At 36.9% G+C, this 144,179-nt stretch overlaps 2 protein-coding genes across 3 annotated transcripts; both read left to right on the top strand.

Annotated features, from left to right (window-relative positions):
* Positions 1–25,779: 25,779 nt before the first annotated feature.
* Positions 25,780–113,922, top strand: LOC144436683 (zinc-regulated GTPase metalloprotein activator 1-like). Of its 2 annotated transcripts, none has more exons than XM_078125529.1 (15): positions 25,780–25,847; positions 26,478–26,668; positions 27,528–27,614; positions 28,967–29,063; positions 32,406–32,497; positions 33,399–33,458; positions 34,367–34,451; positions 35,259–35,345; positions 36,252–36,296; positions 37,986–38,045; positions 40,906–40,963; positions 41,533–41,601; positions 42,048–42,113; positions 108,963–109,089; positions 113,004–113,922. In XM_078125529.1, the coding sequence occupies exons 2-15, from the start codon at positions 26,548–26,550 to the stop codon at positions 113,060–113,062; spliced, it is 1,113 nt and encodes a 370-aa protein (XP_077981655.1). In that variant the 5' UTR covers positions 25,780–25,847; positions 26,478–26,547; the 3' UTR covers positions 113,063–113,922. The 2 variants fall into 2 exon arrangements, with proteins under 2 accessions (XP_077981655.1, XP_077981656.1); XM_078125530.1 differs by having other exon boundaries at positions 25,814–25,923.
* Positions 113,923–114,882: 960 nt separating this feature from the next.
* LOC144436348 (forkhead box protein D3-like) lies at positions 114,883–117,351 on the top strand. The gene has a single exon (XM_078125121.1). The coding sequence runs from the start codon at positions 115,120–115,122 to the stop codon at positions 116,287–116,289; it is 1,170 nt and encodes a 389-aa protein (XP_077981247.1). The 5' UTR covers positions 114,883–115,119; the 3' UTR covers positions 116,290–117,351.
* The last annotated feature ends 26,828 nt before the right edge of the window (positions 117,352–144,179 follow it).

Below are 144,179 nucleotides of genomic sequence, written 5' to 3'. Positions count from 1 at the left end.
CAAGTTATGTTCCTATTGATAAAACACCCCACCTGGTGGTATCTTTGCCAATGGTTAACGGTTATTGACAAAGCCCTGTTTCTTTCAACATCAAAATGTGCAAATGCACCACCAAGCACAAAAGGACCACAGACAAAAACGACACAAAAAATGTCAAAAAGGCGATGACAGAAGGATTCATTCACAAACCGATGTAACACTTTGTGTATATTGACCGTGTTGTGATGTACCAGACACAACAGACATTTGATATATTTAAACTAGAAAAAAATGTAAATATACAGATAGAAACGATACCATTGACTTATTTGTAAATTTTTTTCTTTTTACAATCTTTTCATTTATTTATACAATACTTGGCACAGTTGTGGTATATTCACATTCACATTCACATTCACATTCACATTCACATTCACATTCACATTCAAATGGTGAGTAAGTAACTAATTCATTCATTGCCAGACATTAAATCATGTAGACGTGTTATTTCTTAGTGCATACTGTCAGATTTGTACGCACATAACCCTGTTAACATGGACAACGAAATTATTTACTAATTATATGAGAAATCTGTCGCGTCGAAATTCGTAATTCCGCAGAAATAGAAACATGCTGTTAGCATTCGTATTTTTTTCCCACATGATCCTCTATTAAACAAGCATTAAATGGTTTGATGTCCTTAATATATGCTCATCTCAGGATTTCCCGCCAAACGAGGTTACGTACATGTAGTTGTGTAGTAAGATTCTAATATCATCGCATTGTGTAGTATAGCATTTACACTGCAATTATGTATTTAGTAGAGATTCTACAGGTTTACGCTAAGAGCTAACCAGGTAATGTATCGTCCTGTTGTTTAAGTTCTACCATGATCATTGAACACAGCCACTCATGTTCGGAAAGTCCAATGTTTAACCTGAACTTGAACAAGCCAAGCAATATATGTTGATTGCAGATTATAATTTGATCAATCAATCTCAAAATGATGGATTGCAAGGTCAAAGGTCAAAAGGTTGATCATGCATCAATAAAGATCAATCACACACATTTTTGAACACCATTTTGAATAAATTATCGGTTTGTTTGCATTTTGCTTTGGTGCAGTCTTTCATTGGAAATATTGAGTTTGTGTATTATTGCATGTACATTGTTTAATGGTAGGCTGAGGGTTTAATTCATTTGGGAGACTTATTAAAGTGAATGCACAAGACCAGGTGTACATACTTCAAGCAATTTCCGTTAGAATACATACTTTCCTTTCCTTCCCTGCCAATTATGTAATCAAAGTAAAAGGAATTATTCACCGTTAGTATACTCTAGAATTTAATATGGTGTCGAATCATCTCTGATCCCGGTAGTCTCAGTACTATCCTACATCGAATCTCAAGATCTCAATTCGATATCTAGACTAGCTAGATCTCAATCTTGAGATTCGATGTAGGATAGAACTAGATTATCTTTAATAGGCTAGCACAAAGGTGTCTTAAATGCCACGGTTATCAAGATGAAACCTTCTATTCAAATACTGCTCGTTTAGTCTTACAATTCAAGTCGACACCATCGTCGCAAACCATGACCTCTCAGTTGTCGTTTGAAATATGGCATCACATGTTTTCGGTGACGTAATTTCTTAGAGAAGACGATGACGTGTTTGCCTAATTTACATATACGTCATTTTTTATTTTACATATTGTTTTATCTAAGATTTGGGCGATGAGTCTGCACCCTAGTCTCTAGCGAAGGAGGCACCTTACACAAATCTGTGTTCAATTGCATAGAAAATAAACAAATTCTGGCTTAAGCCTTCCATGAAATCTTAGCTCGCAGCATGCACACATACGCTTGCGTTTGTCATCACCGTCACCAAGGGAAGTTCATTTGTTGCTGAAATGAGTCATTGCGTGTACGACTACATAACCCCTCTACACCTGAGGATTAATTGATAAGGGTTCTCTGACTAAATCCATTGTAATAAACCACATCGTTGACAATCGACTTGATAATATCGACAACGGTCATTATTTTAGACTGTAATGGTTTGTTTTCTGACTAGGGTTAGTGTCATTTTTTTCTGTTTGCACCTTTTCTACCTGTGTTTGTTTGCCCGAGGGTAGACGTTTTCTGTGTCTTTCATTACTGCATTCGTTCATGGATTCATTCTACCGACAAATTAAAACAATGCGATTCATTCCCTGACGATTTATTGTGCACCATGCATTACTATTAAGTCTGTAGCTGGTATTCAAGTTGTGTTACAGCTGTCAAAATTAAGGTAAATCTGATCAGACGCCCACCTTTCTTATTTTGTTGGTGACTGTTTTTTAAATAAACCGTGAAGTATTTGAAAAGAACCCAATAAATGTAAGGAGGAACAACTCCATCATATTTAATTCCCCATATCTAAAAGTATACAGTGTGGTTTTGTGGTTATTTAGACGATGGAGGGTGGGACGAGGTGTTGGGGTTGATGTGGTTTAGACGATGGAGAGAGAAGGTGTGTGGGTGTTGACGTGATCTGAGATGATGGAGGAAGGGGCGGGGGGGGGAGGTTGACGTGGTGTGAGACAATGAAGGGAGGGATGTAGTTGTGGGTGTTGACATGTCGTCTGAGATAATTGAGGGAGGGGTGTGGTTGTTGGCATGGTCTGAGATGGGGGGGGTGTGGGTGTTGACATTGTCTAAGATGGGGGAGGGAGGGAGGGGATGTGGGAGTTGGCATTGCCTGAGATGAGGGAGGGAGGGAGGGGTGTGGGTGTTGGCATGGTCTGAAATGAGGGAAGGAGGGGAGTGTGGGTGTTGGCATGGTCTGAGATGAGGGAGAGAGGGGGATTGAAAAGGCACAATCACTCTTGCTAGAGTCTCAATATGTTAATTGTGTAGTAGATGGGTCACGATGACGTCACACTCCTTGGATCGTGAGAGAACCATATACATGATATTGGGACGCGTAATCTCGCTTGTATGGGTGGATACATAGAATATAACGTTACGATTACGAATATGAATGGTATTACTACTTTTACTCCATCTTTGATGGATACAAAAATACCATCACCAAATATGCTGCCAGTATGTAGAGAATCAAGCGAGTATGTATAGAGAATACACACTGCCAGGTCTTATTCATAGCAACACTATTCGACAGTTCGTATTAGTCGATGGTATAAGTCCTTAATTAATCCAGGCAATATTAAGCGTCTCTGTGGAGGGAACTTCGAAATCATAGCCAATTGACGAAGTGTTTATATTCTGTTTCAGGCTGTGTTGCTAACTTTAACTGAGCATGCGTGTAAATGAGTGATGGCTAGAATGTGCCACACCATGCAATATATTGGAATCGAACTCTCAAAATGAAACTAACCTTGGGACGAATAATAATTCTTAACAATAGCTAATTAGCATATGATAATCCACTGTAAATGCTCCATTTGTAAAGTTCGTCGTTGTTAACGTAACGTTTGCAAATTTGTCCATCGTTCCACGGCGTTGTTTAACACTACAATAGTAATGCAAGGGGATTAGAAGTGGTCCATTGACAGTGTGAATATAGCCCAGTGTCAGTTATATGCAATGCTAGATAATTATCGACCATTGATAATCACCAATACCCCACCCTGTTGGTTTTCTTAAATCCTCCACGCTTTACAAACTCGTTCTTAAGACCCATACACCGTGAAATCGCTTTAAGTTGTAGTCGTTGAATTTTGATGATAAAATTACGTGTAATTTGAACATTTGCCAAATGGCGATCAATCAGTCTCCGCTGGTTGAGATTTGAGACAAATCCCTTAAAGCCCACAACAAGGACTTTTAATTTAATTTTGAATTACTGAAACAAGAGACTGAGAAAACCAAATGCCGATGATCTGTGCATGGTACAAAGCAGTAAAGTGGTTATCATGATTGAACTCTCCGACCTTAAAAAGAGATACATATGTGTTATGGGATTCCGTGTATTTCCACCAATGTACATAATCATTATACAGAATAAACCTCATCATTTGCCTGAACAAAGCACGAGGTAAAGTTTATATGTCAAAGAAAATATTTAATGGTAGACGATAAACTTGTTTTGCAGAACGTTACATCAGTAAAATATGTTGATCTAAATATTTCCATTTCAATCGTGAGTTTAAAACAATAGTAATTCAGAGACGTGACGGCTTAGAGGTTTATTTTCTCAGCATGTTAAGGCTATATATAGTTTTCTTAAAGGCTAAATATAACTTTCTTAAAGTAATTAATTGATTAATTGATACCCTGATATCTTTTTGGAGAGATTGCATAGACGGGGATAATTTGATCGAAGTTGGAAACTTAACATGGTGACTGTAGATGTAGATGTTGTCAGTTATTCACGACACCTCACTTCCATTTACAGTGAGACTATACCAAACAAACCAAAGCTTTGTTTTGGACACTACTTCATACCTGTACAACATTTGCCTGTTCAACATTTCGCTGTCCTCGACTCCAAGTTGGCCTAATGAGACCTCGTTGGCACTTGGTTAACATGTACAAGTATTTGCTTTAATTGGCCAAGAACCCAGCAAACACCAAACACGTACCGTACCGTTAGCGGTAGACTTGATCGTGCTAAGACAATACTTTTTTTTTTATGTCTTGACATAATACTGTTCAGGTTCATTCTCCGGACAAAACAGACTTCACTGGCGTTAACACAATATTTCACAGGAAGGTAAAGAATCACGGGGGGAAAGTTTAGCTCCAGGCGAATTTACATTTGTCATTGTAACGAAAGTTTGGTCGCATTACGTAAGCGAAGAGTTAAAGCAACGACTGCGAGCCATGTTAACAACCCGACAAGTGACCCTACATGTTGCTGTCAGAGTTTGGAGGCTACGTTCCGTAGAACAAAGAACAAGACCCCAGCAACGGTAAAACAACCCGTTTACACGGGTTACCTAGATGTAATTATTGACTGTGAAGACCTTAACAAACTCTTTAAATCCCGTATAACACACATGTTAAATGTATAACCAAATGACGCATATACGTCAACCCACCTGTTGAATTATATTAAACCCATATATGCAACTTTTATTGAATTCAACTTACAACCTTCTTGACAGTTTTTTTTTTTACCTTTTACAAACCCGTGAACTCTATCAAATTGTATCAAGATGTAGAATGCGTAGAACCTTATCAGTATAAGTGTTGTTGTACACTGTAAGATACTGTAATACCGAAATATTCACTAAAGACGCATTTTCGCTGGAAAACAAAAACACAAAAGTAAGTGAATAAAAAATACCTTCTTGTACATGAACACAATATACCAGTCTGGTAATTAGTGAAAGTTAATATTTGAGAATTAACTGAAGACTATAAAATCACAAAAAAATTATAGCATCTTATTGATCAGGACTGTTTTACTTTATTACTTTTGCTCTCCTTAGGTTCACAGTATGTCGTCATGGTGACCGGTATCGTTCAGACCTAACCAGTCTCCACTCCTCTGAGTGTTATTTGATGGGGCGGTATAACACGTCATATTTCTCACAAGTTTGTGTTTTTAGTCTGGATTAGACCATTGAGTTGATGGATCGATTACTCAAGTTGTCAAAGTATATAATATCTCTTATTTATAAACCATCTCTATGGCAACAGTATCTATGACAACAATATGGTTTACAAACTGAACGTCATACCCGATTTGCCTTGCCGTTAGTGCTGGAATTATCCTATTAAGTAGATAAATACAATAACATCTAAATGGCGGGATAGGACATGTTTATATGATAAACGTTTCCATGGAAACGAATCTAATATGGTGTAATTTATGTCGTTCATGGACTTCTACCAAGAAGACAATGTGGGTAAAATATTTTACGGTCTGTTAGTACATGTTTAACTGTGTTTGATTAATTGTGATTTGCAACCGTGAGTATGTTGAGCACACAAGAACTTCAACTATTCTGACATGGACCTATAAATAGTTATGTGTTCTCATGTTCACGGCGTTACTACAGTGACTGGGAGGGGGACATTTGGCCCTGGGATACACCAACAACACAAAGAACGTACAAACGACACTTCTGTATGCCCCAGGATGTCATTTGCAAGTGAAATCACATGACAGGAATTCGCTATCTCTTTATCGAAGTTGTAAAGAGAAGGGACAAAAGCCCTCCGAACGAGGACGGATATATAGTCATACATTTCGAGTTGAGCCAGGTCGAGCGAAGTTGTGTCTTTGAAGTGAATTCTCTTTGCAATAGATAGACAAACAATCGCCATGGAGATGCCTCCGACGTTAATCGTACATTAAGTGTAGCTGTAGGCTGCAAAGATACACCACACAATCCACGTCAGTCTAACTAACAGCTGCTCTACTAACTCCAAGTGCTTTCCTCACAGCTGTGCCATCTTCGATTATCGTCTCTTTATGTCATGAAATGTATAGTTGTCGTGTTCGGTTTCCTAGGGGCAATACCTTAGGAATGATTTGATAGTTTGTCTAATAGGATAGGATTCAAACCAGTGGCAATTTTACGAATCAAACCAGGTATTTAAAACAAAAAGACAGGCGAACAAATAACAGTCAAACTCTACAAACTGTTTGATATTCAAACAAAGTAACAAACTGTGTGAATACACGAACAAACAAACAAACAAACAAACAAACAAACAGACAGACATACAGACAGACAGACAGACAGACAGACAGACAGACAGACAGACAAACAGAGAAACAAACAAACAAACAAACAAACAAACAAAGCACACAAACGAACTGAAATATGAGTAATATATAGTATTGGCTAACGAGAAAAACTAAAACAAAAATATGCAAACAAGTAAACGAGTTTAACACGCATAGGACTTTACAAACTCATATATATATATATATATATATATATATATATATATATATATATATATATATATATATATATATATATATAGTCACTGTCTTAGCAGATTGATACTCACCGAGGTATATATATATATATATATAATATATATATATATATATATATATATATATATATATATATATATATATATATATATATATGTGTGTGTGTGTGTGTGTGTGTGTGTGTGTGTGTAATAGTTCAGTGTCCAATACAAATTCTATTGTATATCCAGTAAGCCAACGTTCTCAACTTGCGAAGTGATCGACTTTCATTGTAAATGAATGTATATAGTAATCTTAAGACGAACGCTGTGTTGTATAAGATGTTGTGGACAGAATGACGACGTTGACTGTACAACCGACTACGTATGCTTCATTAGTTTACAAACTCCTATTAGTCACAATTTGACCATTTTGTCGCAAGCCACAGCACACATTTCTGCTAGCAACGAAATAGTTGGCGGGTTCGTTTCAGCCGGTGCCGTAAACAGGCCTGGGGTTTACGACGTTGAATTTGACTTGATCGAGTATCAGTATGAATTTCATCTCCGAAAATTAAACGCTTTCTGTTCTAGCTAAGGTAATTTATTCATTGATTGGTTTGAACTCTTGTCATCTGCTCAGCATCAGAGTGATTCTAGGTGTAGGTACTCAAACTGAACCCATGAGGGATGGCCCTCACTGGACTTCTTGGGAGACAAGTGTTTATATCCTTAAAGAACTATCCAGTATAAATAAAGATTATTATTATAAACTGACAAATTACTCATTGAAAATTATCGCTAATTCGTGATAACTTTACCTCTGTCAATTCTACCTTAGACAGAAAGTAATTATAATCCAGGTTTATATCGCGAAAACAAAACTAATGGAACACACCATTTCGCTCATCTTGGGCTGGCTGATAAGCCCGGACCGATGACGTCGTGGCAGTCTACTAATGGGGTGTTGATGAAGTTTTTGTTGAGTTCACAATAGTTAATTTACGTGTAACGGCGTTTGTGACAATATGTCGTAATGTCTAAGTACGTCGTCAGTCAACATCGAGAGATTGACAAAATAATGGTTGCACTAACGACTCATCTAAACGTATACCACCCGCCGTGCACCCTCAATTAACTTATTTATGTCCCGTTTGTTTCGACACTCAACAAAAAACACAATCTCGACCCAAGTCTTTCATCGCTAATTGGCGCATTGATTTGGTGACGTCACATTGCAAGTACAGTGGTCCAGAACTATGTAATCGCGATAGAGAAGTTTACATTTAAATTCTTGCAGGTATCTATTTCATTCGTAGAATGAGGTAGAGAAATTTGAAACTTGACTCTATTTTGAAAAAAGTCATCAATCCTGTAAATCCCATAAACAAATATACTTTGGCAAAGACATATTTTGTGCTGAAAATGTATTGTTTGCTCATGACCAGGTGAAAAATCCTTGGAGGTTATTGCATACGTCTGAACAGCTAATGTAATACTGGTTATATGTGTATTATTGGGATGAATAATTAGAGTTGGTACTCAGTCAGTTACCTTATTATTGTACTTTGACCGAAATGTCGATTTGATGACAATGCATGGCCATTCTGACCCTGTACTAAACTACTTCTGCACATTGGTATTTCGCTTCAAGCACTGCGCACTTTATTTATTTCCACCTGACTTGCGATGTGACAACAACAACATGTTTCCATGACCCTCAACCAGTCGTACACGACATAATAAACGAAAAACCAGTTTCGATGTTGACCCAGACAAAATTTCCAATTAGATTTTTTGTTCCGTTTTAGTTTCCCAGTCATTGAAGATACATTGCCAACGATAAGAGAGTGACATTTTTGTCATAGTTTCTGAACTCAAAAATTACCCTAAAATTGAAGTACAAACCTTATGAAGGAGACTGTTGACGTCAGTTAAAAGCTGTAGTATCGTTTTTACTAACAAGATTGATGATGTCATCATGGTTATGTTACCCTCAAGATCGGTGACGTCATTAAGCCTCAGCATGGTTGTTATTTACCACCAAGAGAGATGACATCAGTGTGGTTGTTATTACCAATAAGAGACCAATATTTGATATTTGGATGCTGCGACTAATACATGTACAAGAAAACAATACCATGCGATCTAAGTGACGTACTGCTGTGCAATATTCTATGATATTCCATTTGAAAATTCCATGAATTTTCATTCGAAAATATTCTATGATGCTTCAATAAATACACATTCATAGATATAGAAATTAGTCCAAGGCATAAGTTGAGTCGCTTTGAAAAACAAGTACCTGTGTACTAACAGTGAAAACACTCGCACTATGCATATTAGTGTCATTGTCAATCCTCATTGGTTGTTTTCGATGTAGAAATCGTGTCACGTGATAAATCCTTGGCCAATGGAAGGCATGAACAGATACCACACTTCGCCATGTATATAGACAGTGCACTTGTTTTCTATTTTCCCCATGGCTTGAAATGCTTTGAGTAGTTTTCTAGCAATATTAGCATGAAATATATAGAAAAACAGTTTTGAATTGGTTTTCCTGGTTAGTCGACTCAGAAGTCTATCAAACCCGATTCATCTTGGTGGTGCATGTACTTACCATAATTATAAATGGGCTGACGCAAGCCTCGCGAGACTTTGAGAAAAATTATATAATTGATTTGTGACGTAATTTTAACTCTATATAAAATTGCGTCATTGAAATTGATCATAAATACAAATTTTCCATCGGAAAAGGAAAACAAGGAGCAGGCGGACGACGAAGTTTGAAGCTAAGAAGGCGTTTTATCGAGTAACCTCGTTTAAATCTGCAGAGTAAATGAACATTTGTGTCTGAGCAAGCCTCACTTTAATACCTCCATTTAAACAAACCATTAGAACTTGTTTTACACGCTGCAAATATTTTCATTCCATTATTCCTACATTAAGGGAATTCCTGATCTCATAATACGTTTCCTTGGAGTTAGTGATGACGGATTACGAGTCTTGTCACTCAATGAGGTTTTTTTTAGTGTGTCAGATGACAAAGTACATTGCTATCTATGTCTTGGATCAACAGAGCAGAAAAGAACATCAGGGATTATTGTCCTTGTTCCTTTCACCATAAAACAATGGATTTCGATTTAATTGTGTCTGTTATATAATTGTAAAGTCCTGAAATTAAGTTGTGGGATGTCTTGAGAAAGTTCGAGATGAGGGGAAGATTTAGAGATTTTGTTTTTGGGCTATCGAAGTCGCGTAGTTTGTTGTTGTTGTTGTTGTTGTTGTTGTTGTTTCATGGATAGTTTCGTCAGTGTTGTTGACAACGCAACAGGTTGTTGACGCGTACTGTTCTTCGGAAGATTCAGTCACGAAGTCATTAGAGCAGAACAAATCTTTACTTCTTGAGTTTACCGAATCACGTCATTTAGTTCAAGTTTGTATTCATCACAATTGCGTAACAAATTTTCTATCGATTTCCACATTTTTGTCGATAACAGTTTTAATTCACTCTGGTACACGAGAAATCTGTTGAATCTCAAATATTTTTACTTCCAGACTCCAAGCAAACAGGTGGATTAAGCAGAGACTATAACTAACATAGTCCACATACATGATATATTTGTTACACCGTACAGCTTCTGAACAAAACTAACAACGGTACTTTGAATGTTGTTCTACTTCAAATGCCAACGAGTAGAGTACATTATGGGTATTTGTACAACTTTGAGATGAAATGAAATTGACCCTCTTGGTGATTGATGTCAAAATCCAAGGACTAAGGCTGTAAAGGTCGTTGACACTTTGATGGCTACTGCTGTTTATTCCTCCAAATTGCTGGCAAGTGATGGCATTTGTTTTTCACATTACGCCGCATCCACAACTACGGAGTATAGAGTCCATTTTACATTTAACTATAAAAAAATGGGATTCAGATAAGCCTGGAAATGTCAAACGCATTGGTATATTGATACTGTAAAAGTAACATACTTTATGCATGAGTTTCGGTGCTTGCTTTTGCTTCATTGTGAAATATCCGATTGCCCAAATCATTCCAACCACTAAAGTCTTCTGAATCATGTCTCGCAAGTGGTACAGTTGTCTCCGGGTATTTATACATGAACTAACGGCACAATGACGTAATATTTTGGTTACCAATAAATTCGGTTACCAGGTCACTTTAACTTACCTCAGACATCTCTATCACGCTCTGACAAAGTCCATTTTGTACCGAATAATGTGTAGTAAGTGCACTGTGTACATTAACTTCACCTGAAATGGATGCTCAGTTACTATGTCAGTTTGATACCCAGCGTCTGACCCTCCGTGGCTCTAAAATGAAATAAAAAAATAAAAGTGACAATATCTACAATACAGTCAATTTTTTTCTTATTGCTGGAAAAGGTATCTGTGACACACTTTAGACGGTGACTTAATCTATACGTATTTCAATTTACTTTAATTTGTGCAAATCACTACAGACTCCATGTACATAATTATAATCAAAGGTTATTTTTAGCCCTTGTTACTATACATGGTCAAGAGGGACAAAACATCAATGCAAAACTTGCCTCTCAATCAACCAGTCAATCAATCAATCAATCAATCAATCACAATCAATCAATAAAGCAATCAGTCAACCCCAAGAATCGATAAAACGTTACTCTCTGATCTCCGCACCTATCTGACAGATCATGTAACTATCATAAAATCACTCTCATATCTCCACTTGTATACGGGATCACCTTGGAGACTTTAGGGAATTAGCTAGCAGACATCATATTACAATGTTCATGGTTAACTTGGATCATTTTAGAAGTAGCCAGGGAGCAGGTGGACGCTCCTTGCCTTGCCTTCAACTCGCTCACTTTTCTAGAGTGAATACATACTTTATTCCAATTTTAAATTCTTATAAATATAAATTATACAATACTCAAATGATCGGATGATAAAATCATCAGCACCAGAGTTTCGTTGCCTTAATTCAATGCAAATAATACTGACAAAATATGAAAAGTAGCCAAAAAATGTGATAGCGCCATTGCTCTTCCAACTGTCTGTAATTAGTCATTATTTGACATTGGTGATATTTTAATGACGTACATGTAATGTTGTCATCTCAGAAGAATGCTCTTCGCGAAATGCAAACGTTTGTTCTAAGTATTACTTCATGACAGCTGAGAGATCACTGTGACCTCGCGTCACATCAAAACTTTGTGAATATATCAGAAAATTGTGTTCTGTCATCGGTAACCCTAGTAACAATATCGTCATGCGTTCCACCATTTCTCCAAAACTGCGATAGTTTCTCCTTAATTTTGGTCGAATTCAGTTTTCTTAATGACCCGTCTTGGAGAAAGATTAAAGCGGGTCCTATTAATCAAACCTTAAAAGTGAGAATCTTCACAAAAGTTGTATAAAAGGAAGCTGAATGGTTTTTTTTCCACCATATGTCACTGGTGGTTGGACGTGAATAGTCTGAACATTACAAAATGATAGACATTGCTATTATACTAATAGACCGATGCAAAGGTATTATCACCGGTTAAGTGTGTTTATTATTGCCACTAACGGTTGTACTTGTTATCATACTGACTGTGGCATATTTTTCTGCCTTCCTTGGCAACATTGAATGGTCTTTTATAACAACGCTATCGCTACGTCTGTGAAGACCAACACTAAAGTACTAACACCGAGTGGTCACAACTTGTTCAAACTCAATCTACTGTAAATGCTGTACTTACACACAATACCAGATCTTATAACTCGAAATATGTAAGTGATAAAGAATAACAAGTACTTGTATGTATACCAACCGTTTCCCACGGAATGTTCCTTATTCTGTGCCTTCATGGGAATGTTACTACTTACCCCCATTGCTCATTGCATAGTCAAGTTTCCATGGAAACACAGAATAGTTTACGCACTCTTTATTGATGGTTAGGCCTTCTTACACGTAAACTTAGTAGCCTACATTTGTTGCTAGTTCATAAAATAGACCAAAGTGGCCATAGGCTGACAGAGTCGGGTTTTGAGCGTGACTTCCACAATCAAGCAAATCTCACGTGGTGATAGCAGTCTGTTCGAGGAGGAGCATCTGTCGAAACTTAACTTGCGAAGCTGAAGGCTAGATGAAAAATCACACAATTATAATACAGCCTCAGTCAAGTCTTTGGTGATCATGAGACAGTTTGTTAAAAATTAAGCAGACAATCTTTTGAAAAGGGGTTCTACAATATTATAAAGGACATTGCCATAATAAAAAATAATTCGCATTTGAAAACTGAATGATTTCCAGATGTGCAAAATATGGGTTGTTGATTTCAAAATTGTGTCATCATTTAAAGAGAAAACCGTTTTATTTTATAATCGAATTCCATTACAATTCACCTTTAGTCACTTTTATAAATTCATGCTGTCTTGTTCTACATAATGTAATGTATTCAATGCTTATAAGGAAGTGAAAAAGCCACAGTTACATGTAACTATAACACATGGCTTGACGTCTATCTCCCGGCGGTGGTTCTTCAATTTGCTGTAGCATATACGATTAGTTAGTTGTCTACAGGTTGTTCAATTTGTAGATTGTTTTAGTTAGGTCTTTGAGAACTCATATCTCGAGTGATTGGAATATTAATTGGACTGCTCTAGTGTATAGAAAATTCTTGTGTCTTAGTTCAACAAAGTTCAAAGCTTCAAAATTGACACGTTAAAATGTGCCTGTTGACTACTATTGTAACAGCAGGTCATTGCATGGTCTGTCTATTTTTGACGACCTATTTTTCGGTCTCGTTCTGTTTACAATTTATATCTTCACTACACGACTCTATCCGTGTCGTATCAGAAACAATGATGTAAGGAGAAGATTCTAGATAGGCTATACATTAATTTAATAACCTATAACAGTTTAGAAGAATAAGATTATGTTATTAAATTATTGTACAAAAGTATAGAAAATTATAGAGAACCCCTAAACAGTCCCTCTCACACATTATATTATATTCTATTAGTAGTATTACCATCATAGTGAGTGCCGGGGAGGACTAGGAGGTGGGGTGGGGTGGGGGGTAGGTAACCTGGAAACCATGCTTCGATTCACCTCAAGACATTCCCATGCTCTTTCATAGTATATGGCAGGAAAGTATGGCTCAATCAGATGGGGGGGGGAGGGGGGGGGGGAGGCGGTTGTTTTTCACAACGGTTACGGAACTAACAATTCAAATCGTCAAGTTTGATTGTACATCAGATGATGAGATTTACATGAAGAAATCAACAATTCAACAAAAGATTTGTGATCATTTAATGATAGACCTCCATGTTCACTACAAACAAATAAAGTCATTCGTTTATTCCATGGAGCATGGCATATATAAAACACTTAGCAACGCTGCATTTTTCCTCGTTACTTGTAAGTGTCACTTACTCCAAGGTCAATGACCTTGACTATATATCATGGCAGAATCCGTATGTAATATTGGTATGTGAAGCCAGTACACAATGTGACTACTGTCGTGTTTATAAAGTTGATGACCGGACATGCTTGAGGCCTTAAAGATTGTTGTAGTTGGACCAAATAGCCGATTTGTATTCGTTAACCGTACCTGCCCGTGTGTAATGAAGGGTATTGCTCCCCCAGGTGTATTTTGAAACAACGGTGTGCCGCTTACGTTCCAAGCTAAAAAAACACGTATCCGGTTTCTGTTTTCACCCACGTTTCGACCATTGGATAAACATTGACCAAGATTAGTCATTAGACATCATACCCGGTGACATAATTCGGCCCTGTTCTAGTCTAGTTCCTATACGTTATCGTTAATACGATTTTACACCTCCACTCACAGGTTTAGTTAGAAACCACGTTGGCATCCAGACTAGCCACGCTTTACATATCCATTTAGCCTTTCCATAAGGGTTTCATACAACATTGCTGCACACAGACACATAGACACTGATACACATAACCATATTCAGAAATACACAGAGAGCTACACACGTGCAGACTCGCGTACAGGATCAACAGGTGGTGGTTAAGACTTTATGAGTTAAAATTCCATCAGAGCTGTCTGTCGTTTGATTGTTAGATAGCACGTCACACCGGTTGAATGGAATGGTATACAACAGACATCACCATGTCAGTATGAAATACATATCGAATTTGAAGTGATGGTAAAAATAATTCAGATCTGAATTTAACATTTTACATACCAATATGGGTCAATATCAATATGTAATTGTAATTTTGAATTCACGACTACACATAAAATATGAAAAATTCATGCAAACAAATATTCCAATGACTAGCTTTACTGGGTTGCTGAGATAATTTGTTAGCTGGTCGTACCTCGGCTTGGAGGTGCGAATAGCTAACGATGTATCTTAACAGCGCAGTTTACAGGCTATAAAGTGACAGAATCACAACAGATACTAACATAGGACAGGTCATTGAAAATCCTAACTACAGGTCAGACGAAGCTTTTATATATTTCTTTGTACAAAAACCATAGAATCCTAGATACCATAGCAAACAAATGAGGATTTCGACTACAAAACCAGAAACTATAATTTCCTTTCAAATATTTCAACTCACGCCAGCTGTCATAAACTAGACAAAAAAACGTCCGTATTAAATCGTTCTGTAACATATGTCACTGAACTTATCTACATGCAGAGGTATACAATTTAGTTTCCAATTTGAATTGTTGACTCAAGCGTGTTTCAAGCTAATAGCATTAACGCTGTACTATTTCATCAAAGTTCATAAAAACATACTGATAATCAACATATTCCACGAGAGTCAACAATACTTGCAGTAAAGTTACTGGAGTTTTTAGGGTACATCCCTGACAAAAATTGCAGATCGGCAAATAGTATTATTATTTTGTGTTAGTCTACGTCCGTTGTAAAAAAATATTGAATCGTGTTGTAAAACACAGTATGGTAAGGTTTCATTTCTAGAACAGTGTATAACTGTATATTCCATACAGGCTATGATCATGAAGTGTTTGGGGCACGATATCGTCATTCCGTTGAAATGTTCTGGAATGTTCATGTAGGGGAAGGTTCACACACTTCCCTGCCATCTAAAGCCTTAACGGGTTTTTGGTGTCGATTGAACTGTCATCACAAGCAACCCAACGATGATACATCGAAAAAGAACGATGCCGCGTGCTTTGCTACTTTGGCAAGGAAATAAAATAGATTACAGTTGGTATGTAGTAACGTATTACAGGTAAAGTACAGATCGATTGAAATGTCTACACACGTTTCATCGCATGACATGTTATCAACACAGACAATGTAATAATGATTTCCATGTCGTCAACTTATCATCATTACAGTTAATGTTTGCTGACAGATAACAGTTGCTGCTTCACCTTGAAAACAAAAAAATGTCCGTCGGAGTACTTTGTGACATCCTGGCTGGGGATTACTTGGGCGTGACGTCATCAAACGACCAATCAGATTTCCATTAATTCCAATGTGATTAAATTGATTACACTGAAATCGCCCTTCTCTGTACATTGGCACTCTGTACATTTTAGACATGGTTCCTTGTAATCGTCTTTATTTCTAGTAATATCTATTTCGGTGAAACCTGAACGGTCACTTTATACAACAATAAACACTGTTTATCGTGTTATATACCCTTTACTAGGGCATTGAAACATCCGAAAAGAGCTCTTAAAAGTTAATAATAGCGTCGTAATAAATGACTCTTCGGGTAACTCTCTTGATTCATACAAAACTCAACTGGGTTGAATGTGGAGACTCACGCTTTGTGATTTTGAAGCAAAGGCACGCACGGACAATATCTGTTTTAGTCTTGAACCCGTTTTTAAACAAGATATGTTGTACATTTCAACTAGAAACGGACACTTATCTCACTTTAATACACTGCATAGATGTCTGTTTCGGTCTGTTTTGACTAAGTGCACTACTCGAGAAGCCCCCTTCACTCAACAATAAACCTCTCCACATACTTTTGTTAGGTTCACACATCCCTGATCCGATCATTGCTTTTTAAAACCTAAGCTTGCCTAGAGATTACAACTTCATCCGTCGCTCGGGTCGTTGTCCTCGTTCAACAAAAGTTACTCGGGGCACGGTAGTTCAGTGAAACGTTCTACTACAGGGTTTGTTGAAAAAAAAATGAATACACAATTCCCCGTGTAAATGTCGGTGACATAGGTTGATATGTCAACCCACTTTAAATCTAGAGTATTGTAGCCTTTGAATACGTTGACCAATAGTCCGTACTAGAGTGTAATCACCGTCTATTCATGTGTCAACATTAGAAAACAAATATACGCCAAGTGTGTCGGAGGCATTCACTAGATGGATATTTAAAACAGCGTGATCTGAGTCCGTTACAATACAATGCGCTATGAAAACTCGTGTTTCCCCACGTGAAAACCATTACAGAATGTATAGCTATCAATAACGTAGGGTAAATCGTCTGACTTTACGTCCCTATGTGATTTTTATTGATTTTTTTTTCGCAATGCGCCGGACAGGTGAGTTTATAGTAGCCACTCCCATCGACAGCAATGCGCACGCTCGGTAAATGCTTCAATCTCCTAGTTCATCATATTATCCTGTTTGTAAATCGGTCGTAGGCCAGTACTAAACAATGTTGGCAACAGAGTGGATCTCATTATTGCACCTTGTTTGTGAACAACGTGTGCACAATAACGACTCCACTACTTCACTAAACTGAACAAATTATCGGTGGTGTTGAGGCTGGTGTGAAGCGCACAACGGGATTATGTACAAGCCTGTTACATACGTGTGTTGAAATTGACGAAAAGTGAAACTACGTGATTTTTATTTTCAATATTGTTACTGAGAATTGGAATGACAACCGATATGAGAGATTTACCGGAACTCCATACCTACATCAGGAAGGGATATTTTCATGAACTACGTGTCCAGATCGACAGGGGAACAAATGTTTGTGTTCGAGATCGGGACGGAAGAACGCCGCTAATTCTTTGCAGCTTTCTTGAAGACGAAGCATGGGCCGTAGGTATTGCCCGTATGCTACTAGAGAAAGGTGGTATGGTGGGACACCAGGATCGACGTGGTATCAACGCGTTAGGGTACGCATGTCTTTATGAAAGGGAAGAACTTGTACGCGTGTATTTGAACGCAATTGACTATGATCTAAATCATGGTGATAAAGCAGGCAATACAGCCCTAATGCATGCCACAATTATTGGCAATGTGAATACTGTTAAACTCCTGGTCAAGTCTTTAAAACGTTATAAAATGACAGTGGATAAACCTAATCGACGGGGCATGACACCACTACTTGAGGCTTGTCGACTAGGACACGACGAGTGTGCTAAGGTACTAATCAACGACGGTGGTGCTAACGAAAATCACAGAGACAAAGTAGAGAAAAAGAATGCCAGAGAATGGGAACAGGATTTTATACAGTCGCTGACCAATCGGCCACTTCAAGAAGCTTGGTCAGAATCCGGCCCACAGAACAATAACGCTCGTTCACTTGGTCTACCGCAGTTGGATTTGTCCGGACTAAACTTGAAGACACCAAGGAGTACATCGGCTTTACTTTCGCCGTCTAACAGAAGCACTCAAACATCTAGTGACACCACTGTATCTGAGTCTACTAGTTCCGATCTCAGTCACTGTGAAACTAAACTGCGACGTTCTAAAACTGTTCCTGAAATATTAAGACCGGCGGCCGTTCGTTGCAATGAAAACACCAGGAGGCCACAATCGGCCCTAGGCCATCGAGAAAGAATCACTGTCAAATTTCAGCCAACTCTCGTGTCTTACGGACAACTCGGTAATGACGAGATCGACAGAAAACACGGCCAAGGTACAACCAACTGGAAAAAATCATCTAATTTTCGAGGTACAGTTCGGTTTAATAAAGTGAAAGACCGAGATTCGCGACAATGGAAACGAGAATTCAGGACATTGTACAAAAAATACGAAGTCCAAGTTTCAAAGTCGTTCAGATTCAAAGCTTACCAAAATAAACCAGAGGAAATCTTTATTCCAGTGCCAACTACAACAAAGGGACGCCATAAACATTTAGCTCCCGTTGCTGAAGAAGATGAAAGTCAAATGTCCTCCTCTCGAGCATCACTTAGTCGGAGATCTTCAGTGCGGTCAATTTCTAAGGCTGGGTCGAAAGAAGAGGTTAAGAAAGGAGGAAGTAATAAAGAACACGGTGAGTCGAACAGTTCGAGAAAAGGAGATGATGCAAGTGAAAGAGGAATAAGTATTTTGCTAGGAGCAATCAGACGTAATTCTCTAAACAGACCTGTAAGTCCAGTTACAAAAGAAAATGCAGCCAAGCTGATGATGAACGCTTTCCGTCGACGAAAGTCGAATCGTTTAGGATCGTCTTCGTCGGCAGGTAAAAGTGATTCTGGCAAACGAGAACGGAGCAATAGCGTGTCGTCGGAAGATTCATCATATACAAAACAAAGCGAGAATGGTGAAAAGTCCGGTTTGTTAACAAGTGTACTTAAACCTCCAGGGCGACCAAGAAATCCATCGATATGCAGTAGCCTTACTAATACTACTATTCCAGAAGAAGGGGAGGGCATAGAATCACAACTATCCAATGGCAGAAACGACGTCCCCAATGCCTTAGGAATGAACAAAGATGACGTAATGAGATTACGGAAAATGGCTGAAATCAACCGAGCCGGGAGAAACAGTACCGGGTCAATCGGTGGCTCGGATACCGAAGGGTAGCCGCGTCGTCGCTGAACTTCAGTGGTTGATAACACAACGTGAACTTGACCGTTATTGTGACGTCACAACTGATACAAGATAGATATATCTACATATCACAAATCACCCATCCGTAATTACGACTGGGATGTTTAGACTGTTGCTATAGGCAACCCGTGGCCGTACAACATATCAAAATGTGACATTTTCAGATGTTTAGTAATTGAAAACACAAGAATGAGTTATTTATCAACTCAGTGATATAACTTGAGTATAACATATTGAGACTGGTGTTCATTACAGGTGATTACTAACTTCACAGTAAACTGTCTATGCAATGTAACAGTTGGTAACAAGATATCACATACTAAACTTGAATAAGGAATTACATTGAATAATTTTGTATGTATTATTAAAAAAATTACTTGTTCGTACATCACCTTAGTTAACTTATTAAATTGGGCAGACTCGATAAATTCAGGTCATGTTCTTACAAAGAAAATGGTTTTGTTTCACCTGCAAGTGCACACAACGAACACTGCATGCGGTAGTCAATGACGTAATATGAGGGAATGGAACATGTTTGTACGCAATGAAATAGACACTGTGTCAGCCATTCATTCTGTCTGTCCACCAAACCAACTCTAGTTCGATACAGCAATATGTGTACGTGTACACCATGTCAAGGTATCGGACTATGAACACCGTTACTACGTACACCATGTCAAAAGGCTTGTCGAATAGAGTTAAATGATAATTATTGACATTCCGTAACTAGAGACAGAAGTATGACAAGTCCAGTGTGTATTGTCTCACATTCAATGATCTTAAATGAGGCTGACATAGGTGACTGCTATTTGGACCCTTTATGTTGCCAATGTTCCAGTGAGTCTCCTGAGATCAACTACGACTTTTGTAAACTAAAAAAATGCCAACCCACTTTTTTTTTAATTGTTACAGATCACATAGTTATAAGCCCCTTCATGGTAGATAAGAAGTGTCTCAATCATTGATAGCTAGCCTGGCTTCTGTCGACAGTTTTTAACGTTTTAGTTAATATGTATATCGAATTATTTACCTGAAAAATTACACACGTTTATAATCAAAACGACCCATACGCCTGATTGAAGTAACATATTTTAGAGCGTATTTCATAATGTTTTGTAATTAAGCAGTGATAGTTTTTTTACATCTCGTTGTACCGTACCATCGTGACTACTTAGCAGTATCACCAATACAGTATGATTGACCTGTCACCAAGTTACAACTAGATTTTACACATTTTTTTTGTGCCGAAATAATATGAACACATTTTGTTATTTCTTTAAAAATCCGTGCCCCAATTGATTTCAGATGCGAAAGAATTGGTTTTTCAAACGAATATCATCAAATCATTTATTTAAGATCAATCAAGCCCATGACACACTTTTAAGTTAATAAAAGTGTACACGCCTTCAATTTTTGTATCAAGCAACAGTTAGCCATGTATAAGCTAATTAGCTTATATGAACTTATGTCGTTTTAATACGAATTTCTAACTTTTTTTTGTGATTTTCATGGTTCTCAGCTAATAAAATGAAATTGTGATAAACCAAAATTGTAAGAAATGATACAGTTCTTGAGTTAGATCAAATAGTATGACATATTATACATGCTTCAAATTGAAGTGTAGTGATAACATGCGTCGCTACCTAGTTCAGCAATGAGTAACTTACTCGACTGCTACGCAATTTATTACAAAAACAACAGTTCAAAGTAGAGTGTCACTCTGAAAATCACTGAAACTGACTTCCTACTCATTCGCTGAAGGGTATATGTTGCCACGTAATATTCTGCTGTGTGGGCTGTGAACCATTGTTTTACCGTGTTTCTGACTCAGAACACAAGACAATTAGGAAGCAACCTTGCCCGTATGTCTAGTAGTTACACCGTTATGGGATTAGTACTGCTATAATGCAAATCGTGGCTTCACTGAGGTTGGCGAGATGAATAGGTGGGAAGGTCTTAACTACACTCAACTTACTAGTATGATATCAAATTTGTATTCCTTTTCACAAGGTTCGTACGGGGTGTTTCCATTTTGTGCGTGTTTTTATTCAACTAGAATGATTATAACGCTCTCTTTCTTAGGAATTTTTAATTAAAGGTGACGAATCATAACTCATAATTGTGTTTGAAAAAAAAGTACATACAAATAAATGTATCAACCATATAAACATGACAAAGTTTGTCTCTGATTAATGACGTAATTGAATCCTACAACTTAGTCTAATAAAGAATTCAGTTTACTTATTTTCATTAAAATGTTATGGTATACGGCTATTTCCTGAGCTGACGATACTTACGGTCGCTTGCTAGACTTCAGAATATAAGCGTTTTTTGAGGTGAAATGATGAAAATCATCGAAGCTTAGACTCAAAGTTCCACCTGCTGTCAACAGAGATCTCAACAATCGTCACTTAAAATCATGCACAAACGCTGATGTAATATTTTGGAGGGAAAAAAACTTATAATTTAGGCATACACTTAGTTTAAAATGAGAGATGAACACTGTACTGGTAGTATTCACGATGAGAACAGTTCTGTAGTACAGTATCAAAGAAAACCGTCAAATCCTGTACTGCGTCCATTAAGAGATGAAACACATTTACTGGTACTGAAACATATCGTGCGTAGAATTCACCTCTTGAACCATCGTATTATATTTACATTAACAGAGTGTTCTGTGAACTAAAACGCCGCCAGCATTTTGTCTGCGTTTTACGATTGCCTTTCGATTTTATAGACAATCGTATACAAACAACAAGGGATGATATCCCAGGCTGTAACCTTCCTCTACCTGCAGTAATAACAAGTGGTTTGCCGTCACAAAGGAAAGGAAATTGCGCAGGAACAACTGCTCACCGACAAAGAAGGGTGGAACGATCCATTTTTTTGAAATAAATACTTTTCAAGTGCTTGTTTATGGTTGGGAAAACATGCTATAGGTTTTACTGTTAACAGTTAAATATCTTCTGCTCCATTTCATTGGTTTACATTCTAAAGTAACATTTAGCGGTACCTGTATTGCTACGTACGTCACTGGATGTTTGTTCATTACAAAGTATAAATGCAGTACATATACATGTAACAGGGGACATAGTTGACTGCATCGACATTAAATCAGTGAGCGTGGATAGGATAAGCATTTCATCGGGTGAATAATGATGACTTATGTCAATTACCCAGAAAGGGAAATGAGATAGAAACATATTGAGTAAACAAAAGAATAACAATAAATGCCCTTTCCACTATCTTGGACTGCAAACATAAAAATCGATAAAAACATGGGGAATGAAACTCAATTATATTTCCTTTTGCAGTGATATAAGCACATAAAATTTACGCAAGTCTGTCTTCGTAAACAAGCGGTTGTTGTCATGGTCACTGTGATAACTTTTCAATAAAGACATTTTAGTTGCAATGTTTGTACAATACAGTAATTGTATCACACAGCTACAGTAGGTTTCTGACTTAGACGGTCACACACAACCTATGCTTTCTCTGAACCACGTGTACATAGTTCTTAAAAACGGCACAATCAAGCAATACATGACAACAGATATTTGTGGAAAAAATCACTGAAAAGGTGGAATTATGGGTATTTAATATATAAGCCTAGACTTCCCTACAAGACAAACTGTTTCAAACATCATAAAATGCAATAAATATATCAATTTATGTAGTGTTTACGAAATATGTCACTCGTCTAACAACATGTATACGTTTAATTGACAGAATGCCATTTTCACCCTTCCCCCCATTCTCATCCCTCACCCCTGCCTGTGTTCGTTTGTTTGTTTGCCTGTTTGTCTCTTTTTCCGCCTGTCCGTTACCGCCTCTGTCTCTCCTCTACTACTAGGCGCATAAACAACCAATGACCTTTCCATACAACCTTGCAAGGACCAAAGGACGGAAGTAATAATTTGAAGATGTTTGATTTGGTACTTTAAATTGTTGTCTTAAACTTAGTAAACACCACGCACTTACTTCAAAAGGAAAACGATATTTGACCGATCTGTCAGTATTGTAACTCAAGGCGTATAGATAGTGTATTCTGGTCTATCCGGTGATTACAAGTATTGATCAAGTAAATTTACTTCCAAAGCAGGATTTATACTTCATGATATGACAGATAAAAGGTTGGAAGATTTGGCTACCTTTAAGTCATCATCATCATCATCATCATCATCATCATCATCATCATCATCATCATCATCATCATCATCATCATCATCATCATCATCATCATCATCATCATCATCATCATCATCATCATCATCATCATCATCATCATCATCAACAACAACAACGAACCGTCATTTGTATATTGTAGTCGTTGACACAATCTAGATGATATCTGTAACGTTGAATCCTGCTAAGGATTGAATTCCACGGATAACCTCTTACACTAACATCACTAGTCGTCATCTTCATCTCCATCTTATACGCCGGGGTCAATTAAAACTGTGTCCTACGATGATGCATATATACGTACGGGTTGACCCGTACCCACCAGCCGTGATGAGCTGTAATACTGTGTTATTCGAAATATCCTATGTTAGTTTCTCAAGACAGTATTTTAGTTGGCTGGGTAATTTGATACGATGTCTTGTGCATCATATGAAATAACATTTGACAATGCAAGACACATGCACATATTTATTAATCAAAATATAATCGACACATATTTATGCTGCACAGATACGTATACTTACACTGCACACACCAAAAAGTCAAATCATTTTTGGCATTGTTCCATGGCCGTATATACACTTTATCAATATCGTAAAATGAATAAATAATAGTCATGTTGTGTGTATTACAATGTCAATAGAATACCAGTGTCAAACAAATTGATTCGTGTCAACACTTGGTTGTCAGGCTAAGATGCAGGCAGATGACTGACAGAGAGGGCGTCTGTGTCTTTCTAGCCTGTATGTGACGTCGCTGGATCTGAGACTCCGCTGCTCTCGTTTTACTCCTGGGTTTTACCACGAGCGCAGCGGAGTCGTATAAGCTTATATCCCAGCGACGTAGATAAGCTCAGTGTCTTCAAGAATGTATAGCTGGACTACGTAACGCAGGAAGTTGATCTCAGTATGCAGAAATATTTCATACACTGCAAACTGGAAAATGTTCTGAGCCTTTATGGTCAGAGATGTCAAATAAATGTGAAATGAACAGTTAGGTCACATATATAATGTATATCAGCTTGAGATGGGCGATTGAATGAATTAAAGACGTCACCACAACGAGAAGACACTTGTGTCAAAATTACCGTGAAACCAACTGTTTCATGTGTATGTACGAAGACTATGTCCCCATCACTAACTAAAATAAAAAGAATTTTGTTCACTGTCGTATGTGGCGCTCTTCGGACGGGGATAACACGGTTAACATAATTTAAAAGGAAAAAACGTGATCTCGCGGAGAGTTTGATCATTGAAGTGTGGAAATATTGACCGATCGTCTTAGGGGTACAAACGAATCGATTACCACAATATAGATTTACACTCTTAGCTTACATGTAAAAGTGTATCAAACGTTAATGATACCGGCTGAAACATTATATTAGTCGCGAATGTATTGATAGTTTCATCACCATAAAATTGGTTTCCGTTTAATATGTTGTAAGAAATTTCTATTTCAGTAACATTAAAAAAGATTGAACACCGGTTACTTATATAAAAAAGGACATACCTTTTTACCAAGTCTTTACATGTAAAAATACTATCATGAACGGACTACAGTTTTTACTATACTGCACAATAATATCTTTGAAAAATTTGTCTCAAAACTCATTCTTTGAAGGTATTGTTGCATAGGCTCATGCCAGTGTCTAATATTATGCTGCCACTAGAAAGGTTTACCAATCCATAGCCCTTCGAAGGTCTATGATCAATCACATGACTCCTGCTGAGGATTCCCTGACCCGGCTATCGCAAGCGCTGGGCTTTCCCAAGCACGTGATCACCCTTGATAGCCTCACTTTGGTTCGTGACCCCGTATTTTTTTTTTTAAAGTTTCTACTTCAAAATTGACCCAATTTAGTTCAGAGGGTAAATTTTGATTTTTCGAAAAGGTTATTGTTACAGTGGCTGGAAAAGGTGATCAAGTTACGGTTGTGGTATTGCATGGTATGAAAATCTAAAAAGGTGTACAATACAAGGTCAAAGGTCAACCCTGTCAAAGATGGCGTTCACCTGAGGTGGGAGATTTAAAGACCGGTAAAGTGTTTTTCTTCATTATTTTCCAATGTGTGGTCATTTATCCAGCTCAATTTACAGCACAAAGCTATATGAGGTAATTTATTATGTGATTAATGGACAGGTTTTTGATTTTGAGAAAAGAAAGCTCCCTGAAAGTCAAATACATGTAGAATATATGAGTGGAAGTTACAATCTGACGAGTTACATTAAATTACAATCGCCATCATACACCATGTCCGATATACTGTTGAATTGCCGATATGTTTTCCATTTGTAGATGACTGGTGGAAAGGTTTATCTGCTGATATTACTGATTTTTGCAAACATACATGCACACATACATACATACATACATACATACATACATACATACATACATACATACATACATACATACATACATACATACATACATACATACAGAGACAGACAGACAGACAGACAGACAGACAGACATACATACATACATACATACATACATACATACATACATACATACATACATACATACAGACAGACAGACACATGGACACACACACACACACACACACACACACACAATGTATATTCATTCATTTGATCTCCATGATTGGATTGAACCAATTCATGTTTACAAAGACTTGATTCTAGGCATATCATCACATACAGGTCTAAACTACATACAAGTAGATGCTACTATTAGACATAGAGTTTTGGTTGCTAGTGGTTACAGTATATCATGTCTGAGTCATCCTCTGAAGATGAGTGTCCGCAATTAGTAGCAGTACCTGTTGTAGTACCCAAAACTGATGATGAAGTGACTAAGAAAATACCAGTTACTATAATAACTGGGTACCTTGGTAAGTTGGTTGTATGTGTAAGTTACGTCTCACATCACTCCACCCTCACCACCCTCCTCTCTGAGAGGGGTTGACCAATGTACGAGGGCGCCCTATCATGGCATACCTTACAATCTAGATAAGCTGGTTTTATGTGGAAATTTTCTATATAAAGTGTTCCTTATTTTTTTAATAGATATTTATATTTCATTTATTTAAACTTTCTTCGAAATGAAGTGACAGTGTCCAGGTAATATTCATAGAGATCATCATTAGTTTGTCACTGAGGAAGGCGACAGTCATAGTTCGGAAACATTGACACGAAAAAAGGAATTTGGTTGTCAGTCAGTGAATGTTATTCTAATTAAGGGATCGCTAAGGGATGCAAGCTTGACTAGCTTTGTTCTTTCGTGATCCATTTTGCCATGTATTGTGTACATATCTATTTTAAAGTTAATTTTATTATATTGGTGAATAATTAGTATTATTTTGTTAAATAGTGTTTTGTATTTCATTGAAGCCAGACAACTATCCAATTACATATGTCATTTCTTCAGCTACTTTAATTTTGTAGAAATATTAACAAAACTACTCATCAAAGTTGCAACTATAGTTATTCATGAATGTACTTCTCTGTTTATTTCCATCAACTCTCCAGCTATCCAGACTTTTCACTAATTAGTATTCCTGCAAATGACATTGCTATTGAAGGATGGTGCTGTGTTTGACCCTACTGAACAACACATGTTATCCGTGGGTATCCGTAGTTCTTCCTCTTTTAACCCTGGGGCACTAGGGCACGGGTCAAATGGTGATCATATTTCAATTTCTGACTTAGATGTGGATTAGTAAAGAATATTTTAATTTTCATTATGTACAGGTGCTGGTAAAACTACTTTGTTGAATTACATTTTGACTGAACAACACAGTAAAAAGATTGCTGTTATACTCAATGAGTTTGGTGAAGGTAAGACCTAGTTGAGATTCTACATACTCATTACTGAGATATTATACAATGTCAGTAAAGAGGAACTCCACTCCAGGAAAAAAGCAGGAATTTGCTTGATCAAAATTCCAATGAGAAACTTATTCATGCTTTTGTCACTTTACGTCTTGAGTATTGTAATAGTTTGCTGTTTGGCCTCCCAGCATATGAGATTCGGAAACTTCAAATGATTCAGTATTCTGCAGCTCATTTAATTACTAGAGAGAAGTGTAACCACATTACCCCTATTCTCAAAGAGTTGCCCTGGCTACCAGTGCAACAGTGAGCAGAATAAGAAAAGTCCTTCATGGCCGCGGTTTTGCACCAAGCTATCTTTATCAGTTGCTAACTGAGGTAGCTTCAGCCGTGCTTTATGCAGTAACTCACGGAACGAAATTGACTTACACCAACCACTTAGCAATACTGCTTATTATGGTGACAGAGCATTCTCAATTTGTGCCCCACACTTGTGGAATGCTCTGCCATTGTATCTGCAGACTATCACTACATTCCAGGCATTTAAATCAAGTCTTTAGACCTATTTCTACAACAAGAGTTTTGCTTGATTCTGTTTAGTACTCGTGTTTCTGTGCTTTGTAAAGCGCATTGTGATAATTTTATGGAATGTGCTATATAAGAAAATTAGATTAGATTAGATTAGGAAATAAAGGTGTTTTCATACACATTGGGTTCTGGAGAGTCATTTCATGATTTCACATCACATAAATTTCGCTCGGTTGCCAAGAAACACCAAATTGAAACTCTTTTCCACCATTATTATTCTTTCAGTGGAACACCATTGCGTCTTGGGTCATAGCAGACATGAATATTCATTACATGCACAATAAATATTCATGACTCCTAAGAGCTTATTTCTGTCAGATTAATAGTCCTGAATATTCAATGTACATCTAATAAAGTGGAGTGGCATTCTTCTTTATACAATGACTATCAAGTAAGGTTCACCGATGGTTGTAGATTGGTGTGAAAAAGTGATTATAAAGATGACAATAATATTGAATTTCAATTTTTGAAAATAATGACCTGTCACAAACCCAACAAACAATTAATTTTAAACTCTGTATTTGCAAATTTGAATAGATCATCTGAATTGAGCAAAATTCATGAATTTTTGCTTGACACACTGCAGTCTGTGGACACTTGAAAAACACAAGGTAGAAATACATGGTATCTGTTCCTTGCACACTGCACAGTGAATATGAACCCTGAAAATATTTTGAAAAGACCTGAAACATATTGTCAAGTTTTAACATCATATTCAACTTCTTGGATGACTGAAATAACATAAATGTCTGATTGTTTATTGGTCTCAGGTAGTGCACTAGAGAAATCTATGTCAATTGGACAGTCTGGCGAACTCTTTGAAGAATGGTTGGAATTGAGGAATGGCTGTCTCTGCTGCTCTGTCAAGTAAGTTTTACAAAATAAACCCTAGTGAGACAAAGTGTATTACAATTAGAAACAATGAAAAAAGTTCTCTTGAACAGTGTTTTTGATAAGGTTGAAGAATCCAGGGAATAGAGTGGAGAAACCAGGTCAAATTTGCCTAGATTTCCATATTTGGACATAACATAATTTGGTGAGGGGACGTGAGGTAGGACTTATCTGCATACTGCCCTCAACACAAGTATTGGTGGATCTATTTTCAAAACACCACACTTTGCTTGTATAGAGTGGAAACAACACTGAACAGATGTGCTGTTCTAAGTTTCACCCACAGGTTAAATTAAATATGAATGAGGAGATATGAAGTTCAGTGTTAAATACCAATAAGGGATATTGCTGGAAAACAATTACACGGCTTGTATTTCATTTTAAATGGTTTACCGCATAGTTTTGACCTAAACTATCAAAGTTGACCCTATAGCACCGGTGCATGCACATACTGGTGGTATTTGTACTCCAGTACAATACCAAAAACATCATTGCATACCTTTATGTAAGCGATCTGCAAATGAAGGCACCATTGTTCATTGAACATAAATGCATGCACGTGATTGCACAATGTCATTTTTATGGAAATTGCTGTTTAGGATAAACTTATGTAATAATAACAGAACCCCATCCATGTTGTAAGATTTCCAATGTGGGTACACAGGGGTATTTGCTCTCATGCTTGCAGTGTTTTCTGCTGCAGTTTGACTCGTTTCACTCGTGAAAGCATAGAACACTGCAAGCACAATTGCAAATACTCCAAGTACAAAACACTGGAACTCATGTCATGGAGTTCTGTCACAGTATTTGTTGACATGTCCTGTAACAAATATTTAGTCCCTTGTACAAATTCCCAGATGCCCAAACTATAAACTTCAAGAGCTTGAGCAGATGTAGTATTTTAAAGTGTCATATCTGGGTGAAATAAATTATGAATGAACAAATTGTAGTTTTTAGAACTCCTTTCTGTGTGAAACTTAGTGGACCTTGCCAGAAAACACAGCCTTGTTATTCCCCGGAATTAGGCCCAGTTCAATGTGATTTTGTTGTCTTCAAAAAATAACATCAAATGATTGTAATTGTTACAGCAATTGTTGTATATTTGAAGTGAACAAATTGAACAGATGTAGTCTTCTGAGCTATACTATACAGTAAATCAATTATAAATGAGAAAGTTTGTTTTTCAAATTGTTTCTGAAACACAACAAAGTATCACTGGAAAGAGTTGTCCAGTTAGTTTACTTTATTGATTTGACTGTGAGTTGAGGATCAGTTTGATCTTCAACCACCAAACTAAATCAATTCAAATCAAATCAAATCAAATCAAACCACACTACACCACACTACACCACACCACACCACACCACACCACACCACACCACACCACATCACACCATACCAACCAACCACACCAAACTACACCAAACCGCACCACACCACACCACACCACAGGGGTACTCCCGCCTATTGGATAATACATATATGTGCCACCCATTGGGGTAGGGTTTTTCAGCCTTTGGTCTAAAATGGGTACTGTCCACTTTTCACAATTTTTTATTTTTTGTTTGGTCTAAAATGGGGTCCTGGAAGGAACTCCTCACTAAATTCTCGACCAGTTCGGAATTTCTGGGAATTTTACTTGGGAATTTCCCCTGCCCTGGTTGACATTTTCATATCGATGACTATGAGATAGCATCCACACTCCCTAAAATGCTTGTTCTTAGATAATGCATTGTTACGTTAACTGCTCATGTGCAACACTGCATTCATCATTCAACATTGGTCTAAAATGGGGTCTTCTAAAAAGTTGAATGGTCTAAAATGGGGTATTGGTTTTGGGTCAAAATTGGTCTAAAGTGGGGTCTTGGGTTGACCGCATTGGTCACACATTCCTACCAGACCTGGCCAGTGGTAACCCCAGTGGTAACTATGCAAAATAAAATTTGCCCCCCCTAGAATCATGTAAATACTACAGTGTAGTATTTGAGACAATTGACCCCTATAACTATGCAAAATAAGATTTGACCCCCTAGAATCATGTAAAATGCTACAGTGTAGTATTTGAGACAATTGACCCCTATAACTATGCAAAATAAGATTTGACCCCCTAGAATCATGTAAAATACTACAGTGTAGTATTTGAGACAATTGACCCCTATAACTATGCAAAATAAGATTTGACCCCCTAGAATCATGTAAAATGCTACAGTGTAGTATTTGAGACAATTGACCCCTATAACTATGCAAAATAAGATTTGACCCCCTAGAATCATGTAAAATGCTACAGTGTAGTATTTTGAGACAATTGACCCCTATAACTATGCAAAATAAGATTTGACCCCCTAGAATCATGTAAAATGCTACAGTGTAGTATTTTGAGACAATTGACCCCTATAACTATGCAAAATAAGATTTGACCCCCTAGAATCATGTAAAATGCTACAGTGTAGTATTTTGAGACAATTGACCCCTATAACTATGCAAAATAAGATTTGACCCCCTAGAATCATGTAAAATGCTACAGTGTAGTATTTCAGGTCCATTTGAAGAGTATCACTTTGAAATAATTGGACAGATGTGACATTTATGGAACATCTTCAGGTGAAATGATTAATGAATGAGGAGGTTTTTATTAGCGTATTAAACACCAAAGGATTATGCCGAAAAAGAGTTTTTCTTTTATGTACACAGACAGCACTTCTTTCTATACTAAATTGGTCACTGAAAACAAAATGTTAAACCTTTCAAATAATCTTGATTTAAATAATTATCAGTGTTTGTCATTCTAGAGTAATGCTGTTTGTCATTCCATTATTTTTATTCACTGTGAAATGAACGCAAAATGTTTCTGACAGTCTGACAAATTGTCTTGAAAATACAATAATTATTGTAATATTGTAAATTTATTTACAACCTCACTCCAAATAATTGAAAGGGTTTTTATATTGTTTTGAAAAGTGTATGAGAGACAAAATAACCTAACCCCCCCCTCCCACACACACACACACACACACACACACACACACACACACACACACACACACACACACACACACACACACAGATATACAGTTTGAGTTTACAGATTCCAAATAAACTTACAAATACAAATACATACAAAAAATAAGCTGTCAAATATAAACTTATTTGTGAAATATGAGCCTGGAGCAAAGTGGTACAAGTTGAACAAGTTTGTCTATGGCATAAAAAAAATACACTGAAAAATAATTTTCAAAAAATCAGATGAATAAAATGTAAGTATCCAACATAGTTGTGTGAATAAACTAACTTCATTTGTACATGTTTATCATTTTGTAGGGATAATGGAGTGAAAGCTATAGAAAATTTGATGGAGAAGAAAGGAAAATTTGACTATATACTTCTAGAAACAACAGGTTTAGCTGATCCAGGTAAGAAAACATTGTGTTTATTTAATTTTAATGATTTTACAACTTTGATTTCAGATTAGTTCATACACAAGTTGTGTTTTCAAGTCACCTACCATAATTATAATATATGATAGTGGATTATTAGCTAATGGAAATTTCAGGGAAATTTGTGAAATAGTATGTAACTTACATTTTGATATAGTGTGTAACTTACATTTACAATGTCATGTCATGCCATAGGCATTCCCCCACCCTACCCTTACCCATCCTGCCACACCCTACCCTACCCAACCCCACCCTACTCTACATGTACCTTACCACACCCTGCCCTTACCCACCCTGCCACACCCTACCCTACCCAATCCCACCCTACTCTACATGTACCTTACCACACCCTACCCTTACCCACCCTGCCACACCCTACCCTACCCAACCCCACCCTACTCTACATGTACCTTACCCCACCCTACCCTTACCCACCCTGCCACACCCTACCCTACCCAACCCTACCCTACTCTACATGTACCTTACCCCACCCTACCCTTACCCACCCTGCCACACCCTACCCTACCCAACCCTACCCTACTCTACATGTACCTTACCCCACCCTACCCCACCCCAGCCCAGCACAAAGGATTTGCTTCCAAACATTTTTTTGACTTTGTGATAGAAATTTTCCTCGTACATGAAATTATGAATCCAGAGTCCATGGACATTCATTCTTGCAACACAACATAACATTGTCATGTTTTAGGAAAAACAACAACAACAACAACAACAACAACAACAACAACAACAACAACAATAATAATAATAACAGTAAAAATAACATTTGATAACAATAAGCTTTGTCAGGTATCATAAATGCAAGCTGACTTTTCCTTATGATTATTCTTTGCTTGTATTTGTTGACATATTACAGGACCAATAGCTTCAATATTTTGGATAGATGACGAATTAGGAAGTGATCTCTACTTAGACGGTAAGTTCAGTTTCAACTCACTTATCATGTACTCTTGATGTAAAGTATGATATGGTAAGTTGACTCAACTCACTTATCATGTACTCTTGGTGTAAAGTGTGCCATGATAAGTTGACTGTCAACTCACTTATCATGTATTCCTGGTGTAAATTGTGCCATGATGAGTTGACTGTCAACTCACCTATCATGTACGCTTGGTGCAAGTATGGCATGGTAAGTTGACTGTCAACTCACTTATCATGTATTCCTGGTGTAAAGTGTGCCATGATAAGTTGACTGTCAACTCACCTATCATGTACGCTTGGTGCAAGTATGGCATGGTAAGTTGACTGTCAACTCACTTATCATGTATTCCTGGTGTAAAGTGTGCCATGATAAGTTGACTGTCAACTCACTTATCATGTACTCCTGGTGTAAAGTGTGCCATGATAAGTTGACTGTCAACTCACCTATCATGTACGCTTGGTGCAAGTATGGCATGGTAAGTTGACTGTCAACTCACTTATCATGTATTCCTGGTGTAAAGTGTGCCATGATAAGTTGACTGTCAACTCACCTATCATGTACGCTTGGTGCAAGTATGGCATGGTAAGTTGACTGTCAACTCACTTATCATGTATTCCTGGTGTAAAATGTGCCATGATAAGTTGACTGTCAACTCACCTATCATGTACGCTTGGTGCAAGTATGGCATGGTAAGTTGACTGTCAACTCACTTATCATGTACTCCTGGTGTAAAGTGTGCCATGATAAGTTGACTGTCAACTCACCTATCATGTACTTTTGGTGTAAAGTGTGCCATGATAAGTTAACTGTCAACTCACCTATCATGTACTTTTGGTGTAAAGTATGGCATGGTAAGTTGACTGTCAGCTGACCTATCACATTGTTTAATGTTTTCATTTTAGGCATTGTAACTGTTGTTGATGCCAAGTATTGTTTACAACATTTGCAAGAAGAGAAAGAAGAAGGAACCATTAATGAGTCTGTAAGGTGAGTAAAGATGGAAATAAGTATCAGTGTACATTCTGTCTTCTCTAAAGTCTTGACATGTTGTATTTGAGATGTGAAAGGGATAGCCAATCTTTCATCGGTGGTGAACGTGATAAGTTGAGCACTGTTTACTCCAGTATAGACATATTACATATACAGAGTTCATGTACAGAGTTATATATATATATATATATATATATATGTATGTATGTATGTATGTATGTATGTATGTATGTATGTATGTATGTATGTATGTATGTATGTATGTATGTATGTATGTATGTATGTATGTATGTATGTATGTATGTATGTATGTATGTATGTATGTATGTATGTATGTATGTATGTATGTATGTATGTATGTATGTATGTATGTATGTATGTATGTATGTATGTATGTATGTATGTATGTATGTATGTATGTATGTATGTATGTATGTATGTATGTATGTATGTATGTATGTATGTATGTATGTATGTATGTATGTATATATATATATATATATATATATATATATTGTTTCTGTTACTTTCAAAAGCTGTGTTGATAAAATGACTAACTTCTTGAATTATGTTAGTTTAGTTATTACTTATTAGGTATATAATGATAGCAGTGATCCTTCACAGACTCTAAAAGGCTAACTTCAGATTAGGATTAGCATTTAGGTATTAAAACCGGTTGTTTAGCAGAGCTGTAGAAAAAATTGGGCCAGAACATCAGAATGGGTCTATGTATTATAAATCCACTAATAATACAGCATGGTATTGAAATATGGGCCTTTAATACATTCCGTTATCATCTTACAGGCAAATAGCTCTGGCTGATTTAATTCTAGTGAACAAAGTTGACTTGGTTGAGGAGAAGGATTGTGAAAATCTTATAGTTCATATCAGGTAAGGCCAGTGATGAAAACTTTATACTGTATTGTACATCAAGTAAAACCTACATGATGGCCTCAGGAGTCAACAACTCGACTCTAAGAATCAAAAGATTAAAAGGAACCGACACATTGAGTATGTTAGCCTTTAACACTTTCAATGTAAATTGATATCACCAAGGGCAATACCACTTGAAGGATGTAAAAACAATTCTTTATAGTTGGTACTAGTAAAGCATGAACAGGTGGCAAGTGAGTCAATGGAGAGAAAGTGAATATAGAGTTGAAAGACTTCTTGTACACAGTTTGTACAACCAACACCCTGCACTTAGTTCAGACAATGTGAAAGCAGAGTTGAAAGACATCTTGTACACAGTTTGTACAACCCACAACCTGCGCTTTGTATCAGACCAAGTGAATACAGAGTTGAAAGACTTCTTGTACAGTAGTCCTACAACCTATACTTGTCATCTGTTTTCTGAAATGTTAGCTGATTACTTTGTACCTCGGTGTTAATATATTTGATTTAGTATTTTAAAAAAAGTGGGAGTGGAACGTCTTCATGAAGTGTTCTCACACAGTAAAAATTACTTAGATGGGAGAATGGAAACAAATACAGTGGATTTCAGTAGATTTCAGTGGGAACTTTGTGAATTAGAGTACTGTAGTCTTGCTATCAACAACTAATAGGCAAGTCACATAGCATATTCTCCCCAGTATAACTTGTAAGTTGTTCCAATGGTTTCACCAATCCACAATATAACCATACAAACCAAAAATACTGATAGATTTCCTGTCTAATGCATTTGATGTATCAAAGTACCGATATGTGCCTGTTGGGATTAGTCTTATGATATGTCAATTATGAATTATGGCTTTCTGTATATTTTTTTTGTCATCATATCTTAATTTCTATCTTCAGAGGAATCAACAGTATGGCAAAACTTGTTAAAACTTACAAATCGAGGTAAGTCTATTTTATTTACAGTATTGTCTTTTTAATGTTGATAAACTTGTTTTTTTTTAAAATGCTGAAAAAGTAAATTTCTGTGTATATTTCCCAGAATGAAGTATAGACTGTAGAAAGCAACAAATAGTATATTATGTTTATTTCAAAGATGTAATAATTCCTTGAGGTAAAAAAGATTTCAAAAGGAAATATAAGATACAAGAAAGTGTAATGGTTGATAACTGTTATAAATACACACGTTCTCACTCTTCCAATTGAGAAGGGAAAGAAGACAACCTGTGTGTTAATCAGCATGGACACAGCATTGTCACAAACCATGGCCTGTTTTATGACACCGTTCTTAACGTGCCGCCCCACTTTATTTCGAAGTGTAGCGGAAGAAATAACAGCTCTGGTTTGTGAGAATGGAACACAGAAGTTAAATGTCAGTCTTTGTTGTACATAAAAACTTCAGCCATGCATCACCATAGTACTATTAATATAATCTGATTAAAATCCAATGTAGTGAATTTGGCACAATTTGTTTATTTACCTCCTACTTTTATTGTTGTTTGTTCTTATTTTCTTCTGTGAGCACCTTGTACCTACATCTGACATAATACCATAGTTCTCATCACCAAAGCTTGTAATTATGTGTCACCAACCAAAATCCGTCCTACAATATAAAACTCGACATTCAAAATTGACACACAGAGAACCACCAAACAATAATGATAACATCATTGCGTGGGCTCTGCACTCGAGCTCTTTTCGAACAGAGTGTTTTGAGGTACTGTACCTGTAAGTTTCGCTGTAAGATGCATTCATATTCGTTGAGTAAATCATAGACACTGCCTATAAATAAATCCACTCAGCGCTCACATTTTGTTTGAGAATTCCTAGGGTATTGTGTCAGATGTAGATATAAGGCACTCACAGAACAAAAAAAAAAGAACAAACGACAATAAAAGTAGGAGGTAAATAAAGAAATTTATGCCAAATTTACGTGATCAGATTTTAATTAGTAGGATTCGTTAAATTCTACAACTTCAAGTGCACTTTTTGTGATTTGCATACCATGTTATTATATTAAAAGTTAAAGTGTTATATTCACTTTAAAGATGCCTATATCTGAGATACAATTTCAAAATTATTACACTTCGAATAATGCTATTTGCATACATGTTGAAAAAGTAATGATCCAGTAATGATACCTGGAGGCTTCAGAGCATAGATTTGTATTTTGGAGTAAATAATAGATTTGGTATTATTTCCGTGTAGTGTCCGTAGGCCGTATTTTAGAACTTAGGGATAATCATACTTTTTTTACTGATGATGCTAATGGGATCAAGCTTATTGCAACTGTTATTTATAAAAATATCAGGTTTCGCTCTTTTGAAAATAAACTAATCTGATCAAGTTGGGTTGTCGGTGGCCGAGCGGTTAGCTCGTACGCCTCTTACCTCTGCAGTCTGGGTTCGAACCCGCCTGGTGTTGGCTGGGTTTGATTTAAAATTTAACTAGGTCTGCATGTAAGAAGGGTGATGCTCAGTTTGACCCTGCCGAACAACGCAGGTTTTCCCCGGGCACTCCGGTTTCCTCCTGCTTCTTCAACACTAGGGCACTAGGGCGCTGCTCTGCGGCGACCATTCAACAAACTTCCGAATTTATTTGGACAAATAAAGATTATTATTATTATTATTTCAGGGTGGATTTGGATCTTATCCTTGACCTTCATGCTTACGATGGACATCAGGACAGATTAAGGTGAAAATTTGCACAATGTGCATCTGATTGGCTTTCTTATTTGCCTCTACAGATATAGCCTTTTTTTTTGTTACTTTTGTTCATCATGTGATGTCATCGTATATGGTGTTTACTAAAACCCAGTTGTCAGTGTGTGCCAAATTTTATAAACTGGGACATTTGAGACAAGGTGTAATTTGATTGGCTATTTAGTCTTCAAAAATTGAAATGTACAAAGTATAGTGTTTTGTGGACATAGTTATCACAGTGTGCTGTATTCCATTAAACTCGGATGCCTTGAGATAATATGTATCATGCTGGGCCAAGTCTATGCAAAATGAAGTGTATACAGTATATTGTACCAGTATATGAGCCAGGTTCAGCAAAAACTATGGAATATATACTCTTGTTGTTCTACGTCATGACAATGCGTGTCTATGTCACAACAACGCGTGTCTACGTCATTGATTCCGCTGTGTTCAAAATATGAGTCAAAATGCTCAAAATTGCCATTAATTTCCCCTATTATATTATTTGTCAATATTTTTTCTTCATTCAGCTGGAAAATACTCATGACCTACGGATTGTCACTACTCGTCTAGCAACTCATAGTGACAAGGGCCCCTTGGGTCACTCATATTTTCCTTGGCTGAATGAAGAAAAATATTGAGGAATAGTATCTAAGTGTTTAATTATTGGACCCCAGTTTGTAGTATATATGTATGTTGACTAAGGCTACAAAAAAATACATCCATTTATGAAATTTTAAAGACTTGCCTAGACATCAAACTAAAATCCTCTTTTATGTTATTAAGAAATTATTAGAGATTTACTTCTATGTTTTCCTTCATAATGAATGCATCGTTTGAAATGACAGAAAAAAGATTACTAGCAGTGTAAATTGAGAGATAGGACCAAACAATGATTTTTTGAATAAAAAGAGATTTGGGTCAACCAATGGTCAATAATTAATTTCAATAGTAAACCTGTAGGTTTGTTCAATTTTCGTATCAAAAATACATGTTGTCAGATACATTACCAAGGGCTTGATTTACGTCTATACAAAAGTGGCACATATTTAATGAAAAAAATAAGTGAGCCATCGACATGAATCATTGATCTAGACAAATATTCTGGGACTTTCATGGTACAATGGTAACACTGAAGTGAAGCACTTTCTCTATGTGCTACACTCATTTATAGCATTCATATTACAATCAGTAACACTGAAGTAAAGCACTTTCTCTATGTGCTACACTCATTTATAGCATTCATATTACAAGGAGTAACTCTGAAGTAAAGCACTTTCTCTATGTGCTACACTCATTTATAGCATTCATATTACAATCAGTAACACTGAAGTAAAGCACTTTCTCTATGTGTTACACTCATTTATAGCATTCATGTTACAATGAGTAACACTGAAGTAAAGCACTTTCTCTATGTGTTACACTCATTTATAGCATTCAAATAACAACAGGTAACACTGAAGTAAAGCACTTTCTCTATGTGTTACACTCATTTATAGCAATCATATCAAGTGTAAAAGTATACTGTTTCAATTGGTTTATTTACAAGCCAAGCATGTGGTCTTTCTAATGTGGTCAATTAGCAAATAAAACAGTATACTTTTACACTTGATATGGATGGTATAAATTATTGCGGTACATACAGAAAATGCTTTACTTTGGTGTCATGGGTTGTACTTGATATGGATGGTATAAATGATTGTGGTACATACAGAAAATGCTTTACTTTGGTGTTATGGGTTGTACTTGATATGGATGCTATTAATGATTGTGATACATACAGAAAATGCTTTACTTTGGTGTTATGGGTTGTACTTGATATGGATGCTATTAATGATTGTGATACATACAGAAAATGCTTTACTTTGGTGTAATGGGTTGTATATTATTTTCACCTATGTTTTCCTTCATAATGAATGCATCATGCAAAGTTTTCACTATGATGATTACAGTGCTTCCAAACTACTGCAACATATTGACATATTACCAAAGTATTAAGTCTGTGTCTTTGTACAGAATTTGGTAGGGTCAGATCAAATATGTGTCGCAATTGTGTGCGTCAGTGCTGGTAACTTCAATCGTAATACATTTTTAATTTGGCACTTCTTACAGTTACCGAGGTTTGCTGTTTTATACATCACTCAGTACATTTAGCCATGATGATATCTACCAATAGACGTGATTTATTTGCAACGATGAATATTGTGTGCCCGTTTGGCAGCGTTATCAAAGTCTTAGTAGTGTTATTCAACTTTGCTGCTGAGTAGGCAATGTTGTGACTACTATAGCTAAATATATGTCAAGTGCATCAGGACAGGTTCAGTAATGTATCAATATGTTGCAGTAGTTCATCCTTCATACTTTAATTTGAAACACTGTATCTACACAATTACCTGCAGGGTACTTTTAAATCAGTTAATCCTGTTTTTCCAACTTTGTACTTTTTGTGTATGTACAAACAATGATACCATGCACAAGCCAAGTTGAACAAAAATATATGGAATTTGATTTATGCCATGGTCAACCTTCTACGTCACGACAATGTGTTTCTACATCACTGGTTCTGCTATGTTTGAAATGTGAGTCAAAACATTGAAAATTGTCATTACATTTTTCTTTGATATTACAGGCGCTGGTATAATTATGTTATTCTCCAATCATTGTCTTCCTTCAGCTGGAAAATACCTCTGACTCACAGTGACAAAGCCCCCTTAGGTCACTCTTATTTTCGTTGGCTGAATGGAGAAAAATATTGGGGAATAACATCTAAATACCCCTCTGGTAGAAAGAGCATTAAAGGGACACAAGCTGTACATATGTTAATATTTGTGTTTATGTTGTTTTTATTTCAGAGAAATGGAAGGTTCAGGAGACAGACAAAGTGATACACATAGTCATCATCTAGATAGGGTAAGATAGGATTTTTACACATCAGTTGAAATTCAATTTTGATCCTCACATCCTCATATCTACCCCCCCCCCCCCCCCCCACTCAATCTTGTAAGGGTGACCCAATTTTTGTTTTGATCCTCATTACCAGACTGACCCAAATTTTCAGCTCCGACATCAAAATGAAAAAATAGTTTTATTTTCACCCACCTTTAATATTGTGTGAAGCAGCACCCTCTCTGGCAATGAGGAAGTGTCTGGACTGTTGACACCATCTACAGTCATGGCAGCAGCAGCAACACTTGTTCACAAACAGAGCGTTTCTTTCGTGATGGAAGTTATTAAAGTAGGGGGCTGAGAACATACCAATTGTGTAGAGAAGCTGGGAAAGGGCTTATTACCAGGAATCCAATAACAAGAAGATAAAGAAGGAGGAAAAGGAGAGGCAGAGACACATGCAGATGATTTTTTAATTTTTTAAATATTATTTTTAATATTTAAGTAATAAGGAAAATTTAGCAAAATAATTTGTCATTTTTATGTTTATCATTCATGTCTTATCACCCCTTTTTTTCGATTCATTGTGACAGAGTGTGACGACAGTGACCTTTGACATCAAAGGAGACATAGAAACTTCTAAATTAGATGTATTCTTACAGGTAAGTGATTGAACTATCGTCAATTCTGATACATTTAAATCCAAAATGGCCGAACCTTTGGTACATTTGATAGTTTTTATGTTCTATGTAAGATGATTTTCATCCATGCTGTTCGATGTTCTCTCAAATGTCTGTATGTGAACCTACTGTGTTTATTTTTTGTCATGAAAACTTTTTGCAGTTTTAAGATGTTGATCAGCTAGTTCCCAAAGACTACCTTTTTGCAAATTTATAAGCCTGGTAGACTGTGATAATTATAGACTTTGGAGGGTCTCCAATGTTTACCAATAAGTGTACACAGGTGCAGCCAACGAAGCTCAGTCGGAGAAGTTCTTTAATTCTGAAGATATTAAAATGAGTATGTGGCAACAAGCCCTTTCACATGAAATATCAGGTGGTACTAATGTAGGGGAGAGGTCTATATTTGAAAATCTTTTGTGTTGCAGAATCTTCTGTGGGAGAAAAATATTGTAAACTCAGAAGGCCGAAAAATGGAGATATTAAGGTTAAAGGTCAGTGTCATATAAGTCTTGTTAACTATTAAGAACTTTTACGTACTAGTCAGTATGTGCTGACTATGAAGAAACTGCACCCCGGCATGGTTCCATTGAAAAGTAATCCCAGTCTAAATCTAGGCCCATGTCCAAATTTGCTCTAAGCTAGCCAAAAACAGAGGATTTACAGCTGGTAGATTCAAGAGAAACCCGGACATCGCATCATAGATTGGGTATGTTTTCCATCCCATACCACTTGTGATGTCATTGTTTACCATTCCTTTGCATTCATTTTGCAATTACAGTGGACCCTTGCTAAGTTGCCGTTCTTGGGCTCCAACAAGGCAACCATGACTTAGCAAGGTGCTAACTACATATATTCATGATCACACACAATGAATATGAAACGGAAACACATTCAAAGCAAGAGTCTACTTTTTTGAGTGGAGATGGATATGAGATGGATATGCTATTTCAAGTAATGCACCCTGTGTATTAAAGACCAGATGTGTGAATGTTTCACACAGTTAACTGGTCGTTAGCTGGGACCAGGTCTGAATGAAATACTCTCACACGAGTAATTTGGCTGAGACAGACTTTAGTCCAAGCCATCACCGGACCAATCTGTTCACACTTTTTTTTTTTCGCGGTAAATTCCATAGCCAAAGGATACAATGTGTGTGTATCTGTATACATCTGCAATAAATGAGTACAAACACATCTGTAAACATTCGACTCAGTTTCGCATTAAAGTCTGCTTCATCAGGGACTTCTGAACACAAATAACTGCCACACTGATGACAAATACTGAATATCTAAAGGAAATAAGCAGCCAGGAGTCATTCATATTCATTGTTCATCTAGTAAATATGCATGTCTGCCAAGTCCCATGAGGCAAAAGTGGACCACTGCTAGTACAATGAAAGTGCCATTGAGTTTCAATGTGGTCTTCCTTAGTAATTGTTTGAAATTTATATGAAGTGAAATCATGAAATGACTCTCCAGACCCAAAGAATGTACCTTTATTTCCTGGAGTGTGGCATTCCCCTTTAAGAATATAGTTTAACCATATCAGTTTACAATTATGTTACAAACTTACATACCTAAATTAATGAGAAACTAATCTTGTGTGTGTGCTATAGTGTTACCTCTGTCCGCATATACCTTTTACTACTATAAAAAAAACAGCCTGAGTCCTGGGGCTTGTGTATAAACTGGTAAAGATGCTGATACTTGTACAACATTTTGAGTATTTGTTGGAAAACTCTATCTGAAAATGTAGATTATAACTGATATAGTATGTACCCTTGCCTATTTGATGGATTTAACAGGACACTTTTGGGGTAGTTAGCAAGATTGTGGACAGTTTCATTGATAGTTAACAAGATTGTGGACAGTTTCAGTGATGGTTAATTAGATTGTGGACAGTTTCATTGATGGTTAATTAGATTGTGGACAGTTTCATTGATAGTTAACAAGATTGTGGACAGTTTCAGTGATAGTTAACAGGATTGCGGACAGTTTCAGTGATGGTTAGCAAGATTGTGGACAGTTTCATTGATAGTTAGCAAGATTGTGGACAGTTTCATTGATGGTTAGCAAGATTGTGGACAGTTTCATTGATAGTTAGCAAGATTGTGGACAGTTTCATTGATAGTTAGCAAGATTGTGGACAGTTTCATTGATAGTTAGCAAGATTGTGGACAGTTTCATTGATAGTTAGCAAGATTGTGGACAGTTTCAGTGATGGTTAGCAAGATTGTGGACAGTTTCATTGATAGTTAGCAAGATTGTGGACAGTTTCATTGATAGTTAGCAAGATTGAGGACAGTTTCATTGATGGTTAGCAAGATTGTGGACAGTTTCATTGATAGTTAACAAAATTGTGGACAGTTTCATTGATAGTTAGCAAGATTGCAGACAGTTTCATTGATGGTTAGCAAGATTGTGGACAGTTTCAGTGATGGTTAGCAAGATTGTGGACAGTTTCATTGATAGTTAGCAAGATTGTGGACAGTTTCATTGATAGTTAGCAAGATTGTGGACAGTTTCATTGATAGTTAGCAAGATTGTGGACAGTTTCAGTGATGGTTAGCAAGATTGTGGACAGTTTCATTGATAGTTAGCAAGATTGTGGACAGTTTCATTGATAGTTAACAAAATTGTGGACAGTTTCATTGATAGTTAGCAAGATTGCAGACAGTTTCATTGATGGTTAACAAGATTGTGGACAGTTTCATTGATAGTTAGCAAGATTGCAGACAGTTTCATTGATAGTTAGCAAGATTGTGGACAGTTTCATTGATAGTTAACAAAATTGTGGACAGTTTCATTGATGGTTAACAAGATTGTGGACAGTTTCATTGATAGTTAGCAAGATTGCAGACAGTTTCATTGATGGCTAACAAGATTGTTGACAGTTTCATTGATGGCTAACAAGATTGTTGACAGTTTCATTGATAGTTAGCAAGATTGTGGACAGTTTCATTGATAGTTAGCAAGATTGTGGACAGTTTCATTGATAGTTAGCAAGATTGTGGACAGTTTCATTGATGGTTAGCAAGATTGTGGACAGTTTCATTGATAGTTAGCAAGATTGTGGACAGTTTCATTGATGGTTAACAAGATTGTGGACAGTTTCATTGATAGTTAGCAAGATTGTGGACAGTTTCATTGATGGTTAATTAGATTGTGGACAGTTTCATTGATGGTTAATTAGATTGTGGACAGTTTCATTGATGGTTAACAAGATTGTGGACAGTTGCATTGATAGTTAGCAAGATTGCAGACAGTTTCATTGATAGTTAGCAAGATTGCAGACAGTTGCATTGATGGTTAACAAGATTGTGGACAGTTTCATTGATGGTTAATTAGATTGTGGACAGTTTCATTGATAGTTAGCAAGATTGTGGACAGTTTCATTGATAGTTAGCAAGATTGTGGACAGTTTCATTGATGGTTAATTAGATTGTGGACAGTTTCATTGATGGTTAATTAGATTGTGGACAGTTTCATTGATGGTTAATTAGATTGTGGACAGTTTCATTGATGGTTAATTAGATTGTGGACAGTTTCATTGATAGTTAACAAGATTGTGGACAGTGTCAGTGATAGTTAGCAAGATTGTGGACAGTTGCATTGATAGTTAGCAAGATTGTGGACAGTTTCATTGATAGTTAGCAAGATTGCAGACAGTTGCATTGATAGTTAGCAAGATTGTGGACAGTTTCATTGATAGTTAGCAAGATTGCAGACAGTTGCATTGATGGTTAACAAGATTGTGGACAGTTTCATTGATGGTTAATTAGATTGTGGACAGTTTCATTGATAGTTAGCAAGATTGTGGACAGTTTCATTGATAGTTAACAGGATTGCGGACAGTGTCATTGATAGTTAGCAAGATTGTGGACAGTTGCATTGATAGTTAGCAAGCTTGTGGACAGTTTCATTGATAGTTAGCAAGATTGCAGACAGTTGCATTGATGGTTAACAAGATTGTGGACAGTTTCATTGATGGTTAATTAGATTGTGGACAGTTTCATTGATGGTTAACAAGTTTGCTGACAGTTTCAGTGATGGTTAACAAGATTGTGGACAGTTTCATTGATGGTTAACAAGATTGTGGACAGTTTCATTGATGGTTAACAAGATTGTGGACAGTTTCATTGATGGTTAACAAGTTTACTGACACTTTCATTGTGTAGAAACTGTCCTGTTGACTGGAAAATGTCCTGTGTCCCTCTACTGTCTATGGTTAACCGGAATTGAGTTGAAACAATGGCGGATGAGTTAGGGTTGATTGTATATGTAATGGTCAAACTATGAAACCTATGCAGTTTTTTAGGTAAAGAAAGTGTTAAAATGATTTAATCAAAGTATACTGAAAATATTTTGTTTAGTGGGTAATTTTAGAGTAAATGGATTCGACTAAATAGTGAGACATATGCCCCAGAGAATGCAGTTCCCGTTTGAGTGTATAGCGCCCCCTATTGTCGAAATGAACAGCTAAACATTGTATTCTTTTTTAGTCTAGCGCCCTCTATCACAATAAATGGAATGCTGGGAACAATGTGATAGCAAAGTGAATTTTCATTGTTAACACCAGGTGCTATCAGAAATGTTACAGTTTAGTTGATACTAATGTTCATGCAAATACAAAGGACTTATTTTTTCTATTTGTGCTCACCACAACTGGTGTGCTCCTTGTATCTGTACAAAAATTACCCCTATATCGATTACCAGTAGTGGTACTAGTAGTAGTACTTTGGATATCTGTATTTAGCAAATGAAAGGTGATAACAAAAATGATGACCAATTATGTATTGTCAAACTTGATGAAACTAAAGACAATTTCACAGAGCCCATGTACTGTATGTAAACTTCCTGAAAATGTGTACATTACATGAAATAATAGATTTTTTTTCCCATGACGGCCAGTCAGTGTCGAGAATAGAGATTGGATTGCATCTAATTTAATTAGATGCAACATGAAACATGAACAACATGAAACAGTTTCAATTATATTTCTGGATTTCATTTCAAATTAGTATTTTGCTGTCTTTTGTACCTGACTATTACTCTTCTTGTCATAATAAAAACTTTGGTTTTCAGAGTTTAATTCAGACATCCATTATGTCTGTCCTCTGATAGAAGTATTGATACAGTATAATTGAAAACAATACATTAAAACTGTACTCACAGCAACTGGAACATTTTTTAAAAAAAACCTGTTGTCTTACATACAATAAGTTACTCATAATACCGTATGCTGTAAATATTTTTTTTTAAAAACCTGTTTTGTTACATACAATAAGTTACTCATGATATCATATGCTGTAAACATTTTTTTTTAAAAACCCGTTGTGTTAGATACAGTAACTGACTCATAATATCGTATGCTGTAAACAGTATTTCATGACCTATGGGTAAACACATATATTTTGTAACAGTATACATGTATATACATGATAAATCAAATCAAATTGATGCTTGGGTTTGCACCCAAAAATCAGCGCCCTGAATGACATTGCAATTTCAACCTGTTTTTGTACTGCTTTTGGATATTATTGAACCCTAATTAACATGTACAATGTCTGAATATTGGTATTACACATTATAAACATTATGAATACATAAATACCAAACTATAAACCTATTTTACACATAAAAGATGATATATCAATGGATCCAAAAAGCATCATTTGTACTTATTTGTCTAATTTTGTGTAATTAACAAAGAAAATTGGCAACACAGTTAAAGTTGTTGATTGAGGCTTCCTTTTGCATTGTTCAGATCTGCATACAATGTTGTGTTGTTAAGTTAAGAAAGGATGTCTGCCTGCAATTTGGAAACCCCTCAAACTCTTTGTCCGTGGTTGTGTACGGTTATATTTCTACGTGTGATATTGTTCAGTTTAGAAAGAATAAAAAAATGAAACTGTGCAAAATATGAAAATGTAAGGTCTGTAAGTAGGACATCATGCATGGGTTAGTTGCTGTAGTTAATGTAAAACGTTGTGTAACAATAATTTGTATATTTTGCCAACACTGTGGTAGCCTTGTTCAATCAATGTCAGTGTCTACGCAATGGAGGCTGTTTACAGATGCCCTAAGCTAAGACTCACATGGTACTCCAGCTAACAACAAATGAATGACACTCCTATTAACACACATCACCTCCAGGCTCAATCCAACGCCAGCCCTGCCAATGCTATTTTCCCCTATCCTTTGTCTGAGTCTAGTAATCCGCATGCTTCCTATGGGAAAGTATGTTTTCTTCACCAGGGATAGACATTTGAAAAGGCTTTTTAAAACATGATGTCTTTCACATCATTTTCTCTTTGTCTCATGTCTTAAGTCTGAAAGGGCACCAGACAAAGTTAGAGTCAATTTTATTAATATTTCAGTCATTTCATAAATGTTTCAACATGTTTTACTCTATCTATATCATTGTAGTCTTCAACCACAGTATAAAACGACACAAAAGTGATTTTAAAAAAAGCATACAAAAATGAAAAGCTGTAATCCTAATACATTTAATTAATTTGTTTTATTATCGATGTTGTGTAAACTGATGAATTAAACATTTCTCACAAATCATCAGTTTCCATAATTCCGTAAGCGCAATTTTTCCTGAAGGATGATTCCTTGGTTTTCCTTGGCATTTCACATTGAGCCAAGGCAATTTTATTGGTATATATGTACAGTTGTAATGCCCCATTCCAACGCCTCTTGGCGGGTATGTTTTTTGAACGGTGCCGTAGAGGCCTGCGGTTTACGGTGTTGTAATGACTTGACTGTCAAAACTTAAGTAAATAGGTGTCTCAGATACTTGAGTTAAGTTAAACTGGAGTCCATTCCTGTTATACTGTGTTTTAATATACATAAACTGAATGAAGTCACCAATTACAACCGCCTGTAAGTGTGTGGTAGATTACTCCTGACATATACGCTGTTCACCCTTTCCCCAGCAGGAGATTTAGCTAGATTTTCAATAGGATTTGTCCATTTGACCATACGTGGAGAGAGAGAGATCTTAGAAAATTGAGCCCAATGTATAGCAACTGTTGTCTTTACTAGTCTTATCCATTACATGGCAAACCCACTAACTTCTGGATTTGTGTTGCTCCAACATCACCTAAATAGTATTGGCTTAGTTTTGTTTCTGAAGCTCTGTCAATGTTCTTAGGCCTAAAAAAAATTATGCTCAATTTTAGAGTAGGTAGGGTAGGTAGATTTTTTATTTTATTTTATGATATATTTTTTTTCCTATCTGAGTGTCTAGTTCAGGTAGTTATGTTTTCCCTTGTTTTCCAAATGGTCTCTGTGTTATTGGTTTCTTCCCATCAGATGTATAGCCCTTACAGATTGGAAGAACAGTTTTATATTGTCTTTTTAAGTTGATGTCAGATTCCACATTCACCATTTCTGGCGAGACTTCACAATTTTCACAATTTTATTTATTTTTTCTCTCAAATACGTAAAAAAAAGGTTAGGGTCGGCAGTGAAAAACTAGGTGGGGTTGGGTAACCAGAACCAAACAAATTTTTTTAGGCCTTATGTCAAAACACCTTTCAACCACTTTGTAGTTCATAGAAGGCAGCCATGTTGGAAAAACAGTTGACATAATATAGAATGAACTTTATGAGTGGTCAATTTTTTACTGGATAGTTGTGGCTTTAGTGTTTAAGGGGTATGCTGACATACTGTAAACTTGGAATATTTGTTAGCCTTATTTTTGCTTATTTTGATTGAAATCAAAAACACAAAGATAAGGAGTGACTAAAATGCCTCTTTGTGCATAAACAATGTGTGTGCCGTGTGTACTTTTGATTCACTTTTCTTCTGCGTCCCATTGTCGATTTGAAATGTAGAAAAAATGTACAGGCCATGGACAAGACTAGTTCCACTGAACTCTTTTCATGGTCCGCGTCAGAATACAATTGTGCATTTCTTTTGTATTCATTTTCTAAATTTGTATCATACGTTTCTTTGAAAGTGTTGCTTATTTTTGTCATCTGGTGAAATAAATTTCATTCATTCATTCATTCATACATTCATTCATTCATTCATTCATTCATTCATTCATTCATTCATTCATTCATTTTTCATTCATTCATTCATTCATTCATTTTTCATTCATTCATTCATTCATTCATTCACAGGGCTCAGTATTAAACCTTAGTCTTTGAAAAGTAGTTGAAAACTGCATAATTGCAAAATTTTCAACTAGAAAATATCTAGGTTTATCATCAACAACCCTGAAAGATAAAATCAAGGGGATGATGACAAAATGTATCAAGAATTCTTTGGTTCTTCAAAGAAGTCATAATGTTGTACATCTCTGTTTTATAATATATTGCAAGGTTTCAGCAAAAATGAACTTTATTTTGATGTACGTCTGCACGTAATTTCCCTGTCAACAATCAGGTTAAAAAGGCTAATTGTAAAATCTTAAAAAGGTCACACCTTGTGAGGTAAGAATACTTGGAAAATTAGGAATCCATACTACATGTATAGTAACAGCGCATTAGACAATGCACATCAAAGTGAAATAATTGGGCAATAATCACATCAGTTACAACCTGTGGAAAAACACCGGTGCATTTGCTTGAATGAAGTGAGCTATCATAAAGGAAAAATGTCATCATGACAAAATTATGTAAAACCGACAATACAACTGATACAAAAAACAACAGGGGGTTTCTCTGATGTAGGTTCAGGTGGTGCTTTTATCAGTTTGTTTTATGTCTGGGGAAGTTATCATGTAACGTTTACAGTTGTACTCCATTGTTACACCATGTAACATTGTATCAGTAAACAGAGTTATGGGATCCTGGCTTCCGTGGTGTTTATGCTTTGATAAGTTATTGATACTACTTACATTGTATGTTGTTGCATAGAATTTGTCTCATTCAAGCTCATATTGATCTAAATAATTGTATTGTCAGGTCAAACATTTCATTTTTGTCTACTTCTAAGTATTATTCACCAATACTCTTCTTCTTTCAACAAAGGAAAATATGTATGAGTGATGTACAAACTTGTTGTGAGAAAACTCTTTGGTTGTGAGTATTTTCCAACTGAATGAAGAAAAATTTTGGGAAATGTTAAAAATGTTATACTTGTAGGGAAATCCTTGGAGTGTATTTGTTGTGTATTTGAAAATGTCACCAAATGAATTAGGTTATGAATAGAAGTAGTGATTTAATCATTTATAGTTCTATAAAATGTGTGTGTGTGTATGTGTGTGTGTATGTGTGTGTGTGTGCATGCACGCGCATGTGGGGGTGATGATGGGGTGTGTGGAGAGAGGACGATGGGGTGTGGGTGTGTGGTATGTGTGTTGTTGTGTATGATGGGGTATCTGTGGGTGTGTGTGTGAAAGAAAGAGCTTGTAGTGTGCATGCATGTATGTTGTTTTTTGTGTGCATGCAGATTGTTGATTGTTATGTGTCTGTACACACATGAATGTGTGTGTGTGTGTGTGTGTGTGTGTGTGTGTGTGTGTGTGTGTGTGTGTGTGCGCGTGCATGCATGTGTGCGTACATATGTGTGTGTATGTGTGTTCAATAACATTTATGTTCATATAAATTAATGTCAGGCTATTTGATTAATATTTATTTGATCATATTGCAAAATACGCAATTTGTTTCCAATAGCTATAATATTAAAAATAAATTGAATGAGTTGAATTCACAGTATCTTCACCCTTGGTATGACCTATACATAGCTACTTGATGTTATTATCATTCCACTTTGTGTAGCCTACCAGTAGGTCTATGTTTTCCATGCTTTTTACTTCCCCATATAAATATATTGTCAGTCTTTGTATAAAAACAAACTGTACCGGTGATAGTGATACGTTTAGATAGTTTCAAATGGTATTGAGTATTCAAAGAAAACACAAAATTAATTAGCTCTGTACATGCACGATGTTGCGCGCTCTCACAGATAACTCTTTGTTGTTGCGGATACCAGTACAGACAACTGGCATTGTGTTATGTTTGCACAGATGTTGCTCATTGTAAAACTGTGATGGATTTTCTTTCTGAGTGGGTCATCATACAATTGTAGCATACATGATCTGAAACTGCTGACACATAGCTAAGAGTTTTGTGTCGATGATGCTGTGGCATACTTACCCTAAAAGAATTGAGCTACATGAAACAGCTGTTTGTTTTACCATAATTGTGGGTAAACTATCCCTTTGTTATCCACCGCTGATGTAATATTTTTTTTTTCATCACATTTATGATGAGATGAAATATACTTTGTGTGTACTACACAAAATACTTAACAATAACTAACCATAAAACTTGTAATGTTGTAATAGGAAGCCTGGCACAATGTCTGTTTTGAGACACATCATTTCAATGGCCTGATATCTATCATCTGACATCCCTAGCTTCGAATGTAAATTTAGTCTGTTTACAGACAAGACAAACCTCAGCAAATCCTGAGATGTGCTTATCTAAACAGATTAAATAAAAGTTCAAAATGTTGTAAAATGACGAATCGCTGTAAAGGATCTTTAAAAAATAAAGTATTATGCTGTATATGATTACAATATGATATTATCAACATCAGTAAAAGCTAATTAGTTTCGATGTCATAATTAATATTTACATCTGTGTTTATTACCGTGTGGGTGGGAAGAGTTCTGCCCAAAAAAAGGAAGGGTAAGTTTAGATTTATTCCATACTATAATATCTATGCTATGCTATGCTATGCTGACAAAGGTACCTTGACACCAGGCCATTTCACAGTTGGTTTGCCTGTCTAGACACCAAGCAATCTCATGATGGGCTCTGCATTTGTAAGATACATTGCAAAAAAAAAAAAACCTTTGTAGGAAGAAGAGTTCTACCAATAGACAGACACCATACAGGCAGGCAGATGTCTAGGCAGATGGAAACAGACAGACAGACACACATTGTGACACAAGGAAGGTAGACTGACACACAGACTAAAATTCTGGTGAGACATGTACATGTACGGTGCAGGAAAGTCAGAGATAGTCTTTCCATTTTGCTTTACTAGAACAAGGGAGTAAGGGAAGCGATGGAAGAACAAGAGAGGAGGGGGAAATGGATAAAATGTTCAAATGTACCTACAAAAGCTAGAGATATAGTACAGCTGTGGGACGAAGTGAGAGGAACCACGCCTTTAAATGTCAATCATGCCGTCTAAATAAATACATAAACCTTCTAACCAACGTGGTGTATCGTGTTGCTTCAGAATTTAACATACTACAATGTGGTAATGTTTATGGTTTACTATGTTGTTGTAATATCTACCTTACATTCTTCAAATTCCTACGCAGGTTACAATACCTTTGTTTTGCAGTTTATACTTGGATTAGGTTTGGAACTAAAAATGTGAACACCCCCTCAAACTTTTCTGTCATACTTCATAGATATTTCATATTATCATGACTTCCAGTGAGGTAGGCTTATGCTGGAAGAACTGTCTAACTCAGAATTTCTGGTTAGTTTATTGTTATTATTTATTTTCAATGAGGGTAGGCTCTATGCTGGGTGGACTGGATACCAGACATTTTCTCTTTTTGTTGTTGTCGTTATTTAGTTTAGTTTAGTTTAGTTTAGTTTAGTTTAGTTTAGTTTAGTTCCAGAAATAAATCCAGTCATCCAGGTAGGAAGTGTAGGTGTTTCTACCAGGTTGAAAACAAGTTGAGGTTGCCTATTGTTGTGAGAGTAACAAAGTAGTTTTAGTTTATAGTTTATTTTTCAAAGCTGATTGGGTTTCAGTAGAGGACATCGAGCAATCCTTTACACAACAGGTACCACTTTGTACACTTAGTCTGAGTGTTGACAACTTGTGCATTCAACCATCCTATAAAGAAAACACCTCGGCATAAAAGTTGTTTTAGACCCCTTTATTGAATTTCGAAAATTGCACAAACTTACACCACAGCTACTTTGTCGTGTGAGTGGAAGCGAGCTATGCAAGTCAATCCAGGCATAAAGCATCAAAAAATGATACCTTTTAGAGATAACAATAATAGAGATCTAGTGTTACTGTAATTGTACAAACTTACAGCCAAGTGGATTGTGGACACTGAGAATGCATGAAATCGATGGATACACAGCTAGAATGCTGAAGACGGTGCATTTGTTTGCTACTATAAACCACAATATCTCGTGTTACACAAACTAACACCCACCTTGGTGTGTCCTATCCTGCCACCCAGAGCAGTGTCAATGGGGCGTGTAGCAGATACTATTTCCAACATTTACACAAGTCTTTCAGTGCTAACATTTCAATGATCCATAGTCACCCTTAGTTAAACCAGACATATGCACCAACTTTAGCTTGCGCTACCAATGTAATTTTGTTTAGGTTTTAGAGAACACAGTACATATATTATAAAACTTATCTCCTCTTATATCATAATCAATGACAGGTGTATATACGTAGATCTCATAGGCTTACTTGTCACCTTAATTTGAACCTCAAACAGTTTTGTACATAGTCGATCTGGTGCAGGTATGTAGTTGATCTGGTGCAGGTATGTAGTTGATCTGGTACAGCTCTGTAGTTGATCTGATACAGGTGTGTAGTTGATCTGGTACAGCTCTGTAGTTGATCTGATACAGATGTGTAGTTGATCTGGTACAGCTCTGTAGTTGATCTGATACAGGTGTGTAGTTGATCTGATAAAGGTATGTAGTTGATCTGGTACAGGTATGTAGTTGATCTGATACAGGTATGTGGTTGATCTGATACAGGTATGTGGTTGATCTGATACAGCTGGGTATGTGGTGCATGTATGTGGTTCATGTAATACGGGTATGTGGGTGATCTGGTGTGAATTGATGTCTAATTAAGTTGTCCTCATGTGCACATCACTTTGATTTTAGACCTTCCCAATAAAAAATAGCCGAATGGTGTCGCAAAAATTCAGATTTTGCGGCCACTCTCACTGGAACAGTGGAAGTTTGATAGATGGAGACGTCATTTGAGTGTCTACTCTTCATCCATGAGTTTTGTAATGTAGCCTTGACCTTTGGCCTATGTTCAAAGTCAAATAACCAGAAGTGTTCAAAGTGTATATGAGGACATCCGACGTGCATGTGCTGAATTCAAGAGTGGTAGCCGATGTCCATGCCCTCTTGTTGTTAATATCACGTTATATTTACGAGCAGACATTGCAGTGCATAATATTTTGAAGCCAATTCTCGGTACCTGCAATAGCATTTGACCTCATGCTATAGAACAAGAATAGAACAAGAAGGTTGACTTATTCTCACGCGCGCCTATAGTAATGCATGTGAAGCGCGTAGAGCGGAAATTATGTCGACCAAGAAATCGAGGATGTTTGTTAGCTTTATGATGGGCCTGGGAAGTAATATTCTATTTCAGGTGCGAGATTATTGTAGGTCCGTATTTAAGACACGAAGTAACAACATGCTATTATACCATGCACGAGCCAAGTTGAACAAAAAATATGGAATATATACTCTGGTCGTTCTACGTCATTATAACACGCGTCTATGTCTCGACAACGCGTGCCTACGTCACTGGTTCTGCTATGTTCGAAGGATGAGTCAAAATAAAACGTTCAAAATTGCCATTACTTCCCTCGATTTTTCTTTGATATACTGGCACTGGTATAATAATATTATTCTCCAATATTTTTCTTTATTCAGCCGAAAAATACCCGTGACCTAAGGGTTGTCACTACGAGTCGCTAGACGAGTCAACTCGTTGCATGAAAATATACCTTTACTGATATAACTGAATACTATGTACTTGTAAAGAAAAAACTAGCCATGGCCAAATTTGGCTTCTAATTTATGCACATGTCTATACCTCATATGGCATATCATCATACGTATACCTTATGGCATCGTCACAGGTATATGGTTTCCGAACACGTTAAAGGTTTGTCAGTTAGAAGCAGTACGATGCATCACTCTTGGGGGCAGAACTTTGAAGAACGCGTAATGACGATAGCAACTCAACTAAAATAGACCGATAAATGTCATTTTTTACAATATACTGATTATGTAGCATGCGTTATCTTTTACTTATTTCCAAAATAATTAAAGTCGTGCGTCAGTTATAAGTTTTGAAATTTACGCCATCGGGAAATTACAAACGAGGGTGGTTAAAGTGGGGGCGGGGGGGGGGGGCTTGGGGCTTTTAACGTCTATGCTAACTTTGAGGAGCTCCCCATGACTTGTGTAATGACAAACAGTGGACACACCTCGTTGTCTCACGTCAGATTTACCCTGCGTTGTACCGATGTTTGGCTGTCAGTTGTAACTGACTTGTGACGGCTGTTGAACATCATTATTCTTTCCTTTTAAGTTAAAAAAATAATACGAATAAAATAAAGGAACACATGAAAAAATATCATCGTCATCTCACATCGTGATAAATTAAAATATCATAAAAATTGACCGTTTAAATAATCGAATAATGCAAATAAAACATTATGAAAAAGAAAAGTACATAAGAAATAAACCGATTCGACAAGCACCATATTGAACACACATAGTACATAAATAAAACGAGCCAATAAACATTGCACAGTTTAACAAGTACGTCCCGATATATTGTCTTGTGAGTTTGCATTTGGGTGTGATCGTATTTATTCAATTCAGATCAAACAAAAACCATTATGATATACCCACTTTCACATTTTACATTTTAGTGTGTCGTAACGTTATGAATGGCCAGGAACCCACAGCAATCACAGACAGTTTCATTTCCTTGAACGAAACGGGAAAATACGGATTCCAGGCAACGCCATGATCGAATCTCTCTCAATTTGGGCATGCTGTAATAACAAGTGTAGAGAAACACTTTGGTTTGACAGTGTATAGACCCGCTAATAGACATTGTTACTTTGATAGCAGCCATAAAACATCGCCATCTAGTTTTATATCCTCTATGCATCACCGTTTAATTCGTGTTCATACCCCCTGTATTAATTTTGTAATTGTGTTGTATCTTTTAATATCAGGGTATTAACTCTTATACAAATGGAAGTCAAGTCGGCTTTTTGTCAATATAAATTCAATCAATTCCCATGTTTTACTATAATCAGCTTTGAGCTATGGCATGTGACTACTGCGCTGTTTTACTTAGTCTCTCTTTAGGCGGTTTTATTCTGTAGACTGACAAAATGGCTACTTCGTATCGGGTTTATTTGTACATGTACGCGGTGTTTGGAGTTTGAAATTTGAAACAGAATATATATTTCTAGGAATGTGCCCATGTTTGTGTAACAGCCTTGCCTGTTAAAAAATAACGCAACTGTTGTGCACTTATGATAAGCTTGTAGTTCCAAGGCTATCCATGACTGAAGGGATATGTCTGCGGACCCAATACCATGGGAAATAATTTCAATCGCAAGTTGAAAATATTTTGTCTCTTTTTTTTAAGCACTCGCTCTGAGTTGAATCGACCAGCATCTTAGGATCAATTCTTGTCATCCAATTCCTTAACCAAAACTGGCAATTTATCACGCATTGAATCCTAACAAGGAGAGACTTTGTTCAACAAAATTGATCAGAACGCCATTGCGTACCTGCCATGCATTGTCATTTACTCCCTCTCTATAGAAAGGATAAGCTGTTTCCGTTTCCCTGCGAAAACTGTTTTCTAAAAATGTTATTAAAATGTCAAAGTTGCAGGGGATTAGACTACAGACTACATCCTCTAAGCAGGGAAGGGATTTGAACATCTATAGAGGACCGTCGAAACGCAGTTTAATAAATCGAAATACGTTGTGATTTGCAAGTAAATAGAGTCATCCTTCTTTACGATACATCCATACGAACATCCATAATAATATAGTTCCCTGCACGCTCAGGTGTACACTGAATATTCTGGCGGCTTTTCTATAAAGAAATACGGGTTAATGCCTTCAAATGTTTGCTTGTCTATTAAGAATACAATATTTTAGTATGTGCAATCTTCTGTGTACATCGTTTATTTTCCCTTTCATCCGGTGTCTACGAGTATGACATAGTCTTATGTGGGGATTTTGCCAAGCTGCTTTTAATCCCTAAAAGCGCTTTTTAAAGTAATATACGTGTTTATGTTCGCTGTGATTCAGATGTTTTCATTAGAGCAGCTACAGACGAACACTATAGTCAATGCCCTTATTCTGGTGTATGTTCCTTCCAAATTCACTTTTGTCAGAAATTGAACAAAACATTCCGATATTTTGCAGTGTCTGCAGGCAATAAGTCAGCGAAAAGACGAATTTGAAGGAAATGATCAAAAAAGGTCGAACCTTTTAAGACTGGTTAAAAACAGAGTACAATAGAGAAAGATTTCTCCTCCAGCGGTTGCCTCCCCAGCCTCAGTACAAGCACTTTCCCGCTGTTGTTATTTGTTAAAAACAAATCTAGCTTTTCTGTAGCGTTTTTTTTATGTATATCTGAACTTTAGAATGATTTTTTCATATTCTAGGAATTCATAAAGAGATCAAATGTACAAAAAGTGTGTCGCTGTCCTTGGTTCATATGCGTCTGATTGTCACATGTCTTTGCACTGAAATCCACATTTTACTCTAAACTACGAATTTCGGCGTTAGACAAATGGACAACGGAAACGTAGTGATGACTTTACACACTGATGTGTGGTATATCGTATGAAGCAATAACATTTCATATTATTATCTGTAATGTGAATTGGTAACAATATCGCATCAACTTAGTAACAAGCTGGGTGTGTGTGAATGGACAAGATATGTTTAATTTTACTTGGATTTTCATGTTTTGTTTTATTAATATTACGTCAAATTTTATGTTTCATTGGATACGATTGTAAATACGTGTAGTGATTTTTGTAATGTCATTTGCACTGCTGTGAGATATATTATATACGTCACCTTCCCTGACCTTTGTAAAGTTGACCTTGGCATTGGTTAGCGTAAATCGGTTCCTAGTCGAATATCTCATATTTTGTGGATTAATAAAACAGGGGATTAATACTTTGCTAATCACCCATAGATTAACTGCAGTCAAACTTATCAACTAAGTTCATGTAACTTTGATGTATATTTAGGTTGTGTGCAATGTTAAAGAAGGGTACATGCAGCATATGTATCACACCTGGTTCAAATACTTGATATTCCAAATACGAACTAGTATGTTCGACCATTCGATCCACCTAGTTAATTACGTCATAGCCAACTATAAGCATTTTACGTAATTTGAGAAACATGTGAAAACGACGTGAAAATCATAAAATTTACTTTAAAAAATAACACATTACAGAGAAGGTATGTTTCCCAGGAATAAAACTAACATAATTCTCGATGGCGACCCTAACTACTTGTGAAGGGTAAAGTAAGGCCTAATGAAAAAATTGCGTGGTTCCGATTATGCTCAATGTTAGAATAGGTGGGGTAAGTAGATTTTGTATTTTATTTCATTATATTTGTTTTCATGTGTGAGTGTCTAGTTCAGGTTTTCCATTGTTTTCCAAATGGTCTCTGTGTTATTGGTTTCTTCTTATCAGATGTACAGCCATTACAGATTGGAAGAACAGTTTTATATTGTCTTTTTACGTTGATGTCAGTTTGAGCATCCACTATTTCTCGCGAGACTTCACAATCTTTGCGATTTCATTATTTTTTGTCGAATACGTAAAAAAAAGGTTTAGGGACGGCAGTGAAAAAGTAGATGGGGTCGGGTGACCTGAACCAAATAATTATTTTTTTTAGTCCTAATTAGAATCATAGTCTGTTTTATTTGACCTTATATCAGCTACCACTGAACTCTTTAATATGATCATACTGTATCTACCAAGGAGCTTGCAAGTTGTTATCAGTGGCTATAAAAATGCGAAACTGTCTCAAAAACGAGATATTATCATACTTACGATGGGTAACAGCCTGCACGTGGAATAATGGTTGTCACGTGGGGAAGGGTCGTGATTTTTACTCAGTCACGTCACGTTTGTCATGTTTCACTATTTTCGAAGAAAACAATATCATGGTTTGATAATTGTAGGGCTATCTCCCTTTAGACTAATCAGTCACACTTGAGAATTATCAGAATATATACATAGAGTGATCGAGCGGTATGCAAGTGTGGTTGGTATTTACAATATAAATATATTGAATACATAACATAAGTGTGATCCAAATATGACATCACATCTCGAAAATTTATACTTCAATATTGTTTATGTACAATTTGTTGTAAGTCTTAAAACAGTTGAAAACTGCAGCGATTTGAAAGAACGGGGGCATGTTTTGTGTGTGTGTGTGTGTGTGTGTGTGTGTGTAAAATTTCAGAAACAAAAAATCGTGGAAGCTATCGTCACGTGAAAAAGGGTTGCCTCCTGTACTCGTGCATAGTTCCGATGAAGATGATACAATGAAATGTCCCCAGGGGGTTCGCCACGAAAAGATGACAGCACATATTCAATAATAAAAAGGCACCACGACACTGAAAACAGTAAAACAAGATTCCTTCCGCCAGAATGACAGTCGTAACAAATTTGCGATAGTGTATCATGGCTGTATCTCATGATTTCATTTGCTACTAATTATATACGGTACTATGCAGTTAATCGCAATGTAAAGCTAATATCACGGTTGATTTGACCACATACTGAACATACACACTCGTGGGACAGACAAAGTGTTCACCTAATTGGGTTTTTGTAACTTATTCCGGGAATCATCTTCAAGAGAACACTCCAGGGGACTTCGAAATAGGTGGAAAACTGTCCAACCGTTAATGGCCAAAAAAGGAGGGATTTCAGCATAAATCAATTAGACGCTGAACCACCAATATTTTTGTATGGTCTACAAGTGCGTACCAAGTTTATCGATCCACTAATTTGAAAACAAACTTCAAATGAAAATATTGTGATTTGCTTAGTCAATCTTTGTACACCCCAAGGGTATACTTGAGAGTGCGCTGGACAACAATCGATAAATATACACTATTATAAGTTTTCAGAACCCAGGATGGTATGATGAATGCGAGGTGAAAGTAGTCGACGTAATGAGGAAAAGGTTGAAGTATTTGGTTTTCTCAGCCATCTAAATATCAAGCAAGTTACAATCTTCGTTATGTGTTCCTTCTTTTGTAAAATATGATTAAGAAAAAAGATTAAAAATCAAAAGTTACATTAATGTAAGGACAGTATGTATGTATGTATGTATGTATGTATGTATGTATGTATGTATGTATGTATGTATGTATGTATGTATGTATGTATGTATGTATGTATGTATGTATGTATGTGTGTGTGTGTATGTATGTATGTATGTATGTATGTATGTATGTGCGTATGTGTGCGCGTGCGCGCACGCACACATACACGCACGTACGTACGTATGTACGTACGTACGTACAGTCAGTCAGTCAGTCAGTCAGTCAGTCAGTCAGTCAGTCAGTCAACCAACCAACCAACCAACCAACCAACCAGCCAGCCAGCCAGTCAGTCAGTCAGTCTACCTGTCCATCCGTATAAATATATATATCTGTGTGTATGTATGTACATGTATGTATGTATGTACATGTATGTATGTATGTATGTATGTATGTATGTATGTATGTATGTATGTATGTATGTATGTATGTATGTATGTATGTATGTATGTATGTATGTATGTATGTATGTATGTATGTATGTATGTATGTATGTATGTATGTATGTATGTATGTATGTATGTATGTATGTGCGTATGTATGTATGTATGTATGTATGTATGTATGTATGTGTGTATGTATGTATGTATGTATGTATGTATGTGTGTATGTATGTGTGCGCGTGCGCGCACGCACACATACACGCACGCACGTACGTACGTACGTACGTATGTACGTACGTACATATCATTTATGCCTGGGTGGATGGATGGATGGACGGGGGGGGGGGGGTGGTACTTGGGTCGGTGTGAGAGTAGGTGGATGGGTGGATGGATGGATGGTGGATGAACGATGGATGGATAGATGGATGGATGGACGAACGGATGGATGCATGGTTTGATAGGTGGCTCTGAATGAATACATGTGTGCAAGTGGGAGAGAGAGACTGGGTGAAGAAACGTTACTTTACTGTTTAGGATGACATTTCAAGTAACTTAAAGGTAAAATATGTAATCTTACCAATTAAATCACGTTTATTACTTGTATCATGTATAGCATTGGACTTTTTTCCTTATGGTATTTGTATGGAAATATTCGATTCATACACAGATAAGTAACTGTGATTCATAGCATCTTGCATTGTATATGATTTATCACTGGAGAAACATTTGGAAGACTTAGTATAAAATGGACAAATGCCACAAGAAGTGATTAAAAAATGCCTGGATATTTTGTGTTTTTTTTTACACAGATTGAAATAGTTCAAAAGCCTACAAGAGGCGGAAGGAAAAAAATGATCACATTTTGTGACATCCAACGTGGCGCGCATTTACAGATTGTCAAATATTGTTCCCATAAACCTCTGCGTACACAATGGCTCCGACTTCAGAGTGTGATTTTTAAATGTTTGGATATTCAACCTTTGACACAATTTTGAGAATCTGTACTTAAAGCCTGCCTTTACTTAAATCGTACTCCATGGTGGCACGATAAATATGTATTTTACGTATAATTGAAAATTCCATCACCATTTTTCCAGTGAAATTGATCAATCAATCAATTAATCAATCAATCAATCAATCAATCAACCAATCAATCAATCAAAAATCAATCGATCGATCGATTTCTCTACTTTTTTCTCAACTCTGTGCGTGAGCGTGTGTGCGCATGTGTGTGTGTTTGTTTGTTTGTTTGTTTGTTTGTTTGTGTATGTGTCTGTGTGTCTGTGTGTGCGCGTGTATGTCTGCGTGTGTGCGTGCGTGCGTGTCTGTCTGTCTGTCTGTCTGACTGACTGACTGTTTGTCTGTCTGTCTGTCTGTCTGTCTGTAAGTATGTATGTATGTATGTATGTATGTATGTATGTATGTATGTATGTATGTATGTATGTATGTATGTATGTATGTATGTATGTATGTGTGCAGGTGCAGGTGCGCATACACTTATTTATATAACGGTATGATATTTTTTACTGCTACATGGTTTCCTTCTGGAAATGAGATACAAACAGAAGTTTACTTTTAAACTAGAAACCTCGTTTTTTTTTCTTATCATAAAAAAGTGAAGAACGTCAAGGAAAATCAAGGGTTGCGCTCTCGTTCAGGCGGCCTAGATAAAAAGGGCTAATTACTCAAGTGAGACGCGCTTTTCTTTTGATGACTTTCGATGGTTGTGTGACTAAACCTTTATGGAATTGAGGAGCACTTGAAGTGAAAAGTGATTCCAAAGTTCTGCTTAGTTTTCAATTTGAACAGATGCTGTACATACGGTATCTCCATGTGTTAATTAGGTGTCCCAAAGATCGACACGTCAACACTTTAAACGTACGTTCTCTACTTAAGCGGCCCGGAATGCCGCTTCCAGTCGATTTCTCTCACTCACAAGTACCTGATCACGTCGACACTTAGCATAGTTGATTTATCTAAGTAAGCTCCAAGATCAACCGTGCAGATGTTTTTAGTACGCCTTCTATAGTAGAAACCGTAAATATGTAATTTGTAAAGGCATTTAGTATTCAATCGTTGCCTCATTGTAATGTTGTGTTCGCTTTAAAAATGATTGGAGTGTGTTGAATGAACGCCAGATTAATAGACGATCCTATACATTATTAATAGCTGGCGTACATCGGGAACAGTAAAATTAATTGAGTCATAATGGAAGCAGTGCCAACAGCCGTCAGCCTAGTGAGAATTAATTGTGGTTATTTTGTGATGTGTTTGTTACAGTAATTGATCACTAGACATTTTGACTTGATTTGTTCCAGCTACGTGCATGTCATCAAAAACGTCTGCAACCAAACTGACGAAATTGAACAGACATTTCGACATCTAGTTGAAGTTTTTAAAACATTCTCTTTATGTACGATTTGACGACATTGGACAGATGTATATAATGGTGTAAGTTTACGAGTGTTCACATAATATTTCGTGTCTTTCCTCTCTACACTTATCCGTACGTGTAACATGTTTGGTTATTTTTATGTTTTAAAGTTTTATAAATTGAGTGTATTTTTAGACTTTTATTGTATGTTCGAACGCGAATGATACAGCGCTCAGAATGGAGCTACCGTGGTCAAACTCAATTGTCAACGGTTACACGTCACCATGGGGTTTATGAAAAGATAAATGACTGGAGGTTTTGTGGATTGAACAGATTTCCGTTCCGTGTTTAGCACAAGTATAAACTATTCAGATAATTGTACTAACAGTCACAGTGGCTTTATATACTGCAGAAATATCGAAAGACTGTGCGTATCATACACATTGTATATGTGAGATGAAATGTGATGAATTTTAGATCAAAATATCAACCGTGACGCAACGCATGGCAACGCAACACCACACCACAAAACACAACACAACACCACACCACACGACACGACACCACACAACACAACACAACACAGCACCACAAAACACAACACAGCACATCTCCAGTGTATAACGATCCATGTGTAATATGAAATGTGATGAATTTCAGATCATAAAAGCAGCCATTGCGCAACAGTCGAACGGAACGCAACGCAACGCAACACGACGCGACGCCACACCGCACCGCACCGCACCACACCACACCACACCACACCACATCACACAACACAACACAGCACAGCACATCTTCGGTGTATAAAGATCAAGAAAACATCCCGTAGCAAGGCAACGTCAACATCTATCTATCTATCTATCTATCTATCTATCTATCTATCTATCTATCTATCTATCTATCTATCTATCTATCTATCTATCTATCTATCTATCTATCTATCTATCTATCTATCTATCTATCTATCTATTATCTATCTAACCATCGGTCGTTGTACCTATCTATCTGTATCTATCTATCTATCTATCTATCTATCTATCTATCTATCTATCTATCTATCTATCTATATCTGTCTGTCTGTCTGTCTGTCTCTGTCTGTCTGTCTGTCTGTCTGTCTGTCTGTCTGTCTGTCTGTCTGTCTGTCAGTTTGTCTGTCTGTCTATCCCAATAGAAACACATTTGGTTTCGTGTTTAGCAAATTCAATGAAACTCGACAATGTTGAGTTCCGTGAGTTTGTACTGTTTTGCAATTTACGTTCTCGTCTGTAGGATAATTGGTTCATATCTTTGCAGGTTATTGATGGCATTGAAACATAATTACGGTCGTCCTCAGATAGGCACGGAGTTTCAGACATTAAAACAAACTGAACTATCGTTGAACTAATGGCATGTATACTTAGAGCTCCCCCCCCCCGCGTTACTTAAACACAGTATGTGGGTACGCAATACATTCATTTTCAGCCAGTGTAGACTTGTAGTCATATGTTAGGATTGTAGTGATGAAAACAAGACAGTTTGAATCCTGTTTTCAAGCACATTCAGAGGCGAGGTCAGTGATCGATGGAGGATAAAAAACTAAATTCTTTACTTTTGGGGTGTGGGTGGGGGTTGAGCCATTTTAGTTCTCATCCTACAAAATCAATTTTACTTGTAAATGGATCTATTTGTACCTCTAAATGCAAATATTTCTTTTTAAAAAAGTCATTAAATTGAGAAATAAAAATTAGTGGTGTTAACAAAAGATCTTTATTTTCCTCACTACTACATACCCGCTTTGCATTCATAGCACTACATACTACTACATACTGATTTGAAATTGATTGTGCTGTCCGAAATATTTGGCCAATTTAGTTAGAACGGGGGGAGGGGGGGGGGTGAGGCCTAACTAAAATGATTTAGTTGTTTATCCTACATTGAACTATTGATCTCGCCCCTTACGTTATTGACATTCAAGATCAGCATCGTGTGGGACAAGATGGTTCGGGTTCTGATTCTGGATCTGGATACATAATTGGCACCGCCTTCTTAGGCGTATCACGCCAGTGGTTGATGATGGTGACCAGATAATCGCCCGTGCCTTCATTTAGAAATTGACCTAACACTAGATATATCAGGATGAGTCGTTAGCGCTACACCAATATAGAAACTGAGTGATTGGGTGATTGGTTCATTTATATACTAGTACCATGCATATAGAGATGATTTTCATTGAGACAATAAGATAGCAGTGATGGTAATGATGATGATGATGATGATGATGATGATGATGATGATGATGATGATGGTGATGGTGATGGTGGTGGTGGTGGTGGTGGTGGTGGTGGTGGTGATGATGATGATGATGATGATTGTGGTGGTGGTGGTGGTGATGATGATGATGATGATGATGATTGTGGTGGTGGTGGTGATGATGATGATGATGATGATGATGATGATGATGGTGATGGTGATGGTGATGATGATGATGGTGATGGTGATGATGATGATGAGGAGGAGGAGGTGGTGGTGCTGCTGCTGCTGATGATGGTGATGATGATGATGTGGTGGTGGTGATGATGTGGTGGTGGTGGTGGTGGTGCTGATGATGATGATGTGGTGTTGGTGGTGGTGGTGGTGATGATGATGATGTGGTGGTGGTGGTGGTGGTGCTGCTGCTGCTGCTGCTGCTGCTGATGATGATGATGATGATGATGATGATGACGATGACGATGACGATGACGATGACGACGACGATGATGATGATGATGATGATGATGATGATGATGATGATGATGATGATGATGACAGCCTGTGACTGGCTGTTAAACCACTGTCAGGACATATAAACATTCCACATAAAAAGAGTCCGACTGACTTCCACTTCTTTGTAAAGCATTAAATTCAGATTTCACTAATTATGGGTCTAACGTAATATTTAGGGTAGGTAAGATTTATTAAGTTATTTGAATAATGATAATGTTGGACTACAGCTAGTCAATTAATTACACGTTAGTATGTTATTATTTGAATACCACTTGTTATTTCCATCGGTGACCGTTATGTGGAGAGTGAAATATATGGTTCTAAAGAGATGAATAATTAGATAGTCCCCAAAAACTCTTTTAGCTAAGGAAAATTCAAGTGACCTAAGGGGCCTTGTCACTACCAGTCGCTAGACAAGTAGCGACAACCCCTCAGGTCACGAGTATTTTCCGACTGAATGAAGTAAAATACTGGAGAATAATATAATTGTACCCTCAAGCTTAAATGATGAAAAATCGATCGGGAAAAATAATGGCGATTTGGTATAGTTTTTTTTCGAGGAGAACAAATGACATAGACTCGGGTTGTCGTGACTTAGAACGACCAGGGTATATAATCTATATTATCTGTCCAAAGACAATAATTTGGCTTATGCGTAGTGAAAATTAAATTCAAAATTGGGGATCTTTGTAAAGAGCAAATAAACAAAGAAACGAGTAGATGTACGTGATGAGGTAGACTATGTAAATGAATAAAGACGAGCGCAAATGAAATTGAAAAAAAAAATGAACGAATGAATAGATAGTATTAGATAACACAAGTAAAACTCAGTAAACAGCGGTCATATAAAGATAATCGTGTTCCAATTGCACGACTATGTCTACATTTTCTCTCGTCTAAACTAATTGTTTGAGAAAAATATCTCGAATATGGCGTAAATGATCAGAAAATTAACAGAGATAACAACAAAATAGATGTCATGACCTCCCCCAAATGAAAATAAATCTAATTGTCTAGCTATGTAATCTGAACCGTAGCATCTGTGCCATCTCTTTTTACTCGGTCTCCTATGTGTCATACTTGTGTGACTCTGTGACTTTTAAGCACAAATTTCCGAGACAAAAATGTAAAAGAACAGAACATGAAAAAAAAGAGTGAATGAAACTTGATCCGTCAATACTTCTATCATCCGAATGTCTTATAAATCGCTTAATATGCGAATGAAATAAGATTCTGTTGACAGCATTGTTTTTGCGGCATAGAAAGGCACTGTACTGGGCCATCGTAGACGTTTTAAGCGACTGTATTGTTGTGTAATGTATTCAAAGCTTTATGGCTGAAGGCAAAGCTTACAAATAGCAGAAAGACAAAATGACAATGTAATCCACTGTGTTTAAACTGACGAACATACTAGTCAATATTTTATTCGTATAACAGAGATCTAACTTCACTTTCTAGACAAAGTCTGTTGAGAAAGAAGCCCCTGAGATAGTAGAGAATTGATTTCTCCGGCCGCCGACTACATTTTTTGTACAGTGAATACATAGCCTACCTGTAGACTTCAAGGACTATCGCTACTACACTATTCAGCTATCCTAACCGACATTTTTAACTTTTGAATTTTCGCTGGACTCTGAAAACGATAGCGAAAATTCAGAAAGTCGAATTGTCAGTTAGGATCGCGGAATAGTGTGTAGTCGCAATAGTCGTTCAAGTCTACAGGTGGGCTAGTGAATACGTATCTCTGGATGCTGATAAAGTGAGAAATGTTAAGACATGCCTGAAATTGACAAGAAATGGACATGTAATGCAGAACTATACAGACAAATAGTTATGAAAGAAACTATCATCATGGAAATGTGACAAAAACAAGCAAATTAAATGATTAAATCATGGTATTGGACGAAACGAAAGTTGATTTCTTGAAATACTACAGTGTCTATAATTTGGATGACACTGAAACTTTCCTTTTCTGGAGAGCAACACTATTGGCCATATGATATTTTATGATGATAAACTTATTATTAGTCAGAGTGTAAAGTCAGTGGTTAATTCATAACTGTGTGAATTGATTTATATACCGTGGCAGATGTTTCCCGTCAGCTACAACACTACCGGTAGTTGTGTATTTCATGAGAAAATTGTTAATTTAGCGATTTAACACAGCTATAGGCAATACGTCTACGACAGGAAAGTGATGTGTTTTATCACGACACACTGGACAGGTTTTACTAAATATTATCAGACTAGAACAGTTCTAGGAAGAGGCGTCAAAATCACACGCCTCCGCTAATCTTTTAATTTCTAAACGTGTCCAACTTAATTCATAGAAATTCAATTCTTGCAAAAAATCATATTTTCGGAAATTTGATGCCTCAGTGTTCTACATGGATAGAAAGGGATAAAGTAAGTATCATTTTTCACGCGTTTGGTGTTTATCTGCCATACTTAGAGATCAGTAAGTGTTATGGATATGGACTTTAAATGCCACGTTTTATGCAAACCCTATGGCCGAACGTTTTCCATTTATTACTGGCAGTCACAAGTGAAAGAGATGTCGTGTATAAATTTACTGCTGTTTACTGCACGTTAACATTAGAACGCAGGCGCGCGTGCGTGCGTGCATGCATATGCATCCGCGCGCGTATGTGTATGTAATAGATAGATCGATAGGACTATATAGAGTTGCTCTGTAAATTGATAGTTCGAGAGAAAATAGAATGGGATATATATATATATATATATATATATATATATATATATATATATATATATATATATATATATATTTATATATATATAGTGTGAGATCTATAACAGACATCGACCATGTCATTCATCTAGTGTTAGATCTATAACAGACACCGACTAAGTCATTCATCTAGTGTTAGATCTATAACAGACATCGACTAAGTCATACATCTAGTGTGAGATCTTTAACACACCGACTAAGTCATACATCTAGTGTGAGATCTATAACACACCGACTAAGGCATACATCTAGTGTGAGATCTATAACACACCGACTAAGTCATACATCTAGTGTGAGATCCATAACAGACATCGACTAAGTCATACATCTAGTGTGAGATCCATAACAGACATCGACTAAGTCATACAGCTAATGTGAGATCTATAACACGACTAAGTCATTCATCTAGTGTGAGATCCATAACAGACATCGACTAAGTTATACAGCTAGTGTGAAATCTATAACAGACATCGACTAAGTCATACATCTAGTGTGAGATCCATAACAGACATCGACTTAGTCATACATCTAGTGTGAGATCCATAACAGACATCGACTAAGTTATACAGCTAGTGTGAAATCTATAACAGACATCGACTAAGTCATACATCTAGTGTGAGATCCATAACAGACATCGACTAAGTCATACAGCTAGCGTTAGATCCATAACAGGCACTGACTAAGTCATACATCTAGTGAGATCTATAATACACCGACTAAGTCATTCATCTAGTGTGAGATCTATACTATAACACACATCGACTAAGTCATACAGCTAGTGTGAGATCCATAACACACTAAGTCATACATCTAGTGTGAGATCCATAACAGACATCGACTAAGTCATACAGCTAGCGTTAGATCCATAACAGGCACTGACTAAGTCATACATCTAGTGAGATCTATAATACACCGACTAAGTCATTCATCTAGTGTGAGATCTATACTATAACACACATCGACTAAGTCATACAGCTAGTGTGAGATCCATAACACACTAAGTCATACATCTAGTGTGAGATCCATAAGAGACATCGACTAAGTCATTCATCTAGTGTGAGATCTATAACACATATCGACTAAGTCATACCAGACACAAACTAAGTCATACATCTAGTGTGAGATATCTATAACAGCACGTGGATAGTTCAAAAATCAAAATACAGCAGGTGACCAGTGAAATGTTCAGTCTTTATTCGCCACAATGTGTTTCCCATGTATTGTCTATCCTATCATCAAACCCTATGCGTTATTAATAAAGATCAATTTCCGGTTACTAAACCTGATCGATGTTACCCTCAGATAAAATGCAAAGCAGAACGGAGATAGATTTCCGAGGATTCGTCAACTTAGTAAACGTTGACATGCAGAGACACTCGAATTTGTATCTGTCTTGGTTAATGTTTTGCTTACACCTGCCTGAACTCATCTCCGAAAAATAAGCGATGTAATTAACGTTTCCTATGTGTTGTAGGTTTGGCAGAATGTCGTTCTTGGGAGTGAATAGATTCACAGGAAGTACAATTCCATCAATTTGCAGATGCTGTATATTCGTTCCACGTCAACACCTGCGTGGGTTCCTGAAGCTCGATTCTCAATAAAGAGCCAATCGACTTCCGAATTCTTCTAACTTTAAAAATATTGTTGGATGGATGAAAGTGTTTGTCTTTGAGATAGACAAACACCTGCAAATTTAACATCCTGTATTCATGTTATAAAAATGATGAAATTGACTTGTGTTCTTTTGTTTGATAGTAGCATGTCGGAATATGGAAACCTGGGTGTTTTCAAGTTGGCACAGTCTAGTATTTATAATATGCAGTGCTTGCTGCTGTCATATTTATAATCAATTCAACAAAAACTGCAATACTTACATTTTAGACTTTTTGTCTTTTATCATAGTTGTATCTTTTTTCTATATTTTTCTTTTTTTTCTTTCTCTCTATTTTGAATATAACTAGAGGACATGTTATATTACTAATGTATGGCAGAATAGTAATTTGTGGCTTCATTATACTCTTGTATATTACATTATATTCTTCATTAGCGATCATTCAGATAGTTTCGTAGAAACTTGGTGATTGTTTTTCGAACTTTTATTTGTATTCATGACTCTTAGAAGGTCTCATTGTTTATTGTGAAATTATTTAACATTTTCATTTTTCATAGGTTTACAGTTATATCATAAGGTGTTTGTTTCTATAGCCATGATTGATTATTCAGTGCGAGTTAGATGTAATGTTATTTACCACATTACTATGGATGTATTGCTTACAGTCACAGAGTCAGTCAGTCAGTCAGTCAGTCAGTCAGTCAGTCAGTCAGTCAGTCAACCAACCAACCAACCAACCAACCAACCAACCAACCAACCAACCAACCAACCAACCAACCAACCAACCAACCAGCCAGCCAGCCAGCCGGCCAGCCGGCCAGCCAGCCAGCCAGTCAGTCAGTCAGTTAGTCTACCTGTCCATCCGTATAAATATATATATCTGTGTGTGTGTGTGTGTGTGTGTGTGTGTGTGTGTGTGTGTGTATGTATGTATGTATGTATGTATGTATGTATGTATGTATGTATGTATGTATGACTATGTATGTATGTATGTATGTATGTATGTATGTATGTATGTATGACTATGTATGTATGTATGTATGCATGTGTGTGTATATATATGTATGTATGTATGTATGTATGTATGTATGTATGTATGTATGTGTGTGTGTATGTATGTATGTGTGTGTGTGTGCGTGCGTGTGTATGTATGTATGTATGTGTGTGTGTGTGTGTGTGCGTGCGTATGTATGTATGTATGTATGCGTGCTAGGATACATGAATTATGCATGCATCACCATATATCTTTGCCTCTGTATTTATGTCCATCACGTGACTGACCCGCTGTGCATGCTTTGTTCGCCAATCAAACGGCACATTTGGTGCACATGTTGGCATATTTTGTCTATTGTTGAGATTTATGCATGTATGCCGTTAATCGAGTGAGAACAGGAAAGATAGATATTTAGCACGGGAAATCAAAACTGTCCTTGATTAGTTTGATGTTCTTCAGCGGATATCAAAACTTCCTTTTAGTAGCAGCCCCAAGGGTATCCAAATCAACGATGTGTGTTGATAATACGTTCAAATACAAATCAATTATTTACAAAACTCTTCTATTGAAAAACATCTACCGACTGCGCCGTGGTTCTTTTTTGCCTCCTGTAGAATCAATTGTGGAAAGCTCTTTGATCAATTCAAACAATATTCTATCAAACGCGCTGTTCAATTATCTTTGTAATGTCATTTGGAAAGTAAAGTATTCATAATAATTGTTTTATTTATCTCTTAGTTGTCATTATGTGTGAATAACAGATCGCAAAAACTCCTAGGAGCGGATCACACCAGTTTGTAATTAAATTTATCAGAGACAGGTGATATCACACTCGCACGAAATGTCCTAGTGTGGTTTGATTTTTTTTCCACACCGGATATCAAATCGTCGTCTTCGCACAGCCCCCAGGGGGTTTCCAGTTCAATGACGCGTACTGTTGTATTCTGATGATGTATTCAGAACATTTACAAAAGTACATTATGAGAGAGGCATATGTTGATTGCTTCAGCAATTAATGTTATTTAACTTTTTGCTTTCACTCGGAAGTTAATTTGTTCATGGGTTTGACAACAATGAAACACGCTAAATCCATCAATTGTGAACACCGAATTAATTATCAAAACATGTTCTTCAAAGCTCTGTTTCAATCAAGTTAACATAATTATTATTCATCTTTAGGTGATATTTTGTTATAACGTGTGAAAGCAAGATCACAGGATTTACCACCAATATATCAGATTTGGTTCGTAATTAACGCTTAACAAAGAAAAACAGAGGTGATATTATATATAATCTGTGGTAAATCTGATTTCCTTTACATCCATAACCTATGAATGAATAGTACGCGTATCAATGGAAATTATGATACTCATTGACAAAAAAAAACTTTGATTTATATCTCCTGAGAGAAATGACAACGACATGATTCACCACCGTCCAATGAAAGTAACAAACAGCAAACAGAATAATGACAATTGTTAATATACGAAGAACGACCGATAATCACATTTAAAAATCTTTAAATAAATTCTTGAATGGCAAACACTTGACCGTGGTGATAGCTATCGGTAATATATTTATTATGGATAGTATTATTAATTCATATTATTATAATATTATACGTATATCACGGGGTAATGATGTATTAGCATACCAATGTTACAAACTGTTATTTGCACACACAAAAACGACTCATGGTACCCTGAACCCATGCTTGGATATTTACAACCCATAATACCGAAGTAAAGTGTTTTCTGTATGTACCACAATCGTTTATAGCATCCATATCAAGTGTAAAAGTATACTGTTTCATTTGCTAGTTGACCACATTAGAAAGGCCACATGCTGGGCTTGTAAATAAACCAAGCGAAACAGTATACTTTTACACTTGATATGAATGCTATACATAAGTGTAGCACATAGAGAAAGTACTTTACTTTAGTGTTGCTAGTTGTAATGTGAATGCTATAAACAAGATATAAACAAGTGTAGCACATACAGAAAGTGCTTTACTTCAGTGTTACTCGTAATATCATTCCATGTGAGTGAAGCAACGTGCACAGCGACATCCCTGATATTTATGCAGATTGCAATTATAAAAACAAAAACCCCAAAACCACGCCCATTTGATCAGTTGCTAACCCATTGAAAGTTGTAAAGTTAATGTTTTCTCAGTACCTCATTTCTCCGTCATATTTATTATTACTATGTGTCTGTAAAATGCCCCGCCCCAGATCGTACCGTATGTATACACAGTCTCCAGGCGAAACTGGAGAAAACAAAGCGATGACAGTGCTACGACGCATCGTAGTCGAGTCATGTGACCAACCACAAAATGGCAATCTGGTTCATCTCGTAAAAAGTAATTCTATTGACCTATTACTTTAGCTATGTGACTAATCTGGACAGTCGATCGTAAGTCGTCATGTTTCTCAATATACCTTTGTTTTCTCGCCTCTACAGTCACCAATTACCATATGTTTACTTGTGCTATTGTCATCTGCATGCACTTTCAGTCGATATTGATAAATATTCTTGCGAGTTGTTGATTTTTATGATTGTATTTTCAGTCTTGTAGCTTTGCATTTAATTTAATTGAGTTTTATTCCAGTGGCACAAGAACGTAACAAGAAAACATAAAAATCTGGTGACGGCTACACATGATAAGTTGTCGTGTGTTACTTTACACATCGGTATACTTATGATTATTATTCACACTCGTTTGCATACTGTGGTTAGACCGAACCCTCGACCCATCCCGTAAAATGTGAACGTTGGTAGGATCGTGTGTAGCAGTCAGGAACGAACAGACACGTTGATTGATTGTCCAGTCTGATCACTGAAACGCCACCACACCTTTTTTAGTAGACTGTACTCCATAATATTATTATGGACTACAAAACATGTTATGAAAACCATAGCATGGATTCCAACCTATGACTTCATTAACCACAAACTTGTCGTTCCTTAGTAATCAGCTGTGTGTTGCTAGCCTACTAGCCAATCAGCTGTGTGTTCCTAGCCTACTACCCAATCAGCTAGCTGCTTGCTACTAGCCTACTAGCCAATTAGCTGCGTGCTGCTAGCCTACTAGCCAATCAGCTGCGAGCTACAAGGCTCCTAGCCAACCAGCTTTGTGCTACTAGCCCATTAGCCAATCAACTGCGTGCTCCTATAGCCTACTAGCCAAGAGAAGTGTCTTGGTGTTGTCTTTTCCCTTCTTAGTAATACTAAATATTTTATTTATCACCATAAAACCAATAGCAAACAAAACACAAGATCGAAGAGTTCACAGCTTACCTAACAATGTACTTCAAAAACTAAGAGATGATTATTGATACTCCGTCAAATGTAGATTGATCCTTCTAATGATTACTTTTCTTTCTTACCCGTTCAGGGACGATTGGGACATTTTTTGAATAAAAAGAAATCCTCTAAATGTTAGTGAATGCAATAGTTGTAAATAATGCAGTCCTTAGAATCAGTCAACTCACCCAGTAGTGTGTTTGTATGCATGACTTTATGTACAGTGGGTTTTCTATGATATACGTCCAATGATAATACCAACTAAAATATTGCGGCAATAGCTATTGAACTAGATAGACCAAATGTCTGCTCCCTATCAGAGCTATAGAGGACAGTATCATTGAACTGGGTGACAACTGAAGGATGTTCACTCTTGCCACTTTGAATTTTAACAAACACCCACGGTGTTGCCATGACAAATTATAGTATTGTATATCATGCAATGTGTACTAATACTCGTTCACGTTTATGCCAAATACCCTTTCCGGTTTGTTTTTAATAAAAACTCAACTGCTATTACGTCAACGTCACCATTTTTTCGCTTAAATGCTAGAAACAAGCAAACAAACAAACAAACAAATTAATGTCTGCTATTTAATACATTCCCACCAGGAGTCGGAAGGTCATCGCACTTTCTCCTTATCATAGTTACTAATGTGAGCTAATTATGTATGTTGCCGATGTTCTATTAAACTTTTATTCTTAGAATCAAATAACAATTGAAGGACTTTGTATTATTTCGCAATAACGATTAGTTTTGGACAGAATCCAGGACTTATTTTGTTTCCGCTTTGTTTGTTTTAAGGAGAAATTTTATCCTGCTTTAAATAAATTGTGTGTAAGGACATATATTTTCAGCTATTGTTACTGTCATTTAGGCGACTACATTCTCTGACGTCATCCCCAACTTTACGTCATAATGTACGTCACCGAATCATTGGTTCATTGTGTTTACTGATAATCAATAGTTCCGTCACATGTCGATAATTGCTAAAACATTAAAGTGTATTTAATCTAAAATAACCAAAGACACGTTCAATTTCTGGACTACATACTCAGTATCGGAATGGTTATCTCTTTGTGGAGATAGCAGATTAATAGATAGAGTTAAAATTAGAAGTATTGGGGGTGGGGGGAACCTGCGTCGTGTTATTAAAAATGCCTACCCTTGCACAGAGTGAAAAGTAAACGTTAATGCCCATGTATGTTATCGCATTATAATATGGTCCTATTTTTAATTTTCCATGTTGGTGTCGCCTACACCAGCTATGATCCCATAGAAATGCTCATGTATAATGAAATAGGGTGTGTTGATAACTGAAGGCGGGAAATTCAAAAGTTAGTTTTAGCTATACCGGTACTTAGCGTTCCTTTAATGTTTTAATAATGGTACCTATCACTAAGACTTTGAGAGCAGAGTAACTGAGACTGTGGTAGCAGAGTCACATACTTTGAGAGCAGAGTAACTGAGACGGAGCAGAGTAACCGAGACTTTGGGAGCAGAGTCACTGGGACTTAGAGAGCAGAGTCACTGGGCCTTAGAGAGCAGAGTCACTGGGACTTTGGGAACAGAGTCGTCACTGAGATTTGTTTGAGAGCAGAGTCACCGAGACTTAGAGAGCAGGGTCACTGAGACCTAGAGAGCAGTGTCGCTGAGACTTAGAGCAGAGTCGTCACTGCACTGAGAGCAGAGTCTTTGAAACTTTGAGAGCAGAGTCTCCGAGATTTTTAGAGGAGAGTCACTGAGACTTTTAGAGCAAAGTCACTGAGACTTTTAGAGCAGCGTCACCGAGACTTTGTGAGTAGAGTCACAGACTTTGAGAGTAGAATATATGCGACTTTGAAAGCAGAGTCTCCGAGCCTTGAATACAGAACTTTGAGAGCAGAGTAGCTGAGACTTTGAGCATTGACCCTACACAATGACTGATCGCATGAATCCTCTATTGCATTGCTCTTTATTGCAACAATTATCTATAAATATGTTTACCGAAACAATTGTACACAGATTTACAAAACATCTTTTCTTTAACTCATTTTGTCGGATGGTTCGCGAAGAAACTGATTGACCAAGTGATTCGAAGTCGACTAGAGTACAGCGCCAGCACAGTGACGGTAATTCTGTGGCAGCTTGTTGGATCAGATTGATTGCCTGTTATTAATTCGTAAGGTGTTTTAATTTCCAATTTGTTTCTCTCCGGCAGGTGTAAATCTCTTCTAGTCTGTTTGATTAACTCAATCCATATAGCTTGCCAGAACATTAAACTACAAAAAGAGCATACTAGCCGGCACTAACAACCAAAATTTCCGCTTTTTGGAATTAATTATCGCGAGCTTTTAAGGAAATATTTTGCCCATTTCCGATACGGCTACAATGAGTGAACTGTAAGCGTAGACTATCAAGTGTATAGAATACAGACCAGAAGTTTATAAATAGAATAAATGACTCATAAATATGCCTCGTGGCACTTCAAGCAGTAATAACGTTATTTCCTCGGAGCTGAGACGATTTTTCATTGGCGTCCTTCATAACATTTGTGGAGAAACACTTTAATATGCTGTACACCTGTGTTATTGTTGTTACCTACAGAACTAGTCTCATTGTACTCCCATAGTCCTTATCTTAATTTCTTAAATATCGGAATTGATCTCGTGGTAAATGCAATTTCCTGGTTGGACATACGAAAAGGAAACACGCAAGTCAATTTTGAAACTTGATCACTCTTGCGCTGTAGAGGAGGAACTCTTGCGTTGTTGACAAAAGCCGTTGATTTGTGGGCTATGGAAATTGCGAAAAACGGTCACGTTTGGATTTTCTTCACAGTTGGTTTATCAAGCTCTTCGCGGCGATCACTACAGAGTGAGAACTCTGTGCTCGTATCGAATATACAGTAACAACACGGGCAGCTACAGTTTCAGTAGAGATATATGCCCGCCGGTGATAGACGCCATTTAATGAATTAGAAAATAAATTAATTGAAATAACGAGTAGTCCTTATAATAATTCACTATCTAAGACTATTGTTTACCTAATACCCAACTGGTTCTTGGTCTAGCAGCCATCCAGTACTCATACATGTCTGAAATTTGTACCGATCTTTTATTTTATAGTCACATCATAGTTTCTTTGAGAACCGTTCTCATATATTATTAATGATAGCGATGTTAATTATATCAATATTGCACTGTAGCCGTGTCCCTGGAGGCGATTCCTTGGCTCCGTTGTAAAACGTAGGCTCATACACAAGGGGATTTACTGAAAATGAAGTCGTTGGTAACCCAGCCCGTCGTAGGATAATGCAACCTAAAACAAATTGTCTCCACATTCAGACAGCGGTGCCGCGGTATGGAAACGTTTCAAAAGTAGATAGATAAATACCCCTCAGGGTGATAGTGTATTATCGCTCACCGAAATGACAACTTGAACGTTTGTCTGCTTCCACTTCAATGTATGAAGCAAATTGAAATTATCATACTGCTGTACGGTCTGAATGTTATTCCTTAGAGGCTAAGTAAAGCTTGGCATGACTGTCTCTATACAGTAACTGTATTCAGTAAATTGCAAGATATAATGGTATACACAGAAGCTTGGCATGTCTCTATACTGCATTCAGTAAACTGCAAGATATAATGGTATACACAGATGCTAAGTAAAGCTTGGCATGACTGTCTCTGCACTGTATTCAGTAAACTGTAAGATATGATGTTATACACAGATGCTAAGTAAAGCTTGGCTGTGTATAGTATGATGATATATATGCACATTGATAAATTGAGATCTTGGTTAAGAAGAAGAAAATAATTACCCAAAACCTCCAAGATTTGATGACATCACAATCGTCAATATCGTATCTTAGATCATGTGTTACTGTTAGTTCAGTTTACAATGTTCATTTCTTTACATTTCTTACTTAATTCTTAGACCACTATAGAAGCTGTTTTAATGGTCTGATTCAGCTTACCTTTATATCAGGATAGTCTAAATCTCCCAGTGACATATTTGTGGTCTGGGGTACGTAATTGGGGTGACTGTCACCCAGACAGTTGACCTTGACGACAGTGTAAAACCAGTTCAGAACTGGTGAAATAGATTTCATTCATTCATTCATTCATTCATTCATTCATTCATTCATTCATTCATTCATTCATTTATTCATTCATTCATTCATAGTGTTTGGACCATGAGTAAAACGACGTGATTGTGAACGCCAAGTTTTTGGACCGCCTGGTACCAAACCACTGTGTGGCCTGATACAAAATCCCATGCCACACAGTGGTCTGGTACCAAACCCCACACCACACAGTGGTCTGGTCCCAAACCCCACACCACACAGTGGTCTGGTCCCAAACCCCACACAACACACAGTGGTCTGGTCCCAAACCCCACAAAACACAGTGGTCTGGTACCACCCCACACCACAAAGTGGTCTGGTACCAAACCCCACACCACACATTGGTCTGGTACCAAACCCCACACCATAAAGTGGTCTGATACCAAACCCCACACCATAAAGTGGTCTGGTGCCAAACCCCACAACACATAGTGGTCTGGTATCAAACTCCACACCACATAGTGGCCTGGTACCAAACCCCGCACCACACATGGGTCTGGTACCAAACCCCACACCACAAAGTGGTCTGGTACCAAACCCCACACCATAAAGTGGTCCAGTACTAAACCCCACACCATAAAGTGGCCTGGTACCAAACTCCACACCACATAGTGGTCTGGTACCAAACCCCACACCATAAGTGGTGTGGTACCAAACCTTACACCATAAAGCGGTCTGATACCAAACCCCACAACACACAGTGGTCTGGTACCAAACCCCACAGCACATAGTGGTTTGGTACCAAACCCCACAGCACATAGTGGTCTGATACCAAATCCCACAGCACAGTGTTCTGGTACCAAACCCCACAGCACACAGTGGTCTGGTACCAAACTCCACAACACATAGTGGTCTGATACAAACCCCACAGCACATAGTGGTCTGGTACCAAACCCCACACCACACCACACAGTGGTCTGGTACCAAACCCCACACCACACAGTGGTCTGATACCAAACCCCACACCGCACAGTGGTCTGGTACTCAACTCCACACCGCACAGTAGTCTGGTACCAAACTCCACAAAACATAGTGGTCTGGTACCAAACCCCACAGCACATAGTGGTCTGGTACCAAATCCCACACCGCACTGTGGTCTGGTACCAAACTCCACAAAACATAGTGGTCTGATACCAAACCCCACAGCACATGGTGGTTTGATACCAAACCCTACAGCACATAGTGGTCTCAGATACTAAACCCCACAACATGTACAATAGTCTGGTAACAACCTGGAATAATCATTGCATATTGTAGTTGTGTATTTGTCATATTTCACCATACAAGTTTCCATCTCCTTTTCAACTTGAGATTGTCTGCATAACGTTTTAGGGTAAACTGAAAATATGTGCCCATGCAAGAAAAACTGCAATGTGGATTAACAAGCCAGCACCATTTAACAGAAAAAAATATTTTAGATTATTTCGCCATTATCTATGATCTTGATCGATCGATCGATCGATCGATTGATTGATTAATTGATTAGTTTAAGATGGTGGAAAGGGTAGGAATATTGCATATGGAAATTCGTAGAAATAAAAAGGATACAAAGACGGCGAATTTAATTTGAAATGAATATTTTACAACATATGTTGTATTCTTCAGGTTGAGTACTTTCTTTAGGAAATTAGCCAGGTTGTTTCTCTTCATGGCAAATTATTCCACTAAGTGATAAATACATGTAGTTATATTACTGTACATAAATCATAAAGTATATATTTCTGATATTAACTGATGTTATGATGTGATTTTAAAACAAGTATACTTGATAATAGTGATCGCATGGTGTATTTTGAATCATATTCTTTATTGTGAAACTTGAAATGTTATTAGAACCTTCAAGTACACAATTGAGATGTTACGAACTGGCGGGAACATTTCTCACAATTTTAACTTACAGTTATTATAATTGATTGAGTACTATACTTAGCGTTCTTGACAGACACAATCAACATATGACATCGGCGTAAAACATTGCAAAACAGCCGGGTAAAACAGTTACTCTTCAAGCAAGAACAGAATTACTTCGACTTAGTACATGTACTAGAATGGTAGGTCAGTGGCCCGAAAGAACACACAACAGTTGAGCAGATTCGGCCCTATCAATTTCAGTCCTTTTTATGGGTATTTTTTCCTTAGAAATAAGCGGTTTTAATCTTAGTATTACGCATGCGTTTCAAATATACAAGGTAGATAAAACTGTACGGTAACAAGGCTCAAACTCCTGTATCGCATTAATACATTATTGCACGTATACGATGACATGATGAAGTGTGTACCCCTATCGTGTGTTGTTCGATGGGGCCTAGAGAAACACGTGTCGAACATTTGTTATACTTGCAGCCTGGCTCTACCGCGCATGACTGGCGGAAATATGGCACGTTGGCATTCTCTTGTTTTCATTTATAAGGGCCGACTCTTTATCGGTTAGCGAGGGCGTGGAGTGATTTATAAACGTAACTATAAAATAACCAGAAATCGTCGCTGAACGGACATTTGGGTGCATGGTCCTATCAAAAATCACAAGATGACGTTAGTGAAAATCTCGTCCCTCCTTACCACTGATAGTTTTGTATAAGAGGTGCACGCGTCAGATACATGCGGCTGTAATGTTTGTTAAAACTTTTGACGTGGTAACTGTCGTAAGATGTGAGGTCTGCCGAAATGTGTTTGCCGAACCGCCAAATGGTATACAATTTCCACTGTAATCTATGAAAATAGTATTCATATTTGTTTCTCTAAATGTACCAATCTTGCAATACATTACCATGGCGACACTTAATCTCCTGATGTAATTGTTAGCACACCGTTTGCAAATAGTTTACTCAGTGACCAACCATACACCCAGGAGTGCAAAAATAATGATAAATAAATTCAAATCTGACGTTTCGAATATTCTTTCACAAAGGATACAAGGGAAGATATAAGTAGGTAATATACCCTACATGTAGGGTCTATGGACCAAGTCACTAAAAAACCGACATTCTGTAGCCTCGATGTGTGGCACCTTTCGTTTCACCTAAAACAGAATGTGAAGAATCGAACATGATGCAAATAATTTCAAGGTTTTTGTTGGCCTTCGTTCATGAAGTCAAGATACAATTAGCAAGTTATTTCAGGCAATATTTATAACACTGCTCCCACGGAATCAAGATTATAGTAACTGTTAATATTGACATCATGAAATAGGATCGATGTAACTCAGTGAGAAGCACTGTCACATCTTTGTAACTATATCCTGGTCAAGTTGATACATACATCATACAATATTGTATTCTACGTCAACAGTGTATTTCATTATAATCGGTATTTTATCAATAACATTACCTATGTATGTTTTAAAGACTCGGAATGTATTCCAAACAAGCATACATAGTAGTAATTTTATTGTAATGACATGGGGTTATCTACAGAAAAATACGTTACATATTAAGATAACCCCCTTCCCAGCCCAATGGACTTGTATGTCACTTTTAACAAATACTGTGAAGAAAAAATTTAGTAAAGGAAACTCAAAGGAAAACAGAATATGTATGCCAACTAAAATAAAATACGCGTATATGTATATATAAGGATTGTCCTCCCTTCTCAAACAATTCTCACAGCAATAACCTTGGTATAATCGTACAACAATATAGCTTTGTTACTCTACATGCTGGTGTGTAATGTGTGGGAGAAAACCACTAACACTCACTCGGACAGTCTCTATCAAATACCTCTCATTAATTATTCAAATGCATCTATAGGAAAGAGAGAAGCCGGCTACAACGCTGAATTGAGTGACATCGTATAACAGAATTGGATCCAGCCTTGTTGGTGTCGGATTACATTTGCCCTTAGGGGAAGTCTAGATGAAGGTTTCCAGGGTAGAATCGTGAAATTAGAAAGCACTACAACAAAGCGTTGCCTTTTCAAGCGAGTGTAATATACAGTGAATGCTACGATGACAAACCACATGATTTCCTCACGACTGTCTAAATGCGAATGATTGAAGAAATTATAAAGTCAACGTTTTTTTAAGAAAAAAAAGTCATTGCATGCCTGCATTTGCCTTTTGAGTACTTCAGTCGACAGCTCCCATACTAGTATATAGGTTTTGAGTTTAAGGTTGTTGTAGAAGGATAACATTTTATGAATTTGAATTCTACATCAATTGGTTTCTCAACAAACCATAAACAGACTTAAGTAAACCTAGAACTTAGTATATCCAATGTATATTCACGCATATAGATTTAAATACATTCAAATAGATTTCCATGCTCTTGGCAGAAAACTTGTGGCCCATGATTTCGTAAAAATGTCATCAGTCCGACCGAATATACACGTTGAAATCCCAAATTAACTCTACATTGTTGTGCAACGGGGTTTGATAAAACGTTAATGATAGAAAAATGCAGTAGTTATAAACGTATTATTTAGCAATTGATATATATTTTTTTACTGGTGATTGCTAACTCGCAGTGATCTTGAAGCTAAGTCATTCACTTATTGTGTCCCTTTTTCCTCGTATCACTGATGTTATCCCACGGCTATAGAACTTAAAGTTGACAAAATTTGTTGATGATCTAGCTCCGTTTCTTCATCAGTGTCTTCCCATCTTAACTCGTCATATTTCAGGTACACCGGTTAGAATCACTTTTACGACATACTAAAATACGAATGGCATAATTGATGCATATATATAGTAGTAGTAGTTTATTTCAAATGCTAAGGCCTCGGCCCATCGCACAAAACATTTTACATAACAGTAGAGAAGAAAAAGAACAAAGAACTGAATATCATTCTACTAATAATTAACGGAAAAATACTTAAAGGTAAAAATATGACAGGGGAGAACATATACATCTATGTTTGCTGAACAGAATTGATGCATATAGGGAGTTTTGTTATTAAATGATTAGAGATAATCCAGCCGGAGGACGAGACAAGTAAGGACACTGTCCTTTTTAATATACTGTAATGTTTAAAGCTATTTTGAAAGTACAATCCAGGGGTCAGTCTTTCTTCGTAATAGTACGTCAACCGCCTGAACCATAAAATTAAATACTGTCAGTGGATATCTTTTGATTTGGTTAGTTTACCAGAATTTGTTTTCACGATAAAAGAGAGATTTTTTCGCGACTGCTTACTGAGCTGCAACAAAAGTTGTGACCATTTTCATTGAAGTGGGATAAACTGTGTAGTTATTGAAACTCGGGAGCTAGTATAGTGCTTTCGATGTTCTGAATATGGTTGCGAAGTCGTTTCTGAAATATTTAGTCAGAAAAAACTACATCGCCAAGAGCAGGCTGTATTCAGTAATGACGACTCGTGGACAAGTATCATAATATGATGACAAATAGCGTACTTATCTAATCATTTGCATAAAGGGTTGGTCTGTAATATTAATAGATGGATGAGCCGTACATAAGTCATATTTTGATATTATTGCCCACATTTTTCTTCGTTCAGCCAAAAGATATACGAGTGACCTAAGGGGGCCTTGTCACTACGAGTAGCTAGACGACTGTTGACAAAACCTTAGGATTTTCACGAGTATTTTCCAGCTGAATGAAGTAAAATTTTGGGGAATGATATAATTATACCTCCTAAAGCATAATTTTACGAAAAATCCGGAAAATAATGGCGATTTGGAAAGTCTTGACTCATATCTCGAGCACCGAAAAACCAATCACGGCGACTTGGACACGGGCTGTCGTGAAATAGAACGAGCAGGGTATATAATCCATATTTTCTGTTCAAAGACAAAAACTTGGCTTGAGTGTAATATAATGTTATGTATCCTACTCTTGACCAAATTTTGTCAACTGTAAAAATCAAAAGTTAAAGATGAAAGAATTTTTTTTTAGAAAATTAAGTATTACATGTATGGTGTTCTCTTGTATATCACTATTGTTAGACTTAGATAGCCATATTGGTAACAACAAGATGGTTGATGTACCGTGGCATTAATTACATATCTTACATCTTGTGATAGAATGCATAGTTTTGGCCAGTGTAGCTGCTTCTGTTATAAAAATAACAGAAAGGGTTATAAACCTGAAACAGCCAACCAAACAAATTGTTTGAACTGAAATTTACATACTGTTTTGGGGTGAAATATGTTCATCTTTGTAAGATGCATACAACTATATATATGTATAATTTCCCGTTTACTTCCCCCCCCCCCATCGATCTATGCTCTTCTGTAATAAATCTCCTTACTGTTCCCGAGATCCAAAGAAGACTTTTTCCGAGGATTAAGTTCTCTTCCATCGTAATCATCAAAAGTTTGCCGAGGTCTGTCTTGTTTAATTCATGATATTGTCTCAATGAATTACATATCAATATTGGAAACCTAAAAAAATCAACAAAATATCATTCCTAATATCAGCCCCTACGTCCTTTTTTCTTGTCGACCCTAAACATTTTTCTGTAATTTTAGGACAAAAACATTGTGAAAGTAAAAAAATATGAAAATATCAGACCCCTGTCAGGATATAAAAAAATTAACAAAAACAATATCAAGTCACTACCTTTTTTGAAGGCTGTGCTCGAAACTGTGCCACTTTTTTCTCTTTTTGACTATCGAGATATTTCAGAACTTTTCAATTACGAAATGACCAATTCAAGTTGTTTCGTGACGTCATAGTGATCTGACCCCCTCTGTAACAGCGCCATCATATACAACTGTCATTAGAAATGCCAAATTTAACCAGAGCACGCAACTCGAAAAATTGATATCGACTTTCATATGACGAACGACGGTGTCTGTAGTTGTAATCTTAGATCCGTTGATCCAATACCATAGAGTTCTATCATAGAGGATATCGGCTTTTAGTGAAAAGAGAATAAAACCCGGCAAGTCGGCTATTAAATAGTAACATAAGATTTGGTGACGGCCTTCAAGCAAACTATTCTAGTTGTTCATCTTTGCCGTGCACCTCTGTGCATTGGCATTAACCCCTAAAAACGAAAGCGGCGCTTATCTGAAATTGTAGACAGACACAAACCACGGAGATGTAAAACCTTCTAATCCGAGCTCCTATTAAGAACTACAACATAGCAGTAAATCTGAATGTTTGTCGTGATAATGAATTACATTTCAATTACTACCTTTACTTTGCTAAAATATAGTAATTTGATGAGACTATTCTTCAGGCACAAGCCCATCTTATTAAAGTACGTTTTAATATTTTGCTACTGAATAGCGAGTCGACAATGCCCACACATACAAAGGGATTTGGTGAGGAGCTTGGTGTATTGAATTACGTTATTTGGATTAAATTTGGTTGCCTCTTCTGTGGCGTTTAGTTCAACAATTACACAGTGTAATAATATTTGTATTTCCAATGAGTAATTCATTTTAGCCAAATTTGATGATTCGGATTGTAGTCTTTAACCCCTGCTCATGGTTAATCTTTTGGACATACGCTAGATAGCTAGTGACTGAATCCACAAACTGGTGAATTATCCATGGTTCCGTAGTCATGGCATCAAGAAGCTGCTCCCCATGCTTTTTTGTGTTTAGTGTTTTCTCTTTACATGGCAGAGAGCTCAGTAACAATACATACATGCTTACGACGGTAGGCGTTATAGATTATGTAATAATTTCGAGAAGTCATATCTATTAATGTTTGCACTTGAACTTGAGAATATGAAATTCAATTTAAAACGTTGGTGTTTGAAAATGAATTTGACTATTGGCAGTATGATTAATTGTAAACAGCGAACTTAGTCATTCAGACCTCTTAAGCTGCAGTCAGTGTTACACGAGTTTCACCAATAATTTTGTCATTTACGCAAATAGTTCACTAATGATCGCCAGTAGTGTGTTTTCAATGGAACAAAATCATTTTATTTACATAACCTGGAGTGATCCTCAAATTGATTCGCAAACATCTTAACCACCTCGCTTGATACACGTGTATAATCGTGTATGTAAGTTTGGATTGTATGTTCACCAAGTACTATTCCATTCATTGACAGATTGATTGTTAATTTGAGAGGCGGACGTACTCGCATTGATTGCAGAATCTCCGGGGAAATTACCAAGTTGCGATGTGATCCCTATAGAACATAGGCGCCAAAATCGTGATTTGATGACCCTTATTCACTGCAATCTGCTGAAAGCATTAGAAAAACAGGGTGTTTACCAAGGTAAATAATCAATTTCAGTCAAATGTATTGGCTGTTGGGAGATTTCATAACATAATTGATTTGCTGTTTTGTTCACTACATCAATATTGTATACACGCATTAAGTCCCACGCCGCAGCCTGCACCTGTACACGTCACTGAGATAAGACAAGGCAGTGTGCTCGCGGCGAGGGACTTAAAGGCACTACAGTGGGAAATGCCGACAGCTCCCATCAGACCAACATCAAGATAATGCCCGAACCAGATTGGATGTGTGTCATATGGACATTCATTAAAACTCAGGAGAGCAGAGCGAAATCTCGGAAAGTACATAGGCAGTCTCCTTACTAACGCTACAATGACCAGACAAACCAATGATATTATACACTCAAACAAATGTACTGTCAACTTGTGTGCACTCATTGAATAGGGACAGCGAATTGGAAATAGTATAAATATTACAAAAGCCCCAAATCTCTCTACTGATACTGGTTTTACTTAAACCTATACGGGTTTTACTTTCATGCTATCATAACGCTGCTTATTCAATAAGGAAAAAAAAATATGTAAAAATTCTCAAGCGAGTGACTCTTGTAATCCTGTGCGACTAGATAATCACTGAAGGCAAAATATTTGCACGATTGAATTTCGAATTGTAAAGATTGTGTCATTCATCTCTGTCTCCATGGACATGTGTGCGTTGAAAAGATTATGAAAAGAAGTCCATCGACAGACAAGACCGTATTCAGCCTGTGGTAGGATGTTTCCAGCTCGAGAGTAATTGTTTATTTTTTATCACGCCTTACTCACTAGCAATCACATTATGGCGGTTTATCGCAATTAATGAAATTAAATGCCACCGTCAGGAGAAGACACTCTGCTAGCAATCGTATCACTCAACATGATGGCGATTATTTTGCATAAACTCTATCAGCAGAGTCGTTAAGGGGTTGTCGACACTACAACAAACTAATATTTCGGGGGAAAAAAAGTAGGAGTAATTGAAATACTCTCCAATGTAGACTGATGACGAGCCAACAAAAACGCTCTTAACGGACCAGCATTGATTAAAATGCCGATTTTTTCCTTTGAAGCCAGTTAGATGTCATTAAAAGTAAATAGGTTGGTTGTATCAATAATAATTGTCTTATTTGCCGACGTTATCCAACAACTTACAATAAGTTAGCTGTTCAATGGTGCGCTATAGAAATATTAAAGTTATCCCTACCGGATATTGTCCACTTAGTTATAATAAATGTCTCCAGTTTACATTCTGCGGAATTGTTGTCGTCCATGTCATCTCCTGGTTTCCAAGGAAACCGTCGGTCTCCACAGCAACCGTTTAAAATTGCCGCCAAGGTGTAGGTAATATACAAGTAGTTAGTGAGGACAACATAACTTTATTATATTGCTTTAGACCTAACGAGAATGGCAATTTCTTAATATAAATGTTTCTTGGATGAAACAACGTTACAGTGGCGAGTTTTAAGCCCTGTGGTTAACCTTTTATGACCGATTATGAATAATGAAAAGGTAACACGTGCAGATGTATTCTTGGTTTTCTACCTGTTTCCTTTCTGCAAACTGTGTAATCTAACAGTATGCATATCTTTTGTAACGTGCATTAAGATAAGTCTTATATACCGCATAAGATGACTCATGTTACAACAAGTATAGAAATAACACTTTGAAGTTTTCCATACAAATGGTTTCACTACAAACTCAATTATATTGCAGTAGAAAGCTGGCTGTGATAAAATTGTGAATATATGGTCCATAATGGTTTCACGGTACAACTTATCCTCTCATGTGAAAAAGAGCAGGCTTGCATTGATAGCTGTAGTCCTCTCTTTTACGTACATTTGGCATACTAGTACGTGATATAGGGTGTACTTTTGAAAGTTAAATTTTGGAAATGTTTTGTATGTACATCGGACGAAAACACTTTAGGTATCTTAAAACGTGTATTTCAAACCGAGAACATATACTATTTTTTATTCTAATTTTTATGAATACTATTTGCCTCAAGTCTTTGAATAATTAATTAATGATGTCTAAAAGAAATCTTTTAATTTTGGAAAATGTACTGCTTTTCATGAAGTTCGGAAGTCAGTCGAGTAGTTCATTCATTATCAACAACTTTAATGCTAAAGTCAAATTTTAGTGACGTTCACGTATTTCTCTTTTTTATACTATTGTAGTGATGGAACTTTCATCAACAGTGCACAAGTAAATACAATACTGTCATCACAAATTCACTTACATACTATGAAAAGAGCGGACCATGCAGTCATACTTCGGTGTCCCCCCCCCCCCCTCATAAAACACACATTCAAACACCTACACGTATACTCGTGTCCACTATAATTCTATGCAACAGAAGTATGCAATTTAAAGAGACGAGGTGGAAGTCGTAGCCACCTAGGTCAGTAACTGCCCGCACCTATGAAGTAATAATTTTACCGCCGTCAAACAAAGCTAAAATAAATTGAAAAGTTCGCTAAATTAGCAACGATACACAATGAAGTAATATTAAGCCCAGGGTTGATATCATTCATTTATTTTCTGACCACTAGACAATTTTCTATAGGGCCTGGGATTTATCTAATAGATGAGAAAGGTCACATTTCTCCACAAAATGAATGTACACAACCAAGGGGTCATGGTTTATTTTAACAAGTGACACGGGGTAACATTGTCTACGAATGCTCGTTATTTGATCACAGAATCTGACATCTCTTTCGTGTTGTTTTCCGACAAAATCCCTTTTTAGTTAAAAAGGTTTATACGTGTGAATTAATAAAAGAAAGAAAGTATGATGGAAGTCTTTTTTTTCAAATTTGTTGGATTTTCATGTTTTAGGGGGAGGGACTGGTAACTTGGCCGTTTCAAAGAGGCATTCTTTATTAAGACCTCGGATGTCATTTTACACTCGACTTTCTCTCAACACAGACAAATTAAAAGCAAATGGTACCTTTATGTCGAAGTTCAAACCGTGAAAAATGTAATGCTTGATGTTGAAATCGAAATGTGATGATTTATGATATTATAAGAGGAGATGAGATCGACTCTAAGTAACGTCTCACTACCACTTCACTAAGTTATAATATACTCAACTCTTTTGGAAAATAAAAAAATTAATTTAAAAAAAAAAGTTATAATATACGATTCTTACTTTTGCGTAGTTATCTTTTTATTGTTGATGTTGTTGTATTTTTTTGCGGAGGGGGTGGGTGGTTACACGCCAGTCATGCATCTTAATGTCTCTCTTTCATGGTGGAATTGTTCAAGTCGACAAAACAACCTCTCCCACAGGGTGATTTCGTAAGGTTAACCTACAAGTTTATTGGTTTATGGAACGAGGATGGGTTTCTATGACGTCATCAGCTCAGTTTGTCTATTCGATAAAGTGATAATTTCACTTGTATTGATATTGTCAACTTAATGAAGTAGGAACTAGTGGTCAAAACTCAAATTAGTTTAGTAGAATATAGTATAAGTTTTACACTCTTCTGATCAATTCGTTTTTGTACTATCACATTTGAAAAAAAAAACGCGAAAGGAAAAAATTGTTTTCAGTATTTCTTTAATTGTTGTATATAGAAGTTAGTGAGTGGTAATTTGGTGTTAAACTGTTCTTCCTTACCTATAAACGAGATAAGGATGAAATGAACTTTTTTAAAACACTAAAAAAACTAATATTACAACAGAAAACAGGGCAAGAGAAGAAGTGAACGATAACTTTAGGGAACATGACTAGTAATAGCCTCGTGTTAAAGACCGTGGTTTTAAAACTAGGGTAAGATATTGCACATTTGGAATATTTCGTGAGGACCAAAATTTTGGGGAAAAGGTGGAGTTGATATGTAGAAATCAGAGCACCTCTATTAAGTGGTATGGGATCTTTCAAGGGTCAACAGATGGTGAAATGAAATTGACAAAAATGCATTAGAAATAGTGTTTGGTGCCTTGGATATCCCCGCCAGGCAAATACCAATTCCCAACGATGACTGAACAGTCAAAGTTTTGCCTATTCTCATAGGATATTTTCATATTGACTCGTGTTCTGGCAGACAGTTATGCCTTTATATCGTTGATGATCATTGATTCAAAATGTAAAATGAAACCCAGTGTGTTGTTAGACTGTCACATTCAGTCACCAATGACTGCACGATGCTACCTAGTCAATTTGCATACTTAATAACCTATTAATTTATTCAACATTTTCAGAAATTGCTTTTGTTTCTGTTGAATTATTAACCAAGATATCAGAAGGCAATATGTTGATGATGTGTTTTTTTGCTTTGAAGTTTTCACAATGTGTACCTCCAATAGGCCACATTTTGGTGTATTTAGTACTCCAGGGTATAGAATGCATCCCTTTCCAGTTTGACAACTCTTTAGTTTGCATTACTTTTAAAGGGGTCTAACATTTTTTCTCAAAATAACAAAATAAAATGAAATGAAAGAAAGAAAGTACACAATAAAAGTAAACAAACGCAATTTCACACCGTGACGATAGAAAGAAGAGCTTACAAGTTCTGATGCGCATTTATTTCCTTTCCCATAAACTTTGCTTGGACTTTGAGGTGATCTTATAAGCTTAAGTTGAAATAAATGAAGTCGGAAATGAAGTTGGGAAGAACTCAAGTGAGTTCTGCTATTGGTAATGGCTTAGCACCGTGAAGATTGTTATTTCAGAGAAATATCGTATCGTGGTTAGTCTCTTGTCAATACGAATTATCAATACCATGACTATTTACTGTGTGGCTACTTGCAAGAGTCTGTAACAATAACCCTTGAGGGAGTATTTTGCAAGACTGGGTAAGAGGGATATAGTCTCTATGTTCTGTGAGTCTTTTAACCGTTCCGCTATACTTGATAACAAGTATTCTCGATGAGCACCCGTCTGTGTAGGAAAAACACATTGAAATCACCCAAGAAATTCTTTGAGAAGTAGTTGTTGGGTCAGCCTTACTCCTCAGAGCGTCTTTGTTAGTTTTGATGACCATGGTTGCGTTGCTCGATATACGTCGATTTTCGGACACGGTTTCTAGTTTTTCTTTCAAAAAAAGTGGAGTTCCAAAATGCCATGAGCAACAAAGCTCAATTTGTAAACAGCTGCCAAAACAGGTGTAGCCGCCATTACTTTCCTTTGGTTCCATTTGAAGTGTAGGCAAGCGTTATAAATTCATCTTGGCTGCTTGCCCTCGCCATTAACAGCAAAGGGAGCGCCTGCTCGGCTTAACCGTCCCTCTCTGCTGTTCCCTACACAGCAAACATCATTAAAAAGTAAACGCCTGCAGGTTTGCCGCAAATGTTTTTTCTTCTGCGTATGTGTGCTTGCCTTTCCACCCTTATCAGAACTCTAGAGAGAAAGGCGGGAATAATACATTGCAATTTACGGTGTGACTGTTAACCCTAGCAATATCTCGACGAAATTGAATATAATTTGACGAAATTTGAGAAAAATCATTTCTCATTAAGTGAAGAATAATTACGGAGGAGAGTCGACGATTTGAGATAAATAGCACAAAGTGAGCTGTTGGAAAAGGCACAACTTCATACCAGCATTTATCTCAATAACGCTAACAACAGAGTGCCGATATACAGTTATTATCTGCCGTCTCCTTCACCAACTTGCCCGCCAGGAACGTTTGGCTTTTATATATGATTCCCTATATCCACCCACCCATCCATCCATCCATCACAACTGCTCTGATCAAATCGTACACATTTAATAACCAGAATGCTTTATACACAGCTTCTTCCCCCCTTCTCTATGTAACCACACAACGGTATACAGGGCTATAACTGACCCAAAGCTACCCCAATTCTCTCTATTACAATTTAACCAATCAATATTTTGGGAGACACCTGACGAGATGCATTTAATAATTGCTCCGATGTCCTTGTATTTATAAGCTGTATGATCGTGTGTGTATTGATGCTAATCACAGCACACTTACATATAGTACATGCCTGTTGCGACCACAGAGTAAGATGTCTGGAGTACACTCACTTATAAAATACATGGATCCTCTCGATAGAAGTGCCATTGATCGAACAGAATGATCCCTATATTGCGTTTTTAACTGATAAAATCCAGAGATAGCAAATGTCTTAACAGTAATTTGTAAATTCGAGCAAGGAGGAGGGTCACAGCCGCGTTTGTATCAGTCAGGTGGAACTTCCAACACAATACTTAAGGACTGATGGTCGATTCACTTTACTGCACCTTCCAAATTGAAAAGTGCTACTGCTTGCCGCTCTCGCTACTTTTGGCGGCAACAATTTATTGATTCCTCCGTGAATTTATGTACGCTTCAATGAGCTTATCTAAAAGTGCGACCCAAGTGAAAATGTTAAAGCTTCGTCCTCTTTCCCCCCTTTTTACTCATCGGCACAATTCACTTTGAATCTTTAAGTTTGTGTTATAATAATGCTATTCAAGGGTCACTTTCAACCCAATCTTGCTCTGCAAAGCTGTTACAAAGTGAAGTTTTCAATGAGCCTCGTTTAAAGTATTTCCCTTCCTTAGGCTAAGATAGACACAGGGTTAATGGTAGCGAATTTCAGCTGTGTTGTCTTCGACAAAGGAACTCGCATCCGGCTTATGCCTCAGATTTAACCGACACGCGTTTGAAAGGCTGGAGCTGTTACCATGCTGTTAGGAATATTGAGCCAAATACTGCTCAAATTGTCGCGCCTTTGAGAGAGAGACGGAATATTAAATTGTTCCAAATTACTCACATGGACTACATCAACTGAAGTTCCAAACGAACAATGTAAAGCCAGCAGTTGATTGTGAAGCTTTCAGAGGGAAGGTGTGTTTTTCTGCCGTGCAAAAACTTCAACTATTATATCCGCAGGCTTAAGTTCCCAAAATTGTCTTTTTCTAGGAGTCGACTCATTTCGTTGAATATAAATCCCATTGTAAGTTTAATGCTACCTGGGTAGCTTTCCTTCTGAAAGTGATTTGATCTAATGCCGTGTAAGTTTTGTGGAGTATTTATTGTTAGTTCCCATATTGTTTCCAGGAGAAGGTTTAGTTTCCCCATTGAAAGTCGAATTGCAGTTAAACCATCGGCGTAAAACCGTTCTTTGAATTCTATTCGTGTAAAGGTAAATTGACCTTCGTAGTCAACACAGTTACTGTTGCAATATAATCCCGTTTATTCGCAGTTTCTTTTCCGTGAAAGCCGTTCTTAAGATTAGATTCTTTTAGAAAAGAATACCGTGAAATCCTACACGGTATAGTGGAACTTTAACTTGTTACAACTTTTTGATACGTTTCTGTAACAAACGAATGAGTATAGCCAGTGTCACATTACATCACATAAACTTTATAAAGCCTGTTTCTGTATTTTACTATCGTAACAACCTTTATGATTCGAAGCAACAACAAAACTGGTCCAGTTATTGCTATACCTCCATCATTAATATTTAAAAATATTAAGTATTTAGAGAAATACATGCAATTAAATGTAGATTGGATAAATGAGATACAATACCTCAAAGCATTAAAACTATAATGGTCTGAGATTATCCCAACCAATATAGTGAAACCATGTCAACTGTATGTATGTATGTATGTATGTATGTATGTATGTATGTATGTATGTATGTATGTATGTATGTATGTATGTATGTGTGTGTGTGTGTGTGTGTGTATGTATGTATGTATGTATGTATGTATGTATGTATGTATATATGTATGTATGTATGTATGTATGTATGTCTGTCTATATGTATGTATGTATGTATGTATGTATGTATGTATGTATGTATGTATGTATGTATGTATGTATGTATGTATGTATGTATGTGTGTGTGTATGTATGTATGTATGTATGTATGTATGTATGTATGTATGTATGTATGTATGTATGTATGTCTGTCTATATGTATGTATGTACATGTATGTATGTATGTATGTATGTATGTATGTATGTATGTAAGTATGTATGTATGTATGTATGTATGTATGTATGTATGTCTGTCTGTCTATATGTATGTATGTATGTATGTATGTATGTATGTATGTATGTATGTATGTATGTTTAATTGATTCAGAATCATTCAAGGGGGATATATCACAACGTATTGATATTCATGTTCTTAGTCTTAATCATATGTATGGTCATATTTAGTACCCAGCCGTAAATTAGACATTTACATACCTCTACTTAGCACACCATGGCGATAAATGTTATTTTCATGGTTATAGCAAATTCGGAGTCAGACCAAGCCATACCTGCCTTTATCGGCCAGAGTATTTATTTGTAAGACTGCCAAGTCATACCTGGCTATATCCATGATCGCGCTAGTGTAAATTAACCAAGTACAGGAACTGTTTCAGAATTATTTCGGCAGAATATTGATGAATGTGAAAATAAAATATTATTTCTGAAAGTACAGTATTTTTCGATTTTTGAATTGTATTACGTTTGTTCTTCTGCAGTTGAAGTAAATGGTAAACATCGAACCAAACAAATGACGAAAAATGTAGTAAAGGGATATTGTAACGTGACATAAAGTTAATTCGTTTCATGGTTGTCAGCAAACCGTGCCAAACGTTACTGTGTCTTTTAAGACATCTTATAAAACTCATACTTGTGTCATTTAATACATTTACAAAATGCAGTTTTCCAGCATTTCTAGATGATAAGTACTCCGATTGTTTACATAGAATACCCCCATCACAACCCTAACCCAGTGACAAAAAAATGGGACGCTGCAAATATACTGATATTAAATTACTGCGGTATATCTGGGTAGATTGAAGCATTGGGGATCCAATATTCCGTAATATGACTACGAAATGACATGAGGCCTAATGAAAAAAAAGTGTTTTGTTCCGGTTACCCGACCCCACCTAGTTTTTCACGCTGACCCTAAACTTTTTTTACGTATTCGATAAAAAAAATAAAATAAAATCACGAAAATTGTGTGAAGTCTCGCAAGAAATAGTGGATGCGGAAACTGACATAAATTTAAAAAGACGATATAAAACTGTTCCTCCAATCTGTAAGGGCTGTACATATGATGAGAAGAAACCAATAACACAGAGACCATATGGAAAAGAACGGAAAACATAACTACCCGAACTAGACACTCACATATGAATATATATATCATATTCATATTCATATATATATATATATATATATATATATATATATATATATAATAAAAATGTACCTACCCCACCTATTCTAAAATTGAGCGTTATTGGAACCACACAATTTTTTTTGTTATACCTGAACTTCATGTCGTTTGCTTCACTTTATGTGAGAATATCTCCCTTCGTTAATATGTCGAATACGCATACGTGATATAACACACTGAGGGATTTCATTCGCACGCGTCAGTCATTTATAAATATTCATGTTTAAGCATATACAAATTTCATTTGAAGTCCTCTATCAGTTTATTATCTTGAGTATGACTACCCAAATATTCATATTGGAGAAAAATGTCGCAATATAAACATGTTTTCCTTTTAGCGTAACTCTTCAGTGACTTCCAAATATCATTGAATAGCGGCGACAGTTGGAAATGTCGATAGACATGTCACTTTTGACATCCCCGCTATCTCTGATTGAATCGTGTCACTTTGAGTTTAGTTGGGTGGCATATCATCGTAGAAGAACACGTGACGGCTGACATGCATCTCAATAACATTCTAGTTGCTTAGGTCACTTACTGAAGCTCCTCAATTTACACCTGCGTTCGCTTTGTAACAATATACTTATTTGGGTTACTTTTAGCAAGGACGGCAATCCCTAAAAGTACTAGTAGTATCACTAATAGCAGGGTTGAACGTATCAGCTTTTGTTGTACGTGCTAATAGCTTTGTTTTCACTGTATTGGGATCGATGCTTAAAAGTGGGATCAGAATGACTTATTTGAAAATGATATACGTTACCGACAAGCGTTTACTAAACGGCGTTATTGATTAGAAGATAGAAGACTGCTTCACATGTAAATGACTCGGAGCATCTCCCCGTGTTGTGTTGCAAAAAGAGTGTATTATATCGATTTTCTTTGTGATTGCAAAGTCTTTGTGTGTGGTGCCCGACCAGACGTTTATCTGTAGTTTCCGCTGTCTCTACGTAATCTTTTCAGGTATTAATTAGTATTGTGATCAGAGAGTGAATGCAGTTGATGCGTTGTAAAGTAACTGTAACAGTTAACGTCAAATCAGAAGCCCAACAATATCGTCATCATTGCTAACATGTGAGCGAGCCGGTATTCGCTGTCTTGTGCATGCATGCTGTGTATCAATATAGCAAAACGTCGTTGGAACCCTCTCGATGACATTAAAAAGAGGCTATATAATAAAACCTTGCAGTGTAAAACATCATGTAAAAAGGGATGACTTTCACAATACATGTGCCTTCAGGGAGACATTTGATCTCTACGATGGCTCTCTGTTCACTTTACATTCACACAACCTTGTCGATATTGTATGCATTTTTCATATACCTGCTATACTGGTCATACAAAACGCCTTTGGCGTGTCTTCGGTTCACTTTTAAAATATGAACCGTAGTGCTTGATATTTTCCCCTCACCTTTTATTATTGTTTCGACATACTTCATGACCTTCAGTCGGCATACTCAAAGACACTTTTGTCAAGAGGTATGAATAGAAAGTAGTTTGCATATACGAACCGTTTACCCAAACATGCGCTCATATTTTAAACCTATGACACAGACATGCGTAGTACAGTTAAGAGCGTCTCCAAATTCTGCTTTTAAAATATGTACAATACTGTAGAAAGCCGTGCACTATTTCTTCTTTGGTATTTGTAGTCTGTTGAATGAAAAAGTGATACGCTGAAACATCGCCACAAGTGATGGTACATAATTGATCATTTGTCAACGTTGCAGCAGTTGAGTTACATGTAGGAGAGAGTGTGCCATATTGCATTGAGAATGTCACCATGCTATATCATACATCTCTCTAAATTCCGCTATACGTGCAGCTGTTGTAAGTCACCCGTAGAAGAGTAGTTGACTTTAAAGCAACGACTACTTTATGAACAAAGATCTACAAACTCAACAATCATTTCGATTAACCCGCGCAAGTTTTCAAAAATTATGTGCCATTTTCATGTTTCTTTACCAATACCTGATTAAATTACAAATAATTAGTAAAAGTAGTTAAACTCAGTTTTGTATACAATACCAGACTTTAATAAATGATTAAATTAGTCTCAGCAAAATCTTCAAAGAAGTGACTTTACAAATTTTTGATCTTATAACTTTCACGTCAATTTTTATCAAAGCTCGAAATGATAAAATATAAATAAATAAGGCCCAAACAGTTTCTGGTTAGCGCGCGCATCACTTAAATACCCTCGCGTCGGTCTTGTTTTTGTTCAGCCCATACAGTCTGTAGATCCGGAGGAGAAACACAAAAATAACTCTCCATACTTCAAACAAGCAAATGAGATCTGCCCAACATACACACTTGCTCTAAAGTATTAAAATAAAAAGAACAGTAACTGCCATAAATAGTAGATTGAGTGACAGGTTTGTTCAGAATATTTTTTTTTAAATTTGCGTCTTCGCACCACTTTACACAAACTGTCCTGACCAGAAACAATTTTTTTGTCTAAATAGATAGATAAATAAATAAATAAATAAATAAATAAATAAATAAATAAATAAATAAATAAATAAATAAATAAATGAATGAATGAATGAATAAACCCACTGGCACTCACCTCGTTAGTAGTCACATTATTTCCAAATAGATCGATCAATCAATCAATCAATCAATCAATCAATTAATCAATAAGTCAGTCAGTCAGTCAGTCAGTCAGTCAGTCAATAAATCAATTGATTAATCAATCAATCAATCAATCAAACAATTGACCATTCAGTCAATGAATGAATCAATCAATCAATCAGTCAATCAATCAATCAAACACTCAATCAATCACTCAATCAGTCAGTCAGTCAGTCAGTCAGTCAGTCAATAAATCAATCAATCAATCAATCAATCATTCAACGAATCAATTGATCAACCAATCAATCAATCATTTAATCAATCAATCAATCGACCAATCAATCAATCAATCAATCAATCAATCAATCAATCAATCAACCAATCAATTTATTAGAGTCATTATGCCTTAGATGGTGTAACTTTGTGTAGCACTGCAGACTCCTTATTAGCATATGGTACTTATTAGTATTATAACATACCTTTACTAATGATTTAAGTAAACTTCAAATCGCATTAATTTACAACCGTGCAAGGCTGTTGAAGACTTATTAACTGATATCTTATTATTAGTATCATGACACCGTGTAACCATGTTTCAGTTATTTCAAATACGGTTTCATTGGATATATGGATTGTCATGAGCGCCCTTGTATACTGCGTCATATCCTGCCTTCCTTAACGACCTGGATTTGAAATGTCTCTAAAGGTTTCCCTGCATACAACAGTACCTGAAAATTAACAAATTCAATATTAAAATAGAAAGTTGACATTTAAAGGTACGATAAACTGAAAACATGGGAAGCCATCAACATCAAGACTGTTTGTTTCATAAGATGTTCTTGTATGTATTCCATGATAATTATTTTTCCAAAACCTTATTATACAGGAGACGACGAACTTCATCTATTTCGACGAACGTCATCTTACTCTGGTCTTAATTATCAACAACAAATTAGCTATCTAAGGTACCCGTCAGTTTCTTGGGCCTGGGGAGGGAGTATTCACCCTCTGTTTCAAAATGGAAGTGAGTGTGGGATATTAAATACTGTGAAAACTTACATTAAATTTAGCTTTTCGGAGCTGTGAAGTTATTACCTAAAAGATTGTGGATATTACAACCTAAAGATTGCCCCAGTAAAGACAAAAAACCTTCAGAACTTCTGGGAGGTTCCCTACAACCCTCCCACCTTGTCAACCAACAATGAGATGCACCAACCATTTTAATACTGTAATGATGTTATTAAACTTTTCTGAACATTCATATATACAGATTAATTGCAATCTTAGATGGCACCGTCTTTTAAAGCTGTGACATTATTTCCTATAAGGCTATGGACAGCCTGAACATTGCTTTAAAAGACTCATAGACTAAAGTAGCAAAAACTCTCCAACCCTCTCCTACCAATGACGCAATCATTAAATGCGTTGAACTTTACCATAATGATGCCATTTACATGTAACTTCTTAAGAATATTTTAACCCTATATATAAAAATGACCAATCCCTATAACTATACCTGTCTTCAATATTCAAGTTACGATGATGCTGTACAAATCTTCATCTTGGTTTTACACAGCTTATTAACCCTAACAGCCTGCAGGCGCCTGTTGCATTGAGTTCCGCCCGTCTCTACGTGCGTCTGTATATTCCAGTTTTATTCAAATTGGACACGTGACAGACCATTGGATGATTTACTTTAAAAATTGTTATAACAATATTGTACAATAGCTCACCAGGGACTCCCAGTTATGTTTTCAGTCCCCTTAATGACTGAACTCTCTTATTGTTTTCATTCACAGTGTACAATGTCGGGTGTCAGGCTAGACTAGCTGTAAGCTATTTCTTGACTCCCCCATTTACCCTTCTCCCTCTTGTTTTATGTAACCATTATTTTGTAATCATTTTATACGCTTTGGTAAATAAACCACTTATAATTATAATATAATAATATAATAGATTGAGACAACAGTTTAATTGTCTACCCCTATATCGTAGTATATGACCTCTGTGATGATATCATTACATTCGATATTGACCTAGACCTTCGAGGTCAAATGTTAAAATGATACCATTTCTTGTATACCATGTACACTTTGTAATATATAAGTGGGACCGTTTGTATCTTTCAAATCTTTTGTAAAGGTGAGACATAACATATGTCATTTCCATATTTAGCATCCGCCCAAGTTGATTGACACTGTAACTGACCAATCAGCAAGCATGAATAAGTAAAGAATATACGTCAACACACTGAAATTTGGTACATATGTTTGTGCACATTTCACCCTTGACTGAACGGCAGCCATATTTCTTGTAAAAGTGTTGTGTAATACATTAATCACTGTATGAATATCCCACTCAAGTGTCTACCCCTATGTTAGATGTTAGTAGATATAGCATTTCTGGTGGTGTTATTAATTGGATTTTTGACCTTGATGGCTCTAAAGAAACTTATGTGCATTATAGATAGGACCTGCTGAGGCAGCTCAGCTACATCAGAGTGAAACGTCTTGGTCAGAATCATTTCCTGGTTACTATATATATTGCTTAAAAGATGCTGATATATATATATATATATATATATATATATATATATATATATATATATATATATATATATATATATATATATATATATATATATATATATATATATATATATACATATGCGCATGTTTTCCAGTGTTCGAGGTGACAAAGTAACTACAGGGAGACACAAAAGTTTATTTTTTGCAGTCTATATTATTTAAATAAAAACACATGCCAGCGAGGGCAATATCACAATTTAGTGCCTGCACAAGGATTGGCACTCTTTACCAAGATTTTACCAAGATTTGGGTAAAGAGTGTCAGCCCGAGGGCAGGCACTAATCGTGATGTTGCCCGAGCGCATGTGTTATTAATTTTATTACACCGTACACTCATCGGTCCAGTCATTCACATAGCTACTCTTCATTCATCATCATTCGTTATCGATAGAAGAAAAGTTTCGAAATTGTACTTGCATATAAACACCTAATATGGACATGGCCTGCATTATTTGTTGGAGATCGAGTCTCCCCACAGCTAATCTGTAATTATATTTATTAAAATTTCTGCAAGAAATAAACTTTTGTGTCTCCCTGTAGTTACTTTGTCACCTCGAACACTGGAAAACATGCGCATAAGAGAAGCGCAACAGTCGAAATAACTTCAGCGGGCAATAGTGCTGAGCATTAGTCTTTGCATGCGCGGGCAATATCACCGCGCGGGCAATAGTCTATTTAAAGAATATCATGTGATTCAATTCTGACCAATGACAGCTTGTGTAAGAATGTCGAGGTGTAATAATATATCATATATTTGAAAACTGTAACCTTAAAGGCCAGTAATAAAATTCCCAGATTCGCATTAGTGTTCTTATCAATGGCGCCATAAAAGAATACTGTAACATAGGATCATTCTTCTACACACACACACACACACACCCACACACACACACACACACATACATACATGCATACATACACACACATACATACATACATACATACATACATACATACATACATACATACATACATACATATATACATACATGCACACGCACATACATCATACACACAGACACATACATACATACATGCATACATACATACATACATACATACATACATACATACATACATACATACATACATACATACATACGTACGTACGTACATACGTACATACATACATACATACATACATACATACATACATATTCTGAATATTTTTAATTTTATTATATATATATATATATATATATATATATATATATATATATATATATATATATATATATATATATATATATATATATATGATAATAACATATGAATTTAATAGTGAATGAATCATACACAGATATAGATACACAGATGCAGGGGACATGGAGTGGGAAATAACTAGCTAAGGACAGGATTCCTATTTTTACATACAAATCATCAAATTGTCCTCACAAGTATTTAGCATTATATATATTCAGTAATCTAATCTCTCTTTGTAATCCTCTAAAGCTTATCTATAAGTCTTCACTTCAAATTTGTCATGGACGTCAAATAATTAAACTGAGGAGTTGAAATTCAGAAAGACGACTACGGCAGTTTTAAACCTTGTATTTCTTATTTGCATATCAATCATTAGCTCCGTGTCAATCGGACAACTTTTTATGTTTGCCATGGGATACTTATGAACCTCCTGTGAAGCTTTGGTTTGTAGATTGAAGCTATAGTGATAGTGATTACCATAACCTATTTTTGTTTATGGAAATATATTAGGGACCCCAGTCCCACTATGTATATCATAACCATTTTGAACCACACATTTCAAGGCACATCCCTTCTGAATCGCTTAACCTCTTTCGATTGAAGAAGGGGTACATTTAAATTAAACACACATATATTTATGTAGAGTATACCAACACACATACAGAGACAGACAGGTGGATTAAAATCTTGAGAAGCATTGGCGTATCAGCTCTATGTATGTATGTATGTATGTATGTATGTATGTATGTATGTATGTATGTATGTATGTATGTATGTATGTATGTATGTATGTATGTATGTATGTATGTTTGTATGTATGTATGTATGTATGTATGTATGTATGTATGTATGTATGTATGTATGTATGTATGTATGTATGTATGTATGTATGTATGTATGTTTTAGTGTATGTATGTATGTATGTATGTATGTATGTATGTATGTATGTATGCATACATGCATGCATGCATGTCTGTCTGTCTGTCTGTCTGTCTGTCTGTCTGTCTGTCTGTAATAGATATGTAATATATATAATATATAACTGATATGAAGTTCAGTAATACTGTAGGCAGGGTAAGATGTCTGTGTCCGAGTGTCCCTGTATGGACTTCAAAAACCACCTGACATATTCTCTTTTCATTTGGTGGGGACATTACTTAGAGTATGCATATGGAAATAATTCAAACGAAGATGATCGCATCAGAAATGTGACATTTTGGTCAAAAATGTGTGGTTAAAAGACAACGACTTGCGACATTGGTCTGATATTGGGTGGGATGTTCTTAGCAATCATCAGTAGATGAAAATGTTCATGACATGATTCCGTCATATAGTGTTAAGAGACATACTGCAATTCAAACCTTCGAAGTAGTTGTTTTAAGCAGTTGCCTGTAGGCTGTCAAAGTAAAAAACTTTTGTGATGTAACTATGTCAAAGGTCATCAGTAGAATTATCATAAATAGTTGTATTGGAAACAGACAAATGATAATTTTTTTTAGCAATATCAAAAGAAGAGAGAAAAGCAAACTGTACTCAGAAAAATCGGTTGTCTATCCTCGAGTGTAGCTCATCAGATTGTTGTTTTGATTGCGTGTCGTTTTCGCTCTCGAGTTTCTCTGAAAGTGATGACAACTATTAAATATAGCTTGAAGACAGAACTGGGATTATCTCAATTCTGACAACTTTACTGAAGACGAGAAAAAAAAGCATATATATTTGGAACTAAATTCTGTACTGTTCCTGTTTTCTAGTCGAATGCTTCTCGTTATATGGAAGTTTACCGATGCAGACAACGTAAGCGTATTTAATTGTATATTTTAAGCTCGTTTTTATGGTTATGTAGACTTTGGCAGCAAAATGTCTGTTAATTTTTACAGATCCCCGGAGAAAGACAGTATAGGTATTAACGAGGCTAAGTATTGAGAACGCTCCCATCGCTCTAATCCCGCAGTAATAACGCTAATGCTGTGTTGGTTTTTCTTAATCTGCTAGTCAAAGCTGTATTGGAGGAAAGCATCACTTTTTGCAAATCATTATTCGTCTTGTTGCTATTAAAGCTCTGAGATGGCTTTGCAAGAGACTGGCTAGTTCTCCACCTTGCCTTTGTCAACGGGTCATACTTTACTTCCAAATCCGGACATCCCTTCCTGACCTTCTAAGAAGCGTAAAGAAAGCTCCTTCATTAATTTGTCCACCGAATAACTCTTTATTGTACTTGTGTTTTCCCCGGCGGTACTTTTCTGTTGATGCTCAACCTAGTGAGTGCAAATTCACATGCGTCATAGAAACTGTGTTTGCACAAATTGAAAAGATTTGATAATCCCCAAAGATACAGGATTCTTTGCCATGGATTGAGCAGTGTACATGCTCATTATCTCCTCATTATTAGAGTGAGTAGATATACTACTTTTTCACTGCAGCAGAAAGATGTGTGCACAACATCAAAGACACAGACACTATTGGCACAAAGACGCACTATCCCTGTTTCTGGGAAAGTGAACTTACGGAGCTTGATCGCTATTTAGCTCTCATAAAGTCATTTTAATTAGAGCTCTACAAAGCACACCACCAACGTTTGGACGTGGTGTCGGATTAGTTAACAATCGAGATCAAGTCACGGAATAAAGGAACCTATTCAATTTACAATAATTGAAATTGTAGGAATAAGATAGGGCCGTCGCTGTCCATTCCTTGCTTCAGTTGAAAATATAACCCATTTTGAAAGAAAGAAAATCTACCCAAAATTGTGTAAAACTGTTCAGTTCTTCTAATATGCCATTTTACATATTGATAATATACCAAGGTGGAAATTTCGCACTCACGTTACGGCCAATTCCTGTTTCGTGTTAATCGAATCACGCGTGTGACCCTAAAGACATTTTTTACAACAACGTTCCATTATAATTGAAGACTGTATTTACAGTTCGTTTACTGAGCAATTACGCATACTATTACAGAACACATAGCAAGAAGTATAAAAATGGCGGCTAAATAAAACAATTCTTGCATCGTATTCTGGCGCGACACATTTCCTACTATTAAACACAGCTATATTTCATCGCCAGACTCGACAACAAATTAAGTGCAATTGTTACCTTTTAATCCTTTTCTGGCTGTGGATCACCTTTAGTGGCTTTTGTTATATTTAGTGAATATGTTTAAAAACGTATACATTGTAACATTTGTGTTATTATAACTTAGTAATAACGTGCTATGATTTGGGTAGCTCTCACAACGAAAACGTAGCAATGACAATGTACGAAGGGTTTTTTGTTGAGCCAGACCAAGCCTTGTTTCAGATTAAATGGTTCTATTGTACCTTTTCACTGTGTTGTTGTTATTGTTATTGTTATTGTTATTGTTGTTGTTGTTGTTGTTGTTGTTGTTGTTGTTGTTGTTGTTGTTGTTTTACATTCACACTGCATGGGAATGTTGACGCCATGCCATGCTTGGCCCACTGACAGTGTAGGAGTGTACTGCATAGAGTTGTCACTTCTGTCGATCTAAGTGGGGCTAAACGAACCACCGTGACGTTATTCATTGCTTATAAGATAACCAATTCAACTGCATAGGAATACCCTGTTTTCTTCCAAGTTAGTGAAGGCAATAAAGATCTCGTTGACAAAAGAAATAGCCCCCAACGCTCACTCTGCTGTCCCGGTGTGCTGGTCAGTTACAGGAATCTGTGGACATCACAACACCAGATATTAGAGTTACATAATTTTCCAAACAATATTTACTGTAGACAAAAAAATACAAATATGTAAATCGGTGGTCTCACCAAAATCGACTAGATGCTCAAAACATCCAACTAACATAAACTTAATACGTGGAAAAGATTCAGTACACAAAATGCAACAGTGTACAGTGACAGTGTTAATATGGGTTGATGTGTTCATAACTTTACATAAAAGCAGTATGTAAATCCGGATGAAGTCGGAATACTAAACAAAATGTATGGCATGTGCACACTTTTATAAATATTCTAAATTTCTGAGGAAGTTTGGATTGTGACAAATTTTGTAGATTGGTTTAATTTATACTGTTAACATTTTATGAAAAGATAAACAAACAAACAAACAAACAAACAAACAGACAGACAGACAGACAGACAGACAGACAGACAATGAGTAAAAAGTAATACCATTGGCTTCAAACTTATGTACTATTAGTGAGTTTATAAAAAGGCAAATGTCCAGTGTGAAAATGCTTGTAATTTCACTTTTCTGTGGATATTGTTATTCTGTTTAGATGTAATGAATGAATATGTAATGTTGTTATTAATTGTAAACCCTGGGCATAGTGAATCTCTAAAGTAGTTGTTAATGGTATATAATGGCCATACAAAGAGCGATTCACGCTAGATAAATCGTTCTAGAGCGGGCAATATATTGAAATTTAAAAACCACGTCTTTTCAGTCTTATCATAACAAGTTGTAAGCTTGGCATGCAGGTGTGAATTTTCCTTATCCTTCTCAGTGAGAAAGTAGCACCTTTCATCCAAGCTACACTTTTGTTCTGGACACATTTGTGGCCAGTTTGGGCTCATCAGCACTTCACACGTGCATTGTTAGAAAGGGCAACTGTATTGAAAAGTGAACGTTACAATGATTTGTTTACACTGTTAGTGTATCCTGTCTATAGAAATACTAATGAAAGCTCTGATCTTTCCATTCCCACCTCCTCCATTAACTAATTCTCCAAAGTATGCCTAGCCGGCATGATTCAATCTAAATTTCCCGTGTGGCCGCCTAATCTTGTTTACCTATTGGTTCAAGTTGCTTTGTTTCAGTATTGTGTAAATCCAGGGTAATACCCCTTTTTGTTACATCTATTGACTGGTCATACAATTTCGTTTATCTATATCATTGGTATATTGTTCACATACCAATAGAACCAACATTAGCAACATCTAAATACATAAATCTGTTTGCCTATTAGTAGGTGCCAGGTATTTCTGGGCTACTGTTGTGAGTGCTGGCGGGATTTTTTTCTTTAGCCTTCCTATAATAGTACTAATACAATCATAGACCGCAGTAAAAGCAACAAATAAGAAGAAACATGTTCAACATATTTGGGGGGATATTGCTCGTTTACAAGATGACTGGGACGTCTACTGACGGAGGTAGGAACTTCCTACCTCCATGGTCTACTGTTCTTCATATAAGTACACAGTAGTCAATTTATGAAACCCTTAATACAGCCAACAAACTTTATACAGGTTTTTCTTTTCATTTGTGAAAATAGTTTAAGGTCCGTACTCGAAAACTATAATTGCAAATAGTAGCCATACCGTGATATTTAGTAATATGAATATTTTGAGCATTCTATTTTCTAAGAATTAAACTGTGACAGGTTATTGGCGAATGAAACGATACTGTTGACGTTTTAAGCTATTTTCCATCAAATTTGGTTAAACTTTCACCTGGAAAATCTTCTTTGAATTAGCCTTTGAAGAACGACCTAGGGCGTCACACAATCCCTTCTCATCTCCATTGTTCCTTGCAGACTTTTGAAATTTCATAATTTTAGATTTACTGACCCCTGACCCCTGACCCCTGACCCTGATGTTTCAAATGCGATCATTATGGGCAGATAATACTCTATTTCTGACATACATTACATGTTGATCTCCTGATGGCATCACAACACAACTAACAAATGACAACACATAATACTACGATTGTAAGATTGACATCTGCCTAACATATAATTTTGAATGACTTCAGGGTCTTCTAAGTTGGGTTTTAGGTCCCCTGTCAAACTTTTGAATGGTTGGTACCAAAGTAACTTAAAAATTGAAAAAAGAGACAATGAAAACTGTGTGACCCAGCTTACTATATACTTTGTAATTCATTTGAATGATTCAAAATATGATAAAATATGATATTCGATTGTTTTTTTAAGGATAATGAAAAATAATGAAAATATTTGACCGACAGCCATGCAGGGGCTGTTTGAACCATAATATGGAGCTTTTCAAATATATGATACTAATATAGAAGAGTGTGGGTAGATTGTTAATACCGTTATACATGACTGTTATAAATCCACTAAATGATGATACTGTAATATCAGCTTGGTTTAAAAGTATAATTGATTGCTATGATTAGCACTGATAGTCACAAATGAGAGAGAACACATTACAACACAATTTTCTGTGAACGTAGTCTTGTCACTCGGGTCCGTTAAACGATAAACAAGCCATTAACTCAACGAGTGAAATGTAGCTTCCATTTAATAGGTAATGAAAACTAACAGATTCAATTTCTTTTAATTTTACTTTACAGGCTTTATTGACCGTGAAAGGTAACCCCAGGAGAGTCATTCTACAAGCCGTTCATGAGCTTTACGATCGAGAAGAAACGTCATTTTGGGAAAACGATGCCAGTCGAGTTAATAGATTTGTTTTCATAGGTAAAGTATACCTTAGCTATAAGTATAACATTGTCCGGGTCACCAACGGTAATCTGAGGTGATCACATATAATCCAATACATTGTCTAGCTTAGTATTATTACATCCAAAACAGTCTAATTCTTGTGGATTTGTGAAAGGGCATTGTCAGCTATTCCCACAGTTTACCAGGTTAACTGTGTCAAATATGACTGGCCTGTTGCCATAACAACATAGATGGCTGTACGGTATGATATAAGTATGGGAAACGTAATTACGGGTCGACGTTTAGCAGGATGGGTAATGAATAAAAACGTACGCTGCTGCTTTGCTATCTCACGCCTGTCCAAAATCAAAGTAATTAAATGATCTGGAAATGTGTGTTAAGTTTAATACTATTATTCTATAATGGACATCAAAGCGCGGTGCCGTTCTAATACTTTAGATATCAATTAGGCGAAGAAAATGTCCAAGTTGTGTATACATGTGCAGCACTGATTTTCTGGATCGTCTGCTATTGTCATTTTGTTCACATAAATAATTCGACCGACTGACCGTAACTTGACGAGACTACACCAAAATCCCTTTCGATAAAACATTTCATAAATAATAGGGAGATATGTAATAACGAATCATAGTAAAGTTGTAGTTAGCCATATCGCCGTCTTTCCTGATGGTTATCCCAGTCAATATTCCAGAGCTTAGTGTCTCATTTAACTGTGCAAGTCACATTTTAATTCTAGTAATGCATGTTTTGTACAATGCACTGATTCCAGAGGCCAAAATATGAGGAAAGGGAGAACTGTTGGTGTGTTGTGTTTCTACTTTCCGTTAAAACCACAACACAACACCTGAACTAACTCCTTCCAGCAGTATAGAAAAGCGGTTGTTTTTTGCCAAGCGAATTCCTTTGTAGTATTGTTTGTTTGTTTTTTTACCTTGACACCCAAGCCGGCAGAGCAGATTTCCCTGGCTTATTGATCAAAGTGGAAATGCAGGTATTAAACGTACAGGCCTCTGGCATAAGTCTAGCGTTTATTCAGAATCAAAGATGCCCAGTCATACATGTCTGAATAGCATGTCTATCTGCCAAAACGTTGATATCACCCGACTGCATTTTTACTATCTACATTCCGAAATAATCTTTAAGAGGATATTCGGCCTTTCATATTTTCCAATTTTCTTCAACTGGCTGAGCAGCCGGTTATAGTACTTTTCTGTGTCTCTTTCATTCATGTCTCTCATCGGCTTAATTCTCCACAATGACGAATGAATGGTGTTTGTGTTTTCGGGCAGAGTTTTCAGTTGGGAGAGCTTGGCTGGCTTTTCTGTTTTGACAAAATAAAGCCCCACTCGGCCATTTTGTTCAGGACAAATGGAAATAAACCCTCCCCCGGGTGGATTCAAGCCGATTGGTTAGTTTATAAAAACACTCGGCGAGCCGGCCAAACTTTGAAGAGTGCTGACGGCTGCAGTGGCTAATTAAAGATTTACAATAATCGCTCACTCTTATTCAGGGTTCCAAAAGTGGCATTTAATTCTTCAATGACTTCTGAAGTGTTTCACGTAGAGTAACTAGATAGATGAATAAAACTGATCAATTCTGCAGTGTCAATTCTTTCAGCAAATTAAGTGCTTAGCACTTAGGTGAGAAGTGTCAATATTGCCACTTTCTTGTCACCTTCCTACACGGTACCAGTTTTGCTGCGTCCACGGCGTTGGTAGTCATCACTTGATCACCGTATGATGATTCGACTTGACAAGGCCGCTTGTACTAGAGATAAAGTGGCAGACAAATGACCAAGGTAGTCAACCCGGCGGCACTGCTGGAGGGCTTTCACGTGTGCACCATTTTGATGCAGAGTCCGGTCCAGTCTCGTTGTCGTCCCGAACACTATGTACTGTACCTCTTCTTTCAGACACCCCTCGCACTATAAGGAAAGGTTTGTAGACTGAAGGGAAATGATTCTAATGTGTGATCGATCTATGGGTAGGGTATCGTCTCAGTTATCCTGGACATGACCTAGGCCTGGCTCACGCCACCAAGAGATTTGTCTGTTAGTGGTGGTGGTGCAGAAATCATTGGTGCTTTCAGCCTTACTAAAAGGGGAATAAAGGCAGATGAAAGGAGAAGTATTCCAGTTGAAGTAGTGCATTCATTATTTGTAACCGATTGACTTCAACAACTCAGGGTGAAGTAAAAAGAATTTTTCCCAAGCTTGAAAAGAAGGCGTGTAAATAGAGCAATAAAGAAAATCCACAGCTTATCTGTGGGGCGGACTATAAAGAGAGGATTAGGCAAGCAACTGAATGAAGTCGGTAAAGTAAAAAGTGGACATTTACATTGGAAACAATGCACAACATTCAGAAAGACAAACTTTTGGCATTCATTCTTGGTCAATAGGGCTTTTAACTAATTTCCAAGCAAACTAACAGACTAAGCGGTCTAATGTACACTTAGCTTGATCAAATTGTCCAATTAATAATGCAAAATACGGTAATTACGTCTACCTATCGCCTGTTTTGATGGGCCAGTATTCCAACATAAGATTTGCCTTCTTCTAAGATTGATTGCAATGCGGGCTAAGTTGAGCCTAAACTTGGATGGGTCATAGGAGACAAGCGAACTGTAAAAGCGCTAAAGAAGGAGAGAGCCTTTGATGAATGCACCGGACTATCGGCTCTTTTGACGTGTTTTCTGAATGAAGCGTCCCTTTGATAGCAGCTGTCATTTGCCTCAAATAGTATTGTTATCGATGGATTGGGTTAATACCTCACTTTTCAAAGGTGTTTGCTCAAAGCCTTTGAGTGCGTGCCTTTAGTGACCAAACATTTACTCTCGACGACTTCTCACTACACAGTCCCTGTCCAAGGAATGAGTTTGTATACAGATAGAGGAGTATCATGACCAAGTCAGTTACGGATACTATACACTCTCACTCAGTGTACACACATACCACTGTGTTTATTTCTAGCTAACTTGATAGTACAATGGTGCGAAAATCCGTGCAAATATATACACTAGGTGTATCACTTTCATCAATAGGCTAAAACAACTCAACTTGATAAGGATCTGAGAGCTATGTCTAAACGTTCCCAATTGCTGTGCTGTGATACTGTCTAACAGCCGCAGTATCACAGTACATGCAGTGCGCCAACGATGGATGACAAGACCCACCTTAAAGCTTCGAAACGATGAGCTTTCTCGAATGGTTTTCGTGCGTGTGTGCTTGCCCGTTAGCTGTCCCGCGGCTAGTGTTTTGTTTAGAGTAATTTGTACTCATTTGTCAAGGCGACCTGCGACAATTACACGGGAAGTGAACTGAATCGAGTTGACTTACAGCCCTTTGTGAATTGTTCAGTGAGAAACTCGAATATATATATAAAGCAGAAAGATAAAATGGATTTCCCTTTTCAATCAAATCAAATAAATAAGTCACTAGACAAGTAAAAATAAACAATTATACACACAAATAAGAAAAAAATGACTCGCACCTAATCTCTTCCCCCGTTAATTGGTTCACAATACTGTTTCATTAGTGAGACTGTTAGAGTTATATGCTTCGCTGAAAAGCGACTTACTGATACGTAGTTCTTTTAAACTGAGGCGAAGTGTACAACTATATATAACTGCCCTTAGCGAACCAGGCAAAATCGCGAAATGCTTAGATTTGCGTTGACATTCAAAGTCACAGACACAGGGTAGAATTTAGAATACTCTAGTCAGATACTCTTTGTTGTGTAAAAGAGGACTTCAATCGTGAGAAAGCTTTAGCATGTTTAAGCCGTCAATTTCCAGTGACCTCGTGTTGTATAATAATCGGTTGTGTCTGTTTTTTTTCCTTGCCTGTTGGCTGGGATCGTGCAGAAAACTAATAATGTAGACATCATTACAAAGCCAGCAAAAACACTGATTGTTTATTTATCGTTCTCTAGGTAAACACCTCCAAGAGGAGATTCTCCAAGACGCAATCGGTAGCCTTGTTTGTTGTTGAAGGAAAGGGCAAGCCTCTGGGTGCCTAAATGGTGTGATTTGTTGATCATTGACACTAGAAATACTAGAACACCTCTCTTAGGATTGGTAGCGACAAATCACTGCACTGAATAAATATATACATGATGACAACGCAGCGATTTCACTCGACGTTCCTAGGAATGGTATATTTTGGACGCATTATACATACTTATTTTGCCAGTTTTAATTCACTGATCAACGTTTTTTTTAAAGTCATAAATTCATCAATAGTGTAAGATTTTTTCTTGTGCTTTTTCGACTTTAATATTTGATAAGAATGTAAAGGCGAAGAGAGGGATGAACTGAACTGACAGTATTAATCTTATATCGGAAGCCCGTTTCTAATAACGACTTTTAGTCGTGGTGTTAGTATCGATAATGACAGAAGCCGTACCCGTGTTGAGTCTCATCTCTATGAACGAATTACGTGAATGCTCGGCTAGCTTCACTCGGCGCATCTCTTTATTTGACAACAATCATCAATATTTTATCTTGTCAAGGAGAAATATGATGACAGTGTAAATAAGTGATTGAAAGAAAGTACCTTTGATTTGAACATAATCACGTTGAACAACGCACGGTGACAGGTCAGAGTAGCGTGTGGAAGAGTGACAAGTTTGGACCAATGGTGGGGGAAGGGCGACATAAATCATGATGAATGAACGAACACACTGGATGGAGTTTGAAGGATTGTTAGGAAAGTGAACGTTCACGACAACAGTAGTTGAATTATTCGTTGGAAAGTGTCAAAGGGTATGCGACTAACAAAACACATAACAAATACTAAAAATAGCGACTTCAGCTATTTACTGTATTATGACGAATATCAAATAAATATAACGATCACAGAAATCTGTTTTAAAAAATCTTTGCATTTTTATATTTTATTGCCTTGTCGTCCTTCACTTTATGATTCATGGAAATAAATGTTTAGCAGCCCTACTAGCCAAAGACAATAACATGACAGACCAATTTCAATTTATCGCGCAAACATTGTTGGCATTTGGCATCGACTTGGTAGCTTGCTTACATTGGTAGGTCTCCTTAAGTGTGCTGTGTTTACCCAAGAGATGGATTTGCTTTCTACAACCGTAAGTTTTACTTCAATTTCGTCATATCGCCATCATTTCTTTGAAGAACGTTTTCACGGCTCAGCTTAATCGCTGCAATAAAGAATTCTTTATTTCATCATTTATTGACCGCTTCATTGCCACCAATTGTCTCTTTCTATCTACGTATCCTGGTAACTTCATCTTCTGAACGTAGCAACCGTGGAACTTGAAAACGAAGTCGTCGCTATGCAAGCGAAATTTGTTGTTGACCTTGTGCTTGAAATTCGTAAACGCTGCACCAATGAAAACTGCCCGTTAGTTAGTGTTTTATTAAAGCAATGCTATCATGAGGAATGATTTATGCCATTACACTGAATAGAGGGCGCACTATAAGTTCTGTGGCGTTCCAGGCTTCGATAATGTTATCATCTGTCGTTGAATCCCGTGTGTAGTGCGGTCGCTTTACGACGTATTCGGTATGTACATTATTATGACGCACACTGGCAGCAATAACCCGCCCAGCCAATAGGTGTATCTTTCTTATCAGCACACACAGGTAGCATAGCAAAGTTTATGTATACATTTGCCGGGAAGTAAATCACCTAATTACCAAGGTAGGCGTACCAGTACCTTCATAAATGTATTGATATGGAAATGACGGATACAGAAACCTTGTCTGTCACGTGACTGCCAGTGAGCTCATAGAGAGGCGAACTTCGACGGAAGGTGGCTCACTTAGAGTTGTGACGAGTCCCGGTAGGTGGCCTCGAAGTTTGCGTTCCACAGTCAGTCAGCAGTCAAACAGACTAAGTACGACCACTCACTGTGTCCGGCTACTGTCAACTCAACTTGTGTTCCGAGTTTTCGTTCATCAGCTGGGAGTGGAACTGAAACTAGTACACGTAGCTGATATAACTCTGTAGTCCCAGAGTTTTTTTTATTATTATTCTACGACTCGTGGCCAATATTATCGTAGCGTAAGCTAATGCGATCTGACTGGCAACCCTTCGAGTCAGCAACACATGCTCATAGTGCATGTACAATAACTAGACATCATCAAGGCAAACAAAACCAACACGCTAGTATGACAACTGCAGCATCCCCGGACAACATGAGCGACAAAGAAAGTCAGCCGTCCGAATGTACCAAAGCTGCTTGCCAGGACGTGCCCGATGAGGAGGAACACATAGACATCATTACGGACGACGATTTACCACACAGTCCACCAGAAAGTGATGCATCAACAACAGACGAAATCGTAAACGGTGACTCAGAACTTAGCGTCAACACATCAGAAGAAGCAACAACGTTAACACAAGACCAAAATTCATCAGACAGTTCGAGAGAAAACCAAAATGGAAATAAGAAGAAAAGCAATTTAGTGAAACCACCCTATTCATATATCGCATTAATCACAATGGCAGTGTTGCAATCGCCGCAAAAACGACTGACTCTCAGCGGTATATGTGAATTTATTATGAACCGGTTTCCCTACTACAGAGAACGATTTCCAGTTTGGCAAAACAGCATACGACACAACTTGTCGTTAAACGACTGTTTTATAAAGATTCCCCGCGAACCAGGCAACCCGGGAAAAGGCAACTATTGGACTCTAGATCCTGCGAGCGAAGATATGTTCGACAATGGTTCGTTTTTGAGGCGGAGAAAGCGATACAAACGACAACAACCCGACCCGTTACGTGAACCAACAGCATTCATGGCAGCCGCTGACCCCTACGGTCATCATTTCGTATATGGACATGGGCGACCAGCCGGGGCACATCCACTGCCCTACCATTATGTCACACCATTACCTCCTCCAGTACCACTGCCGTTGCCTCAAATCGGTAACTTAAATATTTTGAACAGTTTTCCTCTCAGTCTTAGTTCATCAGTAGTTTCATCATGTAACGCAACAACCACCACGCGACCTGTTTTTTCCATTGAAAACATAATTGGAAGCACCAGCACTTCATCCACCAAATCAAGCCTTACAGCGTGCACAGGACTCTCTTCATTTCGACCAACAACGGCTCTCCCGTCCTCACTAAGAGTTCCCGAACACCACACGGGCATCAGTGCGTTTACAACACCACTACCGTCAAGTTTAGAAAGACATTGTGTGCAATGCAACGGCACGACGAGTTGGCACTAGTCAGGACGATCAGGAGCATTATATTATCAGAGTATTGAAAACTTAACGAACAGGACATGCGACGGTGCATGCAAGGTAATGTCTTGTATATCTAGTGACTGAGACTTTATTATAACGGCTGAAATATGTCTATATCTTGGTTCTGTGGCTGACGATTTGCCGAAGTAATAGTGACAATATTTTTACAGGCCGTTTTATCGGCATTATTACATGCAAATCTATGTTAACACCAAGTATGGGTCGGTGTCAGGCCAGCGCTTGTATCATACCACTTAATTTATTGCTGGGCCTACTTTGAACACACATTTTCCAAAAACAACATTTTCTACAAAAAAACTTTCTTGCGCTAAACCAAAAAGTAAACTTAGTGTACCATATTGTTTCAACGCAACCAAAAACCCAAAAGCATTCAAAAGCCAGTATTGCACGAGAAAATCGTGAATGTGTCCATTTATATGTCAAATTATGTACAGTGTTGATTACTGTAAGAAAGTTCCAGAGATAGAAAAACCAATAACATACGGTTTGGACATCACAAACGTACTATTTTGGAGACTCTGTTACCAAAAATGAACAGGTACAGTTTGACACTGATATACACCATATATTATGATGTGTAGAATACGAAAATGAAGTGATGAAAGGTGTACACACAGCAAACACGATTCTGAACTGTTCACAACTGTTGTAGTTAATTTGTCATTTATCGTCGCTCATTTTTGTTGTAATATTTTGCGAATATTTCACGTGATTTTCTCGGTTCTGTGTAATTGTAACAAACCTACGGACTTCAAAATTTGGATAGCTCATAGATGATAGAATATAGTTGTGTATTGTATCCCAACTTAAGACATCAACCACTCTCGATTCATAAAATACTCAAAAGTGCAAAGTTTTAATTTTCTTCCCTCATGTTCATTTCATGTTGATTTCATGTTCCCCATAATTTGATTTTGTTTATTGTCAGTTGCAAACACCGGAAAATTGTGTATGCATGTTATCTCGATCCTCAGACTCTGTAAGTGTTTTGAGCATTAATTGATTTGGGTAATATAAAGTATTTTGGATGGAAACTAAATGCAGCCTTCATCTGGTTTTGTTTACCAATTAGTTGTTAGTGGTTGGTAGCTACCCCTGTCCCGAGTTCGGAAGCTTTTACAAATAAACACACGACTGTGGCCTGGTCAGTTTAGTATTTACAGTATTTCTGAAAATTAATGTTTTTTCTCAACTACCTCCTGATTTCTTAGATAAATTAGCTTGTGCGTGTAGGGTATTCGGAAGCCATCAACTCATGCTGACTCGGGATGGCGTCAATGAATTGCCAACTAAAAGGTATACAGTACAGTTGGGTGCGTATCTCGCTAACTGACTAGAAGCCATTTTGAAATTCCCCATTATTATTGTAGTTGTTGGGTCATTTTCAGATTAACGGCATTTTTTTCGTTTACTAGATTGGATTAGAATAGTACGAACTCATAAATGCGTTTGTTGCGAAGGTAGACGGTATAATGTTTAGTTTCCTTTACATGCAAGGAAACGGCAGGTCATTTCGTATGGTGGCACCACATTTCACACTCCACGTACAAGCCACGTCCGTGGTCACGTTTGCCCGGCAAATGTCTGTCATTTTCTGCTGGCAGTGCGGTAGTAGCGAGGTGTGAAGACAGTCACCCCAATGTTGTTATGTTATGAATCGGCTTGTAGTTTGTGATACTGTAGGGTGGCGGTGTAGATGTTATCTACGTAACTATATGATGACAATACACCATCATGCAAATAATTCGTCGCCTTATCTTAATCGCTCTGTAACACAAACTCCGCTTCTCATTTTTTCACAGTTTCATTGAAGTGTAGTGTATTTAACCGGCAACCATTTCATGCCAAATTTTGACTCCTATCTAGAGCGGAAAAGACGGCAATTGGTGTTTTTTGTGCTGTCGGTTAGTGATAGTTATCTGTATAATTTCCTCAGTTCAAACAGAGATTAGTTCTTTCAAATGCACCGCCACAATCTGTTTGGAGATAAGGCGCTCCTAATGAAATTTACACGTTAGTTATGGTTTACAGAAGTGTACAGTATTGTACCAAAAAAAGCAGACACGGTCTAGACATACTACGAATCGCAGAGTGACAATACCACAAAGGTAAACATCGTATTTAAAAATTGGTGCAGAGTTGCTAGTGATGGTATAGAAAATTATGGTGATCGCGGAACGCCATTGCCGAATAGAGATGTCACCGACAGTGAGCTCTTGTAATAGTGGCCACTAAAACACCACACAGCAACACAGAGATTAGTAAAAATGTCATTTATTCTAAATTAAGGTTACTCATCGACTGTTGCTTCCCGAACCCAATATATTACTTCAACTTTTATATATGTTGAATTGCCCTTAGGAATTTGACCAAAAGTTTGCGCGGCCGCAAAACCTGGTCTATAAAATTGGTATAGATGTATTGAGTGGGCTCACGCGGCTTGCCAGTATCGTGCTCGTGGATATGGTGCACAAAGTGAACAAGAGTGCCGCTGTTTGCTCGACTTGTTTGATTTTGTTTTAGATATAAAAATATCGCTAATCCTGCGTGTTCCTTGTCAGCAATATGATAATCGAAAATCTCTTTACTGAAAAAAAAAAACGACTTTTAAAAGCGACAAACGCACACACGTTGTACTTGTATTGCTTACTGTCAACGTGCCAAATAGTTATGCCTTGTGAGAGAGTAAGACGTTATGAGACTGCCTGGTGGTACATCTTTTGTATGTGCAACACACAATCTGAAGCACTTTCCAAATAATAGCAGATAATGAGCTTGGTATGAACGTGGTGACTGGATAAAGGAGAGATTCAATTAGTTGTTAGAATTAGTTTAAACATAGCAGTTAGCACATCACTCTTCATTTTACAAAAGGAGATCGTCAAAGCAATACAAACTGGACGATAAAAACACCCATTGTTTGTGTCTTTCACAGTTTTTAACTTATTATTCAACATTCCAACTGTCTACCTTTACCAATATATGTATATCTAAATAGTCGTATTCCCTAAATTGGAGACTTTTGTTATGTGTTCAGACCCCCACTTTTCTTCTCCGCTGATTGAATATTAAATACTAGCGGTCGTTTTGCTAACGACTCCACTGATGAAACTGTACCATGCCACGTTACACAACTCGTCCCAAACTCGTTATAATTTAGATTCCGGCCCAGACAGGGCCAAAAACTCATTCTTTAAATATATTAGCGTATTACGTTTTCAGGTTCTGGTTTTAAAGACTCGAACAGTAACTATTGAGAACTGCTTGTGGCTGACTCCTTTGTTTAAAGCCGGATAAACGCCGACGACTTACTTGCTATTGTTTTAATATAGATATTTGTTAGCAGTAAGGCAACTGTGAATAAGTAGTCTCTTTTGGTAAAAAAGACTATACAATATTGAATTAAACACATCCCCGGAGCTTTCAATTGATGTATTGGACGAGGTCTGCTTGTTGTGGTTTTAACAGTATTGGCAAATCTGTGCTAAATTAATGTTAATTGCGGCAAACATACTAACTTGGCCCCTTTTCCATTTGGCTGCTGCACTGCGGCCGAGGATATTTCGGTCGACTTCAAAGGCGGCTCGGCGACAGACTCGCAACAACTGAACTGTCCCTCATTACCAATGCCTTTTCATGATTAATACTCGTTATATCATATACAGTGTGGTGTACCGAGGATTAGACAGTTTGATTTTCATATTTTGGGGAGTTTTTGGCCGTTAAAAGTTTATTTATTTTGGTGGTTGAGTTTAGTAGATGCTTTTCACATTCAATTTGCTGGACACACCCGTCCGGACCTTCACTCACAGACTGTTGTTGAGCAACAAACTAACAGGGAAACTAACTAAAACCATTGTTTTAAGAATTGCTATTTTTTTAGTTTGAAAAGGGAGAACACTTGGGAAGTTATAGATTTAGAACAAGTTGTCGATGAGAGAGAGGGATGAAATTTAAACATCAACAAATAGACTTGACTATTATTAATGACATTGTAGGAAAACTTATACATTGGTCAAGGCACTTGTGACATGTCACCAACTCCAGTTGAGATTATCTGGAGTTTTCGACAAATCGCACGAATTATCAAGCTTAGTTTTGATAGTTTATGCATTATTGTTGAAAAAGGGCACAGGATGGGGATTTCGACCATTTACAGGGGAGTGGTTTTAAAAGAATTTGTCTAACTTTCCACTAAAAGTGGGTGCCATTGTCTCAAGCGGCTTTCTTTTTTTTCCGCTCACATCTTGAAGTAGTTAATCTTAAATTCCAACCGAGACATCCCTTATTTTCACTTTGCAATGAACTAAATATGTATACTATTATATACACCTTTTTCTGTAGCTGGTTGATGTCCAAAATTTGGTGTAATTCTGATTATTATTGTGCAGTTAATACAATGTTAATGCGACGTGACATGTTTCCCGAATAAGTTTGCCGCGGCTTCACTTCGTAAACGATGTACTTTATATTCTACAACGAATATTTGTCATTTTCTTTAAGTGTTGACAGAGTTTAATTATGCATAGTAATGATTTAGGGTAGATAGAACCATCGTACCAACAAACATCTCACAGTCAACTCGAGGATTTGACCTGACTTACAGAAAACGCTGTAGCTAAAAAACACTACTATATATGAAAATCAATCTATATTAGGTAGCAATGAATTATTCCTAAAATTTGTATTGTTATTTCTTCAAGTCACAACTTATGTTGATTACATTTATTTTTAAATGATGATAGTTTCGTTAGTATTAAGCTCCGTCATCCAATATTAGTATACTTCTTGTTGCTTCATTGGGTCATTTCATTCATCGACTTCAAGTTTTGGTCAGTACCAGTTACAAATTGACAACATTGCCCGACAGTACCAAGACACTTTGATTTAAAAGGATGTTTCTCGATCATTCTTTAAAATCTTTCACAATTTATTTCAAATGTTTGTTGTTAGCTACCTGTTCCCCCATCATGATTTTGTATCACGGTTGTAAGATTGTATGCAATAACCATAAAACACACAGACATTTATTTTACGAATCGTCATTTGGGGACAAAACGAACTTAAGAACCCATACACAAATTATAATGATTTGTACTTAAATGACACTTTCCCTAAAATCTTGCCGAAGATATTACACACCCATGTATATGTCTCAAGTGAGTGTTATAGAGAGAAATGAATTCGACCTGTTTCTATTACTTTTGTATGGAGTGACATCATATCCATCGTGGCGAAATGTACATGCATGCATGTTAAAATTACTCACACCCAAGCACTACACTTGTAAAGTAAACTATGTGGATATTTTTGTTGTCATTATAAAGGTGATTTTTCTCTGCAGCTAATGTATATTACGCATTTATTGCGGGGAAGCCTCGTAGGAAGTGCATGATCACCAAAAGAGGATTTTTGGGCTCACCGAGTTGTGTGATATTTATCGCTTAATTTCCCTTGCCTACTCTATCCTCTCCACAGTTTTAAGCTTTCAGTCTGATGATCGGATTGTGTAAGAATAAAACCTCATTAATCAAGTCTTTAATTCGATTCTGTTCCGCTCCCTTTCCATTTGGTTACAAGCACTTAACCAGAGGTATAGCAGTTCACATCATATCGCACAATCGGATGTCACTAGTTTTATTGAGAAACATAGTGGCGATTGAATTTAATTTGCTCTCTATTAACCCGTCAACTGAACTTCCCTCAAGGTCCCTTTGTCGCTATCGGTGTTTTCCTTAGTTTCCTGTCCCCTTTTTTACACGTCAGTGTCAAACTTTATCTGCAGTTACCCGTCAAATCGAACAACTCAATTTTGTTGCAGCCAAAACACGAGATACAGTTTCTGTGGAAATACTAGTGAACTTGGGGGGATACCGCAATGCTCATAACAAAAACACATAGCATAACCTCAACTCGACATTTAATGGAAAAGTCGCTGATAAAGTGAACACTTCTATTAGAAACGAAGTTGTAGTTGATAAATGAATCTTTTTGTTGGAAGCTTAAGGAAAAAACACTGGCGGGAAAGCTGTTGATGAGAGGGTAATGTTTATTAATACGTTATTTGTTATGGTGGCTGTGGAAATCTGTTAACGAAGATTCCCAAGAGTAAAAGAAAGACGCAGTGTCATTGAACACAAGGCTAATCGGTTTTTCGGGAATGTATTTCCAATAATACCAAGCTATATGAAACCCCGAATAATTGAAACATTCTGCTTTACTACATTTGTGAGGTTGTGACACGGCTTATCAAAATTACAGACTTGGGAAGAAGCATAGAGTTGGAGGAGTTCAACGCCTTAATTTAGCGTGCTAAGTTGAATGCGTAATAATAAAAGCACAGTTTGCCCCTAAGGAAAGGCATTTTGTGTATAATATGTATTACACTAAATATAAATTTATTTCATAATAATTAAAATAACAACGCAATATTCTGGTGACTGCGTTTTAGAACGCCTCTATTGGACACAGCATGACATGGTTGACAGTCTTCGACTAATTGCACAGCAGATTATTCATACACACATATATATATATGTTATTGTGCGTGGGTATCGGAACAAATATTGGGAAGACGGCGCAACTTGAAAGAATAACTATGTAAACTACTGACAGTCCAAATTTGTGTATGTACACAAAATGTTGCACTTTACAGAGGTACCGAAACTTGACATTTCTACTCAGTGGTGTAAGTACATGTGTATTTAGGTCTGCTAACACGGATTAACACATGGATACGTGTCATTCACATCAACTAATGCGGAATTTTGAAGCCCTTCGCCGGCGTTGCTGTCAGACTACACCGTACTACCAGACACCACATTCTGTTCTTTCCACTGATACACACACATACACCTTGTATACAAACTTTGTTGTACTGTGTGTGTGCACTTCTGAACTGTGAATAAACTCGCCCCAGTCAAAATAAGAGGCCATCAAAACGTTGAAAAAACCCGTTGCAGAGTGATACATATAATCCGTGTCGGACATGACCAAATTGTGGGTTGGGAATAGCGATGTAAGTATTCGAAGGTCACGGGAGGTGTAAATTGTCAATTTGACGATTTTACAACTGTGACACGACGAACTGGACGGTTCGATCAAAGTGCTTATTCTCGCCCTGCTCATATTTAAGTATATGTCTTGGAAGGTATATCATGTCATTTTGTTGTACCAGTATTCGCCCCTTGTCACGAGGGGTCCTGTTTTGTGTGGTCCGTTTCTAACCAGAGGGGAAAGTTGATACGTAGTTTCACACATGTATATCAGATAAGGCGATTAATTACCGCTGTCATAAGTTATAGTCTTCCGAAAGCAATGAACTTAACATAGCTGTCCCCTTACATTAGTCTCTCGTCTTAACGATGATGGTAGTCTAGCTGTTATATAGTATTCGTGTTGTAGCTACTACTACTAACTCAACCTATTCTATTGGTCATCGAGACGAGAATGTGGCTCAAAATTTGAACTTATGAACCTCAGTACAATGCGAACCATCTGTAAGCTGAGCAAGATTCCATGCAGCCAAGCATTCGTTTATAACATGTACACGTAGGGGTGATGCCAGTAAAACGATCAACCTTGCTGTCGAAGATAGTCACTTCAAATCTCAGGCAGAGGAAACCCACAAGGGACAGAAAGGTAAGAGATATATTTTTTATATAAATTATTGTATTTTAAGTAGGTATATTGTGTGGATATTGAGTTCAAATGAGATAGCCAGTTTGTTTATACCACGATCATGTTGAATTCTTTGAAGCAAAAACTTTACACTGTATTCTTGTCGAACTGAAAATATCAAGTCGAAAATTGCTCCTTTCCATTCTCTTTGGATACAAGCTAGCTGTCTTGCCGTATATTGGTAGCCATTTTATGTGTATGTACTACAGAGTGTATGGGTATTTGCACAAGTAATGTTATCGCTAACGTTATCAGGCCTGGGATCAGTAAGATGAAACCGACACCGCCATAAATAACACTTCACTGTTGTGCCATATTAGCGCCTTATAAAATTTTCACACTTCCATCATAGCAGGGGCCAGCTTCTGACTGCCCTGTGTGTAGCAGCAGCAAGCGAGCTAGCGCCACCCCAATGGCGTAGGCCGACATATATATACTAGCTGTTCAGATTGGCGGCACTGTAGCACTATGTCTATTGCATGTTGTAATCTGCAAATCGACAATTTGTAGTGAATTGCGTGTCGAGTAATGGGAAGGCAGCTCAATTTCAACTGTAACCATCAAGGCGTAAAATAATACGCTTGACGCGTATTGATATCAGCAAGGATCAGTTAGGATGAAAGGGGATTTCCTCTACCTGAGAGCGAAAAATCGCGTCAAAATTCACTCTTTTGGAGGGCTACCTAGAGATTTGGCATCGCCTGCCCGCTGGCTGGCTCAGGTGCTATACACACGTTGTAGATAATCTAGGCGGCGTGGAGTTTACCATTCTTTACGAGAAATGGAAAAAAAAATCAGTAAACTCTCAGGAATCAATGATTTTTCCCTTTCAAAATTAAAAATTAATGCTGTTTGAGTTAAGTCGAGATCGAGATAATTAGAGTATGTTTGTAAGCTGCAACGAGGCACAATGAGAAGCTAATCTCTAAGATATGGTTTTATGACGATGTTGACAAACACCGAAAGACGGTGTCTTTTTGTTCAGTCTCACTCGGAAAACGTGATAGAAATAAGTGTGCACGTATATCACTCATTATGCAAAATACAATCCTGCGTTGATCGATGGCAATGTCTGAACACACCGTCTCTATAGAAATAAAACAAATACATTAAAATACTTTGCTTTAGTTTACAGCCATTCTAAGTTTTATGAGGTTCACTGCAATAATGAAATTTTGCAAAGCCAAACAATGAGCACACAAAACTGCTGATATGAAAGCTTACGTGTCAACATTTAGCCATCTTGTCGCAAAGTAAATTTACAGTAATACTAAAAGATGGTTGTTTTTACACACCTTACACATGTGACACCTACTAATACTTTAGAGTGTTAGGTGAGCGCCAAAGCCCGGCTGCTGGATATATACATATTATCAAACTAAATGTTTACCCCGAATGCTATTGATACAAAACCATGGTTGTTTGATTTTCAAATTGATAAGATTGTATATGAAGAATAAGGTAGTGATTGTTGGTATGATGGTGGTTTAAGCTGTAGCGATTTGTTAGTTTTCGTACGATTAAGACACTACCCACATCTGCGACACAGGATAAAAAAAGAACCCACTTCTCTTATACTTCCTTTTATTTTACGATTTCTCTTCGTTTACGAGATATTGTTAGTTATCGTATTGGGTCTAAGCTACTCCGAGTGTGTTTTCTTATTGTCGATATGCGTATTAACTGATTTGAACCAAAATAGCAGCTGATGCCTTGTAAAATTGACAGTATATATATATATACGTTCTGATTCTAGTGAGTGACAGTGTGTCAACGTCGCTTTATTTGCCATTCGTCGCCCCTTGGGGTGTATTATACTTGTGGACTTCAACACCCATTTCGTACAAAACGCTCGTCATTTCGTTATTGGAAATGTATTAGTAAATAAACTTTAGGAAACGAAAAGGTGGAATATTTAGAACCTACTCGCACCGTATATGAGTAGTTTAGTATAATTAGTGATAAGTGTTTAGTTAGGAATACGGTAACCTTCTGAAGTCCGCTAATTATGGTCACCTACAAGGATTTCGCTAGTTTTTTCAAAGAGTTGCTATTGTTGGAGTTTTCGTAAAGTGTTCTTGGGATGCTTGATACTTGAAACACTTGAAGGATTCGAAATTTGAAGCGACAAATCGGAAATAGTACTTTGTCTACACGTCTCGCAGTTGTATATATATACAAGGCCGTAGTCTGTAATTTGAATATTGACTATTTTATTTTGTTACCATCTCTACAATGCATATTATCCCTGGATAACATATACTTTTTACTGTACACTTTTCATTATTGAGGCAAAGCATTTTTTTATCATGATCTCTGAATGCGGTTGTACATAGAAAAGAAGTGAAAGGGGGGAAATAAACGAACAAAAGCACAACAAACGTGTTGAGCGTGTCAACTCTGGTAAATAGTCTACGCACTTTCTTTCCAATTAGTTTCATACTTCTATTTAACTGATTGCTTTTCCGTGTCTGACTTCCAACTGGGAGCTCGTCAGTTCCTGGAATAATTCTGTGAATGAACTGTTTGGGGATGACAACAGTTAGTTGACCGCCAATACCTGATATAGCCGTCGTCTTTCATGCAATATGCATAGATCGCACAAGACTAAACCACCGTCGAAGTAAGCGTTTCTAAACGTTTTTTTTTTGTGTGTACACCGGTAAACAGTTTCACAAAAGAAAAAAACGCGTATCTCAGCAAACCCCTTCAAGTTATAGTATATTCACACACAGCTATTTCGAATTCTGTGTTGAAAGTATACAAGTGTTGTCTGAATTAGTAGATTTGTGTGTTTGTAGTGTTGTCATCATGGCGAGTCTATGGTAATAGTCGTTTTAAATAAAATTGAAAAGGAGGGTTCCATAATAGTGACCTCTCTACATATCCTGCATTATTCTTTACATATTTCAAACTTAACCTATGGACGTCGACCACTGGTTAACAGACTCGTCTCTAGGATCCTAGGTTGGTATATGTCACAGTAAAGTGGGCCGGATAGATTCATTTGTCATTCTTCTGCATTGAGAAAAAAAGGCGGGAAAAAGACAACATCATACAACCTGTTATGATGATTGAAATGGAAGCCAACGTTTATACGTAAAAAAAAGGTAACATGAGAATTTGTAATGACTGAAAGAAGTGTACGTCTCGTATTCATTTTATATGGGAAGAGAGATAAACAGCGTTACCGTACTATTAGGTACTTTGTTGTAAAGGTGTTTTAATAATGTCATGTATACAATCAGTTAACACGGAACGCGCGATCTCGATCCTACCCCGCTGAGTGAGTGTACAACCCCTTGAGTATGGTGTCATCCGTAGAGCCGTGTAAAAAACTCTAGGGAAATGAGCACCAGTATAGATTGATGGAGGCGACGAGATTTCACAAAACCCCGTATTTCCCCGGCGTCGCAGCGAGGTGCCGTGCCGAACACAAAGCCTTTAATAGAACAACACTTAGTCGGACAAGTGAACATACAATCAACTTAATACCATAACTCTTCTCGACACAAAAAAGCCATAGTAAGCCAGTAAGCGCTCTGAACGAAATACCTGCTGTTTTGAAAAGCTGGATGGCTGGCAATTAGAAGAAATTGATACATTTTTATCCGTTCTGAAAAGTAATCATAAGTGTACATCTCTCATTCTAGTATGTTGAGGAGATTTCTTAATTACCTATTAGCTAAATTCTACTCTCAAATTGGCCAGAGATTGTCGTCAGCCATACATACGTTCAGATAAAAAAAAAACGTACTTCTCCAGCTTCTTCTTTTTTCAATATCATATGAACTCCTACAAATGAGTGACTATAGATTGTTTGACATGTTGAATTTATGCTTTCAAAATCTATCGTTCAGTTGACCCGTCTGTTTTTTTTCAAGACCAATTGTTTCCCCATGTGTAGCATCCGGAATTAAAAAAGTATTTACAGTTGCTTGGACCAAGACGGTTATCGAGCAGAACTCTGGTGCATGTAACCTGAAAGGAAGCCTTGATTTTAAACTGAACATTTCATGTTACATGTATTTGATTTCATCAGCTATAATATTAAAACAGTGAAACTGTACACATTTCGGACTATGCAGCACGTGTTCAGTAGCTGGTAATATGGTGGACACTTTACTGTCAATTCCAATGTCAAGTGTGCTGTCTACGTCAGTATGCTAATTTATATGTTGATATTCATTTATTGTATTGTATAATCTAAACTCTTACTAGTCTTTAAACTGTTACTCATCCAGTCTAAATTCGCTACTCGTTCTATTTTCATTTACACCGACACCATCGTTCTTGTTCTTGTTGTTTTGTTTGTTCGTGCATTGACTCCTCAAGTGTTCATTTACCTTGTCTGACAGCATGCAGACTAGACAACTATGACGTCACGGTTTTCTCTCACATACCCCTCCACACAGACACACACACACACACACACACTCGACATGATTATTTTAAACACCTGTTACCCTGTGTCGTAGTGTAAACAAAGTGAATTCTCGAAAACACCTAAAGTACCAGGTCCGGTCAGTACCCCGTACCAGATTTTCGTTTTGTACGGGATGACCTGAAACTTAAGTGAAGGGGCCATCGTGCCTAGCAAACGACTCAAATTGAAACGAATTCTTTCCCTTCCAACCCATGATTCTTTCTTTGACATTGGCCAGAAAACAGTTGACTATTTCTACTTTATTTGATATGGATTATAGCAAAATATCAAGATTTGTGAAATATCATTAACACAGACGATGCTACTTTTTGGAAGAACACGTAAATCGCCATGAAAACACAGTTACGTTTCCAGTATCCCCAAATTTTGATGATGTCAATTACACTGTTTTAATGACGTCATTTTGTACTACTTTGCTAAAGGCTTAAACTCTTGAATTCGAATGAACATTGTGCTTTGGAATGTATTCTCTGATTTCTCTCTTCGAGTTGAAAGGTCATTTCAAAGTGAACAAGCTTGAGACAACCGTCACCTTTCACCTTTGTACTCAGTCATGGTCATCGAAATGTGTGCACCATTTTTGATAGTCTGCTGGAATGCTTACGACAAAATACAAACTGCAAGGTAGAAATAAGCAATTACAATTCTTCTTTGTTTACCTGTTTGTTTGTTTGTTCGATTGATTTGTTTCTGTGACAGAGGGACTAGCAATGGACTGATATAATACTGTATCTGTAGGGTCACACAAAGTTGACCTTAATCTCTGCACAGTAGACACCATTAGTAGACGCACACATGTTGGATGATGTGTCGTATCAAGTTTTACGATTATTCAATATCTACCTGGGTGTTTGTACAATCAAAATACTCAAATCACGTCGTATAACGCATGTTCCACGGTCATGTGACTACATGCTTGCATCATGGAATGAACACCGCAGTTACAAAATTTTGAATTTAACTTTTTTTCTCGGAGCAACGGTCATAGGACACAGGCTGAAATTTTATTGAACTGGTGGGTCAAGATTTTTGTGGTCTGAATTGACGTGTCTCCGAACGAAACTACCAATGAAATTAAAGAATTTGATTAAAAGCACCAGTACTAACAGTGCTATTCTACGTAATTTAATTTACCTCTTTATCTTCTTTTTCTGGTAATTCTTATCACATCTCAAACTTTTCATTCGATTTATTAGATCAATGTAAAACATGGTATTTACAAATATTTTCATAGACATGGTCTTCACCTTGATGTCTTTCCAATGAAATAAAGGGATTAGAATTGCAAATAAAATCGTCTTGAAATTTGTTCCATGTACTCACGAAAGGAGACCCCCAAAACACCCCCTTTCAGTTGAAGTGATTGTACAAGCATTTGAGAATTTTATTAAAGCTACGTTTGACAGCCATTTAATCAACCATACTATCACAAAGCCAAGTTCAATAGTCAATTACGCTAGGTATATATTTAGTCAATTGCTGTTGACCAAGCTAAAAATACTAGTTTCAGAGTCTACATATTGGCGTATATATTACTGTGAACTTGGAATACTCATAGGCTAAATACATACCTAGGAGGTACAAATAATGTACATAGCAACCGATGGCCACCTCTGTCTGCCTCTTTATCTATCTATCTAGGAAGTATCTATCTATCTTACTATCTATATGTCTGTCTGTCTGTCTGTCTGCTTGTCTGTCTTTCTCTCGCCCTCTCCCCTTTCTCTCTTCTGTCTATCTCTCCCTCTCTCCCCTCTCTCTGTCTCTCCCCCTCTCCCCCTCTCTCTGTCTTCTCTCTCTCTCTCTCTCTCTCTCTCTCTCTCTCTCTCTCTCTCTCTCTCTCTCTCTCTCTCTCTCTCTCTCTCTCTCTCTCTCTCTCTATCGCTATTGTAAATTGTAAGTTTCTTCATGTATCAATGTTTAAAACCCCCTACTGCATTGATGAACCATATATAATGGCTAGGAAATCCCGTGGTTTCCTACATAAATGAAACAATTGGATCACAAACGGAGAGAAAGATGGTCTTTACTTTGCGTACTAGGGCCTACTATGTCCTTTTTATTTGATGATAAAAGGAAATTTGTATGTGACTGGGCTATCTATTAGACGGAGTATGTCACTTTTCAGCCTCCGCGCCACAGGTATGTACAGATGAAAAGTACTTACTAAGTTGGATGTTTGTTTGCACCATTCGCCGCATCTCCCTCATCTGTTTGTCATCGCACGCTAATGCGTGTTGAATTGTATGTTACAAGCATTTTCAATATCCAATAATATTTTGTCTGAAATGTTCAATTATATGCCATTTAACATCGATTTTCCCTGCCAGGTTTTGGGTGTTACTCAATGAGACAAGACTACCTGATAATGACTATAGCAGTACTTGTTCATTGTCCATTGTAACTAGAGATTATTTTCTGCACCCAGCGTTCCGACCTTTTGCTGTGATGGACCGTAAAAGTACCCGGAAGCCAACAGATGCGAAATTGAATACTTTTAGGTGAAAACCACCGGCCTCTCTTCAGACTGTCTGTCTTATTTTAAACTCTTTGAAAGGACCAATCACATTGCATGCATGTTACAGATTGGCCATTCATACCACAGATATCCCCATAGACAAACATACACAAATAAACATTGACATGAGAATCCATACACCCATTCTATAAATACAAACATACATACATACATACATACATACATACATACATACATACATACATACATACATACATACATACATACATGTACATACATACATACATACATACATACATACATACATACATACATACATACATACATACATACATACATGCAAACAAACAAACAAACATACATACAGACAGACAGACAGACAGACAGACAGACAGGCAGGCAGGCAGACAGACAGACAGACATTAATCTAACTTTAGTCTAATTCCTATAGGGTATCGTTAAGATTTGCACCTCTCATCCACTCACGTGTTTAGTTAGAGACCACGTTGGCGTCAAGATTAATCTAACTTGTAATTTCAATGTCATGCAAAGGGCTGCAGAAACAGTCAGACAACATACACATTTTAACAAAAAGAGGTTCCTCATCTCCCTGGGAAAAGATGACAACTGACAAGTTTTTAAAGTTCTATTATCCCTGTCTATTATGCACGGCACACGCTTGTCTCGTCACGGCAATCACATCCTCACGTCCCCCCTTGTCCACAGGGAAAAACTTGCCAAATTCACACGTCACGCGTTCGCGATTTGCCTATCATGTCCCTGTCACATGAGACAAACAACTTTATTAGAGTTTATTAGAGCAATTTTCGGGACAATTTCGTGAATTGAATAGTCGTCCTTGTTATGGTCACATAATTTTATATAGGGATATGTATTGTACATATATATATCAACGACAGACCCATTGTACTCATCTCTGCCTTCGAAGGCTGATCTCAGCAACCATAAACTGTTTTCCCTTCGCGGGCGACCAAGTGCGAAAATACACCCCAAATATGAAAACAAAAGGCGAGAAATTATCAATTATTAAATTGAAAAGTGGACCATTTTTCTTTCAGATGTCTCGGGTCGTCTCTATCGTTTGCATTATCGCTTGACGCTCTTTTCCCCGTCCGTGGAGAATGGACACGTGTCAGCTAGGCACGATTCACCATCCACTACAACAAAAAGAAAAAAAAAGTATTAAAGGACTGCTGTCGATAACTCGACTTTCAGTAAATTTCGTTAATTTATTTAGGAAAACACCGGCTGGCACTTCTTTTCTGCTTTTCTTGTGTCATGGTAGATAACAGTTCAGATGGCGAGAAAATGTAACGAATTACCGAGGAACGATGAATCACATCGAGTGATACCGTCACACCCATGATATTATAGTTACATTTGCCGTCTACTTTGTTTGAGCACTGGACTGTGTCACTACTACAGTATACCAACGTAAAGAGATAAGGATTCACCGAAATGAAAAAAAAATGAAACCACGGAAATTAATATGAGATCTCGGAGAGTGAAGATAGCGGTTTTGAGCAAAGAAGCGTCTCACTGTCCTAACATTAGCAAACGCAATAAACGAGGCAACCAAGCGAATCTATTGCTGTATCGTTTGAATGAGGATACTAGGATTTAGTCAGTGTAAAAGACGTCTCTTTTCTGTGCCTTTAATTTCATCATCATTTCCTCCATAACGTATGTTAGCCAACCATAATCCTTCGCCTCTATAGGCACACTTTTTGTCATCTCGACGAAAATAGGAAATAAATTGAATTAGGGATTTTATTGTAATGTGTTTTATGTGAAAATACAGTTTGAAAGTGGACATGATTCGTCGACAAGTACTCGGTAGCTGTGTCGGGCTGCAATAAAACAATATTTAACGTCACGAAAGGTAATATTTTTAGAAGTGTGATTTTCTGCTACAGTTCTCTCAGTAAGCGTGATGGCAATGATTGCCCCCTCATTAACAGCATATTTGAATACATTCGCCGGCTTGGATATTGGAAGTAAAATAGTTTTTAATGTGCACGTTAGCCGTTGTGTAGGACATATGTTACGTACAGGGATTCCCTCGACTATTGGTGATTGCAGCGAACAAAGACAACCTTTTTAAAAACATATCGTGTAAGCTGCTAGTAATTTGAACTGTTCACAAGTTAAGCTGTCTAATTATAGTACTCCATCAAGTGACAAATACGGGGGTTTCGAAAGCTGTCATTTTCAACGCGTCTGCCCAGCATTACAACTACACAGACAGTGCTAGACTGGACCAGAACGGCTTAGCAAGGCTTAGCAAAAATCTAATGCAATGTACTTTTTTGTCACAGTTCAACCCCAGAGGTAAATGCGGCAGAAGGTAGCAAGATTTTTTGTCTATAAAGAGGCACAAAATTGAGCTTGGTTCATGTCGTATAATTTATTATCGGTGTAGGAATGATTATGTACAACAGTAAAAACAGTGAATGGCTTCCTGTCCCTAGATCGAACTCTTGTAAACATTTCTAACTTTCAACGGTATTATTTACGACCAGAGTTTACGCGATGATTGTCATAACAAAAGAAAAAAATGAAAGTTTTATGGCGTGCTGTGGCGTTTAGTTCCGTAAAGTATTGGGACGGAATTCATAAAATAAACGGCTGACCAAGAAACGACTGTTGATCACCTGAATATGTACACGTAGTGGTCAAATTAACGACAAGTCGTTTCTATGATCTCCACGGACAAGGACGCTTACGTTTACAAGGGCGACTAGATGGCCTGAAAACTTCCTTTATTGCGTACAGCTTTTGCATGGCAACCAGAGGTGCCCTCACCTCGTCTACTCACTCGAATAGCACACTTTTAGAAGGAGAGATTCTGTGGACAAAATAGAGTGAAAAGCAGGTTTCAAATTTCGAAACCCTTGTTATGAGTTACTCAAAGTGATGCATTGTAATAGGGTTCCTTTAGCCGTCAGCATTATTTTGTTGCTGTGGTTTGCTTTACTCCATTTTGATAAAGTTATGTGCCTTCATGACAATCGTTTTTGGTTAGAACATCTGCAAAAACTCCACTAAGATATTGTTTAAGTGATTTTCTTTTCTATGCCCGCAGTATCTAAATATTTCGATTCTGTAGAACTACATTTGTTGGTCGATGCTTTTTTTCTACCTTCGATCGCACTTTTTAACCACGAACATCTGTAACGTTAACGCATGTTTATCGACAACGAGTCTTCGAGAGAGGGCCCTCGAGTGGCGACCACATCGATGAATCGACTCTACCGACGTGTTTTCTTTCTCTATTGCCACGCTGCGATTTCTGTTATTGTATATTGTCAGTGTCTTTGAAAAGAAAAAAGAGCAAGGCCGAGAGGGTGACGATTATTGAATTGTATTCGATACTTAGACTCCATTTTCTAGTGTAGCCACTTGGAGATCTATAGCGGCATATGGAACCAGACCGAGTGCTTTCCAAATATTACTTATCGTTCTCCGTAACCATTACCTAGGTTTTAGCGTAAATTCCCCCCGGCTGTGAATTTATCTAATTTCTTCTTTTCTTATCGCTCTCTCAAAGTAATAGTATCAATCATTGCCTACTGTAGTCTTCGAATGCACAGTGTCTTATTTACGCTCTTACAATACTAGAACAATAATCCCTAGCACGGCACCCTTTGTGCAGTAGAAATTGGACCATCCGATCTGATAGATTTTCTTACCTTGTATTCAACATGATAGGGACTACACAGTTGAATTAAATGGCTTGTATAGATGCAAATCTTTGCCTAGGGCACTGCGGTGTGTCTCTACTTTGTGGGCGAGCTACGCCTATTTTATGGAAAACATTCATTTTCAAAATGTTTTATGTTTACAAATGCAGTCGGAATGCCTCCATATTGATAGTTCGTAAAAAGTCGACTTACAGCTGTCAGGGAAGGTCGACTACTAGTACAACGGTAAGCTGTGACATGTACCGAGAAGGAGATTTTACGGCTATGAGTTGGCGAAATACGCCGAATTTGAACCCCCTCTCCCAAATATTGTGTCTGTGCTGTCTGTCTGTCTGTCTGTCTGTCTGTCTGTCTGTCTGTCTGTTTGTCTGTCTGCGTTGTCTGTCTGTCTGTCTGTCTTGTCTGTGTATCTGTCTGTGTGTCTTTCGCTTCTGTATTTTCCTGATAATGTCAACACTATATTTATAGTAACTAAAGTATTACGTCAAATGATTCAAAATTAAATTGAGTCAGATTGACTATGTCAACATTGTGTGTTGAAATCATTATTCATCTCAGTAAGTAGCTTTTGGAATAAACTTCCATTTTTCTGTCGTCGGTCCAAGTTAGTCGATGCAACTATCACACCTAAATAAAACATTACCATAATCGTGTTTAGTTCACGTGATATTTGTTTTCTCTTTTGTGTTAATTTCCATCACAAACTAATATGTTGTTGAAAATAAAGGGACAAATTACGGAGACAGAATCCAAATAATGAATAAGGAATTTATTTTAAAAATCGACCCCCTTAAATGTGTACACGTCTTCTATCTTATATTTCATGGCAAACAAAATATGATCATCACGAAAACTTAGAAGCGTTGCACCCAATTTAGAATGTTCTTTATTGTCAGACGGTATTTTTCACCAGATTCGTGTCAAGTTTTGCTTTGAAGTCGTCAAATGCTAGTTACAGTACGCTGACGTCAAAAGATTGCAAGAGAACTTATCTAGTCATGAGCATTTTTATGACTTCGAGTCGGACGTCAACAGAAACCTGAACAGTTCCTAGTCTTATGAAAGCAGATAAATATTCCAACAATGGCCTCTGAGTTTAACAGAGTTCTATTTCAGTTAGGGCTTTAATCCGGGTAATATTACTTCCTCGGGTAAAGAAAGATATTTAAGCACAAATCCTTTACCGATGACAGTTTGCCGTTACGACTAATTTACCCGTTACGATTTTACGTCTTTTCTGTGGCTTCGTACTCGAGACAGGATTTGAACTCATGCGGTACTCGCCATATTTCTTTTGTTTGTAAATTCGCTTTACTTGCAAAGTGGTCCGACATAGGAATTAGATTGGTCGTCTACTTTTTGTCGGCAATATTTCCCGCCATTTAATAACAATCGAAATAGAAAGCTTGGTAAAACATCGCTTGCAGAAATTTGGTATAATGAGCGGTCGTTCCATTGTTCCACAACAAAGATTGCGGTTGGTCGACTGGCTTCATCGCTTTGTTATTCATTCTCTTTGTATTTTTACACTTTTTTTCTTCTTCGTCTTGGTTTTTATTGTTGAAAACGATTATATAAAACAACTTGACATAATTACTGTCATTATTTCTGTTATAAAAACTTCAAAACAAGCCAGAAAACGGATTTCTGTTTGAAAACATCACACAGCTGTTTTGCCTCATATTACGTCGGCAGACTTATGAATAGTTACAACGTTCGTCGGTGCTTTTTTTTTTATTCCAATGATCATTTATTTTTCATAGACCAATCTTGAAATATTTACATACCACCGTTTTCCGTAAATTTCACGACAGAAATCATCTCTTTGTCCTCTATGTAATTTACCTACATTATTGTTTTTCGGTGCATTTATAAAGATGTTCGGTATTAAGGACAGTAACACTCGTGCCCGCAGGCCGATGGCAAATTGACGTTATTAACAAGCGATGCTCCACACGTTGTCTCTATAAATTATTTAGGAAATTCATATTTAAAGAGCATTGGATTAGATCTTGAACTTGGCCCCAGAAAGAAAGACAAGTTGACTTAGTAGGTGACCCAGGTTTATTTTTTGCAATACGTTAGGACTATCGCTTCAAGTCTTTCAAACGCTTGGAGTTACTGTAAGAGTGCGATTATTTCAGAGAGAAGTGACTAAAGATAGGCAGAAAAAGAAGTTACTAGACGGTCAAGCAGTTAGACAGACAGACAGCGATGAACGCAAGATGAACAAGTTCAATCACATTTGCATTATTTTCCCTAATATAGGGAGGGGTCTATGGCCATTGCTTGCTGCTTTTTGATTGGTTGATGGTATTACTCTCGTATATTTACTCACTATAAGCTCTTATTCAGAGTATTTTTAAAAAGACCAACATGTTCAGGGATCGGTTATCTCCCTTTTTCGTTTTTTTAATGAAAAAAAATTACATAAACAACTGTTTTGATTTTAGCGTAACTTGCAGTAGCAATGTGTGACTTTTGACCTATACTTCAAGGACGAAGCTGAAAGAGTTGACATTGAACCAGACTGAGTATGAATAGAACTGTTTATATTTGTAACAATTATCAAACTTAGAAAGGTTGGCTGACTAAGGAGAGTTCAGTAGATTCATGGAACAAGACATATCAATGAAGATTTAAAAGAACACTTCCGATATAATGTCATATATATGCAACTATGACATTGGTAATGATATGGTATACCGTTCTTTAAAAACCTTACCACAGGTTATTGGACAGTTACCATGCTAATATATTGTACAGACATTTTGCTACTAGAAATTCCTTCCTTCGATATCATTCATCTTGTAAAAAGTTATGATTTATGGACGTGTAATCACAGCTACTTAGCAGCAGACGACAATTTATGAACCGAGTTTTGAATGAAGTGTGGCTTTTCTGTTTGTTAGTTTGGAAATATTATAGTATGATACTCGAATGTACTTTCCGTAGAAGCATTCACTTCCTGTAGTAGCAAAACGAAATATTCGATTCAAATGTCACAATAAGTAAGCTTTAATCTCGTAACTATTTTCTCATTTTTATTGTCATATTTCTATACTCTTTTTGTTTGAAAATTCATTATTTGTACGGAGCAGTTCTCATATTTTATTATTCTTTCGTCTTGGTCTGAAAATTGGATCAGTACAAACTTTGTGGTTGGTAGACGTATCTAACCAATTGTTGTTAATAAACCTAATTCTAAATTAGCCATAATTTTCGTAACATTACTAAATTTTATGTTTTTGTGATGTATTCGTGAACATTTTAGTCTATACGGTATCGTTACGATTTACACCTCTATTCACACGTTTAGTTAGATACCACGTTGGCAGCCAGACTATGACAAAGTTAAATCATATAAGAATTGACATTGTGTGTAGTCACGGTAGAAGAGATGAAATACAGTATCAAAAGAGGAAATCAGTATTCATACCGCAAAGAGTGAGTAAGCGACAATGTAGCATGGATTAGATGACGGATTTAAAAGTTTGGTCAGTTTATCGATCACATTCAGTGTCGGACTGTCAATGAGAACTGTAACTCATTGCTTGGAGGTCGACCTGTCTTTTTTAAAGATGACATTCTGCTGTCAGAGATATGCCTCTCCCCTCCCCCTTCTAGAGGGGTAAGTTATGGTATCATTCGTAAGACTTACCGGAGTCATTGTATGATTTTGAACTTACATAGATTCGGGTTTGACCTCCAATCAAAGTTTTTTCTTCTTATTTATGCATTCTGTTGAAGTAGTAAGAAATAGCATTTTGCACAAGGTGAGAGAGATTGTCCGGATTACAGAGCCTGAGAGATAAACGGGGGATCACAGATGGGAACAGGGGACAGAAGCAAAAAAAACAGGAATTTGGAAAAAAAAGGGGCTTGGAAACAGACTGAAGGATAGATAGATTGACAAAATGGTACAGGGATAAGCGGACACTGCCAGTGACACTAGGATAGTCACACATGGTGAAAGTTAGACTTACGGACTGACAAGTAGAGTAACCTGGTTGATAAAAGATGAAAGTTTGAAAATATGTCTATTTACTCTAGCTGTGTACGGACTACTGAAACGAAACTGTCAAAAGATATGAAAACTGAATCACTAAACTTTTATGTGGGTCAATAATGAACACCCTTTCAATGATAGTTTACTCCCATTGGTCTAGCTAGCATAAGCGATTAAAAATGGAAGACGAAATACATATTCGACATTGAAGTCTAGATATGAAATTTCGAAGTCTGTAAAACTAAAATAAATACATAAAATTCACACGTTAAAATCTACGACGTAAAAGACTCAAAATACTATCGTAAATCATCGTAACTTCGGAGGTATCGTTCAGATCGTCTTCTCCTTCGTGTCAGGTTGTAAAACAGAACGGTCTGCATATATTAGATTGTGGGCCGCCCAGAGTTAAGGCAATGTAATGTGGATGACTATTATCTCGAAGTATAAATCTACATTAGATACTTGGAATATTTGCTTTAATTTGGAATGCAATCCAAGATCTTTCGAGTCGAAGATATAGTTATAATAGTGATCGGGTTTTTAAAAAAAAACACCCGGAACGAGTCTCTGTTTCGGAGCATTACCTTATGCATGGTACTCCTGAAGCAGAGTGTTTTAAACCGTAAACTATTCTGGTCGCTAAAAGTTGGGTCTATTTTTTTGGTGTTTAGTAACAACAACAGGGGAAATTGTAGTTGGAAACCAACCTATTGTACTGTAGTGAGGACGAATAAATCATAGCAAACAGTCCCATGATTTTCGAAAACAATGTTATATCGACAATATAAGTACAACTCCAAGTGGAAGAGTAACCAACTACTTCAAAATTGAACTTTTCAAGTAGCATTGCCAGTTCAATAAGCTAAAACAGATTTCCACGTCCTTCTTTTTCCTCTGTCTTCAATGTTTTCCGATTTGCATGATGTTATTACAGTCGTCCGTGTACCAACAAATGTGATCTCAACGAGATGGGTATCGAACATGTACATATTGAAAGCCAGTGAGGAGAAATTGACACGATAATTATAGATTCAAAACTACGTGTTATTTATATGTAAATTTGTACCGATAAAGGTCTGTCTGCGCGTTACGGACATGGGTGTTTTAGCTCGACTGAAATCATATTATTGTTTGTCACTATATGAGAAGCTGATCTGTATAGTTGGCGGGTGATTGACGGCACACATGCTTCTTTTAGCAGTTGTCTGTACTAAGCCTAGTTCTTAAGGAGAGCTTTCTTGCAATTTAAACATTTGGCGATATATTTGTTCGCTGCCCCAATATGCCAATACGTAAATCATGTTGTTGAATTACGTGCTTGGATACGATTTGACCAAAAAATGCGATCAGCATATTAAGAATACTCGTTATCTTTCAAGAATATTAAATCGAAGATCTATTGAAAAGTCTATGTGAAAAAAAAACCAAACTGTTTTCTTTGCCCATTCATACTTTGAAAATAACATTTTGGTGCTTTTTACTCGGAAAGGCACACAGTTTTTGTCTCAATCTTTTAATGGAGAATCGAACACTCGATAAGAACGACACAATCAATGAATGTGAACAAAGTAAAGCGTTTTTCTCCATCGAATGCCGCGATCCAGATGTAGCATTAACATTGTCTAGGATGGGTACACCTGTCTGTGATGATAAGAGTAGCAGGAGGGGAGAACAATGGTAGATTTTTACAAGGTCATACTTCTACCAGGTCACTTGTTATCTTCTACTTTCCGATATTCAAAGCACCCTAGAAAAACATTTACTCTATCTTAAGCGTTATATACGAGTGTTAAAAAGACACTGCTATTTATGGCATGCATTTTAATTTGCTCTCAAATCCATTCCGTTTTCCGTTTCTGTGTACCAAGTGCTCGTCAATATTTTACAACAGACTAACTCACTACACGGCCTTACTTTACTAAAAGATTGAAATGTAGACATTTAGATAAGAGGCATGGTAAACAGTACGGTAACTACAATAAAAACTCATGTATAAAACAATTTAATTGGTGCAAATTATTACATGTTAGTTTTATGAGTCGTTGAGGCCTTGTTTTCGTTTGTTTAGTGCTGTGCTTGTTGGCAAACTCTATGTATTTTTCATTTATTTAGCGTTGGTGAGGGCCGAGAGTATATAGCCGAGGTTGTAAAATGTCCTATTGACATTGATTGGCAGTTGTTCTGCGCCTGCCCTCTTACACGATGACATTTGCTCCGATAAGTGCATTTTCCTAACGAAAAAGACTACCTTTAGTGTTTTTCAATGACTTCCAAAACTGTTGTGCTTGTCTTTTATAACATTACAAGCTGGTAGACCAAACTGTTTCCATACACTAAGTACAAGCACTTCCTTTGCGCCAATATTTCCCGCATTTGCGAAGCACCGGCTTCTGAGTGCGGCGTTGAATAAAGGAGGGTTTACAAAGTATAACGCTGGCCAAGACTGAGGGCTTCCACTTCGGCGAATCTCTTTGTCGCTCCCGTTCCGGAGGGGTTGCTAAGCGTCCTACTAGAATGTCGAAATCTCTACTCTCCGATGTATCCGTGTGTTGTAGATAGTCGGCGAGTGCTTACATCTTGCCAAGCTGCAATTTACACACACTCTGAAGTGGTGTAAAGAAGCTTGTACGCGACAACCAATCACGGGTGGTTATTTTGATTTCTTTCTCCCACATACAACACATCAGAACCGTGTCATCCTTGTTATATGCATACATCCGGATATATTGCAGAGATGCTGGCTTTTCACTGATGAGATTCCTGAGTGAAAAGCTTCCGGGATTCTTGTCATCTTAATATCGGCATATTTTGCTAGTCGAATGCCTATCTGTTGCAGCGTAGTCCTATCTATGGCATTACCATGATAAGGCCAAGTGGAAGATACACAAACTCACATAGCATACAATCACCGAATAACATGAATGAATTCGACAGATTATATGTTCGTATCATGAACATGCCTCCATGGTATATAAAATTGCTCTCTGTTATATTGATTATTACACTGTCAATGAGCTTTACGATATTCCTGAAAATGAATATGAAAAAAAACATCAGTATTTACTACACCGTTCCTACATACAAGTTTAACTTATTGGTTTGATTATATATATATATATATATTCATTGATTTTCAAATAAGATTGAGATCTTTGTTGTACTGTTTTTTTTTTTGTATTTCGTGTATAATTCAGTCACATATGACTAATGCTAAAAAATTCTGAAGAATCAATACAAATTCCCTGAAAGCGCGCCACATCAAAATATTTAGAAGTATATTTATGGGACTGGTATGGTCTTCCCTTGCCTAGCCTGGAATTCATGGGATTCTATTCTGCAGTGTGTAGGGATATGAATTGCCCTGTAATGTACATGTATCATGGGTTGCAGGTTAGTTTTGTCCTATAGTGTACTGTGTTTGACTTGCAAATTTGTTTTGCTTTTCAATAATGAAAAGATACAGAGAACCGTCTCGGCATATACACTTTTTGAACAATATGGTGTCTAATAAAAGAACTCATGAAAACAAAATTATACATCGAATTAAAAAGTGGTGACAGTTACAGGCAAAATAGCCATGTTTGCCAACACAACCAAACTAGAAGTAAGTCTGCCTAGCCCCAAATATCGCTATTGGACATTAATAAAATAATGTGAAATCTTTGATAAATGATCTGTTCTGATCATATTATCCCTTTGCGACATATTGATGCCAATATATCGACATACATGTGACATGTCTGGCTTCAGAGGTTCGACAAGTCACATTCTGTCATATCTATCATGCTTCGTTTTCAACAGTTCTATTAACGATGGAAATGTATTATATGGACGTACAATCAATTCACATTAATCCCATTGTCTTCATATAGAACGGAATTATTTATTCTAACATGTGGACTTTAGTATGTCTGTTTAAAGTTTTGACTTTCGAACCCCCTCCTTCCCCCGGCCACTCATTTCTCTCCTTTTGATCTCTGTATCTCTAATTAGTTACCTTTGTCACTTCTTTCCATTTCTCTGTCCCATTCTATATCTCTGTCCCGCTACCCGTCTTTGTTTCTCTGTCTGTTTTCCCTCACTCTCTCTCTCTCTCTCTCTCTCTCTCTCTCTCTCTCTCTCTCTCTCTCTCTCTCTCTCTCTCTCTCTCTCTCTCTCTCTCTCTCTCTCTCTCTCTCTCTCTCTCTCTCTCTCTCTAAACAAGTATAAAATTAATATCTTGAGGATGTTCGATGCCATGATGGATGAGCGGAAAACAACAGGCATCTCCAATGTTCATGGTGTCCATTTTAACAAATCTGTCAGCACATGTCTTTGACAAGCATATCGTCAGAGACTACAACAAGTATTGAGGAATAGTCACCAGCATTTGATCAATGGGGTTTTTAGTAAATATTGGATGTGAAAGGATCGCACAAGTGATTATGTAAAACTAATTTCAATTAATAAAACACAAGAAGGAAAAAGATAGACGTTTTACTGTTTACCAAACGTTATACGTTTGACGTGTCTTCCATAAGTAAGACATTTGAGTGATCATTCTTCAAGCGTATACAAATCGGTTAAGTCCATACAGGGGAAGATGGTGCATCAGCGGTTTCCTTCTGCGTCCTTTCAAGTGTGTTTATTTTCATTGAGGACACAGGAACAATAAGTGTGAGAATTGTCATCATCGACAATTAAGGCTTTGTTTTGAAGCAAAATAGACGTAAGGGGCTGATTTGCTATACAGTATAGAACCTGAGTTAGTCTCGTCCCATTGGTCAGTATTGATGTGTACGTACACTTTGTCCAACAAAACCAAAACACAAATTGATGAATTCTCTAAGATACGTTGTCGGATGTGTTATACCAGTGTACAATGATGTCAAATGTATCGCATACATTAGTCTAGTTCATATACAGTATCGTTATAATTATGATTTACATCTCCACGTGGTTTAGTTAGAAACCACATTGGCATCCAGACTATACAGATACATACAAGTTAAAATTTACCGTTTTATTTACCTGTTTGTTTTGTGTGACATTTTTTTGTCAATGGTTTTGTTTCTTTGTAAGTTTACATTGAAGGCTGACAAGGCCGGGGAGTGGCATAGGAAATGAATACAAACGACAAAGGTTTGAAAGCTATCTCTACTTTAGGCTGTGTACAGAAAACACATTTACTGAAACGAAATTACTACTAAAATACAATTATCTCATACCCCTTCACGCTTTCTTTTCATTTCGACGGCAAATGACTGGAACAAGGAACAAAAGAAGCCCTGAACCGCAAGTTAACGTTCATCTTCCGTTGATTTGGAATTAGTAAAAATCTTAATCTGTAGGGTACAAAACATGTATTAACTGAATCTGTAACTTTTTTTTCATAGGAAAATCAATTTTAGACTAAAATGACAGTATTCGACTTTTGAATAAATGTCGAAGCTTTTCATCTAAAAGTTTCCCTGTTCACAAATACTTGCTGAAAAAAGGATTCTTCTTTTTTTGTATCGTACGTGGTTG

Source organism: Glandiceps talaboti, chromosome 6 (genome assembly GCF_964340395.1).
Source record: "Glandiceps talaboti chromosome 6, keGlaTala1.1, whole genome shotgun sequence".
NCBI classification, from domain to species: Eukaryota; Metazoa; Hemichordata; class Enteropneusta; family Spengelidae; genus Glandiceps; species Glandiceps talaboti.
This window is presented reverse-complemented; position numbering and strand designations above follow the sequence as displayed.

Excerpts from the sequence above, each read along its gene's own strand:
- LOC144436348 (XM_078125121.1), top strand. The coding sequence starts at position 115,120 with ATGCGATCTGACTGGCAACCCTTCGAGTCAGCAACACATGCTCATAGT.
- LOC144436683 (XM_078125529.1), top strand. The coding sequence starts at position 26,548 with ATGTCTGAGTCATCCTCTGAAGATGAGTGTCCGCAATTAGTAGCAGTA. Across the intron at positions 26,669-27,527 it reads TATAATAACTGGGTACCTTG|GTGCTGGTAAAACTACTTTG; the intron begins GTAAGTTGGTTG and ends CATTATGTACAG. Across the intron at positions 40,964-41,532 it reads ATAGTCATCATCTAGATAGG|AGTGTGACGACAGTGACCTT; the intron begins GTAAGATAGGAT and ends TCATTGTGACAG.